The 121,993-nt window shown below is 38.6% G+C and overlaps 4 protein-coding genes across 8 annotated transcripts; 1 reads left to right on the top strand and 3 right to left on the bottom strand.

Annotated features, from left to right (window-relative positions):
* The first annotated feature begins 7,284 nt into the window (after nucleotides 1-7,284).
* ANKRD22 (ankyrin repeat domain 22) lies at nucleotides 7,285-31,773 on the top strand. The gene is made up of 7 exons (XM_010996276.3): nucleotides 7,285-7,513; nucleotides 8,638-8,826; nucleotides 21,073-21,264; nucleotides 24,716-24,823; nucleotides 27,337-27,414; nucleotides 30,566-30,664; nucleotides 30,942-31,773. The coding sequence occupies exons 2-7, from the start codon at nucleotides 8,806-8,808 to the stop codon at nucleotides 31,017-31,019; spliced, it is 576 nt and encodes a 191-aa protein (XP_010994578.1). The 5' UTR covers nucleotides 7,285-7,513; nucleotides 8,638-8,805; the 3' UTR covers nucleotides 31,020-31,773.
* Nucleotides 31,774-32,934: 1,161 nt separating this feature from the next.
* Nucleotides 32,935-62,746, bottom strand: LIPM (lipase family member M). Of its 4 annotated transcripts, none has more exons than XM_064488188.1 (10): nucleotides 61,980-62,746; nucleotides 52,241-52,522; nucleotides 48,964-49,081; nucleotides 42,364-42,562; nucleotides 41,401-41,510; nucleotides 39,830-39,966; nucleotides 39,071-39,217; nucleotides 37,797-37,868; nucleotides 36,447-36,518; nucleotides 32,935-33,551 (listed from the first exon to the last, which is right to left on the bottom strand). In XM_064488188.1, the coding sequence occupies exons 2-10, from the start codon at nucleotides 52,385-52,387 to the stop codon at nucleotides 33,282-33,284; spliced, it is 1,272 nt and encodes a 423-aa protein (XP_064344258.1). In that variant the 5' UTR covers nucleotides 52,388-52,522; nucleotides 61,980-62,746; the 3' UTR covers nucleotides 32,935-33,281. The 4 variants fall into 4 exon arrangements, with proteins under 4 accessions (XP_064344258.1, XP_064344259.1, XP_031317205.2 ...); XM_064488189.1 differs by having other exon boundaries at nucleotides 52,241-52,503; XM_031461345.2 differs by having other exon boundaries at nucleotides 52,241-52,346.
* A 7,942-nt stretch (nucleotides 62,747-70,688) lies between these two features.
* LIPN (lipase family member N) lies at nucleotides 70,689-84,008 on the bottom strand. Its single transcript, XM_010996302.3, has 9 exons — nucleotides 83,901-84,008; nucleotides 83,159-83,276; nucleotides 80,701-80,899; nucleotides 78,964-79,073; nucleotides 76,383-76,519; nucleotides 74,451-74,597; nucleotides 72,966-73,037; nucleotides 72,372-72,443; nucleotides 70,689-70,922 (listed from the first exon to the last, which is right to left on the bottom strand). The coding sequence occupies exons 1-9, from the start codon at nucleotides 84,006-84,008 to the stop codon at nucleotides 70,689-70,691; spliced, it is 1,197 nt and encodes a 398-aa protein (XP_010994604.1).
* Nucleotides 84,009-97,112: 13,104 nt separating this feature from the next.
* Nucleotides 97,113-113,086, bottom strand: LOC105102853 (lipase member K). Of its 2 annotated transcripts, none has more exons than XM_031461339.2 (9): nucleotides 112,982-113,086; nucleotides 110,828-110,942; nucleotides 109,661-109,859; nucleotides 108,194-108,303; nucleotides 106,864-107,000; nucleotides 104,076-104,222; nucleotides 102,122-102,193; nucleotides 99,722-99,793; nucleotides 97,113-97,352 (listed from the first exon to the last, which is right to left on the bottom strand). In XM_031461339.2, the coding sequence occupies exons 1-9, from the start codon at nucleotides 113,084-113,086 to the stop codon at nucleotides 97,113-97,115; spliced, it is 1,197 nt and encodes a 398-aa protein (XP_031317199.2). The 2 variants fall into 2 exon arrangements, with proteins under 2 accessions (XP_031317199.2, XP_064344685.1); XM_064488615.1 differs by having other exon boundaries at nucleotides 109,661-109,760.
* Nucleotides 113,087-121,993: the final 8,907 nt, after the last annotated feature.

The raw sequence follows: 121,993 nt of genomic DNA, 5'->3' as shown, positions 1-121,993 counted from the left end.
TGTCTGCTCCGGCTGCTGCCACAAAATACCACAGATTGGGTGGCTTACACAACAGAAATTTTTCTCCTAGTCTGGGAGGCTCTAGTTCAAGGTGCTGGCGGACTGGGCTCCTGGCTTGCAGACACCCACCTTCTCACTGTATCCTCACACGAAAGGAAGGGGAGAAAGAGATCTCTCTCTTTCTCTTCTTGTAAGGCCACCAATCCTATAGGTTTGGGACCCCAGCCTTATGACTTCATTTAACCTTAGTTACTTCCTAAAAGTCCCTTCTCTAAAATACAGTTCATGTTAGAGGTTAAACCATCAACATTTGAATTTTGGGAGGGACCCAATTCAATCTCTAGCAACTTACTTGCCATTTGAAATGAGTACAAAATTGATCTCAAATGAAACCACATAGTTTCATACAAGTTGCTTAGAAACTGCAGGATTCTTCAACTCTGAGGCACAAAATAATCATGCATCTGTCATTGTTCTTCACTAATTTCTTCCATTTCTCTGACTAAATGTCCAACTTTGTCATCATAGGTCACTCTGTCAAAATACACTACTTATGTTTTCAGAGACTCAAACACATATACACTGTGCCCTCCAAAAAGAGAAGGGGGAAATTCTGGGAGGTGGTTGTTATTGCTTTTCTTTGACTTAATCATTTTCTTTTTCAGTCAGAAGAATCTTGATCACGCTTTGAAGTGGAAAACAAGGTACCTTTTCCTGAATAAGCAGTATTTTCTAGTTAGATAATCAGAAGTTGCCACAGATAACATCTAGTCCAACTTCCTTACTTCAAGAAGAGGAGACTGAGATCTTGAAAGTGGCAGTGACTTGTCAAGGGCCCTGTAGACCGCACCACAGCCTGGTCTCGTGTCTGTTCCATTACAGTCAGGAAACTTGCTTAGCTCCCCCACTAGCCTGTACTGCTAGATTTCACCTTTACTGATTGTACGTTACTTTCACACACATGATGTCAGTCGGTTGTCTTAACCCTGTGAATCAGAAAGGCCCCGGGACGCCAAAGGGTGAAGGGCTGTGCTTCCACAAATGGGACCCAGAAAGGAACGAGGGGAGAAGACCGCAAATCTGCAAAACATGCGACAATAAATGTCAGAATTAAAGTGGAGCTCAAGTGCTGCGTGGAAACAAATGAGTGTCCGTTACATATTATAAAGGATAAAGGAATTTGTGAGAGTCGGTTATGAAGTGGCAGATAGTCGAGCACAAAAAAATGAGTACTGGTGCCCACACTGACACTCATGCATCTTTGCGTGCCATGATTAGCAAAGTCTTTGGTCTTTGACCCAAGGGTCTATGTCTTCTACTACATCCACTCCACCATGGCAGGTGAACCTATGAGCAAGTAGGGCAAAATCTCAGACCTTTCAGTTCTTGCACTTTGCTACTTTAGTCACTCCCATAGCTGTCTTAAGAAACGGGAGGAAGTTATTAGAATGGAAATGGCACTCAGTTCCTTTTCTCTTCTGAACTTCCAACTCTAAGCCCGGGTGGCAGTTGTTTCTAATTGATGGACCCTAGGTCATGTGCCCAGATCTGAGGTGAAAGGAGTCTGGGAAATCCAATATTTGGTTTCCTACCGTTTTCACGGTGGGAAAATCTCTAAACATACAGACAAATGTTCACTGCATTAGTAGGCATTCTATATTTCTCAAATTGATACATATGTGTCAGGAATTCTTAGAACTTTATCAAAGTTCAGATGCAAAGACAGAGGTTCATAATATCCCTCAGGGAAAGGCTTTAAATTCCAAAGGGTTCTTAGCAGAGATGGTTATGCCACTTGGCAAAAACAAAACAAAACAAAAAAACACCAGATGGCACTCTAAGTGGTAATTATGTTTCTGCTTTCTTCTAACTGCATTGAATGATTTTAAGAGGGATTTGTACGTTTGTTTGTTTTATGGTTTGTTGATAGAAAGGCAAGTCAGGGCACACCAGACTCCTTCCAGGAAAAGAAGAGAGATGTGGCCAGATTCCAGTGTTTCCTGTCATGTTTCTAAAGAAAGTGGTTTCCTATGGAGCCTGGGATGATTCAGGGCTGGGATGAGGCAAGTTGCAGGTGCCCAAGGACTGCCATTACCATAGGTGGTACACAATCACCACCATTCAGAAGGACAAGGAAAGGAGCAAGACTGAAGATGGGAAGATTCTCTAAAAGAAGGGTGAGTAGTTGGGAGTGGGGAAGAATCACTGAGGGGAGAGGGCCCTAGAAAATCATATTCGTTGGAGGTTCCAGGCCCTTCATCATGTAGAAGCCTTGACCTTTGTGTGTTTTATTTTTCAATTTTAGAGTAGCTTGCATATAGAAACATGGACAGATCAGTAGCTCAAATAATTATCCTAAAGGGAACAGATCTGTGAAATCATAACCCAGATCAAGAAATAGAACATTGCCAATACCCTATTGCTGTCTCTCAGATTCGAAAACCTGTGTTCATTTCAGTTATGCCACAGCATCTTTTATTTTTGCAATATTTGGTTAGAACGCCACTTAGGTATAGATTTAAACAATTCTGAGCTCAAAGACTAGCAATAATCTTGTCCAGCCCCTTCATCTCATGGATAAGGAAAATGAAGTCTACATAGGATCAAATTGACATGGGAAGTCGGAGCAGAAATTAGAAATCTGGCGTGCTAACGTTTTATACCATAGTCCATGCCAAGGTCCAGCACTAGCCTTAGGCGTTGGGAGCCCAGCTCACCTGCTGTGTGAGCTCACCAAACAACCCAGCTGTGCCAGCTGCATTTCTCCTTCTCTCCTCGGAGTGTCAGGACCTGCCCCCTGCTGGCCCCCTCGGGTGTGCTCCATCATCCAGGAGGCTGAGGTGAACCAACAAGCATTTTTTACCCCTGTCCTATGTGACCAGGAGCCACAGGGAGAAGAGTCTTGAGGTGAGGGGCTGGGAAACTGTGAAGGAAACCTGACCCTAGCTCCTAGCTAACTGGGCCTTCTTGTTTGACCATCTGCAATTGATGCTGTTTGCCTCTGAGCTTGTGTCAGGAGGGCCTCTCTGGGAGGAGAGCAGTGGAAAAATTGTGGATTTATCTTCTGTGCCGCTCGTCTGGTCGGAGTTAATAATGCCGGTGTTGTCGTGTGACAGGACAGTAGCTGGTCCAGTAGGATTTTCAAAAGGTCAGGGAATCCAAGCTCACAATTAGCAATATGGAGTTTCCGTGGTCTAGGGGTGTCTGGGGAGCTGAACAGAGCCAGGTCTGGAACCCAAGATACTATTATAATAGCAAGATGTCTACTTGCCTCTAAGTCATTTGGTCCCTTTTGTTTGTTTGTCTTTGTGGGGGAGGTAATTAGGTTTATTTGTTTATTTACTTATTTTAGTGGAGGTACTGGGGATTGAACCCAGGCCCTCCTGCATGCTAAGCATGCACTCTACCAATGAGCTATACCTTCCCCTTAGAAATGATATTAAAGACTATTTTGTAACATGGAAAACGTCACTATGTACTGCTGAAGGGCAAACATGAGAGCAAAAATTTGTGCCAAAAAATCTCATTTTTTAAAAATAAATAAGTAAACATATTGTGTGTGCGTATCCATAAGAAGAAGACTGGAGGGATATATGCCTCAAACAACACTTTATTATAAACTAGAACCAAACAAACAAAATCCCATAAAAACTGGAGGCTGCACTGCACAGGCATGGAATGGGGTGTAATTCAAAGAACCTTAAGGCCTCCTAAGGAAGTAGACATAAATCATCTTTTTTTAAAACCCCTCGGATTGGGATCAGTAGTAAAAGTAAACTGTAGGTCAAAGTGTAACATAAGCGACCTCCTCCATCCTGGGTCAGAGTAGTAAACTCACGCCCTAGAGTGCACAGCTTGTCTCATACTGTGAATCTGGCTTTACTGCAAAACTGAAAGAGACTTATAATTTAAGTCATTCAGCAGATTCTTGAGTCAGTGGAGAAACAGTGGAAAGTTTGCAGAAGTAGGCAGCTGTATCTTGGAACAGCCATCCAGTGTAACAGGATTTGTTAGCAATATGGTTACTTCCTTGTTTTCTTTTCTGTTTTTACCAAGAAATAAAAATAAGTTCTCTTGTCTCAGATATGTTAAATGATCTAAAAAATCAGGAAGCACACATCTCAGCATTCCAGTGACTATGGGACCAGGGGCGTGATGTTTACTCTTTATGCTTCCATTCAAGCACATGGTAATAAGTAATTCTGTGAGTACGTGGTAGAGGATGTTGCAGAAATAGAACACAACTTGGAATTAAGTGTCTTGTAAGAGCTAAACAATGAAATGATCTATTTTAAATTTAAACTTGCAAAGCCAGTATATATTTTTTTATTTTAAGGGCTGGCTGACCCGATTTCTTTCTCCATTACCATACATTGCTTATTTATTGGGAAATTCAAAAGTGATTTCAAGTTTGACAAGATTTTTTTAGGTCTTGGAGTAAAGACACTATATTAGGACAGAACAATAAGCATTACTGCAATTTGCCTTCTGAATCCTGGACTTTAAGTGAACAAATGATAGAAAAAGCACTGGTTGACAAACAAGAGAATTGCGGAAAGAGATGGCAGAGTTTCAATGTATAAAACTCAGAAACACAAACATTCTGAGTAGCAAAAGTTATTATTTTTTAATTTATTATTTTATTGTTATTGTTATCTGATTAGATAGCAATTCTTAGCATTAAAAGGTGCTCGAATGAAAAGAAAAATCCTTGTGTTACTTAAAGAGGAAATAATACAGCCAAGGAATTTATCCAAGTTGTAGATTGGGGAAAAAAAAAAAGACTATGATAAGATAGCTAAACTCTTTCACTCTTACATTTGAAACCTACTGGGTGATATGCTAATGACTTTCAAAATCTTTACCTCTAGAACAACTCTTACTCCAAAGCTCAAAAACCGTATAATAAACTTCCCTTTGAATATCTCCCGCTAGATGTGCTACACACAAGTGCCTAATTCACAAATTATGCAGACTGGAACAGATCATCTCTCTCCAACCTTTCCCTAATCTTACTTCTCTTCCAGTGTTTTGAGTTTTGGTGGAAGGTACGAAAGTCTACCAAATTTCCCAAGTAGGACACATGCATGTCATCCCGGATCTGCTATTTCCCCCATGTATCTTATATCAGATTGAGAATTCCTGCTAATTTTTTTTTTAGCTTCTAAACATCTCTAGAGTATTATTCAGAGTATCTGTCAGAGTCCAGTAAGGAACCCTACTAGATATTTCAACAGAAAGATTTCATAAAAGGAATCAGTTAAGTGGATCTTGGAGGGCTGAAAAGGCAAAGAGGGAACCCTAAGGCAACTAATAGAGAGGATTACAGGAGCAGCTAGCTAGCTGCCACCTCTCAGATGGAGGGAACAAGGAGCAGAGGTTGGGGTTATCAGAATTTAGCAGCTTGGGGGAAGCACCCTGAAATTCTTGGGACCCAGACTTGAAGAGGGGCCGTTGTCTGGTTGTTGCTAATCCTGCAGGGGCTCAGGGGAGGCATTTCATCCCATTGGGCTGTGAGACGGAGACAGCTGGTGCTGGTACCTCTGAAGAGTATGATTAGACTGGTTGTAATGAGAGGGACTGTGAAACAAAGCTGGACCAATTACTGTCTCTAGGATGACAGGCTATTGCTGGGCTTAAGCTGATAGGATCAGCAAATACACAGGAATGAGCCGGTCTCTTTCTTCCTCCTTAGCCTTGTGGTCCCTCTTGAGTGCTCCCTATTGGGAGAACCTAACAGGAGGCCAGCGGGGAGAAAAGAAATGCAGTTCACAGGGTGCTAGTGTCAACATCACAGAACAAGAGATAAAGAAGTGTATTTAGCACCAGGAGACGGTGACAGTCAAATGATAAAAATAAAACAATTTAGTTTGAAGTCCTTTATTCAAGGAGAAACAACCCATGGACTGGGGGAGTACCGTGTCCTGGAAACAGTGGGATGTTTGGGCAAGAGTGAGTTTTATAGGTTGTTCGAAGCACAAATGCAGAAACAGGGTGTGACTGGTCAGGAGGTTGGAGACTTCTTCATTAGGCTAGCAGCTTAATCAGGGAATAAAGAAAATGTATCTGGTTTAAATTGATTGGCCTGGGGTTGCCTATCTGACCTTATTTAGAACAAGGATATCAGAACAGATTCTTGGTATTTGAGGACTGGCTGGCTGGAAATACTGTGTTTCTGGTAAAGCAGAGTACTTACAAGAACATGGAAGTTATGTAAGTTTTGGTTTGCTCTGACAGGGCACCCTCTGTCCTTCAGAGTTCCTCCTTTTCTCTCCATCCCTGCTACTGCTCTTCTGCCTTTGGTACCACGATCTCTCGGTTGACTTCATGCAGTAGCCTCCTAACTGGTCTTGCTGATTTCTCTCTTGTCTGCCTCAACTCCACTCTCCACACAATGGCCAGAGTGATGGCTTTATTACACACATGAAATTCTGATCGTGACACTCCTTTAATTAAGTCCCTCCAGTGCCAGCCATTAGACACTGTTGGTGAGTCAAGATCTCAGAGTAGAACTCCCTAGGTATGTTCTCCTGAACCTCTCTTGGAGGGGGTCACGTCTTCAGGATACACCTTGAAGGAGCCTCATTTTTCCTTCCAGGCTGTTAGGTGCTGGTCAGCAGAGGCTGGCTACATCCTCAACTGGTATCAAGTGGGCTCCTTTAATTCTAAGCCTGCAGTGTCTGACTGAAACATTATTTCTTAACAGAAGACATTTGTATATATGAGTTATTTCCTAGAACTTCTTTTTCTTTTCCATTTTTGTAATTATGGGCTCAGTTTGCTAGAGAGTGAATCCTAAACACTTCTTTAAAAAATGATGTGTTTCTCAGACCTCATTATGACAGTGCTTCAGCATGAGGGGTCCATGGGAAGCTTGTCCTGAACCCTTACACCTTCAAGATGCAGTCCAGGGAGCGAGGCAGAATCCAAGTAGATGAGCTTTAGTCCTGCTGGAAATTACAGAACGCTTTCAAGTTCAGTCAGGGAGCAAAGAGCTTGGAGAAGCTAGCGACAACCTCAGCAGAGAGGTAGTAAGAGAGGAAAATTCTGTCCACACAAATTAGTTAAAAGAGGTTACAGAGAAAGCTAAAAGGGGGTTACAAGATTTACATAAGAGAATGAAGCACCCATTGGAAATACCATTAATGTTTAAGTCAGTAGGAAAGACACATACATGTTTTACAGAATAAAGAAATGCAAAATCAAACTAAACCAAAGGGGAAGTCAGCTGCAACCTTAGTATGTATTGCAGACTTCCGTCTCCAACAGGAGAATTAGCTAATTCTTAAAACTCCTGGGAGGTTGGCCCCAAAGTCAAGTCTAGAATAAAGTATCTAATTCTTGTTATAACAGTTACAAGAATAGCTCACTGTGCTTCTCAGCAGAGTAGGAAGAATTTCCCTGAATATATATAGGCTCAGACCTTGGATCTTACCCCCTCATCTTGGCCACAAAGATCCTGAACTGTTCAGAGGACAGTTTGCTCTGGCTGGTTGAATTCTTTCTTTCACAGGTATGTTTGAGTGTTTTAATTCTGGAAAAGTTTAGCTCTTTGCTGTGATTGTGTTAAGTTCAGAAAAAATGTGTGACTATTTGGTATTATATTTGGTATATAAAATGTTTACAATGTTTAAGAGATTTGACAAATTAGCGTGTTTTTGACCAAGTGGCCTGGTAATCCATTTAAAATGTGTAATAGAGTAACTGATTTTAGACTCATGATTTTAAAATTGAATATTATAAAATAATTTGGCTACATTTGTAAATGGTATTAGAATGTTTAAGACAACTTAATGTTTATTATATTAGTAAGTTTAGTTTATTAGATTTACAAGACTGTTTGGCTGGGAAAGTATTACTTATTAGGCTCAGAACTGAAGCACTGAGGGGAGGGTATAGCTCAGTGGAGAGCACGTGCTTAGCATGCACAGTGTCCTGGGTTCAATCCCCAGCATCTCCATTAAAAAAAAAAAAAGAATTGAAGTGCTCATAAAGAAAATTCAAATATAGTAATACTATAAATATAGCATAAATCTTTAAGATAATTTAATTAACTAGGATGTAAATGGGACTGATTCTTCAGAGTTTAGCTTTTTCAATTTGAATTGTTTAAACTTTACTCGAAGATGCCCTTGAAAATGATTATGAGCCCATTTATGCACATAAAATAATATAGCTTATAAATTGAGCTTAATTTATTATTTTAATTAGTTTATTCAAACAAAACCATTAAGGAATAGTAAACAAACATATCTGTGCTTAAAGATAGCAGTAGTCCATAGTGACAGTTTTAAAGATGATTTTTCACGAAGGTCAAGTCCTATGCAGACATACGTGGTTTTAAGACGCGAGTTTGGTTGCATCTAGCCTTTCTCAGTAGCCACTGAAAAACAGATTTCAGTTAGGAAATGTCCTACACACAATACTCCATTTTGAACCCCAAGTCCTTCCTGCCCATGTGAGACCTTTCCTTCCCCCTCAACTTTGCTTCCTTCTTTCCTCTTGTTACCACTGGCAGAGTAGATATGACTCAGAAACCGGTTCCTCCAGGCTGTAACATTAGATGATACACCGCTGGGGTCATTCATTACGTAGTACACTAATGCCCTTGTTTCATTGGGTTGGGTTCTCTGGAAGGTACGTGGCTGTCTGGGTTGCTGGAGGAGCACTCCCAGGTGTGGAAAGAAAGGACTTGCCACCGATCTGAGCTTCTAGCGAACTTTCTCTCGGCTGGGAAGGATTTTGATGTTAATTGGAGACGATTCAAGAAGCTGTTGAGGTGGAAAAAGTCTGTGAAGGACCAGCATGGGAATCCTATACTCTGAGGTATGTAACTGCTCTCGAAATAAGATTCCAAAGGTGTTAAAAATTGCTCATGTCTTTCAAATGGAATTTCCTATCCCTGTTAGTATGTCTCCTTTTCTTCCGTCTAACGTTCTGTAAGAATATTAAGTCAAAACAAAGTCCTGCATGTTAATCTTTTTGATATTTTTAATATTTGAAGGCAAATTATTTTGCAATCCCAGAACTTCAGCTAGATGTAAGCAGATAGAGATATCACATATATGTTGTGATGTTCAGATGTTTGCGAGGGTAACTGGATCTCAAAGAATGAAGTTCATGAAAATGGAGTTAATGGAGTTGTGTTTTCTGATGTCAAATCTCCAGAGGACAAGTGTAAATTGTCCTCAACTGGATTTTCTAAACAGACAAAAGATAGACTGATTCTTTTATGGAACCACATGTACAGAGTAACATCTTTCAGCTTGATATTTGAAAAGAAATTCACCTCTAGCAATTACTAATAAAGACCATCCCTGTACAGAAGAGGGATAAAAACTGAATATGGTTTTGATAGTTTGAATTTTTTCTTTTCACAGCTGATGGAAACAGAAATGCTTTTTCCAGTATTGAGAGTAACGTATTATAATCAAATGGATTTTTAATCATGTTTCAAAGGAGGCAAGAGAGTAGTATTTAAACAGGAGTCCAAGAGATGTAATGACATTGTTATTCACTATTTACTCCCTCTCCTCCTTAACACAAATAACCGGTCATTCTGCATTTCATTACAGATGCTCAACAGAACCTCTTTGGGTGGTTCTTCTAATGTTAAAGGCAATGTCTCTGTATTTGCAGTGTTGTCTAATGCTAGGGTGTGTGTGTGTGTGTGTGTGTGTGTGTGTGTGTGTGTGTGTGTACGCCTTCCTGTAGTCAACTTGCTCTTTGATTAGCTTGTAATTCTAGGTATGTTTTGCTCAGTGACTTTGGGCTGGTGAAGAACTCACATATATGAAAATGTCAACACATGTTATGTTCTAAAACACTGCTCTGGCTTTTCTTAAACCTTGGATTGCTTAAGTGCCAGGGAGAGGAACTTACTAAAAATGCAGTTTCAAGGGCCCCCACTCCAGAAAGTCAGTTTCACTCAGTCTGGGTAGGGTCCAAAAACCTGGTTTTTAGAGGTGATTCTGATGTAGGTGATCAGCTTGCTACCCATGAGACAGAAACACTGCTCCAGGCTAGTGCTTTTCAAATTTTAATGTGCATACAGATCACCACCCAAAGATTTTCTTCAAATGCAGTTTATTATTCTGTAATCTGGGCAGGGTCTAAGATTATGCATATCAGCTCCTGGAGAAGCCATCTGTCTAGGACCACGCTGTGAGAAGCCAGACTGTCATCTAGGCCCTGGGAATAATTACTTCAAATAGTCTCTGCATGAACAGTATAATTGTTTGTTGTTGGGGTGTTGATTTGGCAAGTAGTTGAATTAAGGCAAGGTAAGTCGTGTTGAATTATAATTCAATAAGCCAGTCAATAATTACAATATATCAATGAGAATATCCCCAGAAGTGGGATGACTGTTTCACTTTTCAGATATATGGAAGACAAAGCAATGTGGGACTTGCTATGATATTTAAAAACAAACACAAACACACACATATACACGTACCCTTAGAAAACCCTCACTTACCTAGAAACGCAGAGGTAATCATTCAAAGGATATAATTCATATTGAATCAAAGACAGTCTATGATTGTTGCCAGGCAACTCAGTATCCCAAGTAGAGGAAGACTCTAGGCCCTTCCACTTGACTCTGCTCACTTGTCCACTTCACGCTTGCATCAGCAGTAAACACCTTGAAAGTCTTAGTCACCTCCATAAAAAAGATGATTGTCCACCTGCATGGGAAATAATTTCTCAGTCTGCAGAAATCTCTCTTGATATCAACTTCCTTTTTTCTTAGGTAAAAGTAGCCACCACTGAGCATACGTAAAAAGTAGTTTGACTAGGCAGGTTTGTGCAAGGCATGAGGCTTTGATCTCCCAGAGTGAAAACTGCAGTGAAGATGCTGTTTTGGGGATGGAAGAGTCTGGGTGTGTTTATGATGCTGTCTCGTTACTCTCCAGTCACCCTGAAACCAGGAGCTCTGCTTGCCTGGTGTGAGTGGTGAGCTCTGTGGCAGAGATTTTCTGGTTTGGTTGCTGGGTTTAGACACTTCTCATTTTCAGCTGATGAATTTGATGGTGTCCCAGGGCAGTGGATGCTAGAGCTACACTCTGGATGCTGCCAGAGGTTTTAAAGATCCTCAGTATCCCCATATATCAACTTCTCGATACCTGGACTAACACTGTGCTAATAAATGGCCAGGATTAGGACAATGTGACTTCAGCAATGGATGAAAAAATGCTGAAGAAAGATGGGCTCTTTTAGTTTATTTTTTTTTTTCCTTTCTTTTTTTGGCGAGAGTTGGAGGTAATTAGGTTTATCTATTTAATTACTTCTTTAATGAAGGTACTGGGGATTGAACCCAGGGCCTCATACATACTAGGCACACACTCTACCACTTGAGCTATACCCTACCCCCCAGATGGGTCCTTTTAGATTGGAAGAAAGCTTAAGTTGCATTTGGGAGTTACATGTGAATGGATTGGGAAAAAAAAGCTTAGTCCCACTCTCTGATATTCTGATGCAGACGGTCTGTGGTGGGACCCTCTGTGAGACTCTCCTATCTATAATTTTAAAGAGGTTAAGAAGCTCTGGAGTATTGTCTCAAATATGTAAACATAACCTACTCATCTGTCACGCACCAGTCTCTCATTTGTCCTGTATCAGTCGCTGGCATTTCCCAGGTATGAAGAACATGAACCACTAAGTAAGAACAGAGCCAAAGCCAGTGTCCTGCCCGACTTCCTGGTCTGGCACTGCCTTGAAGCATCTCTTTCTGTTTAAATTTTCAATCAAGTTCTACTTCCCACTTTGAGTGTGGCATGCTTCTCTAGACTGGGGACATAAATTTTATCATTTTTCCTTAGAGCTGTAGGGGAGGAAAAAAATTCCTTTTCCCTTTATTCATCTTAGGTTCATTGTAAATTAGACTGACAGTGGAAAGATAGCAAGAGAAAAACTCATGGAAGTATATTAACACATGTGTCGAGCACATACAGGGTAGTATCCAGCGAAAAGTAACTCAAAGAGATAGTTGGAACTTGAGCTCTCATAGCACCTCTTTATTTTTCTTAAATTTTTCTGTATTTGTTTTTAATGGAGGTACAGGGTATTGAACCTGGGACCTTGTGCATGCTAAGCCCACACTCTACCCTCCTCCCCTCTTACAGCATCTTAACGAAAAGAGCAATAAATGTTTAGAGGAGTGGCAAGACAAAGGAAAAGGACTTTGGATTTCTAAGGCAGCACATTGTGGGAAGGCAAATATGTAGGGGAGCTAATGGAAGATAAGGGCCAGTTAGTAAATTTTATTATGTAGATTACTTTGGTCCCTTCTCTGGGCTGCCAAGGGTAACTTTTGTCATTCCTGGAGGAGAGGGAGGAGGGGAACACCTTCACGAATTTATGTCCTGCGTTTAGCTAAATAGGGGGAAGTCAGAGAATGTTCTTGTTATCATTTTCTTCTCAATTGCCTTTAGACCAAAATAATTGTTAAGCTAAGAAGTGTATTTTGGGTTGCATATTCTGCTACCTTTTGGATCCTTGTATTGCTAACAGTTATGCCATTATATAGAGAGAGCACATATATATTTACTGAGGTATAATTGACATAACATTATATTAGTTTCAGGTGTACAAAATAGTGGGTCAATATTTGTATATATTGCAAAACGGTCACCACAATAAGCCCAGTGAACATCTGTCACCATACATAGTTATCTTTTGATGATAACTTTCAAGATCTGCTCTCCTGGCTGCTTTCAAACATGCAATACAGTATTATTAACTATAGTCCCCATGCTGTGCATTACGTCCCAATGACTTATTCATTTTATACCGAGAAATTTATACCTTTTGATTCTCTTCACTCGCTTTGCACACCTCCCACCCTCTGCCCCCTGCCCCAGGCAACCACCATCTCTTCTCTCTAAACCTGTGCTCATTTTTCCTTTGTTTTTTTTTTTTCTTGTTATTGTTATTCAGATTCTACATATAAGTGAGAGCATATGGCATTTATCTTTTTCTGACTTATTTCACTCAGGATAATGCCCTTATGGTCCAGCTGCATTGTTGCAAATGGCAAAATTTCATTCTTTTTATGGCTGAATAATGCTCCATTATAAATATATACCACCTCTTTATCCATTCATCCATCAATGGACATTTAGGTTGTTTCTAATATATTTTTAAGAACACAGGAGAGAATGAGGGAACATCCCAGAGTTGGACCTCATGTCTGCAGTAGAAGAAGTGCTTAGAACTCAGGGAGAGAACCTAGCTTGGGGTAATCACCCTCAGCTATGTAAGCCCGACTTTTCAACAGGGCTGATTCATTTGAACCCTTGTCGCTTGTATTTGTTCATACCATTTACAATAAAAACAAACATTCAGTTAGGGCTTATTATGTGCCTGGCTGTGCTCTAAACATTTTATGTGTGTTAACTCATGTGAAACTCACCATAACTATATGAAAGAGACACCATCATTATCCTTATCTTACAAATGAAAAAAACTGAGGCAAAGTTTCCGTAACTTGCCCAGAGTTAGGCAGCTAAAAAGTGCTTGCTGGCTACAGACCTGTGTTTGTACCTTCAGGGAAATCCTGCTTACGTCCCTGATGGACATGCTACGTTCCTTTCACCCCGCTCCTCCGCAGAGATGTCACACACACTCCACGAGCAAGTTAGTCTGAACCACGCTGCCCTTCTGCCAGTATTCTTCCCCACTGGGATACACTATTGCCCTTTGCCCTTAGTTAAAAGAATAGGATAAATTAGATCCAGGTTCTGATGAAGTACATCCTACTCCCACCGGAAGAGAAGTGTTTCACTGCAAAGTTAGAATTAGAATTACCAAAATTAGAAAGAAGATGTTTAAGGACTTAAAAGAGCTCAGGAATTTGTGCCTAGGAGACTTGTAGAATCTTCAGACTCCTGATCTGTCAGCTGGGGAAACAGGCTCTAAGAGGAATATCGTATTAAAACGATGCAGCCCTTTAAAACTTGGGAAGGTCTAATGTTAAGATTATCTATGAACAGAGATGCACACACACACACACACATATACACACACACTCTTAATATTACTCCTTTGGGAATGGACCTGTTTTCAGAGAGGCAGATGTTACTGTAGAGAAGAGCACGTGGTTTACAGAAGAAGGGATGGTATTAAAATATTCAGCGTCCGGAGAAAGCAGTGTAGGCTGAGCAGGGCTTATGGGAGAACTGGCACCCTTGAGGAGAGCTCCAGGGAGACAGGAATAGAGCTGTAAATAATGGGAAGGCTTTTGGACTGGAAGAAAACCTGGAATTCAGTCCCCATTGGGCCAGGAACTTGGGGCAGATAGGAGAAATCATTTAACCTCTCCAGGCCACAGTTTTGATATCTGTAAAACAAGAGGGCTGGGCTGGGTTCAGCACTAAATATTGTGTCATTCCATAACAAGGGAGAAGGAAAGGCAAAGGCAATTGGAAGAAAAACGCCTCCCTCACAATCTTACCGGCTCGCTCTGTCTACGTTGTTTGTATGTTTGAACCCCTAGCAAAATTTTGGCAGTGTAGATTTAATAAGAGCACCAAAGGGCTTCCACCCCAATTGGTTTCTTGATTCTTTCCTTGTACATTTTAAGGATTTGACAAATGATAACGTGGTACTAAATCACGTTTCAAAAAGAAAATGATCGTGTCAGTTTATGAACAGAAACTGGCACTAAACATTTGTAAATATTTATTCATTCATTCACTCATCCTTTTATTTAATCAACAACTTTTATTGATCACATACTACATTCCAGGCACAGGCTAGCTCCTGGTATACAGTGATAAATAAATAAAAGGGGATCTTGACCTCTTGGAGCTACCTATGTAAAATGAATATACAAGTTAAAATAATTATGAATAGTGAAAACAGGAATCAAGGCAGCTACCGGATAAAGAGAGCGTATACAAGAGGGGAGTATGTATGTCTTTAGATTTGACCTGAAAGGCTCCTCTGAGATAGTGACATTCGAGCTGAGGTCTGAGGAATACGGATCTAGTCTTGAGAAGCTTGGGGAGAGTGTCGCAGACAGGGGATGTGCTGTGGGGGGCCTGAGGCATGGGAAGCTGGGCGTGTTGGAATAACTGAGCGGTGAGAGCAGTTCATCTAAGAGCAGGTAATAAGGAAGTTTATTGTCCAGTCAGAATTTAGAGAATAATAAAACTGACTAAAGGTTGATTTGCTTTTTTTCATCACCGTGCTCCAGTGATTTTTAAATAATGTCAGTTTAACACGGTCCTCCCACCCTTGGGCAGCCATTGTTTGACAGAAGTCTGGGAGCCTGGGAGGCAATGAGAGTGACCCTACTGCTTCCTTTCGGCCCTGCGTTTACCTCAGGTGGTCGGAGGTAGTAGGGAGAGTTCAGGGCTTCCAATTGGCTAGGTCCAGCACCTAGAACCCAGCCTTCCTCTGCCCTCGCTCCTCATGATTGGAGGCAAAGGCCTTCTCGCCCACTCCTGGTCCTCCTCATCACTGACCTCAGAGCTTCTCAGGTCTGAAGTGTGGCAATGAGGCTCCTTTAGTTTCCTGACAGTGAGGACAACAGCACATTCTCAAGAAGACTTTGTTGGAGAAAGAATAGAAAACAGATGAATGTGTGCCTTGCCTTGATTTCCCCTTCACTGCTACTACTCCTCATAATCCAGCCACACTGGGCCTCTCAGAGGTGACATGTGGGCTGATACACAATTTGACCTAGAAGAAAGCCAGACATATAGCTAACGAGCCAGTGCAAAGACCCCGAAGACAGAAATAAACATGGGGAGATCGCCATTCTAAGTGAAGTTAAGCCAGAAAGAGAAAGAAAAATACCACATGATATCACTCATATGTGGAATCTAAAAGAAAACACAACCGGGAAGGGTATAGCTCAGTGGTAGAGCACAGGCTTAGCATGCAGGAGGTCCTGGGTTCAATCCCCAGTACCTCCATTAAAAAAAATAAATAAACCTAGTTACCTGCCCCTTGCAAAAAGTACCTCCAATAAGAATAAATAAACCTAATTTCCCCCCTCCAAAAATAAAAAATAAAAGACACAAACAAACTTATTTACAAAACAGAAACAGTCTCACAGACATAGAAAATAAACTTATGGTTACCACAGTGGGAAGGGAATGGGAAGGGATAAACAGGGAGTTAGAGATTTGCAGATACTTACTACTATATATAAAATAGATAAACAACAAGGACCTACTGTACAGCACAGGGAACTATATTCAATTTCTTATAGTAATTTATAATGAAAAAGAATATGAAAAGGAATATATGTGTATATGTTTATGTATGACTGAAACACTATGCTGTACACCAGGAATCAACACAACACTGTAAACTGACTACACTTTAATAAAAAAAAATTAAAAGAAAGAAGAAATGAACATGGCATTCTCCAGAAAGAGCTAGACTGTCGTGAGCAAAGACGAGGGTAATAGATGAGAGAAGAGTGCACCTGTGCCCTCGATTGATCTTGTGCCTTAGTTTTTCAGATTGTGCAGAGCACAGCCCTAGGGAGCATCATTCACAGTTTAATCCATGTGGATTTGTGTTTGCTGTTGGTGAACATTCCTTCTCTTCAATCTCCTCGCTGTCTTCCTCTGCATCTTCACTGAAGTCTCATGTTAGTCTCCACTTCAGTCTATTTTCTTCCTTGTTCACCATTGTTGCTTTATGCCCATGACTGTTTCTTCCTTGAAGTCTTATGTCCCTTTATCTTTTCACTGCTGCCCAGCATCCTCCAGCATCACTTCCACCTTCCTTGATTACTGAAGCACAGCTTCCCTTTCTTTCTGTTCTCTGAGGTCATCCTCGGTGACCTCAGTATCCACAAGCCTTTAGTCTCTTCTGTTGGCCTCTGTCTTTAGTTCAAATCAGCCACCCAGCAAGACCACTCATGACTTCTCATCCTGGACAAAGTTCTACCATGATATTTAGAATTTGCTACCTCTAGCTCCTATCATAACTTCTTAGCCAGTCGCATTTCCCACTGGATCACAAGTACTGATCCTTTTTCATGTTTCTGTCTGCTTCTCTCTCTCTTTCCATCAAGTCCTTTAGTCTCCACTTGGTTTACATACGTTGCCCAGTCAACCCCAATCCCACGGTGAACTACTCTCCTTTCACACCCCTTGCCTGACACGTGTTTCCTAATCTTTGCTCTTTGTCCCCTTGACTGTCTCCACCCTTGACGGTAGGTTTGCTGAAGAACATCACGAACTCCTATTGCAGTCTCAGCCACTGCAGCGCCTTATCGTGTTTCCTCCACCTGATGCTTTAAGCGGTTTCATATTTTTGTTCGTCTCCTGTGGCACTTTTCATTGTAGCTCTCCCAGACCTTCCCCACCAGGCGCAAGAGCCTCTTCCACCTCTGTCTCAATCCAGTCTCCTATGCCATTGCTGGGGAAGAAGAAATTTCCCTCTACCCTTCTAGGTTCTTCTGGCTGGTCTATGAATTAAACTGACATGAGGCAGATTAACCAGAGAAAATCAAACAAAAATTCAGTACCATGTAAACACAGAAAAGACCCAGGAAAATGGAGTAACCTGACAACATGGCTGAAACCCTCGCCTTAAATACCGTCTTCAGCTAAAGACAAAGAGGATGTTGGGGGTAGTGGTTTGGGACTTCAAAGGGGAGGAAGGCATTTCATATAAAGATGGAAAAGCAAATATTTGGTAATTAAATGTTTGCTGGGCCGTGCAGAGACAATGGGACACAGAGTGGACTCTGATCTTGAGGCTCTGCCAAGTTTCCCCTCTGTTCTTTGTGGCCATCTCTGGTGATAGCTCTGTTCCAGAAAAGACCCTTTTATCTCAATTCTTTAGGCAGCTAAGGGGGAGGTAAAAAGAAAGACTTTCTGAGTCTTCAGTTTCTTAAAAATAATCAGGCTAAATTAATCCTCATGCCAAAGAGACACATTTTTGGGTGGCAAATTTTGCTCCTCTACATCATTAGCACATTCCCATTATATTTAAATATAATTACTGTTTACTGAGTTACCTATGCTTATCAGTTTACTTATGATAAATACATATTAGCATAGAGGATGAAGATCCAAATCTCAGGCTTTCTGGCAAAAAAAAGTCAGCTAATGAAAAGTTCTCTCTGTCCCAAATAGTTATCTTTCCTCCCTTGCTTTGGCCTCAGAACCACATTGTCATTCTGTTTGGCAAGGTAATACTTCCACATTTGTTCTCTATCCTATCATTCATTCTCTTTCAGTAATTATTTGTTTATTGTTTTAAATTGAAGTATAGTCAGATACAACGTGTCCATTTCTGGTGTACAGCAGAATGTCCCACTCACACATATGCATACATATTTTTGTTTTCATACTCTTTTTCATTATAGGTTATTACAAGGTATTGAATATAGTTCCCTGTGCTATACAGAAGAAATTTGTTTTTTTAATCTATTATATGTATAGTAATTAATATTTGCACATCTCGAACTCCGAGTTTATCCCTTCCCACTTCCTTTCCCCCTGGTAACTGTAAGTTTGTTTTCTATGTCTGTGAGTCTCTTTCAGTAATTATTTATCCTTCCATAACCCCCTCTGCCAGTCTTCAGTGGCTTCCTTTTTTTTTTTTTCCTTAATAAGTAACTGTAAGGGTAGCTTACATGAATCGGTGAACTATGAGTCGTTCTCGAGCTGGGCGCTTCATCTATATGGTCACGTTTAATCCTTCCTGTAACCTCATGAAGAGGATGTGCATCTTAAATGGAGAAAGACACTGAACACAAATTGTTTAAACAGCATATCCAAATAACACAACTGCCTCATGGCGAAGTTGAGATTGGAACCCAGGAAGTTTGCCTCCAGCTCCCGTACTTACAACCACTTGATGTCACCACTTTGCCTCCCGATGTGCAGAACCTTGGCTGGACCTGGGATTGAGAAGGCACTCCAAGGCACTTTGGACTCTTGCAGGAAGACTGCCCACCTTTTCCTTCCCTCTTTATAGTTAACTCTCAGTAAAGACTTCGAGCAGCCCAAGCAGGAGCTGTACGTGACGTCCTGTGGGAATGCGGGCCCAGCGTTGTCAAGTCTTTCAATTTTTTTAAGAGAAGCTGGAAAACCAGATTACTACATGACAAATTCCAGTCTTTTTAATGTTGTAATTTAAAATTTTAAGAAAAGAAAAATGAACAGTTTGTATATGATGTCTGAGTCAGGAAGATACTTTGCTTTTTAGCAGAAAAATTAACACTATAGCCACCTGTTTTCAATTCTGCACAGAAGCCCGTCAGTTCCCAAGTGCTAGTCTGTAAGCTGTAGTGATCAGTGGCAAATTTTCACTGGTGTATGCTGAAATTAAGGGGAAATAAAAGCAGTGTTGGACATAGAAAACAAACTCTGGTTACCAAAGGGGAAAAAGCAAGGAGGGATAAATTAGGAGTTTGGGATTAATAGATACACATTATTATATATAAAATATATAACAACAGGACCTACTGTATAGCACAGGGAACAATATTCAATATCTTGTAATAATATATCATAGGAAAGAATCTGAAAACATGGGTATGTATATGCATAACTGAATCATTTTGCTTTAAACCTGAACCTAACATGTAAATCACCTGCACTTCAATGAAAAACAAAATTTAAAAAAACTGGAACAGTTTTTTTCACACAGCTAAATCTGTGTAGCATAACGGACTGTTTTTTCCCTCTGGCTGTGCCGACTTGTCTGATGTCCGTGCTTTTATGACCCTGAGCTGCTCCCTGGTGGAGACTGAGTTTATAACAGCGTAGAATCCTTTCAGTGGCTTGTATGTCTCATGTAACAAATCGTTTGTATGTGATGTCTAATTAAAAATCAGACATCACAATTTAATTTAACTTTCTAAGTTTTAAATAAATTCCCTCCTTTGCATTTGGGCCATATCTTTTTTCTGGTTTCTCCTACAACCTCTCTGACCACTACTTCTTTATCTCCTGGCAAATATTGCTAATTAATTTAATTAATACTTAATAAGCAGAAATAATAACTTCCATAAGTTGAGCATCATTCATGTGATAGGCATTGTAAGCACTTTTTTTACACTGTCTAATTAAAATAAATCTGAAAATACTTAGTGTTTGCCCATTATGTGCCCAGTGCTGAGTTATAAGCTGGAAATATGGTGGTGAATGGAATGAGGTGGTCTTTATCCACATGGAATTTATAGCCTGAATTTCAGTGCCTTCCCTCACTCACTGTGGTCTCAGCCTCTCCTGATTCACACTAGCCTGAAACACACAATTATAATTAATTAAGAAAAGAGTTATAGTTGCACCAGTTGCTCTGAAGGAATGCTGGAGTCAGGAAAGACTCAGATAAAATGAAAATTAAGTTATGATACAAAGGATGAGTTAGCAGTTAGCTAGGTGAAGAGAGAGGTGAAAAAGTGTTTTGTTTTGTTTGTTTTGTTTTGTTTTTGTAGAGGGAGCAGTAAGGGCTGAGGCCCAGATGGAAGAAACTAACCACAGGATATTGAAAAAAGGAGAGAAGTCCAGTGGGAGAGCAGAGATGTTAACGCAGGCAAGATGAGGTCTGCTCAGGTCTTGCTGTTAAACTCCCATGGTACTTTGAGAAGCTCCTTATAATGCCTTCTAAAATAAAAAAGCATCTAATTGCAGTTAATTACCTGTTACTTTATTTGTCTAAAATAGGTGCCAAGTACACTGTACAGAGTTCCTTGAACAAGGGACCACACATCTTTGTTCCTGTCTCCTAGTGTTGCCCTAAACTCTGGTATGCTGATTTTATCTTGAGTAAAAACCTGCTTTTCTGACAGGCATCATCTATCTGTGAACCCAATGCACAATTCCCTTACTGAGTCGAATCTACGATATTGCTTCCATCTATTCACTCATTTGTCCATTCCATGAATTTTTCTGTCTACCAAGCAACTTAGGAAATCGTAAGAGGTTCCTGGTGGACTTTTGCTTGTTCTAGACTTAAGGCTAGACATAATTGAGATCCCATGTCTCATCTACAAAGCAGTATATTACAAATTGGAAACACTGAATTATAAAGTATTGGATGATTTTTCTTAGTGTGGTTTAACAAAACCTGCTTTTCTTTTCCTCTCCACAGCCCATCTGCCAGGCGGCCTATCAGAATGACTTGGGTCAAGTGTGGCGGTGGATAAAGGAAGACAGCAACTGTATCAATGTTCAAGATGGCTTTAACGGAGACACCCCCCTGATCTGTGCTTGCAGGCGAGGGCACCTGAGAATCATTTCCTTCCTCCTAAGAAGAAATGCTGATGTGAATCTCAAAAACCAGGTGAGGCCGTGACCGGGGTACTTCTCTCTCCTCTCAGCAATGGAGGCAGCAAATGTCATTTTCTCTTTTTTTTTTCTTTTTCATTGAGGTATAGTTGATTTACAATGCTGTGTTTCTAGTGTACAGCATAGTGATTCAGTCATACATGTATATATATGTGTGTGTGTGTGTGTGTGTGTGTATATATATATATATTCTTTTTTATTACAAGGTAATGAACATCGTTCCCTGTGCTATATAGTAGGTCCTTGTTTTTTATTTTATATATAGTAGTGTGTATCTAAACTCCTAATTTATCCCTCCCCCCTTTCCCCTTTGGTGACCATAAGTTCGTTTTCTATGTCTGAGTCTCCTTCTGTTTTGTAAATAAGTTCATTTGCATCATTTTTTAGTTTCCACATACAAGTGATATCATATATTTGTCTTTGTCTGACTGACTGCACTGAGTATGATGATCTCTAGATCCATCCATGTTGCTGCAAATGGCATTATTTCATTCTTTTTAATTTTCTTATTGTTTGCAGCTCCTAATACCTTTTTTTTTTTTTTTGCCTTACTTTAGAGAGACTGATATATATTGAGGCCATATTATCAGTTTAAGAAGCAAAATAAAACGTAATTCAATGAGCAGGCATATTTTGTGGGTTTTGTTGTTATGTCCTTGTATTTCTGAAAAAAATTTTAAAAAAGGAACGATTCACTCAGTTGTCTGGATAGAGCTTCTTCCTTTTTTCCCTCCTCCTCCTCCCTGTGCTTTTTCTTGCCCCTCCTCTCCTCCTGCTTCTCTTCCTCACTGTTACAGAAGTAATGGGAAAGATTTCCTAGGAAAAAAGTATTAACCCGGTGGTGTTATTTCATTAGTTAGATTTTTACCTACTATGTTAATGTTCTGATCTCCAGAAAATCCTATAATTTGCTTACAGAATGAAAGCATTTCAGTGAGTAATTTGCCAGGAACAAATATGCTCATGAAGCCAGACAGAAAGGCATAAAGGATATACTTAAAGATGCATTATTAGCTGACTTGGGGTCTTGAGGATTAAGGAAGAGCGAGACACGTTGTGTACTGCTGAGAATATCCATTCAGAACCTGCCCAGAAATCTAGAGTCTGTATCACAGTAAAGGCAACAGCTGAAGTACACTGAGCAAATATAAAAAGTCACTTTTTGTGATGGCTATGAACACCCTGTACGCACTCAAGTACGTTCAATGAGGAAAGACAGCCTGTAGGTCCCACTTGCCCCTTCCAGGTCAGCTTAGAGAGCAGCTCAGTTGGAGTAATAATGTATCATCAGAAAATGGATCACTTCTGGCCTTTTTTGTTTGTGCTTCCTATTTCTTGTGTCGTGGGATTTAAAAGCAAATCATGGCAGTGCTGACTCTAACTGATGTACAGCTTAGTGGCGGGACATGATTGCCCCAGCACACAGCTGAGGAACCAGGTGGGTGGTGCTGTGGTGGGAGGGGGTGGCAAAGACAGAGGTCTCTGCATTCACACCCTCTCTGGAGACTGGGCACTAGGAAGCTGAGGGAGGGAGACGTCTGTGAACACAGGGATGGGGTTGACGAGGCACTCTTGTCTCCGTTTTGCAGACAATCTGAGCCAGCCTGCTCATGGAAGTAAGGACAGGACTTTAGCGGATACTTTAGTAGAGATTTTATCAAAAGCAGCATTGGATTTGCGATTTTCTATTTTTAAAATAGTTTTAAAGGTTTTAAAATGTTTAATCGTCTCCATTTTTCCCAAATACTAATTTTTGCACGTTAATAACTTGAACCGTACCTTTTCATTTCTTAAATCTATGAGTCATCTTCCAAAGCACTAAAGAAATCAAGACCTTAAAAACAAACAGAAAGCTCCATTACTGGTACAGATGCATGTGCCAAATAGAGGATGGATTTCATGGAAACCAAATTAAATTAAAATATAAAGATACCTTTGTTTTATTTTGTTTGTTTGTCTGTTTTTTGGTCTGTCAAATTGACCAGGATTAAAACAGAAAATCAAGTGTTGATCAGGAAGGAAACTTATTTTATTTTATTATTTTAAAAAATTATTTATATTTTGGGGAGGTAATTAGATATTTATTTATTTAAATGAAGGGACTTAGGAACTAGGGATTAAACACAGAACCTCTTGCATGCTAGGCACACAAGCTACACTCTCCTTCTCCCTGCCTCCCCACCAGGCCTTCACAGGAAGGAAGTCTGAATCATTATTATTTTACTGGACAAATTAGCATCACAATAGGGAAAGCATTAATGCCTTTTATGCCAGGAATTATAATTTTCAAAACTGATGCTAAGGACAAATTTAGAAATGTTGACAAAGCTTTGTGAATGAGGATGTTCAAGCAGTGTTATTTATGAAAATGAAAAGTTAAAAACTTGAAATGTTCAACAGGTAGGGTATGGCTAAATAAATCAGAATAACTCCATTCAATGATAAGCCATGCAGCCATTAGTTACATATTTAAAAATATTAAATGGCATCAGAAAATGCACATATTCTAAATATTAACTTAAAGAAAGCACATATGATTTTGCATGTGTAGTATGACATTTTGCATGTAGTATGACCCTATATTTTAAAATTCCACATATATGCATGACTGGATGAAAATAAGCAAAATAGCAATAATTAACCCTGGGCTGTTTGATATGGGTGATTTTAAATTCTATCATTATACTCCTGTCGGCTTACAGAATTTTTACAGAGAGCATATATACCTTGGTATTAGAAAAACAAAAATACTCTTATTTAAGAACAGTGGAAATGTTCTCTGTTCTCTCTGACTCTCCCCCTCTCCTCGCATTCCACTCACCATGGCCTCTTTTGTATCATACTTATTTGTGCAACTTCCTGTCTACTGCTGTTTGATTATGAGGCCCTGAGGCTTTATAAGCCCCACAATTCCTAAAAGCGTTAATTCTATCACCTGATAAATAATTCACATATTTAAAGAATTAAATTGAGTCATTTCCATTCTTCCGGCACTGCCTGTGTGCATGTAGGAACATGGAAAAATTGTCATGTGGTTAAATTTTCCCATAAACTAACTACAAAATGAATAATTATGGTTATGAATTTAACCATAGATGATTAAAGAGTAACTATAGCTTTTCATACTGAATTCAGTCCTCTGTTTTTATCCCAATGTGTTTTTTCCCCCAAACTAAGATGAGTTTGAGAATCCATCTTTTGATGATTTGTAAAATGTACATTTCACCTGTTGTCTTTCTGTGCCAACTTTTTCTTTAGACTTTTCTGGGTTCAATGCCCTGGTCAATGGAAATTTGGGTTTATTAATTCGACATACTCCACAGAAAGAGGTGCCGTGGGGACCACAAGAAGAAAAAGCACCGAATAAATTTTTGATATGGTAATCCAAAAATATGCAATTTGAAGTGTCATATTTTATTGATAAAAGTCCTTTTCTTAATTTTCAGAAGCAGAGAACCTGCTTGCATTATGCCGTGAAGAAAAGATTTACCTTCTTTGATTATCTACTCATTATCCTCTTAATGCCTGTCCTGCTTATTGGCTATTTCCTCATGGTGAGTACAACACTGGCGAAAGCAAAAGGTAAATGGGTAGGAGATCACAGCATGACTCAGTAAGTTTTGCCAAGTTGGTGAGATGCAAAGAAACAGTAAAATAAGCTCTGGGTTTGTAGTCTGTAAATGACATTGCCAACACACAGGCAATGCTGTGATTGAAGTAAAGAAGAAAGATAAATTAATTAGTGGTAAAATAATCTGTGCAACATTTTATTTAGAAAAATAAATTTACCTATATTAAGAATCATCTGAAGGAAAAGCAAAAAATCCTGAATATTAAAAAATATTCTTAAAAAATCAGGGATGGTGATGGCTCAGTGGCAGAGTGCAGGCTTAGCATGCACAAGGTCCTGGGTTCAGTCCCCAGTACCTCCATTAAAATAAAATAAAATAAAATAATTTTTAAAAATCCCTTTCATACTGTTTCTTTTCTCTCTCTCTCTCTTCCTTTTTTTTTGTAAAAAGACTTTAAGTTTTGTACATATCTTTCTAAGTTTCTGATTTTTAAGGACCCACCCTAGTGTGAGTGAAAAAAACAGATCTCAGGAACTTTGCATCCAGAAGCTGGCAAACATGGGAGATCTTTGTAGAGAATTTGAAGCCCACCTTTCACCTGGGTAGATTTATTCATGCTTAAAGGAATCTTTGACATGCAGTCATTTGCTTACATACAGAAAGATATCAGTGGTATAGGAATGCATATTAGTCATATTAGTAGAAGACGAAGCTTAAGTTGTTTTTGTTTTTTCAAATAGAGTGACAGGTTTGCGGTGACTCATTCCCTTTTTCCCATCTGGCTCCTCTCGTGGTCAGTTCCGCCTCTGAGAGATGACTCAACAGATGTGTAATTTCCTCCAGTTAAATGACCCTTCTCGCTGTTGCTAATAGGTCGTGGGTGTTAGTTATACCTGTTCATATAAGCTTCAGAACAGTCTGCCAGTAAGTAATGTTATTATCTCCTCAGGTAATTAAATGTTATAGACGTTGAAGAACGATAATTAAGTATGATAACATTGATTTTGATGCTTGGATTTAGGAGAGAAAAATTATAATTTATTGATAAACACATAATCTGTTTATACCCTTGAAAAAGTTCTTTAAATACTCTTGTTTTAGTACAGAGCATTTGAATATTTGTAGTTTTGGGGTAGGGAGTTCTGTTGTTCATTTCCAAACCTTTTTAGAGATTATGAAGAAGAAAATTACAACTGTGATTAGCAAAGCTGATTCAGAATTTGTTGACACACAGCCTTGGTCTCTAAGTCCAGTGTTTAAAGCTCGAGACCTAGGCAAAAATGCTCATTGTAATAGGTAACTCAACTCTGATTGCACATGTATCCTATTTATTCAGGGGGCCTGAAATTGTCAGTTTGTGACACGCAAGGGATAAGTGACATGAGAGGGGAAGGGACCAGAAAGGATTGTGTTGTATCAGAGGAGGATAGGGAGAAAGGAGGTTTAGACATTGTCACAGGAGGAAACACAAAGAGAGAAGACAACTGAGTGGAGCTTCCTAAATGGTAAAGGGGCTGAACCCCAGGACATGCCTACCTGAGCAGGGACAGCTGTGCTCCCTCAACAATGGGGTGGTGGAGGGGAAGCTCAAGTGTCCTATGGTCAGAATCTCAGGGACGAGGCAGGAAAAATGGACTTCTGAGGAGCCTAGTTAATTCCACTCACTTGTTCAATCATTCAACACATATTTATTTTAGACCTACTATGTGCCATACACTGTGTTAGGGATACAATGATGAACAAAACAGGTGTAGTCCGTGTCCTCGTGAGACTTAGAGGGTGGTGAAAATGAGTCATTAATCAAATAATGACAGAAACACATGTGAAATTACCACGAGGTAGGTGGTACAGAGAGGTGCTCAGGGTTGGGAGAGCCCAGAACAGGGATTTCGCCTGGCCAGGTAGATCGGGAAGGCTCCTGGAGGAAGAGGAGCTTTGAATGAGCTATTAAAGATGAATTTACCAGGCAGAGAAGAGAGAAAAGAGGCTTCTAGAGAGAAGAAACATTCAGTTTAACTCTTCTATGGCAGGAGGGAGGCTGGTGGGAATGAAAGACTAACAAAGGCCAGTGTGGCTGGAGCACGGTGAGCTGGGGGTGGGGCTGTAAGTGGAGGCTGAAATACATGGGGCCTTGTTGGCCAGGCTGAAGACTTTGCTTTTGCCCCCAGAGCAGTGGGATGTTATAGAGGGAAAAACAGGTCAGTGGACTCCATCCTCAGTAGAATTTGATGGGTCTAGGGTGGGGCCCAGGTTTTGCATTTCTAAGTTCCCAGGTGCTGACGCTGCTACCCCAGGTCCACATTCTGACAACCATAGCTTCATCTAATCGATACTTGAGGGTGGTGAGGACATGGAGTAGAGTTTAAGAAAGATGCACAGACGCATAGGGGTGTTGGGATGAAAAAGAAGCCCACTGATTAGAATAGTCCAGGCATAGGTGGAGACAGTGTTTGTAAATAAACCTCTCCTGTGCTTGTGCTTGCTGGTTGGAACAGGTGTCAAAGACAAAGCAGAATGAGGTTCTTGTACGAATGCTGCTTAATGCTGGTGCCGAAGTTAACGCTGCAGACTGTGTAAGTTTTTATTTTTAATCTTTTGAAATGACATTCAAAAGTATCATACTTGTGATGTATGAAGTTGCTAGCTTTGTTTTCCAAGACACTTGTGCTTCACTTTCTCCTTCCTTCTTTCCTCCCTCCCTCCCTCCCTTTCTTTCTTTCCACTGCCGGTCAGGTGACCTCAAGATTGTTTATATACTGCCACTAAACTCATAAGAATAACATCTTTATGGAATATAGAACATCTTAGTTAATTATTGAAGTATAGTCAGTTTACAATGTTGTGTCAATTTCTGGTGTGCAGCATAATAGTTCAGTCATGCATATACATACATATATTCGTTTCATATTCTTTTTCATTATAGGTTACTATGAGATATTGCATATAGTTCCTGGTGTTATACAGTATAAACTTGTCATTTATTGATTTTATATATAATAGTATCTGTAAATCTTGAACTTCCAATTTATCCCTTCCCAGCTCTCTTCCATCTGGTAACTGTGAGTTTGTTCTCTATGTCTGTGAGTCTGTTTCTGTTTTGTAAATAAGTTCATTTGTGTCTTTTTTTAAGATGACACATAAGAGTGATATCATATGGTATTTTTCTTCCTCTTTCTGGCTCACTTCACTTAGAATGACAATCTCCAGGCCCATTCATTTTGTAGCAAATGGCATTATTTTGTTCTTTTTTATGGCTGAGTAGTATTCATTGTATGTGTGTGTGTGTGTGTGTGTATATATATTTATATGTATATACATCACAACTTCTTTATCCAGTCATCTGTTGATGAACATTTACATTGTTTCCATGTCTTGGCTATTATAAATTGTGCTGCTATGAACACTGGGGTGCATGTATCTTTTCAAATTAGATGAATATAGGACATTTTAAAAAGAACTTCTCCACCACTGGAGAGCAGTTAAGAAAAATGTAGGCTCTGATTACAAAATTTCATCCTCAGTAGTTAAGCTGGTGTCAGAAGGCCTGTGTGTGAACTTAGGCTACTTTATACCTATATGAGTTTTGGCGAATTTTAAACTTGACTCTCAGTTCCTCATCTATAAAATGAGGATATCACTAGCATGCACTCACAGGGCACTTCATGTAAAGCACTGAGCAAAATCTCTGGCACATAGTAAGTGCTCAATGAATGCTAACAGCGGCTTCTGCTGCCAAGATCCCAATGCACAGGTGACAAGGTCCCCATCTGTAAACTAAGGAAAGATAAGGACAAAGATCATCGAGAAATCCACATGACAGTAAGAGCAGTGACAACAGGGCAGCATCAGCTAACTTCTTCCTGTTTATAAATATAAGGTCTTGTTTTCACCTTTTACCCCACATCCTTGCACCCATCTTCCTCTCTTGAATGATCACAAAGGGATCAAGAATTTCATTGCGGGAAATTTTATTTGCTTATATTGGCGAAATGAAAATTCGTATTCCCAGTTCTTTATTGAAAAAGCAGACAAGTTGAAATTTGATTCTAAGAAAACCAATATTCTGTGATCCCTGATTTGTTGTGTACCTGTATGTGTGTGTGTGTGTGTGTGTGCATTACCACTGTTCTGTGATAGAGCAAATGTCCCCATCCTGTTTCTATGAATTATTTACATCAGTTTAGTTTTGGTTATATAGACATCATCGTTTAAATGGAGGTAGCTCTGTGTGTGTGTGTGTGTGTGTGTGCGCGCGCGCGTGCCCGCGTGAGAAAGAGTACACAAAAAACAAGGACCTACTATATAGCACAGGGAACTATATTCAATTTCTTGTAATAACATATAATGGAAAAGAATATGAAGAGAAAATATAACTATGTATGTACATGTATACCTGAATCATTTTGCTGTACACCTGAAACATTGCAAGTCAAACACATTCCAATAAAAAAGTTCTTAAAAAGAGAATATGTTTATGAAATGTACGTTTTTCCTTCTTTCCTCCCTTCCTTCCTTTCTTTCTTTCTTTCTTTTTTTGAGTAAAAGTAGATTTATTTAGAGAGATACACACTGCATAGAGTGTAAGGCAAGAGAACGGCAAGGAAAGAGGTGTGGGAATTGGGTGCTCAGGTTAAAGTAAAAGTGGACACACACTCCATAGACAGAGTGCGGGCCATCTCCAAAGAGGAGGGAGTGAAAAAGGCCGCTAGGCATGATGTTGCCAGTTTTTATGGGCTCTTTAGCTTCACATGCCTACAGGTGGGACCCTTCCAACTACCCTGGGGAAGAGGCTGGGATTCCCAGGAATCAGGCCACCGCCCGTTCTTGGTCTTTTGAGGCTAGCCTTGGGATTGTCATGGGGCCTGTGGGCAAGTTATTTATCACATTGTTACAATGATTTTTGGATTAATTTGGATGAACTGCATCATCATTTCCTTAGATAACCTTGACATATATTAAGTAAGATGTTTTTAAAAACTAAGTAAAAGGTTTGTTGAAGGTATTTCTTGGTCTTTTTATTTAAATTCAAAAGGTTTAAAACTTTGCCTGAGACCAAAATTTCTCTAGAGTTTTTCCTAGTTATCCATGTCCATGTCCATCTCTAGATAGAGAATTAATTCCTGTGCACACACAGGGGCACATGCATGCACACACAGACACCCTTTTTCCCCCACTATTTTTCAAAAACTATCTGAATATTAAGATCCATTTTCCAACTCCAAGTAATGCAGTATATTCTATTTTTAGGTAGACTCTTCATTTCACATGGAAAAATGCAGAGCCAGATCTGTATTTATCATGTTATCACTTAGTAAAAATAAGTGATTGCAGCATTATTTCCTATGATCTTAGAAGAATTTCTGAGGAATAAAATCCAGAGTTAATTCTGTTAATCTTGAGAGGCAAGGATATTATTTTTCCACTTCTTGAAAGGCAAAATTTGGGGCACAAATACCCCAGCTGTAAATTTCTTTTGACCAGGAGTTGGTGTTTTAAATTAGACCCACAGAGGAGATCCACTCTTGTATAATACACAGTGTAAGCTACAACAAAGCGAGCACAGGGGACAGCTGTGTGGAACGGCACTGATCACACAGTTGCACGTAGTTGGTGTGCAGACTTTTTGCTTAGCTGTACACTACAGAACGTGGACAGTGCTTGCTAAAGAAGCCACACGCGATGATGTGCAAGGATGAGCTGCAGTGTCGGTCCCCTGTGTTTCAGTACGGCTGCACGGCGCTGCACTACGCCTGTGAAATGAAAAACCAGACTCTCATCCCTCTGCTCCTGGAAGCCCATGCAGACCCCACGATAAAGAATAAGGTAAGGATCTGTGAACAGTGGTCTGAGGTCCTTCCAGCAGCATAACCTTCTAACGTCCGCGTTGGGCTGAAGTAAATTAAGTGCCTCTGATGTTGTTAACTGCAAAAGTAATTGTCCTCCTTAAGAAATTAAGTTACCCTATTACTGCTAGAACTGAATGACATTTAAAGCCCTTGCGAAGCCTGTGGGTCAAACAGTCTAAATTGTTTACTAGACCTTCTGCACTGACATCTGACTTTACTGGAGATAGATAACTATCATTTCTTTCTTTTCTCAGCACGGTGAGAGTTCCCTGGATATTGCTCGGAGATTAAAATTTTCCCAGATTGAACTGATGCTAAGGAAAGCATTGTAGTCTTTGTGGCCTCTTATGAAGAAGCAGAAAAATTTAAAGAACTGGATTCCGTCTCCATCTTGAAGTACCGGTCTGTGGACCACTCGACCTGAAGGCCACCATGTTGTGGGGATAATGATGGTTGCCATGGGTGACGATTTTGAAGAGCTTTGTGTTTATAATGTTTACCACAGTCGTGGTCTTTTCAGGGGAAACGCTAATGCTGTTGGATTCTTCACTTCACTCAAGAAAAGGTGATGTTTCAAACTCAGTCTCTCCTAAAGGAGGGGATTGGTGTTATCCACGTTCTCTCTTTCCAGCTGTGTCGCTGTTATAAAGATGCTGTCCCGTCCATATTCTGCCCCAGGAGGCAAGCGGTTCCTCTCAGGCCCCTTTGTGTAGTAAGAGGAAGAATCAGAGCACAGATATTTGTATAGAGTGGTGCATGTATGAGTCAGGGCTTGGAGACTCATATGTAAATATTCCTTTGGTGAAACAACTTAAACAAAATCGTCCATTGGTTGTCCCCACAGAAATTTACAAATGCTACCAGCCAGGACTCTGTTTTTCTTTCCAGAGAGCTGGTGTACCAAGCATACCTCGAGGTATTTTGCTATCGATTTACAAATAAGAGCTCTCTTGGTTTTGTACAAGATTGTGCAACTATCAAGTTGTTTCAAAACTATCTTTGCAATTCTCTTGTGAATGTGAGGCAGTTACTTATCTTGTTTGTACTGTTATTTTTTATTGATAAAATTAAAAATATTACTGTGAATGTTTTGGATAATGGATTTCTTTATAAGAAATAGAAATATATGATGGGGTGGTGTCTGGATGATATGTAAAGAGGAGAGATTGTGAATATCAAAATATCTGTCTTAAGTCCTTTGTCAGGGAGACAGAGGAAATAAACACATTTAAAAATGACTGGATTCTGCAAAGCAAGACTGAATCTTCAATATCTTTAGACATGGACTAAGCCACTCTATGTGTGGTAAGATATACAGTCTAAGAATGAGAGATTTACCTTCCGTGAACAGAACAGAGGTCTAACAAAAATCAAATCTAGGAATATTTATTGAACTATGTATAGGGCCTTAAGGCACATATTTTGTGAGGGGAGCAGTAGCATGTAGATACAGATTCCAAAGCCCTTAAAGCTCTCTTACTACATTATTTGACATCCATTCACATTGAACTGTGTTACCAAGTGACTCTGGACACTGGGAAAAAAAAAACAAGTGAAACTTCACACATCAGTTTACCTTCAACATGGTGCCAGGATACCTTCGATTTGGTGTCAGAGTTTTGCAAAATTAACATACTAGTAACTCATGTAATTTATAACTGTTGTCTTTGAAATTGTGTGAAAATTGAACAGTTTTCTGAAGAACTAAATCCAGATTTGTGAATGAGTTGGGGTGATTGTCTAACAGTAACTTTGTCAAGATCTTAGGATAAAATACATAGTTTATTTCATTATATTCATGACATTATAAAACTTTCTTCCCAGCTTTTAATTTTTGAAGGCAGACATTAGCAGCCATTAGGTCTCCTAGCAACAAGCTGTAAACTCTCAGACGGGCATGGCCTAGACTCTAGGTACAGAAATACACATACACACGTTATGCAATGCATAGTGCATTTATTAGAAAACTCATTAATATCCTACAAAAATATCTTGTCTGACACTCAACTCTGAAACTTGGCCTTTTCATCTATACTATACATCGATTTTTCTTTTTCTTTTTCTTTTTTGGTTAAAGTAGCTTGGCTTCCTGAGGTGGGGTTACGTCTCCATGGCAATAAGGTGGAAACAGCTAGCTTATTTTGTCAAACTCAACAACAACAGTCCAGAGATTCAAGACCCCTGACTGTGTCCCAGTGTGGAATTTTACTTGATCACTCCAAAAATAAAGCTCATGGAAGAAAAATAAATGTTTTAAGAACCTTTAGTTGAATAATATAAAGAATGTCTAGATAATTTTTCTAGTTGTCAGGTAAAACCTACCTTTCAAGATGGCAGAATACATAATAACACATGAAAACTCTGTTCACCCAATGAGTAGTTTAATTAACTGAAAAAAATTTGAATGTCAGTTTTAGTGCCAAATACAGAAAACCTGAAGGAATGTACATTGCATCTCTGCTCTCCCTCCTCCACCTCCCTCCTACTCATACTATAGGTTTCCAATGGCGGAAATCTTTAAAATCCTCCATTCATGGACTCAAGCCCCATCTTCCATGAGATTTTTTTCCTAAGACTGGTCAGTATCAGATGCTTCACAAGCTGACACTAAAAGTTCCCCGGGAAAGACTGGTCTCTTCCTGCTTCATCAGATGTATGATTTCATTGTACATACGGTGAGGAGCATCCAAGCCCAGGATGAAATCCACATGAGCCCATTCAGGAATGTTCTTATGGTAGATGAGGTTGGTCACCTCGGAGAGGAGTGTTCTCACATCTTCTGGATTTGAAAGCCAGTCCTGACCTCCAGTCCACATGGCTGTGGGGACCGTCATGTCTCTCACTTTGTACCTTATGGGAGTTGGCTAGAGAAAAGGAATAGTTTTTAATTGCAGATAACATTTGGACTTCCAAACTCATAGTTTACTTTTCAAATAAACATGGTAAATATGTCCTGTGTTGTGAATGAAAGGTGCATGGAGACTAGAGCCATCTAGAACTCCATTAAGAGTTTCTGCTCCAGCTTCTCCTTGAAGGTGAAAAATTACTTAACCTCATTGAACCTCAGTTTCTTCATCTGTGAAATGGGGATTCTATCTATAAGAACTTACTAGTTTAAATGAGAAAACATGTCAATTGCCTAGCACTTTACGCATTACTTGTTCAATTCTTTTCCCTCCCATTAATAAATATTTAACTCATAAATTGTCTTTAAAAGATAATGTTCCTGTCCTTTTAAGAGATGATTTCACAAAGCTTCATGAGGCCAGAGTTGGAGATATTCTACAGAGAAAGGCAAGTGGATGGAAACTACTGAGAAAGACTTGGGTGTTCACAGGGACTTTCTGTCCTAAAGAAAGCCCTGGGGGCACATCCAGCTTGACTTTGTCTCCAAATGGGGAAGTCAGTGGCACTGGATCTCAGGTAGTTTGAACCAAGGGGAGATTTGATCCCTGATCCAGTCCGCCATCACCCAAAGAAGGATTCTAGGATTCCTAGTTCTTGAGAACTTCCCTGATTCAAACAGAACTATTAGATCAAGCTGGCTGGCTGAGAGCCCTTGACGTTAACCAGCACCCAGAACTTTCAGCAGAAATGTCAAAGCCCACTTCTCACTCACCCTGGAGCTGGGGTTCCAATCCCAGCAGCCCTTATTTCTCTTTGTAGCTTTTAAGAATTTGGAATTACCATGTGTTTTATTATGAGCTATAATAAGACACATGTGTGTGATCTTCATCCATGTTTTTAGTGCAGAGCTCCTAAAACCCTCAGAATTTCCTAAGCAACAGAGCCATAAAGGTGTCTTTTGTTATATTAATGAGGTAACATTTGGAACAAGATGTGGGGCATTGGCTCCAGAAGTGGATTCAAGCAAGTGGTTAGAGGGTTGACACTTTCAGTCCCACCCCTGACCTCCAGGGAGAGGAAATGGGCTAGAGATTGAGTTCAATCACTAATGGCCAATGATTTAATCAATCAGGCGTGTGTAATTAAGTCTCCATAAAAACTCAAGAGGACTGGAGTTGGAGCTTCCAGGTTAGTGAACACGTGAAAATGTGGGGAGAATGGCACACATGGAGAGGGCATGGGGGTTCAGCATCCTTTCCCTTGAATGTGTATCTTTTCTTCTTGGCAGTTTCTGAGTTATATCCTGATATAATAAACTGATAACCCAGTGCACTTTTCTGAGTTCTATGAGCCGATCTAGCAAATTAATCAAATCTGAGGAGGGTGGCATGGAAACCTCTTACTTATGGCCAATCGATGACAACCGCGGCTTGTGATTGGCATCTGAATTGGAGGACAGTCTTGTGGGATTGAGCCCTCAACTTGTGGGATCTGATGCCAGCTCTGGGTAGACAGTGTCAGAACTGAGCTAAATTGTAGGCCACCCCGCTGGTGTTGGAGAATTGCTTGTTGGTGTGGGGAAACTCCCCCCTCACCACCCTATCCATAATTGGAATTTGGTGATCAGACCCATCTTTTGTAGAGTCATTTAGATATGAAAGGTTGGAATATTCTAAGGAGCCAGTCACACGCTTTTCTCATCTAACGGGGAGAAGGGGGGAGGGATTGAACTGAATGTCACAGAGCTCTAAGGCTCTGTGAGTCTAATGACACTTTTTTGTCTATGTGTTTTCTCTTTCTTTCCAGGACCATTTTCTGGCACCTGCTGTGTATGCATCACTTTCTCTTTAACACATGGTGTTAAATGTTGACAAATTAAATGAATCTTGGAAATGGAATACTTTCTCTAAAGACATATTTTAGGAGACAATGAAAAAGGATCTCAAAAAACTAGCTGATATCCATGACGGAGAGTTTGCTATTCAGTGGCATTACATCGTCTGTCCAATCTCCTAGCCTTTTATATCTGGACTGATGTACAGAAGTGGAGGTTAAGTATGAGATGAGATGCTCAGAGATCAGTCTGTGTGTGTACACTGCTCCCTCCAGCTTTATGTGGTCAATATTTGTTTACATTCACACACAAGCTAACCGATCATCTTCAGTGAAGGTTTTATGCCCGGGAAGGCATAATATCCACTTTTAATTCTCCACAACTTCTATTTTTAATTTTATTCTGAAGGATTGATTACACATACACATTTTCTTGGGTAATATTCTTTTTTTTTTTTCATATTTTCACTGGCAAGTTACAAATCCATTAAAAGTGTGACCAGGGAGAACACTTAAGGGTTATCTAGTCCAATAATTTTTATTTTAAAGAGAAAGAAATAGAGGCCTGAAGGATCAAAGCAGCCGAGCCATGATCACACAAGCAGCGCAGAGCCAGGGCTAGCACAGTAATTGTCACTTGTCACTCAGTGCTCTTTCTACTGTGCGATGATCCAACCTCATCCTTGCCATCCTCATTCGTGGGTGTTCTTTTTTGGTTTGTTTTCTGATTTTATTTTCTGGATCTTAAAAAGATCCTTCTAGTACTCACCACAGACTACAACCCTTCCCTTCACTAAATCTACCCCATCTTGTTCCTAAGAAGCCCAGTGCCTTGTTCATGGAGGCAGTCTCATTAAAAAAAAGGTTTTCCAACTGCATTATAAAAGCCTTTTTTTTCCCCATTCTTGGCCAAGCTTTGAACTTTTTCCATTTTCAAATGGAGTCAAACCAGAACTAATTACTTTCTACTTGAATTCTTGTATTTTATTCCCGTTTTGAGAATAAACCGCCACTTTTAACCTCCCTCTCACGCATTTCGACAGGATATATTTTCGGCAGATGGTATTCGATTTTCTTACCTGATTACCTTTCTCCAGATTTTTGGTCTCGCTGCCCCAGTCAAATGCCCGGAGTTCCCCAGAGTTCACTGCCTACAAGGAAACAGAAATTGACATGGCGTTCAAATGCATCACTGGATAAAGGTGGGGGCAGGAGTGAAAATTGTGAGAGAGGCAGAGAGCAAAGGCAGAGGCTGCTCCTCCATTCGGTGTTAGGATAATCTTCAGGAAGTATAAACACAGGAATGAGGTCCTTTCAGGGAGAAAAACGTACTGCAGAAACACTGGCCCATCATGTTATGTAACTCCAGAATGTGTATCCCCATTGTAGTCTATGTAAATGGGTATCCTGCACAACTCCATAGGCTACGATGGGAGAGCGCCCCCTAGGGTTGTGCAGTGCACTTATTTAATCCAGTGCAATTTAATCCAGTGCAACATTTAATTCAGTTTAGAATTCTTGTTTGTTTTTGATCATAAAATCTCTCTATCTCTCTCTCACTCACACACACACATACCCATTTACTAAAATGTAAAAATTACCTTCAAAGAACAATTTGACTAGGCGCAAAATTGTTAGAAAAAGAGGATCAATATTTATGATTTACAGATGTCATCATCACTATTAAAACTTTCTGCTTGGCTTAAGAACCCCCTTCCCTTTTTTTTTTTTTAGCAAAGTGGTATTTTTAGTAGGTGAGAATCTGAGGTTAGTTATGTTCCAGCTCTCTGTTCTTATATTCATCCTTATCTCTACAGCCAGTTGGGGGTCACTGTATAGTATCATCTATAATGAGCAATATTAGGTTCAGTGCTTCTTCATATGTGAGAGAATAATTAGCATTCACGTTGTCCTTGAACTAACTCTGCATATTTTACCTCAGACCCACCACACTGCACCGAGAGACAGTTCCTGTGACAGGAAATCAGGACCTTCTCTCCTGTGACTGCAGGTGAAGTCTGCAGCCCAGAGAACTCCTGGGAAAACTTTGGGTAGTTAGGTCCATCTCTGCATTTTTATTACTACTTGACCACACTGTATTGCTGGAAGAGCCGAAAGGAAAATTCAGAAACATGATCTCCAGCCTCACCTTTGAGGTGGCTAGAGACTGAGAAAGGTCTCACCTGAACCTTCTGAATTCACACTTTTAAGGTCCACTAAAGAGGTTCTAGGGCCAGTCCTTTGCTCGGGTCTCCTGAAGGGTTTCAATGTTCTAAATCAAATGCACAGATGAAACCGTATTGACAGGCTCACATTTCACCTTGGAATAAGCGTGACGTAACACTGGGCTGTCAAAAGGGCATCCTTTGGCTATTCCAGACAAGGTGCACCAAGACCCTTAGCAAAGACGACGGGCTCAGCATGCTTACCTGGCTCCAGTGCAGGATGTTCTGCACAGATGTTCCGGCAAGACTGTGAGCAACATACACGTTTGCCCGGCTCTGTAACAAAGCATGAGCAGTTTGTGGGACAGGGGAAAACTCACAAGATGTGCACCTTGTGAAGATCACATCTCCAGGGTGTCAGACGAAGAAACAGGAAGATAATTAAAGTATCAGCAGTTGTCCATGAAACAGTAACAGATACACAGGCAGAAGTAAAACATGCCACTGACTGTATCCCTGAGTATCCTGCTATTTAATGTTTAGGTGACATAGGGAGCATTACTTTATCCACTATGTCTCAGAATGGTAATCTGTAAAGTGGAAATATTGATAATACTTGTCTCATAGGGCTGTTATAGGGAATAATTTAGCCTGGCATATAATAAAATGCTTATCAAATGTAGCTATTAATCATATTATTAATAAAAAAGGAAAAAAAGTCTCCAGGAGTTAAAAACGTGTCCCTCCAGCTGCTGGCAGATAGCCCTCTGCTGTCTGGCCTCCCTGGGGAACTGTCTCAGGTGCAGAGAGCTGCCCTGTCCACCCCCCACCTCCATTACTAGTGTTGTCTGCATTACCTGACTGGCTGATATGAGGGTGTAAAGCCCCAGCCCTCCCGCTGTAGTGTGGGACAGTTCCGAAGGGTCATCCCATCTGCACAGACCCCTACTGGATCATCGGAGGCTCCCTTTGAGACTACAGCACAGCTGGATTTTTAATCTACCCCATCCTGTGTCCTTCCCTTCTCTGGGTGTTATCCCAAGGGGATTACTCCCAGTCATAGTGCACGCGAATCTCCATCTCAGAGTCTACTTCCTGTGGAACCCACTGGGATACCCACTAACTGGTAGCTACGTCTAAGCTAAACTGAAACTCCCAGACAGCACATCAAAGGACTTGAACTACAAACCAGGAGGACCCAAGTAGAAACAAGAGATGGATGATGCATGGCTCTTCTCTTTTGACTTCTGGGTTCCACTCAGGTTTTTCCATCTGTTAACTCACTGTAGCAAAACTGCTTTCAGACCTCTTCCATCTCTAATCTATGAAGTTAATATGGAGCAATGCCCTTATGGTAACCTTCACTCAGCCCACGTTGAAGCATTTTCCACACATTACTATGATTTGAAGAAAACTGAACTACTTGGAGTACATCATTTCTCTAAGTCTTCCCTGGCATTAGCTCGCCCTCAAGGAGTGAGACTAATAACTGGTAGCTTTGCTTTGGGACCCTGAGGATTTACGAAGCTCCCACTTACCATGTTCATATTGTTCAAGTTAAATCCTCCCAGGAGTAACATGACACGGCTGCAAATCTGGTCAATAACCATCTGACCACAAAGGTAAGTAAAAACCTGTCTGAAAAATCTGGTCTGGTACAGAAATTCTTTTTTGCCAAATAATCCCTGTAAAAATGTGAAAAGGAAGCATCATTACATTATAGTCAGAAAGAAGTGGCTCTATGCATGGTCCACCCACAGGCGCCATGACAATTCCTAGGCTGACAATAAAAGGTCAAAAAGTGGGCGGGGCCCAATTCCTGGAAATCCCTGCCCCTTCTGCGTAGTAGGTGGAATAATCCTCCTACTCATTAGCATATGAAATTACCAAGCCCATAAAAACTAACAAGCCTGCATTGGGGTTTGCTCTCTTTCTCTTACTTCTGAGACATCCCACACTGTCTATGGAGTGTGTATCTGCTTTTACTTTAAACTAAACACCCCACAGCTCTCTGTCTCTCTCCCTCTCACACTTTTGAGACAGCCTGCATTTTGCCTATGGAGTGTGTATCTCCTAAGCTGCTCTCCTTTCCAAGTGTGACAGACCACACTCTCTATGGAGTGTATATCTCTCTAAATAAACTAGTTTCACTTAAAAAAAAAGAAAGAAAGAAAGAAAGAAAGAAAAAAACAGAAAAAAAATTTTTAAAAGCAGTGGCTCTAATTTAAGTATATGTCTTAGCAAATAGGGCTGGAAGACTCTGTGCAGAGACAGGAATTTTCTGAGGAGTCACATACCTTGATCATCATATCAGGCAGCAACAAAAATTTGGTCCCAGGACTTTTTGCATGTTTAACAGTAGCTATGGGTGCTAAAGCAAAATTTATTTTTATTTTCTGAGCCAGCTCTGGCATGGTGGAAAATGCAATAAAGCCTGCAAGAGAAGAAATATGTCAGTGTGGACATCGAATATCCTAGAACTAATACAATGCTTACTTTTATCAAAATAGTTCAGTAATGATGTGTGCTTGTGTTTTAATTCTTCTGTGAAATTACTAGCTCCTTGTCAGGGAAAAAAAGTATCAGCAAACCTCCTCTCCGTTCCCTCTGACATCTGGTGTATTTACTGCCCAGTACTAGGTTCTCACTGAATTTGTGTGTGTGTGTGTGTGTGTGTGTGTATCACCCTTTTCACCCTGGTTAAACTGAAAAACTTAAGAGAGTCAGAAACTGAAATTTTACAAAACGTAGCTGAACTTAGCAGAGGCACTTCCTAGGACCTCTTTCCATGCCCCAGTGGAGAAATGGAAAACCCATAACAATGTATTGCCCACCTTGAAGGTTTCCTAGTCAGGTGAAAAGTTTCATTTTTCTGATGGATGAAGGAACTTCAGGAGCAGTTCTGTCGACACTATGACATTTTATTGAAGTAGGACTAAATCAGGAATGGGGGGCCATGATCTGTGGGTTGAGCAATTCTCACTCCCACATAGGACAGTGGTTCTTAGCTACACAAGAGCATCAGAATCACCCCGGGGTCCTTTTCCAAATGCACGTGACTTAGATCCATTCCTGGATGTTCTGCTTCAGTAGGTCTTGGGTGGAGCCTTGGCATGAGTATTTCCTGATAGAATTATTGAATTAATTATTCAGTCCAACAATATGGACTTTAAGAAAATACATATTGAGAGGTAACTATATGTTAGACACTTCGCTAAAGACTTTCGTGGTTCTTACCTCATTTAATTCTGAGACTCTTATGGGATAATTTTAATAAAATTCTACAGTGCAAGAAATCAAGAATTAGAGAAATTATCTTGTTTATTGACAACAAGCATGTTCTGTAACATAATGGGTATTGAGATAGCAGGGTTCTGCTGGTTTTCCTTGATCTCTACCTTTTCAGGAACCCAAACAGCAGTGTAATCTAGTAGGCAAGTTGTCCAGTGAACTGGAATCCAACTCTTATTTTTGCCATAGACTAGTTTTGGGACCCTGGTTAAGTCAGTCTGTGCCTCCATTTCTATATCTATAAAATAGAGACTAATTCCCTGAATTTCCACTGTACAGGGACGATCTCTTTGGAGATTTTGGGGGAAAAAAGCTATCATACAATGACCAGGGCATGGTCATTGTATTTAAAATACTATATGACTATTTCAAAACAGCCTGTACACTCTCTGTCTAGGCTGATATTTGCAGGTTGTAAGGGAGAAAGGGAAGCAAAGAAAAACTAGAATTTCGTGGCCCTGAAGAGGATAAGGCCAGATCTGAGAGAAGTGTGCAAAGGCTGCTCCCAGGCACAGCTCTGCGCCATATACTAATCTTTCTTCTGAGTATACCAACTGCTTTTCTTTTTTAAACCTACCCATGGTGGTGCCCTGTGAATAGCCGACATAATAGATCTTTTCTTGACCTGTTTTCCGCAAAATAAAGTTTATGACTGCAGGAAGATCAAACCTCGCCATCTCATCATAACTAGGAGAAGAAAAGGCAAGATTGTATGAAAAATTATAATCAGAAACAAGCAAAAGCAGCCCCCGGGGTTTACAAACATGCCCTTAAGCTGTCAGCCCCAACAGCTGGTGACTGTGGCCCTCACAACACTCAGAACGGACTTGTTTCAAACCTGTGACGCCTGGATGCCTCTGGGGTCCCAGGCTGTTAGCAAACTGCTGTTTTCTCTGGATGTTACCATAAAGCAATAACCATCTTCAGTGAACATTTACTGAGCACATGCTCCACCTCCTGGTGGACATGTCCTGTAACTCTATTAGCAGAACGGCACAGGGCCATGCAGATTCATTTATATAAAAAGTGTCAAAGATGCTGCAGGAGCCCTTCTCTGATGAAATTCATAAAGAGCAGGTGGAATTCAATAGGTAATTTAAATAAAAACATTAAAAGCTTTTGTAAGAGTGCGAGAGATGTATTAATCAAATGGATGGTCCCTAAGGCTTATTAGTTCCACTGATAGTGTTAATATGGCCTGGTCTTACCTCTTCCTGGGGGTACAAGCCCTTGTCATCACTCACGGAAGAGCTAATCCCAGGATCCACCTACAAGGAAGTGGACCTACACTTCTCCTGTTCCAGTCTCGATCACCTGACACCAACGCCATCCTCACCCCATTTGCCAGACCCAGCCTTCTACTTGGGGAACCCAGTTTACTTCCCCCAGAGAATCACTAGCTAATGAAGACAATTGTGGGATAATATGTTAGGTTACTGAGAAGCCAACTAAAGTAAGTTATCTACATACCAGAAGCCATATTTTTTACTCCATTCTCCCAGAGACGTCATGTCCACCTCCACCCAAGACGTTCATGTACCTGAAAGCCCAGAACTCATCCTGGTCTACGGAGAGGGTCTTGTGCTTCCGAGACCAGGTGTTTCCCCTGCTGTTCCCCAGCCACACATCAAAACCAGCATCCGCCAGCATGAAGCCCAGGCTGTTGTTGGGCAGGTTGAAAATCCAGTTGCCAGCATCTCCAAGCAGGCCGTGCTGCAGTAACACCACCGGCCTGGAACCTACGAAACAGTGAATTTCAAAGGTGTGAAATGTCCTGCACCTTTCTTATTATCCCCTAATGTGCAAAGGCTTTCAAGTGAGACAACTGAGTGTTCAAATCTTGATTCAGCTGCTTTCTAGCCTGTGCCTTTCTGTGTCTTGATTTCCTTGTGAGAAAAATGGGATTTTTGTTAAATAAAATGGCCCACAAGGACCAGGTGGCACAAGGCCTGGCACAGAGAAAGAATCAATAAAGCTGAGCTTTCCTTGTTGCTTTTGTGTAGTTATTTTTATGACTTGACTTGTCTGGGCACCTCGGAAGATACTGGAAATGTTCCGGGAGGTAGAATAGTACAATGATTAAGATATATATAATAATCATAACTATTATATGTTAATAAGGGAAAATAATTATATTATTATATACTAATACATGTTATTTACATAATACATTATATATGTGTATAAGTGAGCATATTAATATTATATCAGTAATGTGTACTATATATTAATATAGAATTAATATACGATATTATACAGTATTATATAGTCTGTATAATTATTGACATATTAATATACACACATATAGACGTGTACACAAATATGCTTACTATATTACCTATTGATTTATTGATAATATTATATATGATTATATATCATTACTAACATTGTGATATTAATATGTACTCTCACATATATATCATACATGTAATGGTTTAATAATATGGGCCCTTCATGTCAAAAGGACTCACAAGCCAGCTTGAAAGGGCTCCCACTATTCAAATATGGAAAGTCTGAGCATCAAAATAAACAATGATAGTAATAAATTATATTTCATTGACTAAATTAAGAATGTATGAGCCAACATTGATATCAATAAAAAATGAGCAAATAATTAGGGGAAAAGGAAAACTTTTTAATTACAGTATAACGCCAATTAATAGATATAGAAAGATTGACAGTGTTATAAACTCATCAATGGATACTCAAATTAGTGGGTAAAAGTTTGAAGAGATACAGAATATTTACATATCCTGAAAGCAACTCCTCACAAATTATTTATTAATTACAAAGGGAAGAATATTAACTTTATGGGAGAAAAAACTTGCCATACGTCACCTTAACAAAATGATCAATTAATATTACCAAATAGAACTGGACTCCTAACTTACACCCCTCACAAAAGTTAACATTAAAGACTTCAGTGTAAGGCCTGAAACCATAAAGCTCTTAGAAGAAAATGCATTAGACTTACCAATGATTTTTTTGAATAAGATACTAAAAGCAGAGTAATAAAAGCAAAAATAAACAAATGGGACTAACTAAAAAGCTTCTGTACAACAAAGGGAACCATCAATATATTGACATTACAACTTACAGATTGAGAGAAAACATTTGCAAACTGTGTATCTGATAAGGGGTTAATATCCAAAATATATAAAGAACTTATACTACTCAACAGCAAAAAAGCAACTAATCCAATTAAAAAGTGGGGCAAAGGACCAGAATACACATTTTGCAAAGAAGACATACAAATGGCCATTAGATACATGAAGGGTGCTCGACATCACTAATCATCAGGGAAATGCACATCAAAACTACATGATGTATTACCTCATACTTGCTAGAATGGCTTTTACCTAAAAGAAGAAACAACCAGTGTTGGTGAGGATGTGAAGAAAAGGAAAATTTTGTACACTGTGAGTGGTACACTGGTACATTCATTATGGAAAACAAAATGGAAGCTCCTCAAAAAATTAAAAATAGAACTACCATACGACCCAAGGATCCCACTTCTGGGTATATTTCGGAGGTAAAGAATCATTATCTCAAAGAGGTATCTGCACTGTCATGTTCGCTGCAGCACTATTTACAATAGCCAAGATATGGAAAAAATCTGAGTAATGTTGAGTGATGAATAGATTACGAAGGGGTGGATAAAGAGGATGTGGTATTTTTATATAATGGAATATTATTCAGCCACGCCAAAGAAGGAAATTTTGCTATTTGCAGCATGGATAAAACTGGAGGACATTAAGCTAAGTGAAACAAACCGACATAGAAAGAAAAATACTGTCTGATCCCACGTCTACATAAAGTCTAAAAGGAAAAAAAGAAGTTGAACTTATAGAAACAGAGTAGAATGGTGGTGCCAGGGGCTGGTGGATGGGGGAAGTGGGGAGATTCTGGTCAAAGGGTACGAGTCTTCAGCTACAAGATAAGTAAGTTCTGGGGATCTAATGTACAGTATGGTGGCAATACCATTTGCTAAGAGTAAATGTTAAACACTCACACACACAAGGTACCTATCTGAGGTGATGAATGTGTTAATTAACCTGACTGTGGTAATCATTGCACAATGTATACATAGATCAAATCATCACATTGTACACTCTAAATATATACAGTTTTGTCAATTGTACATCAATAAAGCTGGGGAAAATATTTTTCAAAAAAGCTAACATTGCCATTCTTAGAACATGCCATCATCGTATGCTTATAAGAGGCACACAACTGGGAAGGACATAACTTCACTTCTGTGGTGTTCCTGCCAAAATGTATAACCTAAATCACATCATGAAGAAATATTAGACAAACCAAATTGAAAAATGATGTATACAACAACTCTCCAAAACTCTTAAAAAAATGTCAAGACCAAAAAGACAAAGAAAACCTGAGGAATTGTTCGGTTTATAAAGGAGGCAACAAGACATGACAACCAGATATGGTGTATAATCCTAGAGTAGATTATTGACCAGTTTTCAAAAAAAAGGCTATAAAGGACTTTGGCACAATTGACAAAATTTGAATATGGGCTAAGGATTATATACTAACATCAATCAGTGTTAATTTCCTAATTTTGATACGTGTACTGTGATTATAGAAGGGAATATCTTAATTCTTAATGAAGAGGATCAGGATACACACCCTCCGAATATGTCATTTTGGCATAAGAAATATTATGTGCTTTTGAGTCCCTGAAATCTCTCATCTGCCTAAAAGCACAGCCTCCCAAAAGAACTCAGTTGTCACAAGTCCCTTCCCTGGGAGCAAATCGAATCTCTTCTTGGAGACAAGAAGTTGGCACCAGGACTTTCAGACATTGTCACTAAAGATGATATCTCCCATCTATTCTCCTAAGAGTCATTTATCTTTCCAAAAAAGTCATTTGCTTTTCCATAAGTGCTCTGTCTCTCCCTCCCTTTCCCTACTAGTTTAGGTATATAGACCCCAAATTCTAACCACCTTTTTGAGTAACTCATGTCTGAGTGCTCCCACGTGTATATGGGATGAACATTGCAAATAAACCTCTACTTGTTTTTCTGTTGTTAATCTGCCTTTTGTTAGTCTAATTTACAGGGGCCCAGTTAGAAAACCTAAGATGAAATAGAAGAAAATATTCTTTTTTACCCTCTCCAAAGTTAGGTAATACATACTGAAGTATTGACGGGTAAATGATGTCTCAAACTTACTATCAAAGATTTTGAAAACATAATGTGAATAAATAAATATATATAGGAGAGGGGAGAGAATAATAAAGTAAATGGGGGCAAAATGTAATTCACAATTGGTAAATCAGGGTGAAAGGTGTATGATATGGCAGTTCCTTGTATGATTCCTGAAACTTTCTGTAAATCTGAGATTATACCAAAACAAAATAGTATTTATAAAAGGATTAAGGGCTTTAGAAATTCCCACATTAGAAAGTAATACTGAAAGATTAAGAAAATGCTGAACCTTTAGGAGGAAAAACCATCATGCTCTCGATAGGGCTTGTGAGGAGTAAATCACATCCTGAGTGTCCTGTCCACACCACGGTGCCTGGCTTAGAGTAAGTCCGTAGTGAACAGTGGATTTGTTGCTACTGTCGTGTTGGTGCTATAACTTTCTAGGGCAGTGATTCTCTGAGCTTCAGTGTCCTCATTAGCAAAACCAGGACACAAAACTGACCACCTCACAGGGTTTTGAGATGCCGCGTGTTAAGCATTCAGTGTGCTGCCTGACCTCCTACCAGATGGCAGTTCCTGTTAATTCGGTGAACTGAGTCCGTGTGCGGTTTCATAAAGGACAAAGGCCTCTCTATAACAAACTCATCCAGCATCTGGGCAATCTTCATGAATTCCGTTTGCCTCATTTTGTCCCTCTGGGGAGAGAACATGAGGGCCGCGAATGCAGGACCAGGAGAAAGGAACGCAGAGTTATCTCAGGTTTTCCTCTATGTCTGGCCACCGAGTTTGTCCTCTCAGCCCTCAAGGAGGTGACCTCAGCATGAGGTGATGAAACCAAGGTGAGTCAATGCTCTCCTCTGGAGTCCTTAGGACATTGCCACGGCTGGGGCTGGGCAAGCCCTCCTTAGCAGTACAGTTTGTACTTGTGCTTCACCTAGTGAGAGAACTGGCTTCTAAATAATTTATGTCACTTCAAATATCCCCAGTGTCATGGACTTTCACTTACATTATAGCTAACTGGTGAGCACGTAAGGCTATGCTTAAAAAGCTGTCATTTTCCAGGATAGCCCAACCTAATTTCTCTCTTCCACGGTAAATATTTGAAGCTGACAGTGATTATTTGATGAAGTAAAATTTAAACGAGGTTTTTGTCACAAGATTATAGACATCTTTCAGTTGTTTTCAGTATGAATTTCATTGGCCCTCTTTTTGAAGAGATGATGAGAAATCTTTTTTTCCCCTCAAAGCTGGGAGACTTCCTTCTTGAAGCCCGTGGGAGCTGCAAGAACAGCATGAGCCACTAGAGGGCGGTATCCTGCACCGACTGGACCAGAAAGGCGGATCACCTTGAACTCCCAATGCTTGGGTAATTCGTGAACAGTCTAAATAAACAGGGTGTGAGAAAACAAATTACATTCACGAGTGGGGGCTGAAAGCGACCCCCGAGCTTAGGAAATGCCACAGTCTCTGATTGGAAGAGCTGGGCCTGCTTACCCCCCAGGATTTGTGAAGCTTAGTGAAAAGTTCTCCCTGTGTCTCCAGACTATTCATTTATTCCACGTATAGTTTTTGGCGCCTGCCACATGCTTGACACTCTTTTAGGCACTGGTTATGGCCTTGAACAAAATAGATAAAGTTCCTGTTTACACTCTGTTTGGGAGAGACATAATAAACAAGCAAATATCTATCATATCAGGGGATGTTAAGTGCTATTAGGAAAAGTAAGCAGGATAAGGGGCTAGATCTCAAGAGCTGGGAGTGGGGCTGCTATTTTAAATAGGGCAGTTGGGATAAGAATGTGATGGGGAAAGTGTGAAAGAGGGGCCAGGATGAACTGCAGAGACAGCTGCTGAAAGAGTGGTCCAGAGGAAGAACTGTGAGTGCAAAGGCACTGAGATAGGAGCATCCTGGACATGTATAAGGCACAGCTGTTCAGCTGGTGTAAAAAAAAACTGGTTTTGAAAAAGCTTCACACGTGTAAATTGCAATACAGTAGAACCCTGAAGCTTCTTCACACCAAAGCCAGACAGCATTCACACAGCATTTTCTGGTGTCAGTTAAGAGCACGAGCCGCACTGGCCAAAGATCTTAATTTGAGTGCAGGTTTTGCAACATACTAGCAAGTACTAGCATACGCTTTCTGGATAAGTTACTTAACCTCTGTGAGAGCCAGTTTTCTAGGATTATTATGAAACTTAAATGAGACTAATGCAAGTAAAGCACTTAGCATTGTACCTGGCATATTGAAAGAACACAGTAAGAACTAGGATCTGTGCTCATGACAGCACAGACATTTGTTGCTGCTATAAAGAGCAATGTAGTTACTGTTATAAACATAGAGCTAGAGTACCAAAAGGAATAAAGCCAAATAGAGATGAAGGATGGGCACACTTTAGTAATAAAGGTGAAAATTTTAAAAGCCAACAATTGCTGAAAATCTCATATATGAAGAAAAGGGATTATATGCACTGTGGATGCATGTACCAAAAATTAAAAATTGTTCCTATGGCGCCCAATTCTTTAAAAGACTTTAGTGAAAAGCTGGAAAACAGCTTAAATATTTAAAGGGTTATTTGGATGGGGAATATAGAGTGTGCTATGGTGGGCACTGGGGGTCATGTTGGAGTTTGTATTCCACATAAGCAAGGGTTGGCGTGGTCTGTTTAGAGATGATCAGTGGATATTCTAGAATAACTACATAGGAGGAGTTTGGGGAATGGATTAAGAATAGAAGGGGTCAAGAAATGGACTCCTTTTGAAGCTATTTTTTGAAAGACAAACACTATGTTTGAGATAATTGGGGATGTGGTAGTGGGGATGGAGAGTGTGGGGGAACTGAAGCCATCTTTTGGTGGAAACAGTGGGCTCAGTCTGTACCCGGAGCCCAGGCACCCTTCTACACACTCAAATCACAGGGAAGTCTTTACTTTAGGGAAGGCAGCCATGTTGGGGCGACATATTGTGAAGCATACCTGTCTTCTTAGGTTGCACCAGGCCTTGAGGAATCCTGTTAATGGAAAGGATATACCCATCTTCTGTCGTGACTTCATACTCCTCACAGGGATAGCCTTTATGTCGGATGATTTCGCTCTATGGAAAAAGCACATTTTTTTTTTTTGAGTTTAGTTTTGCATAGCTACATTCTCAATGATCCAAAAGTAAAAAGAAGATTCCTTGATGCTGGATGAGGTAGACAAGAAATTCATTGTTTTTCCCTAGCTAATGATGCTATTGTAAAAAAATTAGCCAACCCCTCTAGTTCTCATTTCCTTTATCTTTAGTGTGGAGATTGAATGAAAGGTAGTTCTTAAAGTGTGGGCCTTGGACCAAGGGCATAGCACCACTTGGAGATTTGGTAGAAATACAAAACGATCAGTTTCCACCCAAACCTACTGAATCAGGAACTCAGAGGATGGGGCTCAGCAATTTGTTTTAACAAGCTCCTTAGAAAATTCTGATATGCTCTAATGTTTGAGAACTGCTGGAAAGGAACACTGATTCTAAAACCTGGCTACACATCAGAAACATCTGGGGTGCTTACACGTAAATATTCCTGGGCCTATTTTGGGTTGGGGATCAGGTAGTTCTAATGCAGCCAAAGGGGCACTTGTCCCAGGATAATTCATGAGAGCCCCTGGGCCATGTATCGTCTGAGGTTCTTTTCAGCTCTAAAGCCACAGACTCAAGAGCAGTACAGTTGTTCCTCAGTATCCATGGGGAATTGGCTCCAGGACTCCTCATGGATACCCATCTCCACGGATGGTCAAGTTTCTTACAGAAAATGGGGTTTTACGTCAGTCCTGCATGTTGGCGAGTTTTGCATCCCTGGATGTGGAGGACCCACTACAGTTCTTAACATTTTTAGGTTAAGGATCTCTCAGTGAATTTGAGGAAAACTATAAAAATGGATATACACATGGAAACACTATACACTTTCAGGGGTTTCACATTTCTTGCTCCTTGTATATGGACCCCTAGTTAAGGACCCCTCCCCTATACAGTTGTTACATGTAGAAGGTCTTTGTAAAATAGAAAGCTGCAGAGTTCTCCTAAGTGTCCTCAGTTTCTGCCCACTGCAGTTACTTAGAGGAGAAAATTATTTCTATCAGCTTCTGCTTTTAAAGGAACAAGGGAGGAGAAAGCCAGGTGCCAAATGCCCAGTGTAGTATACAGGACAAAGGGCATAACAGTTAAGAGAAAGGCCCTGTGGTCCCACTGTTTAAGTTTTTAAATCTTGGCTTCAATACTAATACATACACTAGCTGCATGATCTTAGGAAATTCAGTTAAGCTGTCCCTATTCCTCAGTTTATTCATCTGTAAATTAGGTATATCAATGGTTTATACTCCATGGGATTATTGCAAGGACTGTATGCACATTTCTTGCACAAAAGATACTGTACAAATAACACTAGACTGCCTGGCACATAGTAAAAACTCGACGAGCTACAGCTACCACTGTAATTAAAAGTTACTCCCACCCTTCAAGCAACTCCTAGTCATCTTTTAGACTTCAGGTTAAGAAACATTTCTTCAGAAAAACTTTTCTGAATTCTCTGAATGGATCCCCCTATTTCATGTTTTCTTTTTTGATTTCACTGTTGTTGTGGTTAGTAACTGAGTGTCTGTTTTCCTTGCTGGATTGTAGACTTCATGAACTCAGGGCTTTTGATGTACCTGGATCTCTGTGTGACCTCAGTGCATAGCGCAGTATCAGGGGCCTAGCAGGTGTTCAGTTAACACTAGCTGGAAAAAACATGAATGAGGCCGGCTGTATACCAAAATATAGGATAAATTATATCCAGATAAATTAGTACACAGAGTCAACCCCATTCAGACTCTGAACCACTTTTACTCTATTTCATTTAATTTATACGAGTGATTATATGATTTTCTAATTTACTTTGCCTCTCAATGCATAACTGCTCAACAACAGAGTCTAATTCAATGGATTTTAGTCTTAGGGCTCTTGAAGTTCCAACAGTGCTGGGCATACCCAGTGGGTGAGACCCAGGGCGATTGGTCCTGCCTGTGACTAAAGAGATTCCCTTCACTGAGTGACCGGAGGAATTTGTATGGGAGCTTCTCGGGGCCAGAAGGATGGCCCTTAAGGACCTACATCAATTTGCTGACGATCTGGACAAACCATCAAAAGACCGTCAATTATTGGAATGGTCAAAAGAAACGTGGGATCAGACATCATGTAGATTTAGAATATTTCTATGGCCTGTCAGAGTTTTAGACTTCATTCAAAGAGGCCTCCATGAAAAGGGTCTTAAATGTGCATAAAGGCACGTGAAATCTGTGATAAACCTACGGAGCATGAGCAACACACACTCACCTCACTCGGGCGGAGGCAGCCTCTTGTCCCCTGGGATGGTTTATTGCACAGTGATTAAAATTCTGAGCTGTGTGTTCGGGCAGGCCTGGATTTAAGTCATAGCTCTACCGCCTACCACGGGCGTGGCCTAATTGGAGTTGCTTAACCTTTTTAATCTCACTTCCTTGACTGGAAAAATGGGATAGGCATGTCTGCTGCATAGGGCAGTGAAGATGAAATAAAATAGTAGCTCTGCAGCTTTCATCATGATGTCTGCTACGGGAGAAGTGTGACCATATGGCAGACAATATTAAAACTTAACTAAGAGTGTGAAAGTAAGCTGAAAAAATTCCCTGGGATTCCTAGAAATGTCACATCATTCATGAATTTTACTCATAGGAGGCCCTCACTAGCATTCATAAGGGTCCCCCCTTTTTTTTTTTCAGCCAGTCAACAGTTACCAATTCAAAATAGGAGTAAAAACAGTAGATTAGAATGGCCCAGGACGCTACTTCAAGTGGTTGTGCTGATAGTAAGAAGTGAGGTCTCACATCTTTCTAATATTGGAAAAAGTAGAGACAGAATAAGAAGCACAGACAAAATGGAAACAATTATGGGTCTGAGCTTGACCTAAGATACCGCAATGATTTCGCTGCTCACAGAATGAAACTAAGCCTTCAAGAAAAAGTTAAACTGTGTTTGAAGCTCAGTGATTAAGTCATTTAAGTTTACTGAATTTGTTTGAGGTGAACCCAGGTCTACTCATACCCAGTTTAGTGTCCTTTCCAGTATAATTATTAATTAACAACTCTACTCTACTAGCAAAAAATCACCACCATATGTAAATATATAATGCAGATAATACACAGATGCAAACATTAACATGTAAGGCACTCTGTTTCCCCCCAAACATGGAAAAACCCCACTTACAATATTCATGAATGCTTCTGGGTCCACAGCTTTTGTTGGCATGTGTCCTGAATTCACATTTCTTTGGAACAAGTATGCCACCAGAATCAGAAGCCACATCTCTGTTCTGTGTGAGACAATCCACACTCTTGACAAGATTTTTGACATGGTCCAACATCTGCATTTATCTTTTCCTGGCAATATGACAGCTGATTCTATAAGTCAGAAGAATCTGTAGGTTTAAAAACTCGTATACTGTCCAGCTGTAACTTCTTCTCCAAATTCTGAAGCAAATTAAACAAGCTTGGTTGATAGGAACGAAAGAACACAATGTAGAATGAAAACATACTCCAGGATGTCCCAGTGCCATCTGGCTCCTCCCACTCCCTCACACAACTTCATGGGTAGCACTTTCGTTGATGCAACCTGGAATTACATGCATATGATGCAGCTCATAAAACCCTGTTCATCGTCAGGTAATAGGAACCACAGAGGGAATCCATTTCTTTTTTCCCCCCTAATTCTTATCTTTCTTTAATAGGTAGAAAGGTATGAGGTCTGCAAAACACATCACAAACTTCTGGAGTTATTTTCCAGGGCTTTATTGATCACTGCCTTTCAGTTAAAAATCAATGTAGTGACAAGTATTTTTATTTAAATGTCAAAAAATTTAGGACATTTTCTATTTTTAGTGATGCATGAAAACCTTGATTGGAAGAAAGTAATTCTTCCATGTTCAGGCCATTTCTAGCTAGCTCAACTAAGTAGATGTGTATGCAAATTTATATTTGGATTTGTAATCACCAATTGATTGCTGAGAGATTAGTTTGATGGATACCTGGTAATTAATCATCTGTAATAACTGAAATGAGTTGCAGCCCAGTTATTTCCATGAACCAAAAGCCCTAGTTCAATCAACTGTGTGGCCAGGTGAGCAATTCCTTAGCCTACAAATATTTAAACAGGGCAGGAGAATAGACTTATTGTCATTTTAAGTAAGGAATGTGTTAGAATTTAAGACAATCACTATTTAAAGTGAAATATTTCTTTACTTTTACCTCAACGCTTCAGAACTGAGCTACCAGCAGCCACACACATTTAGAGACTTTTGTAATGTGGTTGGTGAAGGAGCCAAAGCTGGAACAGGAATGATGGGTCTGTAAGAAAATACCTGCCCACACTCGCAGCCTCACCCACTCTGGGCCAACTGCACAGGCGTGACGAAGTAAGCCTGCAGCTCTTATCTGGACCAGTCTCCACATTCCCACCATTGCTGCTCAGATGCGTGGTAAGGCATAGGAGCTGACCTAATTTAGAAGAGCAGAGGGAGCATGTCCTTAGTGCCGCTGAGCTTACTCTGAATTTATGCAAAGTGAGGTTTTTAGAAAAAGAACCTGGGCTCCTACTGCTGACATTTTAGGATTTTAAAATGTTTTACAGCCAGACGCCTTCCCCTTTCCATTCTACTCCTTTCTCCCCCTCTTCTCCCTCTGGGATTTCAATGATGTGTACTTGGTTTCTATTATTTTATCCTATAATTTCTATGGACTTTTTCTGTTCCTTTTCAGTATTTTTGTTTGTTTGTTTTTGGCTCCTCTGATTGGACAATTTCAGTTGATCTGTCTTCGAGCTCATTGATTCATTCTTTTGTTTGTTCAAGTCTGCGTTTGAAATTTTCTCCTAAATTCTTCAGTTCAGTCATTGCATTCTTCAGCTCCAAAATTTCTCTTTGGTTCTTTTTATGTTTTCTATCTCTTGGTTGAACTATTCACTTCCTTCTTGTGTTGTTTTCCTGGTACCATTATATTATTTATCTGTGCTTTCTTGTAGCTGATTATCTTTAGAACAATTATTTATAATTCTTTGTTGAACAATTCCTGGATCTCCATTTCTTTGGGGCCAGTTACTGGAGGTTTACTGTATTCCTCACTCTTCATGACCCCCACAGCTTTGTGTCAGTGTCTGTTCATTGGAAGACACAGTCATCTCTTCCTGAATTTATGGACTGATTTTGGCAAAGGAAGAATTCTACCTGTGGGTAGGGGGATGCTGAAGTGTGCTATGACCCCAGGTCTAGTGGTGCAGGGCACAAGTGTGGGAGCATGTGGTGGCAGTAGGTCCAGTGGGGAGGGGTGTCCCCGGCTCAGACTGCTGGGGTTCACAGCATCCACAGCTGGGTGATCTTTGGTGAGCACTGCAGGGCTCTGCGCTGACTGCAGGCATGTTTGGGGTCTTCAGTAGTGCCTCCAGGTCCAGTAGCTAGGGACCTGGATGGGTGACAGTGGAGGCTGGAGGCCATGTTGTGCACACATTCGGCTGTGGGGACCAGCTGCAGGTGCCTATGTGGTAGCAGGGGCTGATTGCAGACACATACACCATGGCGGGGCCTGGGGCAGGTAGCAAGGGCTGGGCTCAACTGTGGGCAACGTGACAGCTGCAGAGGCCTGTGCTCGCTGGTAGCTAAACAGTTTCCCCCAGGCTTGTGCTTGGCAGTGGGGGTCAGCCAAGGCTGCCTAGTTACTATGACAGGCTGTGGAGTCACGCCTTCTGCTCTCTGACCTGACATTTATAGGATAAGCCAGAGTTTCTTCATCAGCTCGTGAAACTATGAAACACTGGTGTAGAGAGCAGCACTCATATCCCCCACAGACTGGTCCCAGTGTGACTCCTGACTCCATCCCTTCCTGATGCAGTGCCCCCTGTCAAGCCACTTAACCCCTCAGAGCCTCACTGAAAATGAGATGCTATCAGGATAAGTGGAAAAAATGTGTGCAAATGGCATAAGCACATGGTGGCTGCTTAGAGAACAGTCTTTCCTTTCCCTTTTTCTTTTTCTTCTTTAAGGATCTTGTGATATGGACAAAGCTTTGGTGGCTTAAGTTTAGCTTGTTTGCAATGTTTAGTTATTACAAATAATATCATAGCATCTGGTCATATATAAATATGTATATATGTATGTATATGTGTGTGTGTGTGTATAAATATATATAGTGTGGACATATGAGAGTATTTTTATAGAAAAGACGTACAGATGTGGAATAATGGATCCATCTGTATTTCCAGGCTAAGTTCCCTCAAAAAGATTGAACCAATTTAAGTTCTTATAATAGAGCATGATCCTGGTTGTTTCTCCACATCTTCCTTCATCAATTCTACACTTTAGAAACCTTTTTATTTTTGCCAATGTGATGGAATCGAGATGCTATTTCATTATAATTTTAGTTTTCATTTTCTTGAGTTATAATGAAATTGAGACATTTTTAATGTGTTGGCTATTAGATTTTCTTTTATGAATTGCCTTTGAAGATGATTAGCCTGTTTTCTCTGTGTTTTTTTTTTTTTAATGATTTGTCTGGGCTTTTAATCTTTATAAATATTGATCATCATTTTGTGATAAATATCGTGAGTATTTTCTCTTTCCCTTTTGAAAATTGTGATTGTGGTGCCTTTCTTTTAGCTATTAATCCATCATACAGAAGTGCTAAAATGTTAGGGGTTAAGTCTCTTGAGGTTTTCATTTTGAGTTTCTGGGTTTTCTGAGTTTTTAAAGACAGATTTTCTTTACATCAAGGTTATACAAATATATTTTATATTCTTTTCAATGTTTTTACAATTTTAAAATTTATCTGGTTATTTGAAATTTATTTTTCAGCATAGTTGGGTATTGAATCTGGGTTTTTTTTTTCTAAGTAGTTATTTCATACTACCAGTATCATTTATTATATAGTCTTTTCTGATTTCATTTCTAGGAAAGCCACCTTTACTCTTTCATCTTATGTTACAAAATCCTGCAGCCTTGGGGCTTACATGACTTTCCTAGACCAGTGCTTCTCAGCTGAGAGTGATTTTATCTCCCAGGGGTTTTGGCAATGTCTGCAGACATTTTTGGATGCCATCACTGTGGGAATGTTCCTGGCACCTAGTGGGAGAGGCCAGGGGTGCTTCTAAGTGAGCATCCTGCAATGCACAGGACAGACCCTCACAGCAAAGAATTTCCCCACCCCAAATGTCAATAATGCTGAGGCTGAGACGGCCTAGAGCCATCACAGTATATAAACATAGGTCTGAAAAAAATCCTGCTTAGAAAAGTTGTATGAACATGCTTTTTAAATCATATTTTAAAATATTGGGGGTTTTTTTTGTATCTGTTGACAAATCCTCCAAGAGCTGTTTTGCATTTGAGCCTGTCATCATGATTTAATAGCTGTCCATTTTCCAGATGAGAAAAAAAAATGTGCCTTTTCATCATTGTGATTTCTATGAGATGCTCCCTTTTCTCATAACTAAGATATTTCATGCTCACCAACTGCAGAAGACAGTGTTTGATTCTCGGGATGACAAATGCATATACTAACTGGATGTTCACTTATAATCAGGCCAGGTGGGGACGATGTTTTCAAACTTGATTTTACCTCTTACAGTCAAGAAAGTCAGACTGAGAATCATCTGATCAATGACACTGATTTCAGTTCCTACCCTAAACCAACTACGGCATGGTCTCTGGGTATGGGGTCCGGGAATCAGTATTTTTCTCAGGTAAACTAGATGACAAGGAAGAGCTGCATTGGGGGGTCACTGCCATGCAGGACTCACAATCATCCCACCTGCAGGGCGAGAACCTCTAATCTCTGTGAGGCAACTTATTCCAGCCTGGCTCCTTCCCTCGAGAGGAATTTGGCCCCAGACAGTGAAATAAGCCTGGGACTTCTGGGGTTAAAGATTTCCCTGTACTCACCAGCATCAGTGATGTAGTAAAATAATGATTCATGATAACCATAACCTCTCTGAGTTTTTAAAATGTAAAATGAGAAACCACGGTGATTGAATAAACAAACATACAGGTTACTCATTTCTATGAGGGCTAATGATAGTTTATATTGGTTCAGTCTTCCTTCATCTTTAATGGGTTTAAACATTAATTAAGTTCATAAAACCAGGTTGCATGTAACAAAATATATGGCAAAGTCTAGAGAGTAAGATCACATGGATTTGGTCTGCATGATGCCAAGTGGAAAACACCCTGAATCTGATGCCCCCCCCCATAGAGGCATTTCACAAATACCCTGATCAGCTAAACTTTTCATGGTTTATTGAGATGTTTAGCATCTAGGGCCACTCAATCCCAGAGATAAAAGAGGTAAAAACAGCAGTGAAGGGGCTGAACTTCCAGAATTAGTTCCAAAATGATAGCAAAATAATTTTCTTAAGTACCTTTAGCATTTAGAGATGCAAAGTTTATCCTGAAGTCTTTAAACCTTGGCATTCTCAATTTTTCAGCTTTTAATAGATTCACTATATGTATCATCAAAATGGTTTCTTGGAGACCATGTCAAAGAAAAAAGAAAATTTGGAATGAGTTGACAGAAACTGAGTATGTTTGAAAATCATGAAGGAAAATATTTGTGATGGAAGAATTAGTCCAAAAAAAAAAAAAATCGGAGAACTGGTTAGACATAGTTCCTCCCTGGTGGAGGGCATTTTGTTGTAAGAAAAGAGATTCCCAGGTCCCTTCTACCCTAGGGACTTGGTAACAACTGCATTCAGTCAACCTGTCATCTGGGTGATGTGAACCCTAGCTGAAAATGTGATGGAAGGCCAAAGGAGGAATGTTTCTTCCTGGACACATTCCACAAACAAGGAAAACACATATCAAAGTTGCCTCTGTCTCCCAACAACCCTGGACTTTTGACTTCTCTGAAGCTTAGCTCCAGAGTTCACAGTTTCCAGGGCAGGGGATCTGGGCTAGTGATTGCAAACTTATGGCAAATTTGAGAATAGCATTAGAGAAAAGGAGAGTTTTGGAATTTTTACAAATTTTACCTTTGACAAACCAGCAGGTGAAGAAATATAAATGTTGAATTTAAAACTACCCAAAAGGTGTGAGTACATTTATGCAGATTAATAAACCCAATACTAATCAGATGTAGGATGACATTATCCAAGATGGCAGATAAGTCATTTAAGAGCCCCTTAAGTTACTTCCTTTGCCCGCAGACATCCTTCTTCCCCTGACTATGAGAAAAATCTTTACGTTGTTTTGTCATAAGCCCTGAAGCTCCACTAATGAAAAACGAGCCTGGTTAGTGAGGCGTCCATGTACAGTGGAAGAAGCACTGGAGTAGGACCCAGGCTCTGGGGCCCCTGGGTGGCAAATTGTAGGACCGTAGAGCGGTCACTTCCTCTTTTGGGCCTTAGGATCTATAAAAGTTAGTTCGAGCCAGCTCGGTAGTTCACACAGTGTTTTGTGGTGGCCTGGTTTCTGTAGAAGGGCCGAAAGGAGTCTTCCAACCTATGAATTAAATTTTGTTTTCAAATATAATTTTACCTACCTAAATGACCGTGCTTCACATGTAATCTTAAATGTTGTACATCAAATTTCACAGCATCAGTGGCCACTTAATCATTAACCAGTGCCAGAATCTTGGAGTAAAATTCCCTCTGCTGTCTTGTATAATTAAAGAGAACTGAAGTTGATGAAAACTTCTTAATGGTTTAAAAACGACTATGATGTCAACTGCTTCTCTGTGATGACTTTACTGTATCTTGTAGCCAAACCAAATAGAGCACTGAAGAGTAAGCAGAGATGATACAACCACAGTCCTGTTGCTCGTAATAATTTCTAATTCTGGGGCTCACCAAAGTAGCTTTGTCTTTGCCACTTTACTTTATAATGGGTGACAGTTGAAAATTTGGATTTTATACGATAAATTTATACTAACCACCTGCTACTCATTTATTCTATGTATGTTGGAACCTTGTAATCTTTTTGTTTGAAAAGACTTTTTGCTTCTAAAAATGTTTTAAAATCTTTGGGACAAGATAGTTACTATAACCTCTCTCTCCTCTGACATTATATCTAGGTCCTTTTTAAAAAAATTGGAAAATATCTACTTCTACTATCATCTTTATCATCTTTGAGATTTTGAAATTTTTGACATAGGCAGTAGAGAAGAAGTGGCTGGAATCACTTTGGTCCAGGAGTACCTGAGGGGAGAGTCGGGCTAGGGTGATCCCCATTTAGGGCTTGGAGACAGAAAGCAGCACGAAGCACTATAAATTTTTATAAGGGAGAGGGGAATAAACCTTGGAAAGTGTCCCCCAAAGGCAAAAAAGTGGCAGGCACTGGATCTTCCCTGGCTGCTGGGGTGCAAAGTGCCTGGTTGTTCAATTCTGCTTTCATCCTGCCCTGATTTTTAAAGTGGTCACATTTATGGGGCTGTAACACACTGAAGCTGACGAAGACCTGGCAGATGGACTAGTTTATTTCACGGATAAAACAGGCCCAGGAGAGGGAAACAACTTGCCCACATGCGTTAAGGTCAGCTTCAGCATGGTGGAGGCTAAGGCAAGCAAGGGACGTGGAGAATGAAAACAGAGAGAAGGTGTAGAGGGGAGCTAGGATAAATAGGAACCCCCTCCTATCACCTCGCTAGCATTCAGGAGACATCCCAGCAACATCCACTGTCCCCCTTTAAAGTAGTTTTTTTTTGTCTTTTTGTTTGTTTGATTTTGCTTACTTTTTTTTTAGGTGGGTAAGTAATTAGATTTATTTACTTAATTTTTTTTAAATAGAGGTACTGAGGATTGAACCTAGGACCTTGTGCATGCTAAGCATACACACTACCACTTGAGCTATACCTTCCTCTCCTTTAAAATAATTAAATGGTAAGTGTCTCTGTGTTCACAAGTTGCCTCTCCTTTCTATACATTCTTGCTTTTGAAATTCTCCGCATTTTCAGAACACAACAGCTGATTGCCTACCTCACCCTGTTGACATGTTGACATATGACATGTCATTTCCAGAATATTCACCCCTAGAGCTCCTGCCCTGAAATATTTATTTGATTGTCTTTGACACACCTAGTATGTTTTTCCAACAGGGAATAGGCAGCCTCTTCTTAATCACATCAATAGACACCAAACAAAAGAGATCAAAATAAACTACAAAAAAATCTGGAAACTCTATGAACAGTTTTAAAACACTGTCCTTAAAGATGTAGAAGAAAATGAACTTTTCTGCTCTTTGAAATCTATAATATACTTAGTGAAAGATGGTACAATTGAGGATCATAAAGGATTCTAGTTGTCACTGGGTGGCTTTGAAAGTTTTTCCCAGGGCTATTAAAGGGGTGAGCATGAGGATGTGTAGGTTTAGTTACGAAGCCTGGAAATACCAACTGAAGCCTCAAGTCACAGGGACACCTAGCAGGGAGTCTCCCCTAGAGGAGACAATAATAGTGGAAACCAAAAGACCTGGGTTCAAATCCCAACTCTGCCCCTCACCAGTTGGACCCTTGAACAATTTCTGATTTTCCCTTTTCTTACCTATAAATTGATAATAGTAATAACACCTTCTTTGCAGCATTGTTATAAAGCCTAAGTAAAATGCGTGTGTGAGGTGCACAGCATGACCCCTGGCATCTAGAAGCTACTTAATGTGTTGTTGCTGTTAATTACCGTTGTCCTTAGTGCTAGGATTGTTACCAATCTGTGGGCTTGAGGTGGAGAAGACCAAAAATAAGGCTGATTACGTGAAGATTTTCTACCTCATATTTCAAAACATAAGAAGGCTGGAACAGGAGATCTGACAACAGACCATGCTCTTTAGTGGATGGACTTTGCCAGGTGAGGTTTAGGTAAAGCTACTCTGGCCACCACGGGCTTTGCCACGACAACACTTAGCAAATGAGGAATTTAGAAGTTCTCCATCTGATAATCTGTGTGGACAGCCAAAGTTGAAACTGACTTTAAGGCTACACAATTTGTTTGCATTGATTATATCATCAAATCTATTATTGGTTGAGTGTGTACCATGCATGAGACTTCTGAAATAGCCAAAAACTTTGAAAAGACCTTTCACGTTTTGCTGTAGTTGTCCATCCGCTGCACCTTTCTATACCCGGAAAATAGTATTTTTATAAATTTATAAATTCATCTAAATACCCTTAAAAATTTCCTCACTTATTATTTTTTCTCCTTTAAGGAGATGCTCTGAAATGGATGTCAAGTCAAAAGAAAGCCAAGCTTATGCTCTTATTTATCACATAAAATGTAGAATAAAAAGTTTCTTCTTACTCTTTCCCCTCAAAAGATTACCACTTATTTTCCTCTCTTTTATTTACTCAAACATGCAATTAATTCTCTTTTAAAAATATTTCAGTTTTCAGTGTAAATTTTTATAACTCTCTGGTGTGGGAAATTTGGCAGTGTGTATAAAATATTTGAATATTCTTAATTCAGAAATTTCTGTCAATAATGAACAAAAATATTTATAAGGAACAGAGTGAGAAGTTGTAAACAGCCTAAACATCTATGTGAGTGAAATGGTTACGTAAATTCTACTTTATCCTTAAAACACAATACTGTTTGGTCATTACAGATACGTTGTATATGAATATTATAGATAATGCAAGTGTTCACAGTGTGTTTTAATGAAGAAAATGAAGACTACTGCACAGTATTTCTTACATATTTTTCAAGTTATAAAGCAGACATGAATGGAAATGAGACCAGAGAGAAATCTGTCAAAGTATTAATCAAGTAATTTTCTCGAGGTGGGGAGGATATTGATTACTTATTATTTTCTTTTTCAATGTCTTTCTGTTTTTAAAAAGACCTATAATAAACATTTTACTTTTGCAATTAGACAAAACACAGTAAGTCTTTTATAAATTTAATTTGAGAAAAAAATTCCCAAGCCTATTTTAATCTAAGAGAAAAGCAGTGCAATTTAGGAACAGAAACTATAGCTAAGACCTACCTCAGTGCAGAGTCCATTGGCTGGAGGAGGGCTGATTCAGGAATGCTGTCTCCTCAGCTCAGATGCTCCAGTATAAAGAGAAGCTGAAGGAGAGGGGGAAGTCAACAATGGCCACGCAGAGCTTCCCCTATAATCAGCTACCATTTTAGCAAGCAGCTTCTCTGCCTCAGGCCTAAATTCTTCTGCAGTTGTTTTAATCCGTGGCTACCATTTCCCTGGATGCCTTGGAGTTCGTTAGGCAGTGTTTCCCAAGTGTAGGGTACACAGCTCTGGCACTATGGAAGATTTTAGCTGATACCTGGGCACGGTATTAAATAATGTTGAATCACGCGGTGTGAGAGTTAGTCTCTGTATTAGTTTCTTATTGCTCCTGTAACAAATGACCACAAACCTAGCGGCTTATCAACGCCTGCATGTATTCCCTAATGGTTCTGAGGGTTGAAAGGGCTGCACTCTTTCTGGAGACATTGGGGGAGAATCTGCTTCCTTGCCTTTTCCAACTGCTAGAGGCTGCCCGCATTCCTTGGCTGCTAGTGCTTCACCTCTGCTTCTGGTTGTTTCATTGTCATCTTTCTCTTTTTGACTTTGACCGTCTTGCCTGCCTCTTATGAAAACCCTTGTGATTACATTGGCTTCACCCAGATAACCCAGAATAAACACCCCACCTCAAGTTTCTTAATTTAACCACATCTGCAAAGTCTCTCTTGCCACATCAGGTAACACTTTCACAAGTTACTGGTATTAGGACATGAATCTCTTTGGGGAGGGGACACTATTCATCTTAGCACAGTCTCCCTATCAATTTTTTTTCAATGTTTTGAGTGTATCAAGGAGAAAGTCTAACTCTGCTATATGTCTTTGTTTCTAGCACATGCTAATCTCTCTTGCAAACAGACAGCACGTAGTTAACAAAAAGAAGGCAGCTCTGAAACTCGTTTCCTGACTAGTTATCTATTTTATTATCAATTATCTCCTTTTTATTGTTATGTTTATGGTTATCTTCAAATTATGGAAAATAATTCTTTTCCTTCTCATTTACGGTGGCTATAGAAAGTTTCTTTTAAAAAATACTTAATTAAAGAAGTGAATTGATTTTGAGACTTTTAAATAAGCAGTATTAAAGGTGGCATACAGATATGGCAAACATTGGGGATGAGGGATGTGAATGACTAAAGTTTGGGAAATATTGCCTTCATAGGACACCATTCTACTTAAAATTAGGAAAGAATCAAGATGTCCAGGAATAACTCTGCCCCTGGCTTAGCTATGCATGAGGCCTCCCTTGATGAGGGGACACATTTACTTTCTGTTTCTTTTGACAGTTGGTTCTGCAGATGGTAGAGGATGAGCCAGCAAGACAAGAAGAAATACCAACTTTCTCATTCATGAAAAATGCAAATCACCAATGGAAAATCTGTGGGGTACCATGTATTAGACATTGGATAAATGCAAACCTCCTTGCAAGTCTTGCTGAGGGGTAAATTCCCTGCATGAAGGTAGTCTCACTCTGATGAATGGCTACAAATCAGGGCAATGTAAGGTAGGAAAGGGCCTGGTCCGTCAGAAAAGGAGCAATAAAGAGCTACAGAGTTCAACCAGGGACATGACCCTTTCAGCTTGAAGGTAGAGATTTGATGCCTTTGATGCCATCCTCTGTACTAGGAAGGTTTTCTGAGTACCTTGCCAGACTTGCTCATAATGTGCTGATAAGAAACTAGAGTTTAGGGGGATAGTATAGCTCAGTGGTAGAGCACATGCTTAGCATACACAAAGTCCTGGGTTCAATCCCCAGTACTTCCACTAAAAAATAAAATAAGAAATTAATTTAAAAATACATAAAGAAACCTAGTTTCCTCCCCCAACAAACAAACAAATAAATTTTAAGAAAAGAAACGAGTTTAACTTTCTCTCTGTTAAAATTATAAGATTTTTAGATTCTATAATTCTAAGATCTTCTGTTAATAAAAGATTATGAAAGGTTTTTCTGTTCCTTTTATGTAATCTGCCTAACAATCAAAGATTCTATGTCTTTTAAATATTTCCTGTTCTTGATACTGTCTTTATCAATTGATTACTTAGAAAACTACATCTTTTCAATATGAGGAGAGGTAGGGTTTCTTACAACTTGTAATTTTTTGTATTGGCTTTTCAAATCTTAAATAACTGGAAATACAGGGATGCATTACACCAATGCCCCCAAAAGATTCATTTAAAGAAGCTACTTATTATTAAAAAATTTTTTAATTTGCATTTTCCTAGTTGTCCATCATAGACATGTATTATTTTTATAGTATGAATAGTAGTTTCATTGTAACATATAAACATATCAATAAAAAATGTTAAAAAAAAAACTCATATAAACATAAGCAGTTTCCAAGTATTCTTGTGACAAGTATTGTAGAGTATGTAGTTAGTAGTTTTTCCTTTGCTCCACCCCAGTGCTGACTTACTGGCTTCTGTTTTCGATGTGCAGAGCCTTTCCATCCCACACTGTTGATGGCAGTCTGGGACCAGGTGTTTATTACCTATAGCAGAGCTTCCAGGGATCTCTTCTTGGGAGAGGGGGAAATGATGAGGTATGGAAGATACATATATTTTTAATGTATTAATTTTGGTGAAACTTATCAAGGGAACATAACATTCCAAATAAATTAATTTTCTCAGCTCACTTGACTGGTTTGCTTAGGAAAGTAATTGACAGACAAATTAAAATACAAACAAAGGTAGTCAGTACAGACAAAAGTTATTGTGGGATATGTGATGATGCTGATATGATTTTTGTTTGTTTTATTTTAAAAGTGGTGGAGGTTTTGATGGGACTAAAGCCCTGTCACACTTTGCCTATTAAGAATATATATATAACCTATTAAGAATACCAGCAATCTGTTTTCACTCTACTCCAAAGCACTTAAATCAAATTAGAACTCTGAAATGTTTTGAGAACCACATCAACGTTTTATAAACTCTAGATGTCAGATTCAGATATGAGTGAAGGATTGTGTAGTAAGCCAATGGAAGCTTCTGGAGAAACTGACATTTCCCCTTAGGGCAGTATACATGTTAGAGATGGTGTCAGCACAGAATTCAGCTTTGGATGAAACTAGCAATTAATTCAAATGAACTAATTTGAATTGAATGCTTTCTATTTTCAAGTCCCTTTGTTAAAAGTGCTGAGAAGTTTAAGAGGTAAAGCTAGAACTTGGAAATAACCCAGAAGTCCTTCAGTGGGTGAATGGTTAAATAAATGGTGGTGGATCCACCCAATAGGATAATACTGTGCACTAAAAAGGAGCAAACTTATACATATTAACAGTTTGAATGGATCTCAAATGCATTTGCTGAGAGAAAAAGTCAACATCAAAAGGTCACATACTGCATGATTCCATGTACACAACATTATAGAGATGGGAAACAGATTAGTGTTTGCCAGGGGTTAGGTTCAAGAAGGTATACAGTTGACACACAACACTGTTCAAATTTAAGGTGTACAATGTGATGATTTGATATGCCTATTGTCAGCCGAGGGAGGCTGACGTGGGGTTCTAGGAGGTGAGCGGCCCAAATGAAAAAATTCACGAGGAGTTGCCATACTGCAGGACAGACTTCAGCCAGAGACACCATGGGGTTAACAACACTTTATTGCCACAGGGAGGTGCACGCCTGTGATGCACCTGTCCTGCTTTTATCTGTTTTCTGTCAGCACATGCGCAGTCTGAGTTTCTTTGTTCATTAGGCTTACAGAATATCTCTAGCACATGTGAACTTCTATTTTCTTTGTTCTAAATCTTATATAATTGATGCATGCATGGAGCAATTATTTACTGCATACTACAAACATGCTCTGTAGCCGTGGCCTTGGGTCCCACAGCCTTAACTTATCTCAAGACTCTGGCCGTGGCCTTGGGTCCCACGGCCTTAATTCATCTCAAGGCCAGCTCACACCTATATATTGTGAAATATTTACCACAGATAAGGTTAGCCAACATATCCTTTACCTCACATAATTACCATTTTGTTATTAAAGTGAGAACATTAAAGCTCTACTCTCATATGAACTTTCAAATTCACAATACAGTGTTGTTAACTGTGGTCACCATGCTGTACATTAGATTCTTAGAACCTATTCATCTTATAACTGAAAGTTTGTACCCTTTGATCAACATCTCCCCATTCCTGCCACCTGTCAGCCCCTGGCAACCACCATTCTACTCTCCGTTTCTATGAGTTTGATGTTTTTAGATTTCACATATAAGTGAGATCATACAGTATTTGTCTTTCTCTAGCTGACTTATTTCATTTAGTATAGTGTCCTCAAGGTCCATCCATGTTGTCACAAAAGGCAAGGTTTCCATTTTTAATGGCTGAATATTATTTCATTGTGTGTATATATATCTCACATTTCCATTACCTAAGTGTCACATTTGACAGATACATTGTTTTCATGTCTTGGCTATTGCAAACATTGCTGCAATGAACATGGGTGTGCAGATATCTCTTTGAGATAGTGATTTCATTTCCTTTGGTTATTTACCAGGAAGTAGGATTGGCTGGATCTTATGGTACTTCTATCTGCTCATCTCCGTTTGATGGTTAGAGTATGCAAAAAAATTAAAAAAAATTTAAATACCCCATTTTCCCATCTCCTGCCTTAATTTTCCAAGTAACTTTGGTCTAGAGTAATGACTGCCATGATATTCCATTGTCATTTATATGCCAATTGAGCCCATTTATACAAGTATACGCTGTAGGGTGAGTTTGGGGATGTCAGATTTCTTGGGTTAAAACCATGACTTCTTCACTTGTATAAACTTAGGCAAATTGGTTCTTATGTCTCAGTTTTCTGTGTCTCAGTTTTTTCACCTATAAAATGAAGATGACCCTATACTATCTCATAGTGCTGTAAGTTTTAAATGAGATATTTAAGTTAGAACTCTTAGCCAAGAATAAGCAATCACTCTGATATATAATAGTCAATATACTTGCTACCATATGCCAAGCTAAAGAATCAAATATATAAAAAGTAGTCATATTGGTAAGAGTGGGGCATTCTTATCTTCTGTACTTCTTAGCTTACTGATTTAAAGCAGAAAAGCTTAGAGTTTTAAAAAATATTCTTATTGAAATATAACATATTAAGAGGAAACAAATGCACACATTATAAATATATAGCTTGATAATTTTTTTATTGTGGTGAGAACATTTAACATGGGATTTACCCTCTTAACAGGTTTTTAAAGTGTACAGTATTCTTATCTATAGGCACAGTGTTGTGCAGCAGATCTCCAGATTTACTCATCTCCCATAACTGAAACTTTATACCTGTGATTAGTAAATACATTTCCCCTACCTCCAGCTCCTGGCAATCAACATTCTGGTCTCAGCATCTATGAGTGTGACTATTTTAGACACCTCATGTATGTAGGATCATTCAGTATTTGTCCTTCTGTAACTGGCTTGTTTCACTTAGCATAATGTCCTCATGTTCCAACCATGTTATTGAATATAGTGGGATTTCCTTCTTTTTGAATGCTGAGTAATATTCCATTTGATACATATATTTATATGTGTATATTAAAATATGTTAAATATTTAAGCATTATATAAATATATTTGACACATATACTTATATCACATTTTTTTATCCATTCATCTGTCTATGGATATTAGGTTGTTTCTCTACGGTGGCCATTTTGAATAGTGCTACAACAAACATGGGTGTGCTGTTACCTCTTTGATATCCTGATTTCAATTCTGTTGGATAAATACTCAGAAGTGAGATTGCTGGATTATATGATAGTTCTATTTTTAACTTTTTGAGGAAACTGTACTAGTTTCCATATAGACTGCACCATTCCATATTCCCATTAACACTGTACAAGGATTCCAATTTCTCCACTTCTTTGTCAACACTAGTTGTCTTTTGTTTTAACAATAACAGCCACCCTAACAGGCGTGACTTCTAACTGAAGACTGTCAGAGGTGGGAATTCATGTCACCTAGCAGAGTTATAAATATTTTCATCCAAAATTAAAATTCTACATGCTCTTTGAAACAGTAATTCTGGTTCAAAGATATTTATTCTGTAGGTATAAGTGATATTTGTATAAAGTCTAAAATGATATTTGTTCAATATTCTCTACAGCACTGAGTGTAATTACAAAAATTCCTAATTCATCTTCATCTCTGTTAATGATGCATTTCCACCTAACCTTTAATACTACTCCGTATGAGCTGATGGGGAATGATCTCCAAGATAGATTAAGTGACCAAAGCAAGATGTGGAAAGGTATGTATAGTATGGCACATATAGGAGACAAACTAAATGGGTATCTATGGACCCATTTGAATATGCATGGTGTAATCTTTACCAGAGTACACAAAAATACTGGTAAGAATTAATCATTTTTGAAGGGGAGACTGTCTGACAAGTAGTTGGGAGAAAAAAGGAGACTTCCATTTCATTACATTCCCTATTTTTATCTTTTGGACTTTGTGCCTGTGTGTGGTAGAGTGAATTATGTCCCCAATTCTGCACTTCTGTATAACAGCATTATATGTCCACATTCTTTGCCATGTGGTTTGCAACCTCCCACTGTAGGTGAAGCAGACTATTCCGCCCCACTGAGGTCAGGCTTGGTCATGTGATCTGAATTAGCCAAAGGCATGTGAACAAGCAGAAGTTCCACTCTGTGGGCGCCACCTAGCTGGGCCCCTTGTGCTGGTGGGACCTGTCCTATGAAGGACATAACCCTGAGAGCTGCTAGTTCCAGAATGAAGAGAAGATGTGGAGAAGATCTGGACCCAACCTGCAGCTTCGAGCCACACGCAGGTGATCCCAGCTGAAAGCAGAACCACTCCAGACAAATTGCAGACTTGTGAGCATAAAAAATAAGCCACTGAGTTGTTCACGATTGTTTATTACACAGCATTGTCATAGCAGGAGTCAAATAAGACACATTTGCAGGGGCTTGCTTAACCTCCAATTAACTAGATTCCTATATTAACCAATGTCCTCTTTCCTCTCTGTAAACGTATTAGCTGATGTCTAATGCCTCTTAAACGTCCATAACTAGTAGCCATATCCTTCTACTCCTTCCAGCTAAATCATGTGCTTACTAAGAATTAGATATTTGTTCTTAGAGTTAGCTATTCCTGTTCTATTTGTTGTATCAATTAAATTATTGAATTTTGATTAATTTATTTAAATGTGGCTAAAAAAGAATGTATTACCTGTATGAAAACTACCTTGTAATCTTTGAAGGAGCTCAATAAAAGTCATGAAAAACTGTAGTAAAATTAGTCTGATCTTGATAAATAAATATTATAAAAATATAAAAGGACTTGCACTTAAAATTGCTTCCCAAGTTTTTAAATTGTCATCCCTTTTAAAGACACTAAAACTAAAAGTTAAAAATGATCAATTATGGATTCTTTAATGAGGAATAATTATGTGGTGTTCAATACCCAAAGACCTTGGTCCTATACGCAAATATTCCTGAGCTGACTTATATTTACCTGTTTTAAATTAACCAGTTGAAGGTATGTATGTGTATTCTTTATTTATGATTCCTTGAGGATCATAACAGTTTCCCATTAATTACATCTTCATAGAAGGTAAAGGACTTTTCCAAGTTCACATCATGCAGGAATGTGGATGTGACACTAAAACTTCATGCTACTCTTGGAACTCTATAATAAATCCTAGAGTCAATGTCTAGTCATTTAGTGACTGAAATAGAGCAAGACTTTGGAAATTGCTCGTGCCTCTCTCGCTGGTTCTAAAAGTAGGTTTTCTGGAAGCTGCTTTAAATGTTACAGGGTACAAATGCAGTAACATAAATTCCACTTTGATAATGAAGACATAATGGCTGTTTAGTTTATCTTCAGAGCAAAACAGGCGAAGAATGTTCTTCCGCGTGTTATGGCTGAAGACTGCTGCTGACTGTCAAGCTCTAGTACACTACTTTCAGAAAGCTTTATTAATTTAACCTTCATTTAAAGGCAGTGACCTATTGTGAATAATTTTAATAACTAGAAATTGAGCTTATCCTAGTCATTTCCAATTTTGCCTTTTTTTCTTCCTTAGCTTGAAATAGTAAAACAAACTCCTGGAATGCTTAAATTTGGTTAGTTTTCCATTCTGCTATCTTTTTTCATGCTTGGAGTGGGCTTATTTCCTGGCTTGTTTATAGATGACTGTATGACTACTGCTGTAATTGTGATTTCAAGAAAGCCACCAGATGCCAGCCACCAGAAATACATACCCAAACGGCTGCCTTGACGAGGCCTTTCTTGCGAAGTCAGCACTCCTATGCTTACATTCAATCCTTTGAAAAAGGGGATGAGGAGAGGGTATCCTTTGTATGAAGCCACTGTATATATTTGAAATAGGAAAGAGAAAGTCCTCTTTTAACCCCTCTCCCAAGAGTACAATTAGCAGGGAAGAGTTTACTAGGCCTTCTTATTTGAAAAAGAGGACCTAGCCCTGACTGCGGGGAAGAGATGCTGGGATTTCAGGTGTGGCCGTTTCACAGAGAAGGAGCAGCACAGTTGAAACAACTCCTAGCTGGGATGCTGTCATGAGGGAATGCCTTAGCGGCGGCAGCAGGTGAGGGATGCTGGAGGAGACCTCACTGCTGGTTAGTATTTTTCCCCAAGCCTCTTGTGGGCTTGGAAGCAACTTTTAACCGTGAAGTAGGTGCACTGCAGTCAGGGATACAACTTCAGCAGATCTATGATTTTACTGTACACCCGTTGAGCAGCATCGAGGCCCCAGATGAAATCAAAGTGGTTCCAATCCGGCAACAGGTCGAAGTAACGGAGATTCCTGATTTGGGGCAGTATCCAAGCCACATCCTTGGGTGTTACAAGGACATCGTTTCCACCAGCCCAAATAGCAGTAGGCACTTTCATGGCAGTCAGGTGATACAGTGGCGGACGACTCTAGGGAAGAGAGAGAGAGGGCATTCATGAGAGGAAGCTCCTCAGAGCAACAGCTGACTTCAAGTAAGTAGAGGCTGCAAAATGAATATTTACTATGATCACAGGAAGAACACACTTCAGGGAGTTTGAAGGAACAAGGCAAGACAGCTAAATAAATATTTGTCTACAAATAAACATCTGTAGATAAATGCTATACAACATTCTCCAAATACAATGGAAGTGAAGACAAAGAAGAAATTATTTTCAACGAGGGCTTCATACAATGTGTTCATTAGAAAATAATGAAAGAAAACAGAAGTGTGTAAAATCCCATATGAGAGCTTCCCTCACTCTTTCGTGTCCATCCACTTCACTTTTCCTTTTCCCTCTCTTTGAAAGTTATCACTTTAACATTTGTTGTTTATTTTTTTGATTTTTTCCTAAGCATTTGCAAATATATGCATTTGTGGATATACATTGTCTGAGGAATTGGAGAAAACTTTTGCTGTTAATAAAAAGTTTCTATATCTTGATTGTGGTGTGGCCATATGAATGAAAATATTTGTCAAAACTCATCAAGTTGTCAGTCAGTGAATTTTATTGTATGCAATCACGTCTTAATCAAGCTGATTAAAAAAATAATAAAAATATACATAGCCCTCATTGCTGTTGTAAGGGCTACTAGAATCATGTCTCTAACAATGTCAACCCATTGATGAAAAGTTGACTGGTCTGACTGACTGATTTAATGTCCAGAAACAACTTGATCCATGTTTGCACTAATAGCCTTAAATACATCAGTCTGAGAAAACATTCTAATGAAAATTTTAATGTGTTCAGTTCATTTTGAGAAGCCCAGCCCCTGACTTAGAGAAAAGAATTGGTGGCAACAGGATTGATTAAAAGTACAGGAGGGCTAAATGAGTGTAAATTTTGGTGTGTAAAGTTAGAGGAAAAAAGATGCCTTGAGATTCAACTCTTCACGGGTGGATAGTACTCAACTTTTATGTGAAATCCTTATTCTGCTTTTGGTATCAAGAAGCATGTATTCATTTACTCTGCAGATTTTTATAAAACAATTTTCATTATTATGCAGCCATTAAAAATTATGCTTAAAAAAACCCTCAGGAAGATCGGTTATGTTTTGCTATGACCATGAATTAAAAAAGCAAGACGGAAAGTTCTAGAAAAGCAGTCATGCTGAGAATTGGAATAAATGCAACAAAATATTGATGCATCTAGTTATCTCTGGATAGAGGGATTATAAACAATTTAATTTCCTTAGTATGTGCTTCTTTTATTTCTTGACTTTCTGAAATGAATATATATTAAAATTAGACTTTATTTTTTAAAGCTCTATCTACCAGTATGAATGCCATCAATTGCCAGGTAGGATTTTTTTCACTCTCAAATAATTTATCATTATCCTTTTTCAAAAGCATCCTTCTGGGGCCATTGTGAGTAGCTCACCTGATTGTAGTGATGCATGTTCTCAGCTTCACTTCCCCAGTCATAAGCTCTGAATTCATCAGATCGGTAAAGCTGAATTAAATGTTTTATAGAAAAATAACACTCAGAGTAAGAATCACAATTGTTAGCAGCTAATCTTAGAAAAACTCTGTGTATTTGGAAGAAAATAAGGCTTTTGGATCACCAGAAGGATATAAATACATTTATACAAGTACGAAAAACAAAGTCAACAGAAAGGGAAGCAATGATCTCCTTGGTTTGAAGGGAAAAAACCAAGACTCATTAGGGAGAAGATGAATCTCAGGTATTTCCCTCTCTGGGGAAGGCTCAGGTCTCCTGAGCCTTTCCCAGTTTACCTTTTGCTTCAGTTCAGGGCCTATTTTACAAGCTCTGATTTCAGACAGTGTTCATTTATGTCACCTACTTGGTCTGCACCACACCTTGTCCTTTCTCTTAAAATCCAGGGAAATCAAATCATAAAGATGGTGACAAGGTCAAGATGGAAGCCAGCTGCCAAGCTTCTTAGAATAGGTGTGCTAACTCTGTCCTTTCATGTAGAAGGACTGGAATGGTTTTCCATGACAAAAACTCTACCTGTTTTATGTGCAGGATGTTCTGTACTGATGATCCTGTGGGAGCATGGGACAAATACACATCCATTCGGCTCTGAAGGAAAACAAAACACACGTTACAGCGATAACCACCTAGTGCAAAAATGATGCCTTTGAGAAGCAGAGAACAGTTATGCTAAGAATTGGTAAACAAATACTGGGGTTTTGAAAATGACATGGCGAAATCATCTAGATATCATGAGTTCATGTCAGACACTTCAATGTGAGTGAATCACAGGCTGACTGGTGGCACAGGCTGCTTGCCAGCAAACTTGTGTCAGCTCTGAAGTTAAGGGACAATTTGCTTATTTTGAAGTAGAAGAAGCAACAATGGACATTATGGGAGCAAAGCAACCAAAAAAGGTGCTCTGTGCAAGTCAGAAGTGTGGCGTGTGTATGTACACAATGTGCACCATCCCAGATCAGTAGATCAGAAATCCTAGAGTTCAGGACCTAACTTTGTTAATGAAAAGCTTTGTGACTTTGAGCAAATTCTTTAACATCTCAGAGTTTCTGTATTTTTATCTATTAAAAGGACATACTAAAAACCATACTCCCAATTTGTTGAGCTTTTGTAAGAATAAAATAAAATAATGCAAAAGAAAAGCTAAAACCAATCACTTTCATATGCATGGTACTTCAATCTCTGTAAACATCATAGAGATGAAAATTATAGAGATATAATACTAACAATAATTCTATGTCTTAGAATGTAATAGAACTAATCAAAGAAACTATTAAAAATCTTTACTTTTGAATAAACAGGATTTGAGCAATTGTTCCTCAAGGTTTTCAATTTAGCCTCTTAAAGAATAGGGGTAGGTGGGCTGGTGGAAAAAAGCTATTTGGGGACCAGCTTCACTGTAACGGTATCATTGGCTGCCATTCAGAACACGACAGGGGTGACTATTCAACCACACTGATCTGCACGTGTGAACTCCTACTCCTTGAATTCTCAAAAACAGGAAACAAAGAGTTGATGAAACAGGACTTCTGTTTCTTCATAGGAAAGGGATTATCTCTCCATTCCATTGTCTTGCTTTTTTCCGAGTTAAGTGATGAGTTTTATTTGAGGCTAAAGTCACCCAACAGGTGAATGTACATTTGGAATAAATTTAATGCTTGTATGCACTTCTCTTCTTTTCTAGGATTTTTGTTAATGCACTGTATTGTAAAATCCAGTTGACTGTGGTAAGTGGTGGCTGACTGTGAACTTGTGAAACCACTATTGTAGAATACCCATTTTCCTAAATTTGACCAGGGATGCAAGGATGAAGCTGCATATTTCTTTCCCAAGTCTTGACATTCATAGTCCATTGGATACCTAATCTTCTATGCATAGCAAATCTCCACCTTTAAGGGTTTAGATGAACATATTAATTTATGCAGTGTAACAGATACATCTATACGAATCATAGGAAAGCTAGAATTTTTAAAAGCATTAAAAGGTCCCATAGTCTATACATACCATATTCATATTTTTCTTGTTGAATCCAGCCCATAAGGACATAATTTCACTACATATCACCCATAATATTTTATTGTTGCAGATTTTGATAGAAGGTGACTTCCCTGTATTATCTTCTAAAAGGATACCTTTGGTACCAAAAAACCTCTGCAAAAATTTAAAAAAAAATTATCCTTTCAAGAATCATTTTCAGACTTCTTGACATTCCATTCATCCCAGGAATGAGGATTCTTGGGGGTCTATTTGTATTTGTATATTTATTTGTTGCTCTGGTCAAGGAGACCAAGTCATTTAGGAAAAGTAACTATTTATGAATCCATCTTCATGCAAGGAAGATCATCAGACATAATTTCCAAGGAGACTGCAGTAAGAACTCTCAACCCCAAATTAGCTAATTTCTCACGGTGAAGCTCCCTTGTATTTTGTCCAATCAGTGATTGCCTGTATTTCTCATTAATTGGCAAGAAAGGTAGAACAGTTTCTCCTTAAGGTCAAATACTGCCTTGAATGGAAAGGAAAAGCAGGATTTTTCCCCTGCTACCCATGTCCACATCACCTTTCCAGCAGTGTTCCAGATTAGCCAGCTTTTATGCTGAAAAGTAGAAGATGGTGCATCGAAGGAAGGGTGCCACTGGACAAAAAAAAAATTGACCTCATGGGAGGCAGCATGGTTAAAACTTCTATGTTTGGAAAGCAAGTTTCAATGGGGCTCTCTGATGGAGGAAGAGCACTTCTGGGGGTGACAGATACTATGAAATGTTGGGTGGGCCAGAGAATGAGATGTAAAATGGCAGGAAATTTGACATTAAGGGATATGAAACTGAGAAAAGCCAGGGACAATATTTGCCTCAGACATGACCTGTTTAGGCAAAGCAATACACATTCAAAACTGTATATTTAGAGATAGATGTGTCTATCTCTGAACTTAATTTAACTAATTTGTCTGCCCGATTCTGCCCAAATGTAAAAAACATCCAAAACTAACTGATATCATCACACTTTGAAATAGAACCATCAATCACGCAAAAGGGAAGTTCCATCACTTTAACTTACAGTAAACAATACAGTAAAACTACCATCACATCAATCATTTGGCCTCATGAATACTCTTCCTTGTGTTAGCTCATAAATCCCTTTTTTTTTCCATTCCCACCTCTCCACCTCAGGCTAGGACCTCATCTTATATATGAGTTACTGTGAGACCCTAATTGGTCTCCTGGTCTTCATTCTGGACCAAATTTATTTTATTCTTCACCCCCAAATTTAAGGGGCAGCCTTGGTAAAATACTATGTTCTTTGTGGCAATGACCTTTTTAGAGAAATAAAAAGCAAACAGAAAACAACTTTTGATGACTAATATCCCAAATTCACGACTCACGATTGTACTACTTTTCCAACACTTGGAAGATAACCAGTAAGTATTTGAATGATTAATTGAGCTGTAAGACATTTAGGCTTTGGAGTCTTAGCTTGAGTTAGTTAGAGTAAGCTCCCACATGGGAAGGGGCATGTTCTTCAGGCTTATCTAACATCGAAGTCAGGGACATCAGTGATCACATGTAACTTGAAAAATGTCTTCCATTTGGGCACTGTGAATTCGTTAACATGTCCAGTGGAATAAGAATGGAAGAAGAAAACTTGCGAGTCGACCTTAACCCGACATAGCACTCAGCTTGGCTAGAAATTCTGACTGATACCCAGGTCTGTTAATGACTGAGTATCGGGAACTGTACCGGGACTTGTAGACCCTGTGGCATGGAAAACACACACAGGGACACACCCACATCCAAGCACATGATCCCGGAGTCTGGTTTTTAAAGATTTCATCTAAAAGTCCTACTTTTACTTTATAATAGATTTAAAAACAGTAAGGATCTATCAATCATCCAAAAGGAGATCCTCATATACATTTTGGCAAAAGGAAGAGCCTACCTTGATTGCGGAATTTGGAAGTAGGAAAGCACTGGTGAAAATGCCTGTGGGATATCTGAATGAGTACACAGGACCCAGGGCAAAATTCATTTTGATTCTTTGTGCCAGTTCAGGCATCGTGGCAAAGGCTACAAACCCTGAGAGAACAGGAGACAAGAAAATCTTGTAAAAGTTAGAAATACTTAGGTGCTGTTCCTATTGACCAAAGTGGGCTCTGCTTTGTCATTTTTACCCTTCTACTGCAATGATCTTGGGGATGAACTGGGAAATTCTTCTGAGTGATTCTGCAAAGATAACCTGCCTTCAGTCCTCTCTGCTCTCAAGTCTCCATTTTTCTCTTATTCTGGAAAATTTAACTTGGTTGGGGAAAGTGAGGGATAAGTTGCTGCCACACAAACTGGGGACACCGTCACTTCCCAAGCTTGGGGGAAGTGTTGGCAATGGCATCTCTTTACCCCCAACTCTGAGATGCCAGAATGAGTCATAGAGCCTCAAGAAGTAAATAATCAGTTCAAGGAAGTGAATCAATCAGCTCTTTCTGCAGTATCATCTAGTAACTCCACAGTTTTTCTTTCTCACAAGGGAACGAGATTTCATGGCTTCCAGTGCTTCAGTGGATATTAGCAAACCTCCATAATCTTCCCTGCTTCCAAAAGGGGAGGGGCTTTCCCTCGGTCCACCATGGTCCCAGGAAGGACCAGGTGTCTCCATGTGCTCTGATCTTTCAGTAATAGCACTGCACTCATCTCTAGCACTAGAGGTGATCAGCCTCACACAGGAAAGGCTATGTGGAGGGTCTATGTGTTTTGGTTTCCAGAAGTGCCTTCCTGGGCCCCCTCCACTCTGTGTGTGTGTGTGTGTGTGTGTGTGTGTGTGTGTGTGTGTGTGTAGCTGTAGCACAGGCATTGTTTTCTGAATATTTTGTTGAAATATTGAAACTGTCTTAGCCAGAAAAAGAACTGATTTTGTATCAAATTGGCTGAGTAGTTGATACAAAGACTGAACCAGGCAGAATAGTTTTCCCTGGAAGATGTCTAGAAATGTGTCAGGGTGAGGTTTTTGGTCACACTGACTGGGGTGGCCTCTTGTTATTTAGTGGGTTTGGGCCTGGCTTGCTCAATGTCCTACAAAGAGCGAGTCCTTCCCACGTAAAATTTTCTCTGCTCAAAATGCAAATAGTGCTCACTGAAAAATGCCCTAAATGCAACGCAGAGCCCTGGTGATAGAATTTACTGTCTTCTTTGCCAATCAGATATAAGAGCATATCTAAGTCCTACCTACTTTTCTGGGCCCCACTCAAGCCATCCGTCTCCACAGAGTCTCTCCACCGTGCCCAAGCATCCCACTGGCCAAGTCCGAATGACCTGGTTTGAATCTGTGTGTTAAGAGACCTGGAATGATCCACTTAATTTCTTGGAACTTCTGTTTCCTCTTCTATGAGATAGAAATAATACTCGTAGGATTGTCCTGAAGCTTATAGAGAGATACTGTAAGAAAGGTCCTAAACCAAGGGCCCTCTACGTAGTAAACGTTCCTAGGTGTTAGCTATTACAGTATAATCATTTTCCTGTTGGTGGTAGTTTCTTGGGGGAAGTGGGGTCTTCTTATTAGGTCTTTGATACTCTTTTAGTATGTTAGCTGAGATGCTCACTGCCTATTCTAGACTCGTAGGCTAGCTATCAATATAAAGCGCTGATAAATGCCGTGTTTGCTCCTAATGATAATGAGATACTGTAATAATGGCTACTGTGAGAGGAGGCTACTGCAAGAATTTTTATTTTCTCTTGCCCAGTTGCAACCCAAATGAAATACTGCATTTTCACATAACCCAATCTCTTAAAATTGAAAACTTTGGTGGAAGATTACTAACAAATTTATATTTTTAATGGTATGGGTTCTTTTAAGTTTTTATTTGGAGCTAGATTATTGATTTCTTTTTAAGAAACCTAGAAAGCAATTAAGAAGTACATATTCAAAGTACATTTCTTGGACTTTTAAAAAATGTTCTGCATCATGCTTACATTTCATGGCTACTCCATAAATATTAAATCATAAATTAAATGGATAAGCAGCCTGGTTGATTTATTACAGTAAACTTTTGTATTCCGATTCACAAACAAAGTGTGACTATGTCTTTTCAATTTGTTCAAATATGAGTATAAACCCCACTTTTGTATTTTTTAAAACCCCATGTGGGTGATGAGGAAGGTATGACTTGATGTATATTTAACATTCTTCCAGGATATTTCATGACATTTGGCTTTAGTTTTGCAGCTCGGAGGACATCCAGAGACTTACCCTTTGGAAATACTTCTTTGGATTTGGGGCACGTGTTATACCTGGGAAATTACATCACCATTACAAATGTGCTGCTGTGACCAGAAATGGAGAAAGATTTGTCCTACATACTCACAGTCTCCAGAATTCAGGTTCACAGCCACTTGGGGCACTAGGGTTATGTGCCCAGCATAGGACAGAGAGGTAAGAACCCTGTTAATGTAAAACAGTTACTCTGTCCCATTTTAAAGATGAACTCTTGATGCCTCTGACCTTTGTAACATGTTGACCCTTGGAGACTTACCTATTGTAGTGCCAAGTGAATGTCCAATGAAATACAACTTCTCCTGACCAGTTTTATTTACAATGAAGTCTATTATTCCTGGGAGATCATATTTGGCCATTTCATCAAAGCTGCAAAATAAAACAGAGCCTTATAGATACTTCCAACTAAGTTCAAAATTCAGAACACCTGCTCACTTGTTTTTTATACACAAAATTCTGTGCTGTCCACTTCCTTGGTTTACATTCCATTATTTATCCAGTCACACGTAGGTTATTGCAGCTTTGATTTGCTGCATTTATACGTGTTACTTTCTTATAACAGGAATGGTTTCAAGACTTGTGTGTACTATGCCATTTGAAGTTCAGTCTTGTCATCCCTCCTCTTCATTCCCCTCCCTTTTATTTCTTTTGCTGCCCTTTCCCCACTTGGTTTGCATGCCTCTACTTCAGGCCCCCCCAGGGAACTTCAAGACTTTAGGGTCACTTAATACCCAGCTTTGGAAACAGAATGGGTTGTAAATAGTGATGCTACCATGTACTAGCTGAGTGACTTAAGTCCTCTGAGCTTAAGTTTCCTCATCTGTGAAATGGACATAATAGGGCTGTATAGCAGGTCTGCTTGTAGTAAAGGAATTGCATAGTAGTAAAGGAACGACTCTGGCTGCTGTTAGGCACTCAACTCAATCAGATGTTGCTATTATTAACATTTCTGTCCATATAGAGATAAATTCAATATATACCAAAATCCTACAGTACCAGTTCGGCCAGCATTAATGCAAGAGAATAAAAATGACCTAAATAACATAGTTGGGTGAGGTACCCCATGAGCCAGAGGCCTGTTTATTAAAAGAATACCAGAGGAAATTGAGATTGGTACTTCCAAGCATAAGAGAATGGTCGTGATGCCTTACAGTAAATGAGCGCCAAGCTCTCAGCAAAGGACTGATGACACAAAATATTTCCTGATGCTTGCCCCTGGCCAAAGTTCTGACCGTAACACTTTAGTCTATTCTTCCTTTCCTCTCAAGTCAGTAGGTACTGACTATTTCATTAATACGGTTCTGTTCTACAGCAGGCTTGCAAACCAACCAGGAGCTTCAGTGTGAGAAAGGATGTCTACTGCAGGCATCAGCCTGTCCTCAGGTGACAGCAGGAAACACTTTCACAAAAAGAAGTGGTCAGCATATCAAAAGATTTTTTTCTAATGCCCTTAAAGAGGTTTTAAAGATCTCACGTTAGAGTTTTCATGGAAAATGGTATTCTATGCATTCTCAACCACAGTTTCTCTTGGTAAAATGTAGTACTGATACACATAATCTTTGCAAAACTGGTTGGCTGTCCAAGAGGAAAAACTTATAAGAGCATCACTAGGATGAATATGAGCTTCCCGAGGGTGGAGACTTTTCACAATTGAAGGGCCTAGAACAGTGCATAGAATAGGCACCTAATAAACGTTGGTTGAATGAGTGCCTACAGTGGTCACAGGAATTTCCTAAGCTGTCCCTTGGGACAGACTTTAAAGTATAGTATTGGATAAAATTGTATGTTAAAATGATCGTGTTGAAATGATACAATTTGCTTGTGGGAGAATCAGTGAAAATCAAAGCTTCTCGCTATTTATCTCCTTTGAGATGTTAGAAACTACAAAGGAGCTGTGTGACTTCAGGTATCATACATTATTAACACCATCCACACCATCATATTTAAAGGACTTTTCCTCAAACTACCTTCATGATCTCTCTTAGATACAATTTACCTAAAGGCCCAGAATTCCTCTTCGGTCACTGAGAGTGTTGTGTGTCTCCTGGACCAAGTGTTCCCCCGACTGTTTCCCATCCAGACATCATAACCTGCATCTGCTAGAAGGAATCCAAGGCTGCCATTGGCATAATTTTCCAGCCAGGTAGCACTGTCTGCGAACAGGGCATGCTGCATGTACACAACGGGCCGGGCACCTGGAGGGAGGGAAGAAGAGGGAGAGAGAGAAATTTATAATAAATAGAGCATCTCAGGAACGTGATAGACACACACACACACACACACACACACACACACACACACACTCCATAAAAGTAAAAACCAAAAACAGCTGGCTGATTGACATGCATGGATTTACTTAATTCTTACAATAACCCTACAGAGTAGCTCTGGCTTTGAGGATTCTCATTCTATAAACGTGGAGCCTTGAGGTAGTTAAGCAGCTTTCCCAAGGGGTAATCCGGCTTACAAGGTACAAAGCCAGGACTCAAGCCAGGTTCCGTTTCATGCCAAAGCATGTGCTCGTAACAGCTCCACACTAGGGATCCACACTTCCGTATCTCCTGGGCTTGGCTCACCAAGACACGAAAGTGGTCGTGTTTGACGGAGTCTTAGGGCTCTTTCAGGAGGAAGGGGAGGTGAGCGTAAAGGGACAAGGATTAGTTCCTCACCAAGTTTCCAATCAAACCCCCAGCTTCTTCCCACTGAAGACATTTCAAAGCTACAATAGTAAAATCAGCTTCACATCCCCCTGCCGACTTTCACATTTCTGAGGGAGAGAGTGTTCAGGGAGATGAGGAGAACCAGGATGGAAGATTCTGTAATTCAATAAGTAAGAGCACAGGGTCTGCGGTCAGGTGGCCTGGGTTTGAATTCTGCTTCTGTCACTTGCTATTTCTGTGACTTCAAGCCTCTACATAACCTGTTTTACCTCAGCTTCATCATCTGTAAAAGATTAACTATTAATAGTAACAACCTCATAGGGTTGCTGGAAGGTTTAACTGATTTAGTTCATGTAAAGCATTTAGAAAGTACAATTAATAAATGGCTTTTAATTCCAGATCTTCCCCAAATCCACCCTCTTTTAAGCAAAGCCTTTCCTGTAAAAATGTTCTCCTTTTCTATTTCACCCCCATCTCCACCACTATGTCTGGTATCACCAGATTTAGCAACAAAACCAAACCAAACCAAAAAAAAAACCAACCAAAAAACCCCCCAAAAAACCCCAAAACAAATACACCAAAAAAGCAAAGATAAACAGAAAGATCCAAAGGATGCCCTTTGTTTTCTCAAAATTTTTTAATTAAATTTAATTTTTTGATTGAAGTATAGTCAGTTTTCAATGTGTCAATTATTTATACAATGGTCTATTACTTTTGGATTTCAGATTAATGAAGAACTTTTCCGTATATCTTAAAGTGAGGCTTATGTGAAAAACTTACCTGCTATTTATCTGAAATTCAACTTTAACTGGCCATCTCATATTTTATCTGGTAACTCTACCCATGTCCCACTCCCATTTCTCATTGCAAAACTCCTGCATTCTTTTTTTTTTTTTTAATAAGAACACTTCTTTTAATTATTATTAACTTTTATTTTTGGCTGGGGGAGGTAATTAGGTTTATTTATATTTAGATGAGGTACTGGGCATGTACTCTACTACTTGAGCCATACCCTCCCTCTCAGAACACCTGACTTCTTAAAGAGAATGTCGAACATGACTTTAGCTGCTTCTGAACGTGGATGGCAGGAGAGATGCTGCAGAGTCATCGTGGTAAATGATTTGCCCCTGAACTTTGACAGGTATTTTACTTACTCTTCTCCCCACTCCTCAAAGCATTTGCAGTTATATTTCCCCTTTTAAAGAGTATAATTCCTCTGCTTTTGCATGGCTGGTTCCTCATTCTAGAAAGAAGCCTTAGTCACCCCATGCTCTTTCATTATACAAACTGTCTGTCCCTAAGGTCAAAGCATATGTGAATGTTTAAACTTTCTTTCCCAGAAAAAGTTTCAGAAATGCCACTGTCATTTGATTTTTTTATCCACTGTCTATTGATCCTAGTGTTGGCAGGAGAGACTTCTGAGATGACCCACAGCCTACTTCATCCAACCCAGCCAATCTCTTTCCAACACTGAGGAAATCCACTTTCCTGGAATACAGCAATTTTCCACATGAGAAATCAGTAATGAGTTGACAACATGTAGGCTCCACCTTTGCATTTCCGTCTTAATAAGCAAGCCTGGTTGCCGTCAGCGAGATCAGTCTTGCCCTTTGTATTTTCAGGTACTTGCCTGCCTTCAGAGAATTGGAAAAGAGTGAGTCTCCCTGTTAACCATTTAAAGACTAATCCAAAATTCAAAGCAACTTTGGTAAATCAGCCACTGTCTGAATAAATAGGCAGCACTTAATTTTAGCCATCTTCAGCTCTCCTTTGCAGGAGAGACACATCTCGTACCTGTGCTCCCAGAGTCTCTTCGCCCGCGGGGGATTCTGTTGACGCTGAGTATGTACCCGTCTTGAGTGGTGACTTCGTACTCCTCACTGGGGTAGCCGTTATAGGTGATGATTTCACTCTGCCCAGTGAAGACATAAGCATTAACCAAACATCTTCTCTAAGGGTTATCAAAAGGGACTAGAACAAAATAACTAGTGTGTGCTTATTGGAGTAAATTATCTGAAATCTGTAGCCCCAGGTAACAATAAAATTAATTTACTACATAAAGTCATGATTTAAAAAAAACATGCAGACCATTAGAAAATGTCTGCTATTGGTAAAATTTTGATGAGTGGAGACAATATTAAGCATTGGTGAATTCTTCTGACAAAACTGTATTTTCAAATCAATTGTCTTTTGAGACCCCCTCTTGGTTGAAAGGTAAAACCATAGTCCAGTAGAGGGCAGTCATACCCATATACCATCCAGAGGGCTTAAAACAGAAATTCTTAATATTCTTAAGAACAGAAATTCAAAGGAAGAGGTTCATCTATAAAAAATACAATTCTGCTTTATATTACGAGAAAGTATTATTCAGCCCAAAGTGAAGATCTACCTAGCTTGACTCTTGCAGAAATGTTAAAAATCACCTATATTTTATCTGTTTTCTTATTAGAGATTTTCTGCTATAACAGGAACTTTAATATCTCACAACCCATTCATCTGCTTTATTTGATGTTCTTTGGAATTTTCCATAACTTACGATATTCATCCACACTTCAGGATTTGCTTCTTTTTCCAAATTAAAGAATCCACCAGCATTTAAAGTTCCACAAATCAAGTAGCTTGTTGTTAAAAACAGCCACATCATGGGAACGCCTGACATAAAACATTTAATAATCACAGATTAATTATATACGTCAAAGTTATTAATTAAATGAAAATAGTTTCCTGATGAAAACTTGACTAACATCCTGAGCAAGCTGAGCCAGCATGGAAGGGAGGAAATACAGTGAGCTAACTCCAATCACTAAGGATCTATTTTTTCACATAGAAACTGCCCTGACATAGTCCAGTTCTAAAAATGAAATGAATTTAATCTAGCACAGAGGCTTATTTTATGTCTTATTTTAATTCTAGTTTTTTGATTATTTTTAAGTCTTTGCTCATCTGTCGGTTGCCAGAATACCTAAAGATTCAGAGAGCAAGTTTCCATACAATGGCAAAACTGAAAGGGTATTTATCCTCTAGTTTCGCCCAGCCTCCCACAAAACAAAAGCAATGAACAATGAAGCTTCAACCAGCCAAGCTCATGATCAGTTTCTAATGATGTGATTATTTTTCACCCAAAGGCAGATATTGCACATTTAAGTGTGCAATGTCTCTTCTTTAACACAGCTTAAAAGCATGTCTCTTCAAAGCAGGTCAACATCGTCGCAGTGTTGAGGACTCATCATAGGAGAGTCCAGGTTTGAAGTCCAGCCTCCCTCACCGTGAACAAGCTTTCTGACCTTGGGCAAGTTATTTAGTCCCTTTGTCTCTTGGTTTTCTTGCTGGTAACATTAGGCCAATGTAACCTGCTTTCTAGAGCTACAGGGAGAATTAAGCGGAGTATCAAGGGCTAAGCACAGTTTAAGTTCTTCCACTATTTTTTCTTAATCTGAGAGTGAACAAGAGAGTAATATCAGTAATAACAAATTAATGACAGACTTTTAGAAATTCAGCACTTACTTTTGAACTTAAATAGCTTTTCATACCATTTGCTATCTGGCTGAAGACGATTTTACATCTGTAAAGGTCATATAATTTAAAACATTTTTAAAACTAATAATAGCTCTACTGTCTATCGAGGGCTTAGACTGTGCCAGGCATTGTTCTAAATGCTTCCCGTGTGTTATTTAAACCTCAGAGAAGTACCGTGAAGTAGCTACCTTTAGTATCCTCATTTGTCTAAGAAATTAACAAAGGCTCAGAGAGTTTGAAGATCTGCCCAAGGCTACAGAGTCAGCAGGTGACAGAACAAGGCAGAAACACAGGCAGCCTCAGTGCAGAGCCTTCATACCTGACTACCACTCCCAGCCTGCCTCCCGCTCATGGTAAACCTTGATCTTACCTGGTCAGGTGAGCTTCCTCTGCTCCTGAGGGCTCCTTATGGATTAGGAACTTCTGAACTTCTGCATATGACAAAATGAAGAATAAGATACGGATGCAGTTAGAGGCTAGAGACATGAGAGACGGGAAGCCCATGGAAATAAAGACACCCTGGACTGTGACACACAGACCCACACACCCAGGGCGTCTTCCCGACACTCCAAATGCCACGGTGTGCTTAGAGGTTGGGCAACAGTGGTCTACATGATGCCAAATAACCAGTTTGACTGAATCCTCCATGTTTTCACTGAGTGTCTGTCACTGCTGGGAGGGTTCAGCAACATTTTCAAAGCAGTGAATCAAATGAGGAAGTAGAATGTACTTAGGATTTGAATAGACAAAATCAGAGACAGTAATATTTACCTTCTCAACACCAGAGTTCACTATGAGGGTCAAATGAAACAATGCTTGTGAAAGTACTGATGAAAACCATATAATGTGCAGGGAAGTGATTGATGGTAACTCAGTTGAGAAGATGACGCCACCCTGACTCAATTTTGAGGCCAGAAAGAGCTTGGGACTAGCAATGTAACAAAGGAAACTAAACCCACAAGCCAAAGGGATTTGACCTGCTGTCAACTTTGGCATAGAGATCTGAGAAGAAGGAAGAAAACTTAGCTCTAAGCCCCACCTGAAACACTGGCTAATGGATGCGTAAGTGCCTCAGTCTTCTACCTCATTTTGTAGAACGTAGAGCCCAGGCAGTAACTGAATCTCTTTCACCTCCCAGCAGGAGGAAGGGTAAGTTGCTACCCAGCATGATATGGTAGATTCAGTTCTATTAATTTGGGCTCATTCTCAAGTTCTTTCAAAACTGAATGTATTCATATGTGTCCAGATCCTAAGAGCTGTTCCACTTGAGCCAATTAAACAACGTGGCATGAAAGGAAGCACTCAGGTTGTCAGAATAGGTGGAAAGATTATGTACCAGTCCATACTCATCCAGTCTTTGATGAAAAACTCAACCATGCTTTGCTTTGAATTACAGTGTAATGACAGAGGTGTGTGGACTTGCCTGGAATCTCCTATGTGTTATGTCTTTAAAAAGAATCTCTTCTAACAAAACTTCAGTGGACTCTGGGGAATTCTAGGAAGCACAATGTTAAGATTGTTAATGCTGATTTGTTGCAATGACTTCATGTGGAAATAGCATGAATATAATTAAAATTCTCAGGCATTTATGGATTATAGACTTGCTTAAATCTCAGAAGAATTTCTACACTATTGCCTTCTCATATTCTTAGTCAACTTTGAGATTTATTTGAATCATCTGGAGAATTCTTCCAATTCATTTGCTTGTACAGCTACAAAGCCATCTCAAGTAAGTGAAACTAATCTTTTCCAAATGTTTTCATCATTCTTCTTATATAAGCTTGCTATTTTAGTTAAGTATTCAATACATTGAAATGAATTAAAAATAAAACACATTGAAACTTCTTCCCTGACCCTGCGATACATAAAATGATAGCTCCTACTCTTTAGATGCTCAAATTTTCCCTGTTTTTTTCCCCCCCCACAAAACTAGATGATATTAGAGCTGCAAAGAAATCTTGAGCAAAATGTAGATTAAGGCACAACCTTTCAGAAGGTCTGTGGTATTCTGATATCTTGACCCAAAGATCATATCACAACCTGAGGAAACTGTGACTGGTGGCTCCCCATTCAATGACCAGGATGGCTGAAAATAGGCAGTTGAACATAAATCTTTGAACTTAGTGTCTTATTTGTGAAAATGATTATTATTTTCTTTCCAATGCTCTAACTCAAAATATATTTGCTATTACAATGTCTCTTTTTTTGTTTGTTTAATAGTTTGTTTCTCTCTCCCTAAAGACTGCTTTTTCTTAACATTTGACTTTGTATCAAAGGGGACATAATTTTCCGTTGAAAACAACTTAAAGTTGAAAAGAATAGGTCATAACCAGCAAAATAGAAACTAATGAGAATTTTGTGTAAAGAAATAATTTAAACCCTTATGCCTTTGAGACATAAGGTTATTTTTTGCCCTGGACTAAAAGACTTTGCATGAACAGGAACATGGGATCTGTCACTTGTTTACTAGATAATTTATCTAATCCATTATACATCCTAAAATTCAAAAAAGGCTCAAGAGTGCCACGTGTGTGTGTGTGTGTGTGTGTGTGTGTGTGTGTGGTGTGTGTGTGTAAAATGATAGATTAGCATACTTTGGCTTTAGAAAAGGCACTTTACATTTTATTTCTTTACTTATAAAGCAAAGTTGTCAGTGCTAATGATACCTATAAGAAAGGATGCTGCTCTGGAGATTACCTACTGGAGTGGAGTGTGTTCTCATCAGTGTCGGTGTCAGTGAATCTCCATTTCAGCTCAGCTGTCCTACACCCATCGCCAAACACAGTATAGCTATGACAAAGAGGCAGAAGAGAGAAACGACAAACACAAAGTTTGAAATATGAAAGGTTTGTAAAAGAGGCCATAATAAGCTAATTCAACCCATGCCCATCCCAATCCAAAACACTCAAAGGAAAGATAATTTACATTTAAAGTGTAGTTATTACCAAAAGCCAAGGGTGCAGGAGGTTGGCTTTGATGACATCCAGGTCCTGGAGTGGCAGGATCAGGACTGAATTGGTGGCAAAGTTTAGAGCTTGTGAGAATGAGCAGGAAAGGTCATACCATGAAATATGAGGAAATTTCTACCACCCTCCAAGCAAGTTTAACTGCTCAGCTGCTTACTTAATACGCAGAATTTATGTATGATATGCGCTACAGCTCATTTTGAATTTGGATTTCTGTAGGAGGTATATTCAAGTGGAGGCTTTTTTTTTAAATTTTAACACAGAGACTACTTACCCAGAATTCAAATTGAATCTAGTTTTAGACGTATTTTCACCAATTTGTGTAGTTAAATAAATGATGATTGGCATATGCAAAGAGGTAACATTGGCTGTTTTGATATATGCTCCTGTTTCTTTCTTGAATTTTTATTTTGTTGAATTGCTGTTAAATCACCTCAAATCTTCCCAGCACTCCTGAAGATGGGTAGATGGCTTTTAATATCATGATGTCTTGACTTCCTAATCACCATCAACATCAAAAATATTTGCTGAGTGAATAAATGGATTAACTGATAAATCTAGAAGTCCAGAGCATGTTGCTTAGTTACTGAGAAGTAATGCTAATGTTATTATTAACAATATAGTGAATTTTTAATTGTTTATTGAGTATTTACTTTGTGTCAGGCGTTTCACTTTAATGTACTACCAGCTTGACTATAAATTCTGCTGGACCTTTTTCCTTTTAATTATGATTCAAAGGACATTTTTATTAACGTTACTATAGAGTAAATTTAATAATAAATTTTATATGAGTTACATAATAAATTTTACAATAAATTCATAGAAAAAACAATCTTTTTGGTACTAATATGCAATAAGTCCACTATTATTCATAAATTGCATGGCACACTAATATAATAAAAAATTGTTACTCAACAGTAGTTTTACTGCTATTCAGCCTCCAAATTATCCTTAAACTTGGTACCCAGTATGGCACAATCTGATGTCTTTTACATAATCTATATTCTCTCATTTCTCCATAATTACAAAAAAAATCTTATAACCTTATACATGAAGAATTATTCAAATTTTCTACATATAATGAGATTTCTTAGGAGATAATTACTTTTTCTCTTTTCTCTATACCAGTGCTGTCCAACAGAAATGTAAAATGAACTGCATATTAAGGAATTTAAATTTCCATAATTATTGCCATACTCTTTTAAAGTGTAAAGAACAGGTAAAATCAGTTTTTATTTATAATTTATTCTATAAATAGTTCATTTTATAAATAAAATTTAATTCTATTTATATTTCTTTTAAACCAATAGATCCAAAATATTATCATTTCAACATGTAATCAATATTATTATTAATGAGAGATTTTCCACTTTTTTTTTTGTTCTGTCTTTGAAATCTGAACAGTATGTTACAGTTAGAGCTCATCTCTATTAGCATCAACCATGTTTCAAGTGTTAAAAAGCCACATCTGACCAGTGGCTGTGTATTGAGGAGTGCAGCTCTGTACTCTCAGTCTGAAGCTTAGTTTTTTTCTTTGTTTGTTGAAATTTTTCTTCAACTAGATTATTTATTTTTTCATATTGTACTCACCCCAAATACATAACTTTGTATCATATATTTTACCTCAATTGAATATCTGCCTACCAAACTTTCTACCATCTGAATCATCAAACATACCTTCTCAAGGGCTTGGCCTCTGCTCCCCAAATAGTTTTGAGAATTCATGTGCAGCAAAAATGACATGTGCACTAATATTTAGCTACAATCCTTTATCAAATGCATGATGTCCACCTGTGTTCTTGGGCTCACTAAATCTGAAAGGCTGGCTTGTTACACTGACTCTACTCCAACAACAAATGCCAAACTATTATTTTAAAGTTTTTTTCTTATGATTTAACATTTCCTAATAGAAAAAATGTCACCCGAATGATTATGTTATTATTTTAAATCATTTACAATTTTGACAGCTTCCTGGATCTAACTCTTCTGAGAGTGCTGATTGAATTAAGAGCAACAAATATGTGTGTGTGTGTGTGTGTGTGTGTGTGTGTACACATGTGTGCATGCATATATGTAACGTAGCAGTGTACTTGAGAGATTTTGCTTTGAGACCATGGGTATCAACACAAATTCTCCCTAAAAGAGGAATGGTTGTTTAATATTAAACTAAGAAAATATTTGTTTATGGCTAGTTTTCTGGAATAAATAGCCACATAATAGCATAAGCTGTCTTCATCACTAGCTGGACCCCCACAAACTTCTAACTCAATTCCCTGCATCCACCTAGTTCATTCTTCATGTTGCAGTTAACTGTCACCATTAAAGATCACAAGTCTGATATATTTTTTAATCATTCTTGAGATTAAAACTCTTTAATGACTTACCATTTAAAATTCTGTGGGTGGCTAGGAAGGTGTCAAACCAGGCTCTGTCTACCTCTTCGAGCTCATCTTGTCCCATTCTCTCCCAGGCTCCAGGTGCTTCTTTAATTTGCCCTAAAAGCCTAGCTCCTTGCCATCTGAGCTAGTTCCCGGCCTGGAACATCTGGCAAATTTAGCAGATCTTAGCCAAAATTTCATTTCCTCAGAAAAGAATTCCTTGTCTACCTTGATGAGCGTGCACTTCTTATTGGTGGATTCATCGCAATTGTAATTAAAGATTTAATTATGTGAGTAAACAGCTGTCGATTCTCTGCCATCTTCATTAGTCTGGAAGTTCCACTCGGGAAGGAACAGTGTCTACCTTATTATTGCTCTTCGCCATCATAAGTACTCACAACATTAAGAGCTTGATATCTAAAGTCAAGATTCCACAGGTTAGAAAACTGATATTTTGGGGCAAGTTGTCCAATATCTCCAAACTTCAATTCCTTCATCTATAAAGAAGGGATAAGACTGGTGCCATTTTATAAGGCTTTTGTGAAGTTTAAATAAGATGATTCATGTAAAGCGATCACCTTATTGTTTCCTTATGGAAAAAAGCTCAGTGTACTTGAATAATTATGTAAGTGATGATTTTTGTTAGACCATATACTTCCTCTGTGTTTTTTGCCCCTTGCACAAACAAGTAATATTTTTCATATCAGGACTTCCTATGTGTTTTGTTACAGAGAAATAATGCACTATTTTGGCCAAAAAAAGAATCCATTTAGTTCTTTTGACAACTATAGATGTAAATTATAATGACATGTTTTGGTTTATGCTTTGCAGTTTCTCATAAGTTTCAGTTATGTGACTCAGCATGCGTAATCATTTCTGGGACACAGATAAGATCAGTTGTTGGGATTGGCCAGTCTGCTATGCCATAGTCACCAAAGAGGTGACTCCCTGTGAAGCCTTTTGGTGCCCTGCCAGCCAGCCTTCCCCTACTGAGGCTCAGATCTCATTTAATACCTTCCCCTTCACATCTATAGACCCTTTATTTATGTATGATAAGAAATTTTTGAGAAATGAGTCTTAGCCAAATATATATTAATTACATATCTTAAAAATATCCCAATTTCCACAAGACCCATTCAAGTGCTTGGAGGACAGAGATGACATTCCTAGCCATTCAACAACCATTTATTGATCACTGATTGTGCCTGGTTGATTGTGGGCACAATCATGATTGAGACAGATCTACTGCCATGAGTCAGCTGGTCCTGCCCAAGTTCATTTGGAAACCAGATAGAATCTACATTCTCTGCCTCTTCTTTTGTATGTAGACACACTAAGTCTTCCCTTACAACCTAGGTCATTCATTTCCTCCTCTGGGATGTCTGTTCTGACACTTCAGCCTTCAAAACTCTTTACTTTGAGGTTCAATAACACTGTGCCTAGCCATTCAAGTGGCACTTAGTATGTGTTATGATATGCTGTTACCTTTCATGTACATATGATTATATCCATACCTAGACCACAGCCTTGAGAGCATGTGAAAGTGCTCTTGGTAATTAAACAGCTAGTTCTTTGCTATTTGACTTTGGATATTTTAGTTAATGATTTCTGTTGCTTATCTTCTTCATGTGAAAAATATGTATACTAATATCTAACTCATAAACTATTGTGAGGATTAAATGAGATAATGTGTGTCTTGTTTGGTACAGAGTAGGAACTCAATAAATATTAATTTCCCATCTCCTTGTACATACTCAATACCTCTTTCCCTTCTCCCTCCGTAGCATTTGATAGTACCTCACTGGATGAAATATTAGGGATTATTTAATTTATTGTGGGAATAAATGGAGAATAATTGATCAACACATATTATTATTCTGGCAATATTGCATTGTGAGAGGTAGTATAGCATCATGGGTAATTAACAGTGAAGGTCTCTGTTCATCCCTTCCCCCACAAAAAAGTGGGTCTATTACTTCAGGAAGTTGTTAACTTTTCAAACATTCAATCTCCTTATCTGTAAAGTGGAGGAAACATGGAGTCCATCTTCTGGACTGTTACGAGAATCCAACAAGATAATGCATAGAAAGCACTTAATATAATGCCTGGCAAATGTTAAGTATTTCAAAGTAATAGGTAGAGATGATTTCTTTTTTTTTTAATGTTATTAAGATAAATATACTAAAGTCTCAAGAGGGTAAGAAAATAGGTGTTATGATTAACTATGACTTTACATATGTCATTTAATGTCTTGGTATACTTATATGAATTAAGATTTCTATTTTTCCATTTGAGATTTTGGTCATGATTAAAATTATTAAGCAATTACCTTTACATACCATTTTATAAATAATATTTATTAACCTCTTTCTATGTAACTGACATTGTGTTAAATTCGTTTAAGGTATTATCTCACAACAACCCAATAATAGAGGCACTAACATTATCTCCATTTCACAGATAGGAAAATGTGGATTAGAGTGACTAATTAACTTGTCTATGGGTTTAAAGATAATAAGGGAGCTAGGAACCGAATCTAAACAATTTGACTTCAGGGCCCATGTTTAAGTGCTGTGCTACCCAAATATGCTTAGTGCACATCTTTGGTTTTCATGAAAGCAGATGGGCTAGGCAGGAATGAGTCACAATTTTTCAGAAAAGAAAATTGCTAGAATCACTAAACGATAAATAGCTAATAAGTAGTGGGGCTGGCTCTGGAACTTCCAATGTCTAATGCTAACGTGATCATTTATCCATAGCCATTCCTTGTTACCTCTCAGTCAAAACAAAGAAAGGTAATTAGGACTGTGAAAGCACCTTGAATAGAGCATGAATTGTTACAGAAATGAGAATGATTTTTGTTATGATGATCTTGTAACTTGGTATTATCCTTGATGTCCTTGAAAGAAAGGGCTAATGAGAGAAATAATTCTTTTCACTAAACCAAATGTTTCCATCTAACACCATATTGGTGAGCAAGACACAATGGCTGGAACTAACACTGGACCTAGAAAATGGAATCTAAAAAGTGTGAAAATGTTCAGCTTCATGTAGGAAATCTCAGGTATGAAGACAAAGGAAAGGCCTTTTCTAACAGAGAACAGTAATTTCCCAAAGTTTCTGATTCTATTAAATATAGAAAGGAGGATGGTTATGTTGAAGGTTGGGTAATCCACCAGTGTTGCAGGACAGGGCTTCACCGAGATGAATTACATTGGGTAGGATCACGTGGATGACACCTGGCTGCTTCCTTAAAGTGCTGTGACTATGGAAAAGCTATCATAACACACTTATCAACAGCTTTGTCAGATAAATACCATCCAGGCTGGCAGACCTGGCTTTGCTCTGTGTCAACCTGGTTTTGACTCAGAACTTGGGTAACCTGTTTTCCATACTCACCTACACTCCTGTTCTGTCCTGACATTGTCCATCTCATTCCCTATCTCTGTTTCCGGTTCAGTCACTCCCTTTTTGTTGCTCTGATGACACAGAATTTGCTTTAGTCTCCCTGTTTATTTAAAAAATGTATAAATTCTGGCCTTGCCCACTGTACAGAGCCCCAGAAATTTTCTAACAAGCAGAACTTTCCCTGACCAGGACAATCTATACTGGATTTCCTCATCTGTATTCTTTAGGGGGACAAGACAAAGATGCATCAAGAACTGAAATTTGGATTCAGGTAACTTTGGGCTCAAGATCCAGATTTGATTCTAATTCTTAAATATTTGACTTGAGCCAGTATTTAAGTCTTCTGAGCATCAGTGGTCTTCCTTAAAATAGGATAATCATAGTACTTGTATCAGAGAGATGTGAGCAGAAATATATGGTTTTGGCCATGCCTTTGATAAATGCTAAACAAGTTAACAATAATGCTAAATAGTGCTAAATAATGTTAGTTATTTTTATTACATCTCATTGGGTTGAACTTCCCCAGCATATTTTCAACTCAGTATAAATCATGAAAGTAAGAACCATATTTTCCTTATTTCATCCACTATTTCCAGACTCTGACACATAAGAGATGCAAGGTAAATTTTTTATATTAATGACTGGTAGGGATTACAAAGATATCCTACCACTAAGGAAAACTCTGACTCCCCAAGTCCTATACAAAGTAGGCTTATAGTGAAATCTGAAAAATAGTTCCACATTAAAGGTTTCTCCCCTCAAAAGTTTTCTCTGCTGGTTCAGATTCCTGAACATGTAATATAAAATCAAACTAAAAATATTAAATTGATATGACTGATGAGAGTGATGGTGATATACCTTGAGACTCTTACTGAAAATAAATTGGAAATTAAAATAGAATATTTTTAAGATGTAGGGGAAAATAAAAGAAAATCCTACTTGATTAAAACATGCAGTGTTGTCGGGGGAGTGACCAAGATAGCAAGAGTAGGAGGACCCTGAGCTCACCTCCTCCATGGGCATACCAAAATTACAACTTTTTACAGAGAAACCTTTGATGAAAATGACTTGAAAACTAGCAGTAAATATTTTCCACAGTTAAAAATATATATATATATATATATATAAAAAAGAAACCACGAGACAGGTAGGAGGGCTGAAGATGCAGTGGGGTCAAGATCCACACCCCTGGGCAGATGACCCACAAAAGGAAGGATGATCACAATTACAGGGGTTCTCCCCAAGGAGCAAGGGGTGTGAGCCCCACTTCAGGCTTCCCCACACCAGGAAGATAAGTCTACAGAATATCCAGCTTTGGAGGCCAGCAGGGTTTGCACATGGGAGAACCAGAGGGCTCTAGGAAACGGAGACTCCACTCTTAAAGGGCACACGCAAAGTCTCACCAGCTCCGAGACCCAGTTCAGAAGCAGTAATTTGAAAAGAGGTTGGGTCAGATCCACTTGCTGATCTTGGAGAAGCAAAAAGCAACTGGAACTCCCCTCTGGGGACAAAGATGCTGGCAGCAATCATTTTTTTGGAGCTTGTTCTACCACAAGGTCACTGGTGCTTGCAAGTGCCATTTTGGAGTCCTCTCTTTAGTCTGTTAGCACTGGGGAGCTCACTCATCCACCAATGGGGGCTTGCATACACAATGATGAAAAGCTGAAGTTTCTCCTCTAATATAACATAAGGAACAAGATGAAGATGTCCCATATAGTACTGAAAGTCCTAGATACAGAAATCAAACAAGAAAAGGAACTAAACAGAATCCAAATAGGAAAGAAAGAAGTAAAACTTTCACTATTTGCAAATGACGTGATATATAAACATTCCTAAAGATGCCAAAAAAAATATTAGAACTAATAAATGAATTCAGTAAATTTGCAGAATACAAAATTAATGTATAGAAATATCTTGCTTTTATATACAATAATAATGAAATATCAGAAAGAGAAGTTAAGAAGACAATCCCATTTACAATTGCATCAAAAAGAATAAAATACCTAGGAATGAATCTAAACAAGGAGGTAAAAGACTTGTATTCAGAAAACTGTAAGATATTAATAAAAGAAATTAGAGATGACCCAAATAGAAAGATATACCATGCTCATGGATTGGAAGAATTAATGTTAAAATGACCATACTACCCAAGGCAATCTACAGATTCAATGCAATCCCTATCAAAATACCAATAACATTTTCCACAGAACTAGAACAAATATTTCTTAAATTTTTATGGGAACAGAAAAGATCCCCAATAACCAAAACAATCTTTAGAAGTATAACAAAGCTGGATGTATTATACCTCATGATTTCAAACTGTACTATAAAGCTACAGTAATCAAACAGTATGGTACTGACACAAAAACAAACACACAGATCAATAGGACAAAATAGAGAGCCCAGAAATTAACCCACACTTATATGGCCAATTGATCTACAAAAAAGAAGGTAAGAATGTAAAATGGGGGTAAAAATAGCCTGTTCAATGGGAGAACTGGACAGCTATATGCAAAAGAATCATACTGGACTACTTCTTATATGACATGCAAAGATAAATTTAAAACAAATTAAGGACTTAATGTGTAAGACCTGAAACCATGAAACTCCTAGAAGAAAACATAAACAATATACTCTTTGACATATTTCTTAGCAATATTTTTTTGGCTCTGTCTCCTCAGAGTGTAACCTGTAAAAATTGTATAAAAATTAAAAATTAAAAAAAGAAACAGGAGTTTTCAAGCTTCTAACCAGAGACAAAATAATAATAATGATAATAATAATAATAATTCACTATTAATAATAGTAGTAGTAGTTTACCATTGCTGACAACAAATTACCACAAGCTTAGTGGTTTAAAATAATATATATTTATTCTCTCACTGCTCCTGTGGGTCAGTAGTCCAGGCATGGCATAGCTAGTTCTCTGCTCAGGGTCTCTCCAGGCTGCAGTCCACATGTTGGACAGGACGCTTTCTCAACTGGAAACTTTACTAGGAAAGAATGGACTTCCAAGCTCATTCAAGTTTTAGGGAGAATTCGTTTTCTCATAAGTATAAGACTGAGAGTCCCAGTTATTTGCAGGTTATCAGCTGGAGGCCACCTACAGATCCTAGAACCCACACACAGTTACTTCCCGAGTGGGCCTTCTCAACATATCTGTCTACTTCACATACCCAACAAGGACAATCTCTTGCTTCAGTCTCCTGAGATGGATTCTTATATAATAGAATGTAATCAGGGAGTAACATTCTATCACCTTTGTTACCAACATAGTCTAACCAAGGGTATGACATCCCGTCACATTTGCCAGTTCTCTTGTCTAGAAGCAAGTCTCAGGTAACTCCCACATTCAAGGGGAGAGGATTACACAAATTTGTGGACATTAGGAGGTGAAAATTATTGGAGGGGTCTCCTTAGGGTCTGTGCACCACATTCCTCATTACAAAAACTTGCTCACTCAGAGAAAGGAAAGTGTATTTAATTTGGCAAACATTCCCGCATCAATCTAATTAGGTCTTGGTAAATTTCATGGGGTGCATCCTGTCCAAGGTAAAAATCCACATGATTGTAGTGTGGAATCAACTTGTAATAAATAAGCCTGGCAATTTTAGGGAGTAAATTCTCAACATCTTTGAGGTCAGCAACAGCATCCTGTCCACCACTCCACACTGCTGTTGGAACGTCCATCTTCGAAACATTGTATAGGGGAGGTGTAAGCTAAATAAAATGAAAGAGAGAGAGGGAAGTAGTTTGTACAGAAAACCACATTACAGAAATAATGTTAACTATCAGTTGTTAAGAAAGTTCTTCAAATGCTAGAAATGTGCAGTGAGGACACATTTAATGAACTATAAACATTAAAATGTTAAAAAGTACTTGAAAGCACATTTGTGCAATAATAATAATTGTGGATTAAAAAGACAACCATTGTACTCCCGATTTTCACTTTTGGGAAAACAGAAAAGGATCCTAGAGGAAGGGGGCTCTTATTTCTATGGGGGCCATCTTTCTAGTAGCACTTGGATTGGGAGTGCATCCTTTTCAAACAAAATATTGGGTAGAATAAATGTAAAGACCCCTTCTCATATGCAGAAATCTGGGCTCAGGAGAATTATTAACACTTGAGCAGACTTTTTAGGGAGGATTGAGACCAATGTACCAAAAAAGACATTTGAAAAATAATGCTGAAAAGGAGGCAGCCTGGTACAGAGAAATAGAGTGCCCGTGGTGATGCGAATCTCCTGGCAAGTTCCCCCTTCCTTCTCCTTTCTGGTAACACACGTTTCTTGTGCTGATTCAGCAAATCCCAATCCCCCAGCTCCTGAACTTTTTGCCAGAGCTATTGAGGAAATATTAGCTTTTTATTTGGGTTTGCAGTTTTAAAAAGCTACGTGAGCTAAGAGCATCTAGTCACCATCCTACTGCCTATCTTGGAAATAGCCTAAGAATGGAAACAGCATCTGCCAGCAGAATGGAGGAGAGAGAGAGAAGGAGCGCCTGATGGCAGTACATAAGTTCCTGGCTCTTGTGAGTTTACCACTGTAACATTTAGTTCAGTAAAACTAAACCATATACATATTTTTAAAATTTAAAATAAAGTTGGTTTCTTCTACTAGCTACTTGTCTACTAGTCTTGACTACTACAATACTCTATGGACTGACCTGTGTTCCTCCAAAATCCGTATGTTGAAACCCTTACCCTCAATGTGATTGTATTTGGAGACAAGGCTTTTAGGAGGTAATTAAGGTTAAATGAGGTCATTAGGTTTGGGTCCCAATTTATGTTTTTACTTTCTTAGTAATAAAGGGTTGGTGCTTATATTGATAATTATACCTGCTTAATTTATGGTGTTATTATTACTTATAGCTGTGACAAAGATTATTGATTTCTTAAATGTGTATATTATTCACCCTCTGTTTTTTTTTCCCCGAAGTTCCAAGCAAAAGATTGATAGTTGAACCTGAATCACCACATATTTTTATAGAATCTGCAAGCACAATGACAAAATTAATACCTGCGATTCAACTCTCACCCAAGGAGGTGTTTGAGTCTCACAGGGGAAGGTCATCATCTAAAAAGCTTTTCCCGAAGCAACTATATACTCTTGCGAGGACAAGGAATTGATTAATTACAACAGTAAACAGGACTTTGACACAGCATGGGAGTCCGTGTGTGTGGGCTCACATTTCCCCACACACACATGACTGTAGCAATTTAGGAGAAAAATTAGACTTTTCATGCTAGTTGAAGTTATACATTTTCACTATCGTAGTTATGGTGGCACTCAAACTCCTTTTTAAATAATTTCGAGTTTTCCACATCCCTGATTTGAAAAACCCATGTATCTTTGATAACTACATGTTTAATCTGAGCTTAGCCTATCAGCAAGAAGCTAAAGCCATCACTGGATTTCCTGACATACTGGAAAAAAGTAACAACAATGCCTATTCACTTTAATATAGAGGTTTTGCTCCAGGAGTTCTCATACACAATGTCAAGAAATAAACTGACATACCGTTGTCTGGCAGATAGCACTGCTTCTCCCTAACAGTGATATTCCTGTCTGGAATATCTTTAATAATTCATATATTATTTTTTTAAATGAGTAGTAAATGACATTCCTCCCCAAAAAACTTACTAGGATAGTGTTAGTTCATTTTATGAGGGATGGGTAAGAAGCCAGAGAATATGTTTTAGAAACAAAATTGTGCATCTTTAATTCTTTCTTTAAAACATGGTCTTAATTAAGTGCTAAGTGTTTCTATTTTTGAGAAGGATTAAGTGCAGTGGAAGAATGGACTTCAGATCCAGGAACCCCTAGGTCGTATTTTGGTTTTTCATTAGCTAAATAATTTTAACAATTTACCTAACCTCTCTGAGCCTCTGGAAAAATAGAGACAATAATATTTACCTTGCAAGGTCATTCTGAGTATCAAAAATAATGATGTGGCACATGGAAAGAACCCAATAAGTAGCATCAGATCTATACAAAATATCTGGCACAGTGAGTGGGGCCTCATAGGTGCTTAATGAGTAGGTGCTATTTTTTTTTTTTAGTTCATTTGCAGGATTGTTATTATTGTACCTGATGGAAGTGCATCATGTTCTGATCAGGGTTTCCCCAGTTGAAAGCTTGGAACAGACCAGAATTAACAGCCTATAGTAAAATGAAAATAATAAACACATCAAAATGATATAAAAAAACAATGTACATTTAAAGACAGTAAACAAAAAATATACAGAGGACTGACATTATGCCCTACCCTTTAGCACATGTGCTGAAGTCAATAAAGTTTAATAAGTCAAATAATTAAAATGATACAAATTGATACTGATTCATGGAACTGACTGACAATCTTTTATTCTCTTCTTTACTTTTCCAATTTTTTTAAAGGATGCTCAATTGAATGATTCTGGAATATCTTGACTTTAGGAATTTTTTTATATATATACTTTTAAATGGCCCCAGCTAGACGTCTCCACATTAAATAAATGACTGCTATTATTATTAAACAATTTTATACCTTATTATCCTTGTCAGATGGTCTAGGATATTATGACTATATTCCTTGTTCATAAACGCTTTTTTTTTGTTACTTTCAAAAGGAATGTTCACTTAAAGTACACCCTCAGGGCTTTCTGAGATGTAGTGTCTGTCTCTCTGTCTCCTGTCTGTAGGACCCAGCAGCTGCCATATTGTCAGTAGAGGTTTTAGACTTAAGATATTAGAATAGAAACATTCATACCTCTAAAGATTCCATTTTCTGTTATTTGCCACCTATGTTAGATTGAGGAGACAGATAATTTTTACATTTACTTTAAGAACTTCATTAAATTATTCTTAGACTACTCCAAGAGTTTTTTCCCTTAACTTGAATCTCAGATTCCCCCTCACCCCACATTCATTGATTTCATCATGGTGTTTAGTTTAAAATGGTTCCCATTGTGATTTATGTTGACAGAGGCAACTGAAGTCTGCTGCTGTTGAAATTCTGCAGGTCTTCAGCCATGAGAGGCAATACTAGTCAGGGACTTGGGTTCTAGCATCAAATGGGCCTGTTTTGAGGACAGGCTTAATGAATTATTAAATCTGTGATTCAGGGCAAGATATTTATCTTCTCTATACCTGTTATTTCATCTGTGAAATGGAAACAACAGTAGCATTCTTATCATAAGGGTGTGAAGACTAAACTGGATAATACATAAAAGGCTTATAGACTGAGGAATGGTCAAGAAATCGCTCTTTTTTACTAATATTATTGTCATCACCATCTATCATCATCATCCTTTCCCAAGCTGTCTACATAACTTATGACCAAATATTTTATCTCCTCCCCTACCTTATTTCTGCTCTGAAAAAATCTTCTGTCAAAGGAGAAGACTTCTCTTTAAGAAGTCAGATGTGTAAGGGATTGGCTATGACGTTTGTAGAATGGGGAATGTCACTGCCTTCATTGAAAGATTGTTATGAGAATTCAATGAGACTGAATGCAATCATATATTTGAACAAGAAGAATACATAGTAAATGCATCATAAATGTGAAACTGAAGTTGTATTACTTGGAAGGCCACTGCCTTCAGAGAGTCTCCCTGTCTCCTCACCAGGAGGAGGCCCTATGTCCAGAATATCTGTCTTCCTATTGGAAATTGGAGGCTTGTTTCTTGAAGGTGGAACTCTTCAAAGAATTTTAGGAATCCTCAGCTAGTATCTCAGACTATCTATAGCAGTGATTCTCAACTTTAAAGCATGGAACAAATTTATTAGGGTGTAGGAAAAAATGCAAATTCTTAGGAATCTTAGATTCCTATTAAATTTTTAAAAGTCTTTAAAAATTAAGATATTTAATTAAATATTAAGACATTGCAAAGACCTTCTCTCTCTTTTTCTCTCCCTACACACACACACAGAAACACACACACACACACACACACACTCATACATACTTGGCTCAGAAAGCTATACCAACTGAATCTGATTTATCTCTGAGCTTATCAAATATTGAGTAACATAGTAATATGAAAAACTTATACTTAGAGTACAAGCAGAAATCCTTAATCTTTTTAAATTCCTCTCAAACATTTAATTTTCTCTGAATAAAGCATCATTTCCATGCTCTGAAATGGCCCATACCCCTGTTGGAGGATGAACAGATCTTTTTGGAGTAACATATATCATGTTCTATAAAGTTCTATCAGAGTTAATGATTTCCCCAAAAAGAAGATGCAGCCTTTCCCTAGAAAAGGCAGTATGGAGTAAAGTAAGGGTCAGATTTCAGTCAGAATATCTGGGAAACCAAACACCAGACACTGAGGACACGGAGAATGACCGAGAGTAAAGGCCATCAGCATGTGTTGATGCTGATTCCGAAAACGTGGACCTGAGAGCGGCAGAAGCTGCAGAAGCCCGCAGCGAGCTCGCTGGGCGTGCCCCTCGGGGCTCTCACAGAGACACGCGTGTGTCAGGTCAGCAGTAGGGAGCACGTACCTGGGCCCAGTGCAGCATGTTCTGAACAGATGTCCCTGCAGGGCTCTGTGATAAATAAACATCCAAGCGACTCTGCAAAGTAAAAAGGTCATTTCTTACCTGGAGGCTAGTCCTCTAATCACACAACGAGTAAATCTGAGTATTTTCTCTCTTTCTCTTTGACGGAATCAACACGCACCATACCCTCTGAAGACACAGCGACGAAAGAAGCCCAGTTTAAGAGCTTTGCCCTCCCTCACCTCTATTCTGTCCTGGGCAGTTTCTTCATAAAGCCCGCAGGGGGTATCCTGCTTATCAAAGACAGAAGGTAATGCACCTTTTCTTTCCAGCCTCACCTCAGACAGGTTCCAGGATACATGCAGTCAAGAGAGAAGAGCCCCGGGAGCCTGTCCTTCATTTAAGGACTGTGCGAAGTCCTAAGGGGCATTCCGAGAAAGTTGTTCATCAGAAAACACTGAGATCAGACCTAAATATTCCCTTTCGCTTTCTGGTTTGTTTTTAATGTGGTAAGTATTCTACAGGGCTCTTTGAAAGTTTGTGGGACATAATCCATCCAGTATATAAAGCTCTATTAACATTTAGATTTCTTTTGGATCAAAAAAAAAATCTTGGTTTTAAAAAAATGTTAATAGCATTTTATTTTCTTTAGTATACAAAAGAATAATTTTCCATTAGTATGAGTATCAGAAGCATCTTGGAGCTTTAAAAAAGTACAGCTGCTTATGAGTTACCCGAATCTATGCAGTAATATCAAAATCTCTAGGGTCGAATTCTGGACACGTATATTTTTTCAAAGTTCCACAAATGCTACGTATGTATCCCTGGTTATACTCCACTAAAATATATATCCTTGTAGGCACTGTAATATTCCGTAATCCAGTCCCCAGCAGTGAGGAAAAAAGGCAGCCTGACTGTACAGATGTACAATGAAGGCCTCTAGTGAATGTTCTAGGGTCTCATTTTGTAAAGTCTTCCTTTGACAAACTCTTAGACCATGTTGAGAGGGCGTTTTTGAAATTGTCTCTGTTGAGTTTGCTTAAAGGTCTTTTTACTTAGCTCTGCTTACATGATTTGCTTCCATTTAAGTGATAGGCAAGCTGGGTTTCCCTGGTAAATTGAGAAATTAAGAAAATAATGTGAAAAGGCAGTGGCTAAGGCATGTTTGCATAAACAGGCTTTTTATAATTGTTGCTTGAAATCAAACCAAGTGTTAATGAGCACTGTTCACAGAGAGAGATGAGGCTTTGGGCAGAAGTCTGTGAGACAGATGGACACTGTATTCAGCTTTTTCCCACTTCTGGTTTCAAGCCTGTCACCACTCTAGCTGGGACAGTAGCTTCCTCTCTTTCTCCCTCCCACTCTTTGGGTCAGCTAGTGGTTACTAAGAAAGGGAAGGGTCTCAGATAAGTTGGAAAGAACTCAATAAGAACCCCAACACTTATCTCTCTCAGTGTCCCTTGAACAGTGAGTCTGTAGCTACCATTGAAGAGTTATTCCCTTATCCCTTTGGTTAAAGAAGCAAGTGGTTCACAAAATGACTATTTCCAAATCACCTGTGAAAGTAGGAAATTGGTTAAAAAATAGATGTCTGGGCTCACTTCCTGAAATTCTACTTTGTGGGGTCTGAGGTAGGGCTCAGACACAGCAAGATAAGTTTCAAAAGCTCAGCCCTAATCTAAGTGAAGGGCTTTTCAGTGGCGGCATTTTGGTCGACAAAAAGAGTTGGTGAGAATTTTCAGCAGCAAAACCTTCTTTTCAAATCCTCCTAGTAAAGTATGTGGACACTCAGCTTTGGCTGGAAGTCAGGAACGTACTAGTCACATTCCAGAAGGCAAAAAGGAGCCTCTGAAATGTGGTTCCCGGGCAATTCAGAATGAACTCTCCTTACCCCTGTGCAACAAAACAGCTGCTTCCCTGGATCAGACTCAGTAGTAACGTGACTAAGTACACATACCATGTTTAAGTTCTTTGGATCAAATCCACTCAAAGTAAATAAGAAGTTGCTGCAAATACGATGAAATATCCTCCTGTTGCACACCTTGGTGGCAATGAATTGCCCGAAAAGTGTGTGAGGAGAGAACATCTTGTCACCAAATAATACCTGCAAGATCAATTTAAGACACCATCAACTTTCATGGTTGTGACTGCCAAGTGGAGAACGAGTGGTAACTCAGACAAGGAATGAACACAGATGATACCTTCTCAGTACTAGCCTTCAGTGAAACCAAGAGGCCTATTAAATTTTGTCTTTCTCCCAGCCCACCTTTGATGCCTATTCCCAGGATCCTTTACTTGGAGTGTTTTTTGGAATGTCCTCTGAGAAACTAGTCCCCACAGGAAATTGGTAAGGCTTTGGAGTCAGCGGTACATTGGTTTGATTCTGGACTCTGTCTCTCATACTTCAGGAAAGTCTTTGATTTCTATTATCCTGAATTTTCTCAACTATAAAATAGAAAATTACCATGCACTAAGTAGGATTGTTGTGAAGATAATAGATCACATTTAAAAGGCACTTAGTACACAGGGGAGTGGCCAAGGTGGTGGAGTAGAAGGAAAGAGCAACTATTGATGAGAAAAACTGGAAGACCAGCAGCAAAGCTCTGCAGCTAAAAATATAAAGAAGGAACCACAATGAAACAGGTAGGAGGGCAGAGACACAACAGAGTCAAGACCCATACCCCTGGATGGGTGACCCATAAATGGGAGGATAATTACAATTGCAGAAATTCTCCCCAAGAAATGAGTGCACTGATCCCCACATTGGGCTCCCCAGCCCGGGGATCCTGCACCAGGAAGATGAGTTCTCAGAACATTTGGCTTTGAAGGCCAATGGGGCTTAATTTTCAGAGAGACAGAGAGCTGTGGGAAATAGAGACCCCACTCTTAAAGGGCACATACAAAATCTCACACATTCCAGGACCTGAGGTGGAAGCAGTAGTTTGAAAGGATCCTGGGTCAGAGTCACCTGATGATCTTGGAGAGCCTTCAGAAGAAGCAGTAGGCAACTTGAGCTAACCCTGGGGACACAGACACTGGCAGCTGCCGTTTCTCGGAGCTCATTGTATCAAGTGGACACTGGTGTTGGCAAGTGCCATCTGAGAATCCTCCCTTAAGCTTATTAGCACAAGGACACAGCCCTTCCCACCAGCAAGCCTACTGCCTAAGATCCCCTGAGCCCACGGCTGCCCTGGGACCCAACCCAGTCCACCAGAGGGCCCAGGCCCTGGCCCTGCATACCAGTGTGCCAGCACTAGCTCTTAGACCCCCAGGACCCTACATCCAGAGATGCTGGGACTTGTCTCCATCCTCCAGTGGGCAGAAACATCAACTCTAGGACCCCCCAGAGACCTGCAGCCAGAGACCCTGAGGCCTGGTCCCACACATCAGCAGGCAGATGGCTGCAGGACCACCACAGTCCTGTAGCTTCCTGAACCAGGACCCAGTCCACCCACCAGCAGGCTGGCAGGCCGTCACCAGCCCCGGGACCCTGTGTCCCAGCCCTGTCCAATGGCAGGTCAGTACCAGCTCCAGGATGCCTTGGATCCCTCAGCCAGCTGCCACAATATCCAGTCCACTCATTAGCAGGTCAATACCAGCTTTGCAATATCTCAGACCACAGAGCCAGCTACAAATTTTATTTACAAACCAGAAATAGACTCAGAGACATAGAAAACAAAACTTTGGTTACCAAGGGGGAAAGGTGGGGAGAGATAAATTAGGAGTTTGGGATTAACAGACACACACTACTATATATAAAATAGATAAACAAGAACCTCCTGTATTGCACAGTGAACTATATTCAATCTCTTGTAATAAGCTATATGGAAAAGAATCTGAAAATATATGCATGTACATATATATATATGTGTATATGCATATGTATATGTATAACTGAATCAATTTGCAGTAACCTGAAACTAACATTATAAATCAACTATACTTCAATAAAATTTTTTTTAAAATAAACTGATACATTAACTTCAATTGAATAAAATTGTTTTATACATTTACTTGCCCCCAACACATTATGTTGTTGGTATCACAATTTACATATTTTATATTGCATATGCATTTACAAACTATGGTAGCAATGATTATTTTTAACACTTTTACTTACAAGCTAGCTTTCAAAGTGATTTGCACACAACCATTGCTGTATTAGAGTATTTTGATTTTGACTATGTATTTACCTTTACCAGTTAATTTTATGTTTTCATGTTAATAATTGACATACTTTTATTTCAGCTTGAAAAACTCCCTTACCATTTCTGTATAGAATCCTTATAGAATAATTATTTTGAAGTTTAGGTTATTTTATACATACACACACACATATATATATGAATAACTTTCTAATGGTATTATCACCATTAGAAAGAATTCCTAAGTTCAGCCATTTGTATAATATGCTTGACTAATGATCTCAAATATCTGTAGTTTCCAATGAGAGAATGCATGTAAAATGCATAGTATAGTACTTTGTACCAGAAACCAAATTAGGATTAAGACAGATAAAAGGGAAAGCTTCTCTCCTTCATTTCTGAAGGACAGTTTTGCTGGATAAAGTATTTTTGATTGGCAGTGTTTTTCTTTGAGCACTTTAAATATATCATCCCATTCTCTCCTGGTCTGCAACATCTCTGCAGTGAAAACTGCTGATAGACCTATTGGGGTTTCCTTGTTTGTGATGAGTCTTTTCAGTGTTACCAAAGATTTAAACTTGGGGAAAAGTTGTCACATACCTTGACTACTTTTCTGGAAAGAGATGATAATTTTCTCATAGGACTTTGGGTGTATTTCACTGTGGTGACTGGAGCCAAAGCAAAAAATATCTTAATCCTTTTAGCCAGTTCTGGATTAGTAGAGAATGCTATGAATGCTGAAAGAGAAGAAGATACTAGTTCATAGATTTAAAATAATTCTTAATTCCTCTTAAATTATAGTGGAAGTAGTTATATTAAAAACAAAATAAAACAAATTCAGAGTAAGTACCATTTTTAGGGAAGTATTTTTAAATTGTCAAAGGTGGAATTGGCTAATTCAAAATAAAGTGAGTTTCCTGACCCTGAAGAGTATAAATCTACTTATAGAGAATGTTGCAGAAAGGGTTCAAATGTCCTCTGTGGGGCATGTCTAGGTAAACTCCAATGGTCATTCTAGCTTGATCATAGTCTTCAGTATCAAACAAAACTGGGTTATAATCTTATTCCCCATTTGCTAGCTGTGTGAAAACTTAGGCAACTTACCTCCCCTATATGAGTCTCAGTTTTCTCTTTCTGTAAGCATGGAAAATAGAATCCTTATGGAATAATTCTTTTGAAGGTTAGATTCCATATGTGTATGCATGTATGGCTTTCTAATGGCATTATCACCATTAGAAAGGATTCCTAAGTTCAGCCATCTGTATAATATGGATGATAATGTTCTCAAACGTTTGTGGTTTCCAATGAGAGAATGCGTGTAAGATGCATAGTATAGTACAGGCATATAGAGACTTACTTTATACCAGAAACCAAATTAGGGTTAAGACAGAAAAAATATTGGTATAAATGCTGTTGGTATTGTCAAGTCTCTAGCTGAAGGGGGAGCAGTGAAGAGAGTGAAGTGCCTTATGGCACTGCCAACGTGGCCCCGTCCACTTCGACTACTCTAGCACCCACTGGGATCTAGAAGTCATACCGACTGTGCACATAATCACTGAGATTTGTAATTCTCTGCTTTCTTTTCAAGGTCCCTCACTAGTTTGTGAGCTCTTTAAGGGAAAGATGTGTACTACATTTATCTCTCTCTCCCCAGCATTTAACCCAGTGTCTGGCAAATGCTTGTTGGGTACACAAATGAATAAATAAGTAGTCTCTTTTTCAGGCTTATCCATCAATCTCCAAATTTAGTCTGGGGCGGAGGGAATTCCTAAGTTACCGTCACTTTATTTACTCTTTAGAAGCCAGTCAGACAAAATGGTTTCCCAACTCAAAGCCCCAAGCTAGAGACTACACAAAGGGAAGAAATCCTGTCCCCTTTCATAAATATGAAGATCCCTTGACACTCAGATTACACTTGCTCCAAACACACCAATGGTGGTGCCTTGGGAGTGGCCCACATAGTAGAGTTGCTCCTGTCCAGTTTTCTCTACGATAAAATTGATTGTGGCTGGAAGGTCATATTTAGCCATCTCATCCAAACTGCCAAAGAAAAAGAACAACAATGTTGGGGAAAAAAAATCTCATTGGTAGGTCTGCAATATTTAAACATATTCATTATAGACATAGATACTTAGCTTTTCTTAACTATAAGACTAGATCAATACATGATATTATGCACCTGTGCAACTTTTGAGGATGTCACCTTGTTTGCAAGAGTAACATGGTTAAGAAACTGAAATCAGAAAATGACTTGCAAAAGCCTGCAGAGGCTTTCCACTTAATTCTATAGCAGATATATCAAACTCCCTTGAAAAGAAAAATCACCAGGAATGCTTATTTAAAAACCAGAAAAAGAGCAAGGAGATTTGCAGACCTCAGCCTGGATAGACTGAATCAGAATTTCCAGGGAAGAGGCCTAGTAATCTGCATATTTATCAAAGACCTCAGGTGCTTCTTTCCTTTGTGTGGTTGGGAAAATGTAGGGAATCATTACGTTATTTTCAGTGGTGCCATGACACAACTGCACTGGGGTGTGGAATTAGAAAATGCCAAATGTCCAGGAATAAAGCAGGAATGAGGCCAAGGGACAAGAAGCTTTAGTGATCTTCAAGACATGATTCTTAGCACTGCCACAAGTGCAGGATTTGCTTCTGTGACCCAGGTGGCCTAACTTCTAAGGCAGACAGCGCCCCCCAGTGGCTGCTGCTGACAACTCGGCTCCAGGGATGGATTTCAGCACCATCAGCCTATTGAGGGCAACGTTTCTTCACTACTCAGTGAATAAACATTTGAGCACCCTCTGTGCTAGGGTGTGGCTCATCTTGGTTTATCATGAATTTCTGGTTCTCAGGATTTTCAAACAGAACCTTGTTTTTGGTCCCTTTTCTTTTCTTTCTTTTTAAATTTTTTAAAATTACTTTTTGAGTTTTGTTTTGTTTTGTTTTGATGTTGTGTTGGGGGGTAGTAATTAGGTTTATTTATTTATTTTAATGGAGGCACTGGGGATTGAACCCAGGAGCTATACCCTCCCTCTTTGGTCCCTTTTCTTGATCAATTTCTTTTTTCCTCTTATTAAGGGTACCATGTAAATTTCCTTTAGGGTCCACATGTGATAGTCCTGGAATTAACCTTGCTAAAGCTGACTTTCGCATTTTGATTTTTTTCTTGCGTATGTACTTTATATACACACATACCAAGTGGAGTGCTTAAAACAAATATCAGTGCAATAATACGGCTTTTTTTGGAGATTGTAAAGAATACCTGGGCAGAGGAAGAAATGTTTATTTCCTTCTTGTGGATTCCATGGTGTGCATTTGGACAGAAAGGGAAAATTCAAAGGGTGTTTATCCATATAAAGCAAAGTATACACTTTTTTCATTAGTAGTATTCTCCTTACCTGAAGGCCCAGTATTCTGGTGATTTGGGTGAAAATTGCAAGTGTTTTCTGGACCAGGTATTTCCCCGGCTGTTCCCCATCCATACATCATACCCAACATCTGCCAGAAGGAAAGCCAAGCTGTTGTTGGGCAGGTTGCAAATCCAATTCCCGGCAGATGCAACTAAACCATGCTGCAAATACACGACAGGCTTTGGAGCTGCAAAACACGGGCCACAAGACACCTGTACTTCCTCGGTGTCTACAAGAAAATTTTCTTTCCTAACTCCCTGTGGTATAGATGAAAGATTAAGAAGTGAAATTTGGCACCAGGTGAGACTAGGTTCTAGGGTTTTGAACTACTTCTGAACCTGGGTAAGTTGTATCTTCTCTATGTCTTACTTTCTTCTTTGCAAAATTGGGATTATGTACAATGTGTTGTGTTGTTATATAGCTGTTGGAGTCAGATTGCTCTGATTCAAAATCTCTTTTACTATCCACTAATCTCTTTATGCCTTAGTTAACTTATTTTTTAATGGGGAATAATAAGTGTTATCTTATAGTGTAGTTATAATAATTAAATTAGAATTAAAATACATAAAATTCTATCCAGCACAATAAATATCTGCTCTATAATTATTCATATTACCATTTTATTTCTCAAAAAGCATCTGATTACAAAACTATTTTTTTCACAACAATAATAAAGACAATAAAATGCCATTTGTTGAATGCTTACTGAATGCCGGACACTCTGCTAGCTAATTTGCATTGTCAGAAAGCAAAATGCAAGGTTTTAAGTGAAATTTACACAAAGTAAAATTGTTGATTTGATATAAAAATCTTATTTGCAATGTGGAATTGGAACAATTTGATCAAGAAAGGGAAAAGAAAAAGAAGGAAAGGGGGAAGTGGTGTTGAAAACACAGAGAAGAGAAAGAAGAGTGACTAGGAAGATAAAGTGCTGGAGAAAAGGAAAGACTAAATAAACAGTGTATGTGAAAATGCTTTAAAAACTCCAAAGGGGCTGTATGAGTGAAATGGAGTGGCAGAGGGGGTGGTGGGGATTTTCCTCCACTGATGGAAAAGACTAGACTCTATTTCAGGATAAAAGCTGCCCTGCTGCTATCAGCACATCTAGGAATCTCTCCTTAGGCATTATTCTTCTGATAATTAAATAAATCGTACCTGTTCTGGGACATTTCCTTCCATATGGAATCCTGTAAATTCCGAGGACATAGCCATCTTTTGTCACAACGTCATATTGTTCATAAGGGTAACCCCAGTAGGAAATAATCTGGCTCTGAAAAGAGGAAAGGAAAATATAAACCTTCTTGACGTAATCCCTTGATTTTTCTACCCACGTTCCAATGTAGTACTTTAAGTCAGTCACAGCCTACTCTTTATCTATGTATTGGGACGGAACAGAGCAGGGAAATCAGGATAGCTTGAGGAGGATTTTAAAAGGAGGATGTATGCAAAGGCATGGGTAAGGCAAGGTGGCTGACTGTACACCCTGGTTTCCCTGGCCTGGTGTTATTAATGCACTCGAGTTCACTCTGAAAACGTGTGATGAAAAAGTATCTGGTTGTTTAATGAGGGAAACGGCATGGGATTGTGCAGAACCCTGTGGCTAGTACTAAGTGAGCTGTTACCAACCTTGGAGCTGAAGGGAGAAGGGAGACAGTGGTTACAAGACCCTGTATGAGAAGGTCAAGAAGAGAGGCCCACACGGAGAGGAGCTGAGACCTTCAGCATAGGGAGACGGCCTGTGATGACCTTATGGAGGGAGCCAGGGCAATAAGTCATCTGATCTCACTCTTCTCCCACCTTCTGATCTGTTCTAGGTTTCCATTAGCTGAACTGAACTGAAAACCAAAGATCAAGGGGGTTTGTTGACCTAGTTCTTACAGGTCAGCCTCTTGGGCAGAAATAAAGATGTAAAGAATAGAGAGTGGATGTAGAGGGGCAAAAACAGAAGATGCCGCATCTACAGATACACAAGGAAGAGGGGAACTACTGCTTATTGGTCATCTTCTGCATAGGGGCTGGTTAGTATCTTTCGTTTTGGTAATCTTTACAACAGGTCTTTGAGACAGAATTATATGCATTTACAGTTGAGAAAACTGAATGTCAGGAAGATTAATAATGGGGCCAAGATTGCACACTAGGAAAAGATAAAGACAAAATGTAAGTCAAAGTAAGTTTAGCTCCAAAGCATATGCGCTTATGACAGGATTATGCATCTCCCCGGGGCAGGCATGTAAGAGGAGTGTATATATTACCAGGCTGAATAAGTCAGAGATTTTGAGAGCCCAGACTCTAGAGACAAGCTGCGTGGCACTGAATTCCAGCTCTTCCTCTTAATGGCTATGTAGCTTTGGGCAAGTTACTTAACTCGTTTTTGCTTTATTTCACTTAACTGTAAAATAAAGATAATAATGGCATCTCTTCACAGATTTGTTGTGAGAATTACACACACAGTAAGTGCTCTCTATAATGGCTTATTATTCTTTTTATCATTAGAAAATAATTAAGAGCCCCAAACCACCCAGACCAGGGAGGAAGAAAATGCCTGTGAACGTGGGAGGAAGAGGAAAATGTGGATTTGAGGAAGTGTTTTCATGGACTGTGCGTTCAGCAGTGTAGGGGGAGGTTAGGGGTACCCGCTGGATACTTGGGAGAGAGAAACAAGAAGAGACACTAATTTAAAAATGTTGACAGTTCCATTCTTAAAGTTCTAATACAAACTTGAGTATGGGTGAGGACATCAGTGGTGTACAATGTATACAGGAATGAAGGAACTGAATACAGGAATCCATTGGAATGAAGCATACAGTTAACATTTGTCAATTGTTTGTTTGTTTGTTTTTCTTTTTCTTTTTTTCCCCTGGATCATTCCATTCCACTCTATTCCAGTCCACTTCTGGTATGAATTCCTGCATGTTAAGATCTGGTTATAAGCAAACAAAACCAAATCTGGCTTACTAAACTGAAAAAATGCATGAAGATAGTTCACAAATCAAAGAATCTGCTCTAAAAAAAGCCTCAGGAAGAAGTCAAGGAGACTAGAGAGATCATCAGTAGGAACTCACGAACCTCCTCCTCGGGAAACCACCATGAGGCAGTCGCTCAAACTACCAGGGGATGGAGTACTACTGCCCACTTTGGGTCGGGTCTTTCAACGCCTAGACTAGTTAGCTATGCCAAAGAATGAGGGAAGAAACATAGATTTAGTCAATCTAGAATTTTTGAAAACTAGACAAGCACACCAATTATACCCAAAATGACAGTAACTTTATAATTCTTTATCTTAATTTTTTCCCTTAATGAGTGACTTACAATATTCATATTAGCTTCAGGATTTGTGGTGCGTCCTTTCCTATAATAACCATATACAGGTCCAAGAAGAAGCATCCAGCATGTTGCTGCTAAAAGCTGCCACATTTGGAATGAGCCTGGGAAAAGAAATATTAGTATATTTGTCATCAAAGAGAATTCCAAAAGTGAAATTTGGTGTAATCTTTTTATAACACTACTGTGGGAGGGAGTAGAAAAAATGCTTCTAGGTTGTGTCTTAACGAGTAATGTACTTAATTATTCAAGACTCATCCCATGAAAAATCTGAAATGTTCATTTTTTAGTAAGAAAAGAAAGAAGAAAGGAAGGAAAGAAGAAAGGAAGAAACCAATGTCAATTAAATCTCCAAATAATCTAACAAAAGAAGGGAATGCATAATGCACGTAAGAAGAAGTATAGTGGCCAGTATATTAATCAAAGCACATTTCATATCTCGAGTTATCAGATAAATGAGTACTTTTCTTCTGATGGGGGGAGTGAGCATTGGCACAACCTTTATGGAAAGAAATTTATTAACATGTCTTGTAAATTTAAAAATATTTATATCCTACAATCAATAGAATTCTATTTCCAAGAGTCTATCCAAAAGAAAAATAATATATATGCAAGTATTATGTATAAAATCATCCCTTATTATATATCTTAATATAATGAAATTTGCCAAAATAAAAGATTGATAAAATAAGTTAAGGGGGAGGAAGAATGGAATTTTTCAGTTTACCAGGCATTATGTTTTTGTGCAGTATGTGAAATTCCCATTAAATGATATTAAGGGCGAAACAATGTAACTGGTGCATGTATTTTGAGCTTAGTGATAAAACAAATTATAAAGAGAAAAAAAGGACTAAGCATCAAATTTTAATTATGGTTATATCTAGATGGTGAGTATTTGCATGATTATTTTCTCATTTTAAAGGATTTTTCATACTTTCTAAATTTTCTATATTCGGTATTACTTTATCATAAAAAAAGAAGTTATTTTTCAAATAGAAAATTGTGAAAATTATGGGAGGAAAATATGATGTATATTCCTCATTTGGCTTTGAAACTACTTAAGTTTAAAAACAAACAACAGGGGCAAAAGTAACAGAGGGAGACATTTTGCAATGGATCTCTAATTAACTACTATATAAAATGAAGATCTTCAAGTTATTTTAGAAAATATACTAACTGCTAATTTCCTCTAGAAAAAGATAAAGACAAAATTTAAGCCAAAGTAAGTTTAGCTCCATAGCAAATGCCCTTATGACAGGATTTGCATTTGCCCTGGCCAGGCACACAAGAGGTGTGGATACAGCCCTCCCTTGGTATCTGGGCGGGATTGGTTCCAGAACTTCCCTCCTTACTTCCATCCACACCCCCACGGAAACCAAAATCCACAAATGCTTAAGCCCCTTATATGAAGTGGCACAGTATTTGTATATAACTTATTGCACATCCTCCTGAATATTTTAAATTATCTCTAGATTACTTATAATATGTAAGTATTATAATGCAATGTAAATGCTATATAAATAGTTGTAAATACTATGTCAATAATGGCCAACACACTGGCAAATTCAAGTTTTGCCTCTTGGAACTTTCTGGAATTTGGGGGGAATATTTTCTACATGGAACGCACAGATATGGAGGGCCGAATGTATATTATGAGGCTCTGTAAAACAGAGTAGACACTTCTCTCTCTCTGTGTGTTTTTAACACCACTTCCGTTTTTTCCTTGTCTCTTGCTTAGTCAAATTGTTTCAATTTTACATTGCGAATAGAATATGACTTTTATATCAAATTAACATATTAGAGAGATGACAAATCTTACTCTGTAGGAAATGGAAGTGTTTTTCAGACTATGCCTTCACTATTCTGTTATAGAAATTTCCATGAATTCTTCTCTTGGATCTGTCAAAGTCATAATCTCTGTTGACTACATGTATTAAAATAATTAATATATGCAATAATTAATATGATTGATAGTATATGAATTATGTAATACACATATAACTTTATATTAATACAATATATATACATATATATAACGAATGTGATTAATAGAGCTAAATTCTGGTGAATCTCTGTGGTAGTTGTAATAATAGCACCACCAACAGTGATAATTATTGTTACTAATCTGTTTTGTGCACTTATTATGTGCCAGGTTATGTGCCAGACATAATTATCTCATTTTTTTTCTCAAAATAACCCCAAGGGATAAGAAATTATTCCCATTTTATTTCAAATGAAACTGGGTCTTAAGGGCAAGTCATTTCCCTGAGGTCAAACACGTAGTGATGGAATTGGAATCTGACCTCAGGTTGCCTGACTCTAAAGGAAATGCTCTTATTTATTATGCTCTTAACCTTTCTGTCCATACAGGATAGACTTACTAGGGCCCTCTGCTGTGCGCCTCATTTTTGTTACATGTGATCCACAGACCACAGGCATCATAATCACTATTAAAAACAATGAAGACTCTTAGAACCCACCCCAGTCAAGCCAGAGAGAATCTAAGGGGGTGTGGCCAGAGATGTGCATTTTAAACCCTCATTTCAAGTGATTCATGTGCATTCCCACTTGTGGAAAACAGACAGACTGAATTCTTTGAGAAGATAAAATGGTTCGTTCTCACTTTGTGAAGGTTCTCACTAGCATGGATCTTATAAATTTTTGCCAAATAAATAGATGGGTAAGAGTGAATGAGTACATCATTTAATCTTAAAGACTATCCAAATCGACCCATTGTTTTGTATCTTATCTTTCTGCTTTCATTTCACCCCACTGCATGGGGCTTCTTTTTTTGACGGGAAGATTTGAGAGCTGATTTTTGTCCTTAATTCAGGTCTGTATCTTATGGGAAGGTAGTAAGATAATTTTTTCTTAAATTAGTCTTTTCTCTCATGACATTTACAATTTAGATCCTCCAGTTTCTGCTGAGTGATTGGCACCTGAGGCCTCTGAGTCACATCTCTGGCAAGTGAACAGGGGGCCCCTGGGTTAGAGCAGATCCACCCTTTTCTGAAATGTGCAGCTGGGGGGAGCCTGTGGGCGAGTAATGATGTGGGGAGGAGGACTAAGTGGCTCGCCCTGCGGGCTGCTTGTAGGAAGATCTGGAGTCTAGTCCTCAGCAATGGCACAAAAATGCACTAGCCCCATGACCAGCTGTGTTTTGCAGTGATGACCTGAAGCCCATTCAGCTGCCTTGGTTTCCTTCTTCTGTGCAATGGATCTAGGTAAGGAAGGAGTCTTTGAATTGAGTAGTGAATAAATGACAGGTTATTTTGTACCAACATCTTTTTTTAAATAGGAACATATAACAGCAGTTAAGAATTTGTTTGCTTAAACCTTCTACCAAGAAATCTCATTTTTCACTCTATAAAGTATCTTATCTAGTCAATCTATAATTCTCATATCATGGATTAAGCACCTATATGCTTAATCATCATAATTATTATTTTTCCACAGGTAGAAAATGTCAATTTAGGATTTAAAGATCTATTTTACTCCATGTTCTTTTCACTAAGTCTTGCTGCCTCTTATAAAATTTTCTATAATAAAATTTTCTCAAAGTGTTACAAGATTTCAGAAAGTCTGGGCACAGTGTAACTTTGTAAAAGATTAGAAGGAGGAACAATTTTGTCTTAACAGATTTGAGTATAAAATTCTTTTCGGTGACAAAATTGAAAATAGAATAGGGCCTAGAAATATGAAACTATCCTGTGTATCCAGGTTGCTTGCCAACCAAATAAAAGATTACAAGACAAAGCCAGTGTTCACATGCACAATAAAACGTAAATAAAATGCAGATAACATGTATGACATTCTCACAGTCCAAGGGAGCTGTGACAATTGGGATGAAAATTTTATATATATATATATATATATATATAAATAAAATATACTGAGTATAATATTAATAAGAAACATGTAATCATTTTCCCTGTCATCAATTTGTATCATCTTTTATGAACTAATGAGCTGAGAAAGATGAGAAAAGAAATGTAGGAAGAGAAAGAAAGAGGAGGAGGAGGAAAGCAATCATATGATAGATAATTATCTGGACTAAAGGATAAAAGATTCAAGTTTATAATGAATCAGTGTTACTTATATGATTGTCACCAGGCTAAACGTTTTCAATTACTTCTGCCACCTCTCCAGTCCAACTATCACATTTCGAATACCTGTGTCATTTTACTGAGCTCCTGATTAGTCTTTTTTTTTCCAGTCTTTATGACTCAAATCATTATGTACATTGGTGCCAGATTAATTTTTATAAAACCATTTCATCACTTCGAATTTCCATTCAAGAAATCTTAATGAAAAACGTCTGCTGCCACAAAACTGGCCTCTGCACCCCAAAAGCCAGATTGAGACTTGAAGGCAGCTTTGGGAGAAAAAGAGCAGCTTTATTGCTTTGCCAGGCAAAGGAAACTCACAGCAGGATAATGCCTTAGAGACTAGGAATCCATCTTGGAGTTGAGGTCTTGAAGTTTTATAGAAGGAAACTGGATGGAACAGAAAAGGTGATAACAATCAGGGCGCTTTACAGGGTGCTGCTACATTCCCCTTAACCTCCATCCATCTTTCTGGCATCATGGGGGAACTGCAGAGGGTTTGTCCATTCTTCTGAGATCATCCTCCCATTACCTTCTTCCTGGAGCATAGCCTCTGGGTTAAAAGTATTGTAAAGAATGTAAATGTAAAGGGAGAGGTTTGGGGGTTACTTAGCACAAAAGCAGTAAGGGAGAGAAGCAAATTGCAGGATTTCTTAGTCAGAAAGGATCAGCAGACAGTTTCAGCATCAGGGAAGTTAGTTTGTTTCCTACTTCTTCATTTTTACTTCCAGTCATGATGAAGTAGCCCTTACTAGACTAACTGTCTCACTGACAAAATATAGAAGTCAATTATTTTCAGACATCAGACAACAGGGTACAATATTGCAGTCCTTTTTATATTTTAAAAAGCCAACAGAAGAATCAAAATAGAATGCTAAAATTTTTGATATCCGAGAAGAAGGCAGAAAAGGGGGTAATAGAGAAACAGGAAAAAGAAAGAAAGAAAGGAAGAGAACAAATGGAAAATAAATGGGAAAAAGATGGCAGACAAACCCAAATGTATCAAAAATTACTTTAAATATTAATGCAAAAATACTCCAGTTAAAAGACAGAAATTACCAGACTGGATTAAAAAAAAAAAAAAAAAACAAAGCCCAAATACATCCTTTGAACAAGAGACCCATTTTAAATATAAAGAGAAATAGATTGAAAGTAAAATAAATAAAGGAGTATACCATGAAAACAGTAACCGTAAGAAAGCTGGCATGGATATGTTAATATCAGACAAAGCAGGTTTTCAAGACAAAGAGTATCATCAGAGATAAAGAGGAATGTTTCATAGTGTTTATTCACCTGGAAGTACAAGCCATTTCATCAGGACAAGAAAACAATCCTACATGTGTAGGTACCTAAAAATAGAACTTAGGAATGAAAAAGGAAAAAAAAACTGACAGAACTAAAGGGAATTCAGTTTCATAGTTGGAGTCAATATCTGTCTTTCAGTAATTGATAGAAAAAATAGACAGAAAATCAGTAATAATATAGACAATCTGAACAACACTATAACTAAGATGATCTAATTGACATCTGCAGAACACATCTAAAGACTCCATACATAGCTGAAAAATTAAAAGGAAAATTAGAAAAGTTTTGGAACTGAATGATAAGAAAAACACTACTAATCAAAATTAGGGATGCAGCCAAAGTGTGCTTAGAAAGATACTTAGAGATTTAACTTTATTATGAAAAAGTTTACAATCAGTAATCCAAATCTCTGCTTTACTAAGTAGAAAAAGAAAGTTAAATCAATCCCAAAGTGAGTAGGAAGGAAAAGAGTAATAATCAATAAAATAAAAACCAGAGAACATTAGAAAAAATTATCAAAACTAAAAGTTAGTCCTTTGGAAAGATTAATAAAATTGATAAGCACTAGAAAGACTAATCAAGGAAAAAAACAGTTATATAAAATGCCAGTATCAGAAATGGAAGAGTAAAATCATTAAATATATTTCAAATGAAAAAATAATAAGGGAATATGATGAAAATTACATGCCAATAAATTTAATAAATTAGATTAACTAAACAAATTCTTTGAAAAATTCAAATTCAAAAACTGTTTCAGGAAGAAACAGAACATTTGCTCAGCCCTATATCTATTAGAGAAGTTTAATCTGTTGTCAAAAAGATTTACACACACACACACACAGAAATTTTAGGCCTCAACTGTTTCATTGGTAAATATCCTATTTAATATTAAAGGAAGACATTATCACAATTAAGAAAAACAAAAACAAAAAAAAACCCTAAATTGTCACAGAAATAGAAAAGGAAGAAATGATTCCCAATTCATTTTATGAGGCCAACATAAATTTATAATCTTCTTCTAAAATGACTTAATAGTCAAAACATATTTGCAAAAGAAACATAGTTGGGTAACTCACACTACCTGATTTCAGGACTTACTATAAAGCTACAGTAATCAAGACTGACTGTGTTGTAGTGTCATAAGGATATATAGTTCAGTGGAATACAAAAATCAGTCCAAACACAGACACATACACAAATAGTTGGTCAACTGATTTTGGACAAAACTTTCAAGGTAACTCAATGGAAAAGAATTATATTTTCAAAAATAAAGTTAGAACCATGCATTGAAGAAAAAAATCAAACTCTACCTCTAATTCACACCAGTCACAAAGTTAAAAGTAAATCATAAGCCTAAATATAGAAGTTAAAATTATAAAAATATGGAAGAAAACAGAAAATGTTTGTGACCTTGACATAGACATGGATATCTTAGGATAGAAAAAGCATAAAAGAAAAAAAAATGATAAATTGGACTTTATCAAAATTAAGAACTTGTACTGCTGAAAAAACACTATTAAGAAATTTAAAAAGCAAGGCATAGAGTTAGAGAAAATACTTGTGAAGCAAATATCTGACAAATAATCTTATCTGGAATATATTAAGGGTTCTTATAGTTCAATAAGAAGTCAAATAACCAATAGTAAAATGGACGAATCCTTGAACAGACACTTTACAGAAGAAGATATATGAATGACTAAAAAACACATGAAAAGGAGCTCCATATCTTGAGTCATCAGTGAAATGCAAATTAAAACTACAGTGAGATAGGTCTTCTCATCCACTCTAATAACTAAAATTAAAAAGACCAATTGTTGGCAAGCACAGCAAAAGACTAGAACTCTCAAACGTTGCTGGTAGAAATGTAAAATGGTATGAATACTAGATAAAACAATTTGGTATTGTCTTACAGAGTTAAATATACGATATATAATTACCACATGGCTCAGTATTTTCACTCTTCAGTATTTACCAAGAGAATGAAAACATATGTCTATAAAAAGATTTGTAAATAAATATTCATAGCACCTTTATCCATCATGGGCTCCAAGCGGACATAACTCAAAAGGCTGTCAATAACAGGATGGATAAACAGATAGTGGTATATCCATCCAGTGAAATACTAAATAGCAATAAAAAAGAAACAAACTACTGATACACACAACCACATGGAAAGACCTCAAAAACATTCTGGACAAAAGAAAGAAGCCAGACACAAAAGAGCAGATATAGTATGATTATACTTATTTGAAATTTTAGGAAAAAAATAATACTAACATAATAGTGATAGGAATCAGATCAAAGGTGAGCTGGGGCTAGGGATGGGGGTGGGAAGAGACAAATATGAAGGACCATCTAGGGTAATGAAAAGGTTTACTATCAAGCTCTACCTTGTGGTGGTTACATGGGTTTATCTGCTTGTCAAAACTCCTGACTTTTACACTAATAATGGGTAATTACATTATAGTATGCAAGTTACGCCTCAGGAACATTATTGAAAACAAAAAGAAGAAACAACCACAGTGGCCCAATGTCCTTACTATGTTATTTCCATTTGTTGTCTTCCTCAAATGGCAGAATCTCTGGGGTGTTTGCTAAAAATACTAGATTCTTCAGTTCTGTCCCTCAGAGATTCTGATTCTAAGGTAAATATAAAGACTCCAGAATTGCATGTTAAACTAATACCCTCAAGTGATTCTTAATGTAGATGTGTACAACGTTACACTTTGAGAACTGTGTCTTTAAGCAGATTTAATTCCTATTTCTCTGCCTTTGTCATTGTTCCTCATACTGTAATATTCTTACTGTTACCTCTCCAGAGTCTATCTTTCTTGCTTGGTTCAACTCTCTTGAGCCTTTCACTGACTGCTCACTGCTCTGAATTTTTTTTAAATGAGTTTGAAGGTGACAGCAGTGCATAGCAAATAATATTTCAATGGTTTCATTTGTGTTGTCTTTTAAATTACATAGCAAGCAACTTGCCTTATCCTTTCTTCATAAAGTTCTCAGAGATAAACAGTATATCTTTTGACAGCAATTTTGTTAAACTTTAATTTTTAGTCTTCTTAAAAGAGATCTGATTTACAATGTCTGTTGATATAACCACACTCCCCTCCAGACCAACAGCCAAATTTACTCTTTTGTTTTCCTTCTTTACTGAAATTTAATTACCTTGTTAAATAAAAATATCCTGGCACTCTTTTTTTAATTTCACCTCTCAGTCCCCATTTTAAAGGCAGATTTCTAGTCCTATGAACTTATGAAAGAGAATGTAATGGTATTTGGCATATGTTAGATACTCGATAATGTCGTTAGATTGTAATTCAACTGACAGGTCACAGAGCCAAACTCATTGATCTCCATGTGCTGTTGAAGTATTCAAACTGATTCTTTTTCAGATATAACCTTTGCAGAGAAATAATACTAGTCTTCCCTTTAGAAATGATTCTGGTAGGGCACAATTATGTGTGCATTTATAGCAACTGAGCAGAAATACGGCTGTGCCAGAAAGTCAATGGCTCATAAAATCATCTTTCTTTCAGGAATGTATTTCTTGTTTTGAATACTCATCTCTCTCTTTTTCAAGCAC

This window comes from Camelus dromedarius, chromosome 8 (assembly GCF_036321535.1).
Source record: "Camelus dromedarius isolate mCamDro1 chromosome 8, mCamDro1.pat, whole genome shotgun sequence".
In the NCBI taxonomy this organism is placed as follows: Eukaryota; Metazoa; Chordata; class Mammalia; order Artiodactyla; family Camelidae; genus Camelus; species Camelus dromedarius.
This window is presented reverse-complemented; position numbering and strand designations above follow the sequence as displayed.

What these genes read in the sequence shown, in the direction of transcription:
- ANKRD22 (XM_010996276.3), top strand. Translation starts at nt 8,806, where the DNA reads ATGGGAATCCTATACTCTGAG. An exon ending in TGGGAATCCTATACTCTGAG is followed by an intron (nt 8,827 to 21,072) that starts GTATGTAACTGC and finishes TCCTCTCCACAG; the next exon opens with CCCATCTGCCAGGCGGCCTA. An exon ending in AAGTTAACGCTGCAGACTGT is followed by an intron (nt 27,415 to 30,565) that starts GTAAGTTTTTAT and finishes CCTGTGTTTCAG; the next exon opens with TACGGCTGCACGGCGCTGCA.
- LIPM (XM_064488188.1), bottom strand. Translation starts at nt 52,387, where the DNA reads ATGTCAAAAATCTTGTCAAGAGTGTGGATTGTCTCACACAGAACAGAG. An exon ending in GATGAGTTCTGGGCTTTCAG is followed by an intron (nt 41,511 to 42,363) that starts GTACATGAACGT and finishes TTCTTCTCCTAG; the next exon opens with TTATGATGAGATGGCGAGGT. An exon ending in ATCTGGAGAAAGGTAATCAG is followed by an intron (nt 33,552 to 36,446) that starts GTAAGAAAATCG and finishes CCTTTTCTCTAG; the next exon opens with CCAACTCCCATAAGGTACAA.
- LIPN (XM_010996302.3), bottom strand. Translation starts at nt 84,008, where the DNA reads ATGATGTGGCTGTTTTTAACAACAAGCTACTTGATTTGTGGAACTTTA. An exon ending in ACAAGAAAAATATGAATATG is followed by an intron (nt 73,038 to 74,450) that starts GTATGTATAGAC and finishes GTTTTCCTTCAG; the next exon opens with AGCCGAATGGATGTGTATTT. An exon ending in ACATGCATCACTACAATCAG is followed by an intron (nt 70,923 to 72,371) that starts GTGAGCTACTCA and finishes TCTCTTCCCTAG; the next exon opens with AGTCGTCCGCCACTGTATCA.
- LOC105102853 (XM_031461339.2), bottom strand. Translation starts at nt 113,086, where the DNA reads ATGTGGCAGCTTTTAGCAGCAACATGCTGGATGCTTCTTCTTGGACCT. An exon ending in TTTCCAGAAAAGTAGTCAAG is followed by an intron (nt 104,223 to 106,863) that starts GTATGTGACAAC and finishes TTGATCTTGCAG; the next exon opens with GTATTATTTGGTGACAAGAT. An exon ending in ACATGCTGCACTGGGCCCAG is followed by an intron (nt 99,794 to 102,121) that starts GTACGTGCTCCC and finishes ATTTTACTATAG; the next exon opens with GCTGTTAATTCTGGTCTGTT.